The sequence below is a fragment of the Apodemus sylvaticus genome, chromosome 2, assembly GCF_947179515.1.
Source record: "Apodemus sylvaticus chromosome 2, mApoSyl1.1, whole genome shotgun sequence".
In the NCBI taxonomy this organism is placed as follows: domain Eukaryota; kingdom Metazoa; phylum Chordata; class Mammalia; order Rodentia; family Muridae; genus Apodemus; species Apodemus sylvaticus.
Window position 1 is genome coordinate 39,369,063 of NC_067473.1, and position 144,179 is coordinate 39,513,241.

The window sequence follows — 144,179 nt, forward strand, 5'->3', positions numbered from 1 at the left end:
TATTGTCAGCTTTATCTGTCTTACAACCTCTACTTCCTGTTAGTTTTACTTTATTGTTAAAATATTTAAGGCAGACTCATTTTCTTTGAAATTCTTTCTACTGCTTAGTTCATTTCCCAAATTATAGTATATATTTTCCTAGCTCTTTAATGAATCAAGTTAAATGAATTAATGCTGTGTATAAATACATTTTATATGAAATAATGGAACTATATATTATGAAAGTTAACTTGTTTTCTGACTTTTTAAATTATGTGTTATCTGAAACATTGGTTCAATACTAAAATAATTTTTAGAAATGACTGAAAGAAAGTTAAAAATCCTACTTACTCTTAAGAATTAACTTTCATGTCACATAATGTCAACCTGATCTCAATTCTCATTTGTCTGGTGGGTTTCAACTTTCAAAGAACATTTGTATCTCTGTAGTTTTTAGAATGTCATCATTCTTCATTGAGAGGGGAAACTTGACAATTTTTGTAGGAGTTGGGAGACATGCTTCTGTCTCTTTGTCATTTCTACTTTCTTCCTTCCCTTTGTCTTTCCATTTCTGTTGAAAGGAAGATGAAATTCAATAGTGTAATTAAATACTAAAATGACAAGAGATGATGAATTCAAAGGAAGCTATGTGACTGGAATGCTTGTTTGGTGGGTCCATTTGGTCAACATATATCAACACTGTGTTTAGTTCAGAACAAATAGTTTTGGTATGTGTTTTATCATCAACTAAGAAAGATTTTGTAACATTTAAGACTTAACTATTATTATAAGGACAGAGAAAAAAAGGAGGGAGGTGATTGGAGAAGGGATGGAGAGAAGAAGGTTTATGGGACATATGGGGAGGGGGAATTCGGGAAAGGGGAAATCATTTGGAATGTCAACAAAGAATATAGAAAATAAAAATATTAATTAAAAAAAAGACTTAACCATTATATGAATTTTATCATTAGAGAGAACTTTAGAGTTAAAGGATTTGGTATGGGGAGGTTTCAAGATTAGGCAATGCTGGCACAGAAGTGACAGCATTCAAAGGTAAGGAAAGGACATTGAATCTGTTCGAAATTTGTGACTTTGATCTAGATGGGAAACTTTGACTTGACACCATGTTTGGTGTTTGATACCATTTTTCTGGGAAAAATTTACTCCACAATTTTATTCTGTATGTGTACTTTTATTTTCATAGCTTTCCTAATATATGAAATTATCTACACAAAAAGCAGCATAATGAACCTTTAAGGACATTCACTTATTTTCCAATCAAAAATGTTTGGTGTTTCCATTACAAACCAGGTACCTTTCAAGGAATAGAAAGAACTCCAAGGTGTAGCATGTGCATGGCTCTCAAACCCTAAAGGCTGACTAACGTGTGCCTTGTATTTCAGCGTGCTTCTTTAAGCCGTCCATCTTCACAGATGGACGATGTAAAAAGCCGAAGAAGATTTCTGCAAATCAGTATGAAAAATCAAAAGAAGTAACTTTTTACTTATATTTTGTACCTGGTCTGGGAAAATATTATATTTAAAGAAAAAGGTCTAGAAATGATTTCATAAAATTGAGTAACATATAGAATCAGAACATTTGGAGTAAAGAAAGAATATGTCACCGACTGTTTGTAATTATGAATACTTTTCTTTAAAACGCAAATTGTATACAAAACACTTCTTATTCTTTGTCTAGTTTTTTTTCTCAACATTAATACCCATGGGCATTGCAAATCATTTTTCAAAGAGTCAGATAGCTTGTTAAAGAAAGAACTCCTTTCCTCAGATGTAAATACTTTTCACTTAACAGAATAAGGATTTTCTTTTAAAATAATGTCATAGGTTTATTTCACATTGGTACTGTTTTACATTTGCATGAGAATTAAATGTATACTATTTTTATAATTATTAATCACACGAATAGTGTAACTAGCAAGAGTGATGCAAGCTTGGTTGTGAAATGACTTTAGAATGTGGTGATAGAGCACATATATGATAAAATGTATGCCCTGGAATCAATCATCAGCTCAAGGAAAAAAGGAGAAGACTAAGAAAAAAAGGAAGAGGAAGAAGGAAGAGATTAAAAGGTAGGAACAGAAGAAGGAATACGAAGAGAACATGAGGACGATGAGGACTGTACACAGTAGAGTAGATGCTGTTGAGTGCCTGATCTTATTAACTGTAAGTCTTGGGTATAAAAGTCGGTGGCTTTTATGCCACTCTATTGTAAAATTTGATTCGATTGTGCCAATGAACCCTAAACACTCTCCTGTTCTCTCCTTTTAGAAATGTGACAAAACCACAAAAAATGAAAATCAAACAAATAGGCAAAAGACCAGTAAAGCAAAACAAACAGACGACAACAAACCCAAAGTCCAAACATAGAAAAAAATGAAAAAAAAAATTATGAAAAGAATCATTGGAGTCATTTTTACTGGCCAGCTCTTGCTAGGCATGGAGTTTGGACTAGAGTGTGGTTTATATACCCAGTGAACTCCATTAGTAAAAACGGATTCTTCTTTTCTCTCTGCCAGTGGATACCAATGGCAGATAGCTTCTTGATTAGGAGTTCAAGCCCTCTCTACACTTTCCCCTCTCAGTGCTAGGACCCTATCTGGTTTAAAACTGTGTAGGACTTATGCAAATTGCTGGAGTCAGAGACACTGCTGCTTATCGTAATATCATACACATTTTCTGGATAGCTCTATAATAATACCAAAACACATGAAATAGCACAAATAATTCTTCTGATTTTCTCAGTAAGAAACTGATCTGAGTTTTTGTTGTTGTTGTTGTTGTTGTTGTTGTTGTTGTTGTTTTGTATTTCTCAGAAAACTGTAGGGTATGTTGTGCTACCATTGTGAATTTAGATCATTTTGTATTCTCATAGTTGATGGAACTCTGATTGTATCTACTTGGTTAAATTTCTAAAACTTCATTTTATAGAACTTATAGAACTTAGGAACTTTGGGAAAGTTATCCCAGCTCTGACAACTGTTACAGGACTTAAAAGAATAAAAAAAAAAAAAAAAAAAAAAAAAAAACTTTAACTCATGCTGAGAAAGTGTTTATTTAAAATTTTATTGTAATTGTGCTTTTATTATGTGTGTGTATGCCAATATGCATGCAGGTACCCACGGAGGTTAGAAGGGTACCCACAGATCTCCTGAGCTGTGAGTACAGTTCAATTAAGAGTCGAAAGGTAAAGCTCCAAAAAAATTATGTGGTCTTTCTAATTTGGGAAGTCAGAACATAGAGCTCATGATGTAGTCTCTTATAGGCCACCTGCCTGTCCTTTCTACTTGGACTATAATGTGGCTTCTTATAGAATACAGAATTGATAGAATTATGAGAAGAAACAAATAACTTCATCACTATAGAAGAAAAATATAGTGTCTGTAATTTAACTTTTCCCCTTTGCAGAACATTAAATTAGCCAGATATTGTTTCCCAAACGTTAGTTGAAAATACAGGATTCCTGGATCAGATCAAAAGAACTTTATATTTCGTAGCAAAGCCCACAAGGCATTCCATTCTTAAATTATTTCACCTTGCCCCAAGTCTCATAGACAGACCTTAAGGCATGAGCAAAGATATCAGAATATTGACTTTGAAGAATCTTGTGTTTCTGTAACATGTAGCGAACATGGAAATGCTGACTTTCTGGAGTCTAGGAGCAGTAGTTCACCTCAAAAGGTTAACAGTGGAACTAACCATAAAAGAGATGAATAAGGTTTGTAAAAAGGATTTCAGAGTTATGCTGCATCCAGCTAAATATAGGAATACAGAAGAATTGCATTCACTAATGAGAATGTTAATGCTACAGAAAAACTAGGAACAATACAAATAAACACAAAGAATATTGGAAGAATAATGCAAATTTAGGCAACTGATAGCTTCAGAACATTATATTCATCAAAGAGTATATCTTTACCAATACAATGTACATGAAAAATTATTTTACAATATTCCATATTGTTTAAAAATGGAATAATGTATAATTATTATAAACTTTAAAATAGCATAGCTAGGAGACAGTAAACATTGGTATTCCAACACGTTACTTTAAAATCATTTACACAATATAGCAATTGAAAAAGAAAATAAATTAATTGAACAATATATCAACTACCATGATAGGAAACTAAAGCAGTGTTTCAAGAAAAGGAAATTACTTGGAGTCTTTATATGTATACGAGAACTTGAGAGCAGAGGAAGGAGCAGGATTTAAGGAAGGCTTTGTCTAGAGAGCAAGTTAGAGGAGATCATAAGAAGAGGAGAGGAGAGGAGAGGAGAGGAGAGGAGAGGAGAGGGGAGGGGAGGAGAGGGGAGGGGAGGGGAGGGGAGGGGAGGGGAGGGGAGGGGAGGGGAGGGCAGGAGAGAGGAGGGGGAGGGGAGGGGAGGGGGGAAGGGAAAGGAGAGGAGGGGAGGGGAGGGAAGGGGAGGGGGAGGGGAGGGGAGGGGAGGGGGAGGAGAGGGGATGGGGAGAAGGAGAGGGAGAGGGAGAAGGAGAGAGAGAGAGAGAGAGAGAGAGAGAGAGAGAGAGGAAGAATGAGTCTAAAATAATAAAAAGAAGAAAGTTCTGACTCAACGATGTAATTTAAAAACCTAGGAAAAGTAGAAAAAAGTAACTCCAATATTCATAGAAAAACAATACTAGAAATCACTTAATCAGACAAATAGTTAATATATTTTAATTAAATACTGTTTCCTTAAAAGTATAAAAATAACTGATATGATTTTAGCTATATGGATCATGACAAGCAAGACAGAAAATTAGTGATGGATTGTTAAAGAATATCTTCCAGATATTAAAAATATAACAAAATTAAAAATATTCATATGTGATAATGTTTAATTAATTAAAATACAATTTACTTAAAATTAACTGACAAAACAGAAAGTCTGTGATCTGGGTTGAGCAGAGATTTTATTTTTGTCAAAAGAATACACACAAAAATAACTCCATCACACTAAAGTTGTTAAGGTACAAATATGGGAAACATATTACTGTCATTTCCTAAAAACACAGCTGTAAAGTCCTGAAGCACCTGCCACTGGCAAATAGTGGATGTGAAGAGTACCACATCATCAATGTCACAACAGCCCGAATACACTGTCTGCTGGCTTCCAATGAGCCTCCCAGTGGATTCGAATGCTCCTCCCTGGGGAAGTTCACAGTCTCCAGTGAAGCGTTGACCCAGAAAAGTGACAATTCCACTAGAGTATAGCACTGTGACTGATGGTACTGTTGTAATTAGGTTCCAGAAGGCTATGCTGTCTTGAACTCTGTCCTCCTGGCAGTCTCTGTTGTCCTTTGCTGCCTGTTGGTTAGTTGTCATACTACGACACATCTTACACAGAGACCCGCAGCCCAAGCACACACCAGGTATGGAATTCGGTTATTAATACCACGGGTGAGTTAGGAACCGAGTTCTTTCCATTCATCTGAGTGATGGTTGCCTATTGTTATCTTTTGAGAAACCCAAAGCCAGAAGACACATGTGGGTCATGTTCTGTTTCTTAACCTCCAAACATGATCCTCATAAATGTTAATGTTTTTATACCATCAAAATTAGGATAACTTTATAAAACAATAGGGACCACACTTCAATCCATGTTAAAAAATGGGTAAATCGAGAAGCATGTAGACCCTGCTACAATAAGCAAGAAATGAATAACATCCATATGAAAATGAGTAAATGACCAATAAACAAACTAACACTTCAATTTTTAAGAAACATTGAGGAGGCTTGAGAAAAAAGAAGCGTATGAATTAAATTTGCGTAGACACTCAGGATCACTCGCATGAGTTGGTCCTGGTGAAGTAATAAGCAAGTAGTAGGCATGAAATAAAAAAGCTCAATAAATATTACTGGTCAAATTTATTTTAGAAATAGTGAGTGTGTAATTATTTAGTATTTATATATGGCTACATAGGTCTAGCATACCTCTTAGGTGTCAATACAATTGTAGTCGTTTTATGTTTCTTTTTCTCCCCTTCTCCAATATTCTTTCACTAAAGTGTTTTGTTACGTGTGTTTTTTGCTGCCCAGAGTAATCAGTGACAGTAACCTGGACTGCACATATCTTTGTCTTTCCATACAACCTGTTATAACTACGTTTATTTTTATCTTTGTGTATATTTGCATCTGCGTTTACACCCCAAAGCACACCTCATCCATGTTGCAAACAGCTGCACAGGTGTGTATCACTGGCATATTGTAACTGCTTCCCTTGGGCAACTAGAGGCCCTGAAGTTACATAATACACAAGCATGAGTATTTATTCACATCCGTACCTAATATTCTCTTGTTTGTTTTGGTCTGTGTTCTGTAAAATGCTATGCTAGATGCATGTCTTTGCATTTTGTTTTTGTAGCTTAACAACATCCATGGGAATTGTTTCAACTGAACTTTAATTCTTTTTCTTTAGTGACTGCATACTAATATGTAATGTGGACTGTGATATAATACATTTAATTGAATTATTAGCCACATTATTTCTATTTCTGTTCTCCAAGTACAATAGTGCCATAAACAACATGGTACACGTAACCTCATTTAGTCAGAAAAATTATATTTTGGTGGAAAGTTATAGTTGGCATAAAAACATTCTAGTTTTCTGACATAGTAAGAAGGCTTGTATTTATTTTTGTTATGCTTAAAGTTAGTAGACCATCTTATTTGGCAATCAAATGTTTAGTTTTACATTTATATTGCAGGTCATTACTGAACAAAGTCAGAGCAGAAACTCAAGGTGGGAACATGGAGGCAATAGCTGATGCAGAGGCCATGGGGGAATGTTGCTGACTAGATTGCTCCTGAAGATTTGCTTAGCCTGCTTTCTTATACCAACCAGGACCTCCAGCCCAGGGATAGTGCTGTCCAATAGGGTCTCCTCCTCCCACACCAGTCACTACCTAAGTAAATTCACTACAGGCTTGTCCACAAGCCAATCTTGGGGAACCATTTCTCAGTTGTAGTTCCACTTCCCAAATGACTCTAACTTGTGCCAAGTTGACATGAACTTTGTAAGAGATCTGTGTTTACAGTTTAAAGAATTATGTTTATCATTTTCCAAATAGCTTTTTGAAAAAGTCTTGGTTATTTTCTTATTGTTGTTATAAAATACTTTGAGCAAAGCAACGTCAGAGAGAAGAGCTTTATGTGGTATGATGGCTGAGTGGGTCGCAGTGAGCACTGAGGGTGAATAGTAGTGACAAGGACTAGAGGAGGCTGGTCTCAGCATGTCTGAGTCAGAAAGCAGGGAAGGGGGGTTGTTCACTCACAGCTTGCTTTCTCCTATCTATACAGTCCAGGACATGAGCTCAGGCCATGGTGCCACTCACTTTTAATAATCTTAATTTTTTAATTAAGATTTTAATTAATAATTTAACATTTTTGAAGATTTTAAACTATTGTATTGTATTGCATTCCATTCCATTCTAGACTCATTTCATCTTTTATAATTTATTTATTTTTCACTTTTTGAAATTATTTATTGCATAATTTCCCCCACTTGCAACCCCTTTTTGGAATCATCATTTCCCTCTCCTCCAATCCCTCTCATGTACTCTTACTTGTTCTTAAATTTATGACCTCTTTTTAAAAATTGCTGTTTAAAATATACACACACATTTATATTTATATTTGTATTTACATTCATATATAGAACCATAATAATTACATTTATATCACTTAAACTTTTATATTTATATTCCTAAACAAATTCTGCATTTCATATTGCATTTCTTTGTAGGATGGGGTCACACTTGACACAGCCTGTGTTTGGTTGCAGGACTAGTTTGGGGAGTCAGTTCTCTCTTTCTACCACATGGGTCCTGTGAGTTGGACTCAGGTTCCACTGCATGGGCTTGGTGGCAGGTGCTGTACTAACCAAGCCTTTTCACTTTCGATGGCTCACCACACACTGTTAATGCAGGTTCTTCCAGTTAAATTAATTAAACCAACACAATTCTTCATCAAACTCTTGTCTTTTAGTCACTTCCAAATCATATCAAGTTGACAGCTGAGGTTAATCATCACAATAGTTTACTACATCAGAATCATTTATTTAGTAAATAACTGTATTTTCAGATGGAATCATAGAGACAAAATACTTGAAATATGTATGCGCCTTACATACATATAATTTCTTAATCTTTTGGTTTATTTTCTTGGCAATAGTATGTTGGTTTTATTACCGTTGAGAAATAGTCTACTAACTAATAAGGCAAGCCAACTTCAGTCAAAACCAAAGTTCTTTTTATCTTATACTTTTTTGGTGAGGCAGGGAGTAGACAGGTACAGCTATTCTTAGAAAGCTTATCCTCAACATTAAATAAGAGATGATTTTTGCCCCCAAAATAAATAGAAAATTAAAAAAACTAAAACTGTAAGAGTTACATTTAATGTAGTAATCCTTTTTAATAGAAATGGTGTTATCATAGTGCAACTTGTCATTTAAGGTCATAAACACACTGCTAGACCACTTTATGACTTTTAAACAAAATTTCTTTCCAAGACAGGTATCTTGTTGAATTTATTTCTAGCAACTGAATAACACTGGCCACTATAGAGGAGGAGCAGTGGATCCTCTTTGTGGTAGCCTATCTTAAATTTCAACTTTCAGCTGGATTTAGAACACCTAGGAGACAGACCTCTGGATGTATCTCTGAGGATGTTTCCAGAGATGTTTAACTGAGAAGAGAAGACTCATTTGTATCCGTATATATTTATATATTCATATATATATATAATTATTCATATATTGTTGTTGTTATTATTATTATTACAAATGGTTGTGAGTCATCATGTGGCTATGGGGAATTGAACTCAGGACCTCTGGAGGAGCAGTCAATGCTCTTAACTGCTGTGCCATCTCTCCAGCCCCTCACCTTGGATTGTAAATGGAACAGTTCCATAGGCTGTAATCTCTGACTGAATAAAAAGAACAGGAAGACACCAGCAGACAGCAGCGTGAGTCTCTCTCTGATTCCTGACTCAGAATGAAATGTGAAGGAATGCCTCACACCTTCCCATTGTCATGGATCATATTCTTTTAAGCCGCAACACAAACCAACCAACCAACCAACCAACAAATCAATCAACCAATCAACCAACCAACCAACCAACCAACCAACCAACCAACCAATCAACCAACCAACCAATCTACCAACCAACCAGCTAACCAACCAACCAACCTACCAACCAACCAACCAACCAACCTACCAACCAACCAACCAACCAACCAACCAATTAAACAAACAACCCCTCTCTCCTCTAAAGTGCTGTGGTCAGAGGTTGGCACAAAAAGGAGAAAAGGGAATTGAGGAATTTATAAATTCTCATTTTCATTTCTAGTGTCTTATTGCCAATTTAGAAAAAAATTTCATATTAAAAATGATCTTCTCCTCAACATGAGCATGTGGTATGTTTCATAGCTCCTCATAAACCATCTAATTACAGCAAAAAAAAAAAAAAGGGTTTTTACTTGTCACCACAGACATGTCTGAAGTTATCCTTTAACTTCCATTTGTATTATATTTGTTAGACTTCATGGTCAATAATAAACAATTATTAATATATTGATTCAACTAGGTTTAGTGTTGGCTCCATTGAGTAACATTTGTTTTTGAATTTTTATTAAAAAGACTCGTGTATCTCAATTTACTTCTGTGAAATTTTAAAATGTAAGAATACCGCAGTACTTCGTTTGAACTGTTTTTCATAGAGTTTATCAAGTCAATACATCTTCCAGTATGGATTCTCCTTTGCTCTATTAGAGCGGGAGCTGAAGTGGGTTGCAGAGGCAGGACTCTAGGTCCCGAGGGCTCTGGTAGCTTCCTTAGGACCCTGCTGAGAATGGTTACTCTGGTGTCCTTGAGAAGAGAGCACATTTGGAGTCAGTAGGAAGTCACTAAGGAATAGAGATGGTGGCATTACTGCGTGAGAAGGGCTACAGGGGAATCATGGGTCTGCTCCATGAGTATGGATGTATAAGAATGGATATGTATATGTATAAGAATGCTTTAATCCCAGAGACTATGTCTATTAGGAAGGGTCCCTTGCTAGTTGCCCTCCTTGCAGTGGACCTCCTGGAGGGCCTTCAGACTGTGGTGTCTTCAGAGGAGCAGACAAGTTGGTGATCCCATATGGGAAGGAGAAGAAAGCAATCACTAGGGGACAGAGGGAGGGAGGGAGGGACCTGGTTGGTGAGGAAACTGGGAGGGAAAGGGGGAACATGATCAGATATTGGGGTGGGGGAACAGGACTGAAGCCCTGAGGGCCAGCAGAAAGCATGAAAAAAGGCAACCTCTGGAGGTAGAAGGTGGGGAACCCTCTAGAATGTACCAGAAACCTGGGAGGTGAGAGACTCTCAGGACTCAAAGTAAGGGACCCTGGATGAAATGCCCTACAGTGGGGAGGTGCAACTTGTAGAACTTTCCAGCTCCAGTAGAAAGACAGGGCATCAAGCCAAGGGATAGGGTTGCTATCCCACTGTCAAAAGCTCTGACTCAGAATTGTTCCTGTTTGAAGGAACCGAAGTGACAAAAATGGAGAAGAGCCTGAGGGAAAGGAGATACAAAGACAGACCCAAATTGGAATCCAGCTCCAGGAGAGGCCCTGGGGCCTGACACTGTTACTGATACTGTAGTATGCTTGCAGACATGGCTGCCCTCTAAAAGGCCCAACAAGGAGTTGAAAGAGTCAGATGCAGATACTTGCACCCAACTAATGGACAGAAGCTGGAGACACCTGTGCTTGAATTGGGGCAAACCTGAGGAGGAGGGCGACCCTATAGGAGTACCAACTATAGGTACAGTCTCAACTAACCTGAACCCCTGAGATCTCTCAGACACTGAACCACCAACTACGCAGCATACACCAGCTGGTAAGAGGCCCCTGACACATATACAGCAAAGGACTGCCTGGTCTGGCCTCAGTGAGAGAAGATACACTTAACCCTTAAGAAGCTTGAGGCCCCTATGGAGTGGGGGTGGGTAAGGATATTCTCTTGGAGATGGGAGTAGGAGGTATTGGATGGGGAACTGTCAAAGGGACGGCCAGGAAGGGGATAATGACTAATATCAAATGGCTACCAACCTTTTTAAGTACATTTCAAATGGGTGGTCTTGTTATAAATGATCTTATTGTTAGAATGAAGAAAGGTCAGTATAGAGAATGTACTAACGGAGTTCTGAGATAACCACAGGCTGTGGGATGCACAAGGGAAGCACACATGCTGCGAGACACGCCATGTGATGGGCCTGGAGTTTGGGGGCTCCTATGGGCTTCCTGCCACTTTCATCTGCAACTTGCACTAGCCGATCCTTCCGCCAACTTCCCCTCACCCAGGACATCACCTCAAAGTGGCTTCCAAGCTTCGTCATCTGTCTTGCCACATGTCTTCACTCATGTAGCCTCATACAAACCCTATTACATTTCAACCTTCTATTTACGGCCCCCTTGCCACACTTTGGAAGATCTTGGAGAGTAGTGTCTGTGTGTATAATTATATGCTCACACTTTACATTCTTATACCATTTGATGATTTTCATCATACATCACTGTTTATGCTTACATCTTGTTACCTGTGTTTGCTTTATTATTATATGCCCAAAGACTAAGCTTTACAAAACCAAATATTCATTTTCTTTATTTTCCATTATATTTTACATTCAGAAAATTATCTAACATCTTGTGCTTGAAACATACATTCTCTATTTCCAGGAACTAACCAGAGGTCTGATGTAGAATATACTCTCAATAGTATTTGATTACTAATTAGCTACTAAGTTCACATAAAATCCAAGCTTTTTTCAATGTATAGAATGTGGATAGAAATGCATTAATATCTGATAAAGAGTGATATATGGTGGTAAAATTGAAATGAGTAGAACAAAATATGTGTATTCTAATCCACCTAATACACATCATTCTAACTAATGTTAAGAAGTGCCAAGGTGTTAGGGAAGGCACACATCAGACTGAGAAAATGAGTTTTGTGGGAAGTTTGAGGTCCTTCACAAATTTAGTTCATAGTTTTCTATTTTAATGATAAGAGAAGGGTCAATTTTAAATAATTCAATTCAATTCAAATAATTCAAATGCACTTAACCCAAATGCTCTGAATTTAATATTTCTAAAAACACGTGTTTATTTCTTTCTTTATTTATCACTGTAACAAATTACCCTCACATCAGTAGACTAAAACATCAGTGTTTTACATCTCAATGTTTGAAGCCATAGTTTAAAAGGAACGTGATGACAGGGCCACACTGTATCCTGGGTCTCTAGGGACATGGGCCTCTGCCTTTTCTAGCTTCTGATGGTTGCCAGATTCCTTGGCTTGGGGCCATTTTGCTTCAGTCTCAATTTCCTTCGTCACAATAATTTCTCCACTATCACTGTCATCTCTGTGTGTCTATTACAAGGATACTTACCAATGAAATCCAGATCTGTGTGTCTTAGTTAGGGTTACTATTGCTGTGATGAAACATTATGACCAAAAGCAACTGTGGAGGAAACAGTGTATTTGGCTTATGTTTCCATATCACTATTCATCTCCAAAGAAAGTCAAAGGAAGAACTAGAACAGGGCAGGAACACAGAGGCACGAACTCATGCAAAGGGCATGGAGGGATGCTGCTTACAGGCTTGTTCTGTGTGACATGATTGGACTACCTTCTTATAGCATTCAGGACAAGCAAGGGATGCACTGCCCACAATGGGTTAGGTCCTCCTACATTCATCACTAATTAAGAATTTTTCCTTACAGGCCAGTCATATGAAGCTATTTTCTGAATTGAGGTCTCCTGCTCTTGTATGACTCTACCTTATATCAGATTAACATAAAGTTCTCCGGCATAACATGGATAATACTGGGTGTTCTCCACATCTCAACATATGCAACTTAGTTACACTTGCAAGGACTCTTACTAAATAAGGTGATATGCACAACTTCTAGCTACTAAGAGGCTGACTATCTTTTAAAGGGTTGCCATTCAGCTGGCTACAATGTTCTTCATAGCTTGGATAAGGGGAATTATGCCTTTTCACAGATTGTATAGTTCAATTATAATGGTATGATTTTGCTGATCTAAGAGAAACAAAAATGTTATGATGATCTCTCTGGTAATTGTTGGGATGTGTATAAGGTACCTTCTCCCATATACCTTTACAGTATCTTTTTTTTTCTCATAAGTATATCTCATTGTCTGAAACTGAAGAAATTTTCTTGTTGTGATTGTTACTACTAGTAGTGTTAATATTAACACTGAAGTAAATAGATTTACAGGTCCCATTGTGAACCCAAATCATTTTGGAGGGGCAGTGGGCACAGGGGTAGAATTGTGTCTCCTGGAGTAAAGATCATACCTGCAATGAATGTGAGCAGTCAAATTCATTCTATGTAAAGCTTGGCACAGATTTGCTCAGAGTTTAGAATGGAGAACATCGGGTAAGCCTCTGTGGCAATCAATTCTCTCCTGTTGTGATAAAATGCTGGAGCAAACAATGTTAAAAGGATTTGGCTCAGGGCTTCCCATTCTGAGGCTTCAAGCCAATATTGTCTGACTTCCTAAGCTTGAGCCGTGACGTAGTACCTCACGGGGGAGAAAGTATGGAAAAGCAACACTGTTCACCTCATTGTGGGCAGGCAGCAAGGAGAATGGGCTTTTTTATGTTACTTCTTTATTACTGAAATGAAACACCATGACCTGGGCAATATTTAACAGAAAGTATTTAATTTAGCTAAGGTTAGAGTCCATGATGGTAGAGGGAAGGTGTCAGAATATGATCCAAGAAGGAAGTCCTATGCGAAGAATTCTGAGTGCTTGTGACAGTAAGAAAACATTGAGAAAACAAACAGGTCTTGTGACTTCAGTTTCCCCAAAAACCATGGAATTGTTCTTGGATTATGCTTTTGGGCTCCTCAAAAAGTTGATAAGACTGAGTTTAGTTCAGATTATTCATGACACCTTGCTATTGTTATTTCTTTATATGTCTTTATAGAAAAACAGATTTTGTCATGTGTGGCTTGCCTGCCAAGTGTAGCTTGCTCTGGTGATTGTATACTTTACTTATGTGACTCTCCTAACCCTCTGAGTATAAATTGTCTGATACTCTGAATAAAGTTGGCTGTTGCACGTGACTTTAGTCCACCACATTTATGGGCTCCATTCTCCGAGGTCCCACTGCCTCTAGAGTGACAAACAGAAAGGAACAGTGGAGAGTTCACATCTTGATTCACAAGCATGAGTCAGAGAGAGAGAGAGAGAGAGAGAGAGAGAGAGAGAGAGAGAGAGAGAGAGAGAGAGAGAGAGAGAGAGAGAGAGGAGAGAGGGAGAGAGACAGAGAGACAGACAGAGAGAGAGAGAACACTGGAAATCACACAAATCTTTGGAAATCTTCAACCACTCCCCCAATGACATACCTCTTTCACATCTCCAAATCCTTTACAAATTGTCATGAATTGGGGACCAAGTATTCAAATACGTGAAAAAGTGGACTATTCTCATTCATATCATCATAGAGTCAAAGCTTAACGAATGTCTCTAAGGATCTTCTTCCTTCAACTATGCTTCCTTTTCTAGTTTCTACTTCATTCTAAGAGAGCCGCTGAATTGAACATCTATCAACTGAGTATCTCACTGATCACTTACCTCCCTTTTGATCCACTCTTTTTTTTCATAGTCCTACCTCTGAACATTGTACTTGAGTCCAAGCATTCAACCTATGAGTCCTGGGAGATTTCATGTTCTACACGTGTAGTCTTGAGCAACACCAGTGTCTGGAGGAGGTGAGCTATATAGTTTAGTTACACTCTTATACATTTTGTTTACTGTTTGTTTTTTTTAATTTAGAATTTTGGGAAAATTTACTAATTTAAATGTCAGATATAACATATGTTCTCTTTACTCTTAAGTTCCATCTCCTCTGTCATTTGCAATATGTGACCATGAATATCATGCTAAGGTTACCAGAGCAGCCTCAGAAGGCCAGCTGTCCAGCTGCCATTTTCCGGACTTCTCGGCCACACCAGTCTCCTTCCTGAAGCTCTGGCTCACTTTCTGTATATGAATCAAAGATCTGTTTACTCTTCATTGCATCCATTAATCCCATTTTCGTTTGATCTTCAGGCATGCTCTCCTTATGTGACAAGGGCCACCACATGCTTCCTATCTCTTTCTGTAGAACACAAGTAGGCAAGTAAAGCAAGAAGAGACTGTGAAAGCCTGTGTTCCAGTCCCGAAAAGGTAGTCAGCGGAAAGAGACTGTGTAGCTCCTTAGACAAGTCAGGCTCGCTAACTACAGAAGATTTTGTCTTCTGCAGTCTCTGCCCACCTATTCACAAAAACAACAACAAAGTCTTTGAAACTCCAAATTATAACATCAGGTGAGTGTTTGCTTCACTGTTGTGTGGAAATCATGGGTTCATTTATGCATGTTCTAGGAGAACTGGAGGGAGACTGTGTGGAGAGAAACGGGGCCTCTAGTACTAGTTCTGGTATCTAAACGCCTTTGCAAAGTCATTTAGCTTCTCTGGTGCTTTCTGCTGTCTGTGCTTTTGGGCAGTTTTCTCTTATAACTGGAATTCCCTGACCTCTTTGACAGTCATATTTTACTCATCAGAAGCGTTGGCTTGGCACCTTTTCCTCTAAGACAGAGCCTCCGAGACCCCCCACCCACGCCTGAGCATTTAGATGGCGCTTTCTGTGACTTTCTGTGTTACCTTAATGGCAAGTCTTTACTTTCCTACTCTGTTGTCTTCCCCTGCCTCTCCTTTGCCTAGAAGTTCCAGGAAATATAAAAAAGGATTTTCTGTACACATTTGCACTGCCATGGGGTTGCTAAATGAAGGAAGTATACATCTTCTATTTCTCTACCTGGGAAAAGAAAGAATGGTCAACATCTGTGATTTGGATCTTTTAAAATCTGGAAAAAACCATTTTTTTTTCTGCTTAAAAATGCCACTCTGTCTTAGTGTGTGTGTGTGTATGTGCGTCTGTGTGTGCATGTGTCATTGTGTGGAATTTACAACTGTCAGTAACAATACTTTAGTTTTTAATTTTAACTTTTGTTTTGTTCCAATGAATTTTTCCCCTCAGATATAAAAATAATGTCCTGTTTTCCTGAACAATGGAATAGAACACTCCATCAGCGACTCCTTCCTTAATGACTCTGGTCCCCATTAGGAACCCTGCCTCCACGATGCTGAATTCACTAAGGCATTGTTCTGACATGTCTATTTTCCTGTGTCTTCCCTGTCTGTCCAATGCCATTCCTCTGGCTGTCATTTCACTGACCTAATAACTCCCTTAGCTACTCCCTCCTTAAAGTCCCACATCCTAAATTTTCCTCTTCCAAAATATTGAGAGTGAAAACAATAGATAATAAAGTTTGTTTGGTTGGTCTGCCCTCAGAAAAGAAGAAGAACCAGAACTTGAATGTATGTGGCTAGTTGTGAAAAGGATTGTGGGTATTAATTTCTAGTTTCTACATCCTTAGGTTTGGAGATTTCTTAAGTCATGGATTTACATAAACCTGATACATACATTTTCTAGGAAAAAAAAAAACATATTTGTACCATCTGGTGATAACTCATTGAATGTTCCTGAAGGGACTTAAAACATTTAAGTCACTTATTCTGAAAACAAATATATAATAACAATAGTCATCATTATTATTTAAAAGAAAGGGGGACCACACACATGCCACACCATGCGTGCACACTAAAAGACGGCTTACAGCAGTCACTTCTCTTCTGGTTGTAGAGATTGAATTCAGGTCAATATGGCTGTGTGGCAACATTACTAAGTCATCTCAGCTGCTCAAAGTCACTTGGTTTTAAAAGCAACTAATGAAATATTGGAATATAAACCCTCATTGAGCCTTAATTCATAAATCATACACAAGTGATTATAGAAGTTTGCACATCTTGTGCTCTATAATACTCAATATATGATCATGTAAAAACAAGCGTACACACATATTTTAAGGTCATTCTGTTCATATTGCACTCCCCTGGAATGCATATGCAAGGAAAATACCCAAGCTACTGAACTCTGGTTTAGATATCTATGTGAGTTGCATAACTTTGATATGAGGTGGGCAGAGTACACTCTGTGGAAGAACTGATTTTTAAACATCAAACTTATTTCCAGAGTCTCACAAATAACCAAGGCGTAGAGAAATGCCTCGTACACATGTAATGAATAAATGGTGAGGATTAAGTAGCCCATAGGATGCTTTATAGTGCCATTGTCCTAACTCAAGAACACCTTTCCACATCTATCATTAGATGTTTGTATCACTCAGGAGGAATGGTTACAGAGAACACTGGGAAGTTTAGGGCAAAGGGCTTTGATCTAGGATTGAAGCATTCAATTCTACCAGAAGGCTGACCTCCACAGAATGCTTCTACCCATTCAAATTACTGTGAAGTACAAAATGAAAAACTCAGGCGTAGTATCAACCTGAGATATTTAGAACAGCAGGTGGTATAGTAATACCAGGGGTGCCTAGCTACTTGTGATTTTCTAAGCCTGCCAATAAGTGGTGGGCGTAGGGGTGGAGAAACAAACCAATAAACCAACAGGGACACGTTTGAATTGAAAGCACATCTACGTAGGCCCTCTGGTATGAGTCTGCAAACTAACCTCGGGCACCCTTGTAACTGCCCAGCTAGTAAAGCACCAACACCAGCAGTGTGCTGGCATTGCAGATGCATACCCAGCAGCCCCTGCATAGTTCCCACTCAGTGCTTTGTAGACCCCATGTTATTCGAGTCGCTAACTAAGTCTCTTGTCTGGATAAGGTTTCATCTCTCTAGATGGTGTGCTCCTCCCCCTTCTCTTAGACACAGAAACCTTTGAATTCTCTAGTCTTCACATCTTTACCTCTGATTCTTTGGCCCCATTCTTATCCCCTGCATCACTTCTGATCTCCTAATTGAGCATCCCAGTGCTTCCAAACTATTTTAGACAGCACACCAGGGTAGGTTTTCAAACACTCTAGGGCCGGGGAGAGGGCTCAGAAGCTAAAAGACCTTGCCACCAAGTTTTGACACCTGAATTTCCCTCCACAGCCCCACATGGTGGAACAGGTCCTCTGACCTCCACAATGCTCTTTGAACATGTGAATGCACACACTGCTAGACCCCCAAACACAGAAATGTCATAAGATCATAATTTACATAGTGCAAGCCCGTGCTCTCGTCTGAATGCGTGTGCTATTCCCAGTTTCTTTTACTGAATGCTAATCATCAAGGCATTGGATCATAGGGTGGAGGGTGGGGTGACTTGAGAAGGTGATTAGTTATTGTCTTGACAAAACAAGCTGCTATGTCTTTCTATAAGGGCACAAATGTCATGACCTAATTGCTTCTGATAATACTGTCACACTGGAAATTAGGATTTCAACATATGAATTGTAAGGGAAACATAAACACCCCATGACACAGAATGAAAGAATGAAATGTAGGTATGGGATGGCTCAGCAAGAGCCAAGCTCAGTAGTCAGAATAAGCAAATGCAGCAAGAAGAGGGAGATGGAATCCTAGGGACATCGTCCCAGGAATGCACATCTCACTCCAGTTCAGACACCAGGTTTCTATAGGCTTGGCCCAGGGAGTGGCATGATTAGAAGGTGTGGCCCTGTTGGAGTAGGTATGTCACTGTGGGCTTGGGCTTTAAGACCCTTATCCTAGCTGCCTGGATTCTACTAGATGTAGAACTGTCAGCTTCTCATGCACCATGGATGCTGCCACGTTTCTGCCTTCATGATAATGGACTGAACCTCTGAACCTGTAAGCCGGCTCCAATTACATCCTTTATAAGACTTGCCTTGGTCATGGTGTTTGTTCACAGTAGTAAAACCCTAAATAAGCCAAGGTTCTGAGGAGAGAAGATCCCAGTTTACAAAACTGAGCTTGAACCCCGGCTAGGCTAGTGTGAGTTTTTTTTTTTTTTTTTTTCTGTAATTTGCTGTAAAGTACATGACATCATTACTTAGAGTGTGTATGTATATGAAAAACAGAGACCAGAGGCTCCAACCCTCCCCCTCCTCCCACCCCAACACACACACACACACACACACACACACACACACACACACACACACACAGAGAGATTTTGAGATAGGGTTTTTTCATTGGTCAGGGTCTCCTGTAATTCAGCTGTGTTGTCTGTCTGTCCAGTACATAGCAAAAGCCTGCCTCCACAGCACTGGGATTACAAGAGCATGCCCCCATGCGTGTCCTTTGAACATGTGTTCTAGTGATCGAACTCACCAGCTGAGCCGTTACCCATTGTTTTGATGTGGACCTGACGGAGCTGTTTAGTTTGAGGCTCCTGGGCAAGGGGTGAGATGCATATTTTCTCTAGCAAAGCAGATCTGGACTAGAGGTTCTCCCAGCATCCCTCAGTCCCTACCTGGTGTACCCCGCCCCCGACCATGAACTTTCCAGCCTAGGAGTTGGGCTGCCCTTTCCCCAGAGGCTCTTTTCTATACAATCCACACATTTTGAGCTTGCCCCCTTCTTCTCATTCCGTTCTCTCTCTTTTGCTCTTTCTCTCTTTCTCTTCTCCCTTCCCTCTCTTTCCCTTCCCATGACAGCTCCCCTAGCCTCAGTCCTTGGGCCCAGTTAACTCGCCTGAAAACAGCTTCCCAATAAACCTGTGTTTAGTCTACTCTAATCTGCCTCGGATTGACTCATTTCACTGGTGGAAATATCTCCCGCTTGTTGTTATTTTTTTATTAGGGAAAAATGCTTCCACAGTGCCAGAGAGGTGCATTAATATTAAAAGTGTTAATTTTTATTTAATGCATAGTAGTTGTACATTTTCATCCCTTTACCTTGGGAGATCCTCTCTGTCTGCTCTTTCACATCTATAAGTAATTGTTGTCGACCTGATTTGATATAGTGTGATCTACAGCATTATAAAGTTACTCCTCCTATCTGGATGCCCCTCCCCCACTCCCTCCCTCACCTTTCTTTCTGCTACTCATGACTCTACTCTCTTAGGAGAGCAATAGTTAATAATGTGGAGAATTTCTCACACACCTGGCACTTTTCCAACTGCTATAGGGATATAACCTTATTGAGTCCTCATAGAGAAACTCATTATTCTCCCCATTATGAGGCAACCACTGCAGAGTGTTTGACTGACAGTCTCCAAGTCAGCAAGATGCAGCTTTTGACCAACTTGGTGACACGGTCTTCGGCTTGGTTCCTAATATTTTTTTTTATTTGAATTTTAGTTCTTCCCCCACCAGAGTAAGATGCTTATATTTAATTCAAGAAGTAGTGGAATATGGTGAAACCCTGCTGATTAAGGCCACAGTCTACTATGACCAGATAGCTTCTTTGAGCTCAGCACAAAATGGCGGACTCCCTTTACCAGCGCTTCCCCTTCTCTGACCTTGTCTGGGAAGCCTGAATCCCCTTGTGCTCTACCTGGTTCCAGTAGTCCTTGGCAGATCTACAAGTTCAATTTCCTGTTTTCCTTTTGCTCTTTTCCCAATAAGAACCCACCCAGCAAGTACCTGGGATTCCAGGAATGCCTCTCCATGCAAATGAGGTATTCACAGAACTTTAAAACTCTAGCCAATGATTTTTACTTACCAGAAAAGCTCCTTATCACTCTCCAAGGTCCATATATACCCTTGGTTCACCCCTGCCCAGAAGTATTCACCCAACCTAAAATCAGTCAAAGAGCTGTTTCATTGAAGATACTCATAGAAGGCATTTGCCCAAATGATCTGTAACACTAAGTAAGATCCTCAGAGGTCTCTCTCCTTTATCCTCAGGCCCCTCCCTGCCCTCACTCTCCACCCCTCACTCCTGCAGAACTCCACCCATTTTGGGAACCTTGGCTGGCTCTCCAGCACACTTACCATAGTGAAAGAAGATCAAGATTTCTTATGCTCATCTTATCAGAGAAGTTAGGTATTGTATGCCAGGTGTAAAAATGAAATATGGCGTGCAATCTGATGAACAAATATTTGGTGGGGGAGATGGCTCTGTGGGAGGATGGCTTGTGTGCAAGCCTGGGAAGCTGAGTTGGGAGAACTGGAAGTTGAGACTATAATTCTGGCGTTCCTACAGGAGGATGGGTGTTAGAGACTTGTAAATAGCTGGAAATTCAGGAGTTGGCTATCCTGGTGTGAGCAGCTAGGAATAATGTGGGGGTAGGGTGGTGGGTGGGGGGAGTTGGGGGGTGGGAGTGGGATGTCCTGTTCAAACAAGGTGAAAGGTAAGGACTGGCGGACAGAGGCCACCCCCGCACCTCAGCAAGGGCATCTTGGCACACAAACTTGCTCAACCAAAGAAGGAAAAAAAAATCACTACGACTTTTTAGAAGAAAGCTGTAATTCCTCCATATCCAGACTCTTCATATGCTTGTGACAGAATGAACAAACTGAACGAGGAGATAAACAGTAAGGGGATAAAGAAGAACTTTCCAGAACTTTCTCACTAACTCTTATAAGTAAAGGCTGTGTGTGCTTTGTAGAACCTGAGTTTCCCCGTGTGTGTTTTTTAATGCTTAGAAGCCTTTCCCACAATTGACCTGGTCCCAAGAAGCAGGTTCTGTACAGTCGAGACTCTTGACACATTCTTAAGAGAGTTAAGGCACCTTTTACAATGCAATCTGTGAATCTACAAATTTAATTTAAAAAGGGGGGGCTATCTATTAGCTATAGGTCATCGAGTAAAATGTCATTTTCCATGGAATCCAAATACCTTTCTTCAGAACCTTTGAAGGTTGATTTCTCAGAGCAGATGAAATCAAGTTTGAGCACACTGCTTCTTTGGAGGTAAGAAATAGAGTCGAAAAGACCTTGAATGCTCACTTTCCTGATGTATTATTAGTAATGACTAGTGAGAAGGCAAATCCACTCTTTCTTTAGTTTTGATAACGTGTCTGACTCCTCACATACTAGACAGTCCTTCCACAGATGGTGTGTGTACTTAACTGACTTCTGCATTTCACTCAAACAGGGAACAAACATCAGCCAGATATATAAAAGTACTTTACAACCAGGTACACTTGCTCTTGGCCCTTTAGAGTCGGCTAATCAGAACAATACATTTAGAAAGCCACAACTGATGAGCTTTTTACTTCTGACCACAGTATAACTTCTCCCAGATGTCACAGGGTCAGGGAAGCACTCAGCCCTGTAGTAGGACAGATGCTCTCCAGAATGCTAACCTTGCACACCTGGGCGGTTTCAGTGCTCAGCAACTGGTTTAACCAGATCAGGAATCCTGACAGAAGTTAAAAAAAAAAAAGGCAAAGATGAAGAGATTAAATGAGTACTTGGGACCCAGGAACAAGGTTTTAAATACATGTTTTCATGGTACCAGGAAGTCAGAGTGTGTGTGATCATATATACGTTATGTACACACACACACGCGCGTGCGCGCGCGCGCGCGCGCGCGCGCACACACACACACACACACACACACACACCCATCACTGTTTTCAAAAGTTTTCCCGGGGCATTCTTCAAGATTTAATAGTCCTTTGGAAGGCAGAATTGAAAGTGGTTTTTGGGGGGACTTTCCCAGAAAGGCTGGGCCTGGGCTGTGGAGCCTGCATCTGGCCTGTCCAGTTCTGGCCTCCTGACCCAGACAGCTCCCTCTGGAAGGGAGTGCAGGGCCAAACCTAGGTCGCGCCGCCCCCAGCCTCGGGGCTGCCTGCCAAGAGTTCAAGGCCACCCCAATCCGGATATGATGAAAGGGAGCCACAGAGAGAGAAGTGTTTGAAGAGTGTAGGAGTGGCAGCGCGAGGGTGAACGAGACACAAGTGGATCCTAAAGTCCTTCCCGGAGAGGGGCTGCCCGGAGGGACAGGACAGAGTGTGCAGAGTCAGCGCGGGCGGCTGCCACCATCGCCACCACTCCCGGGGGCGGCGGGACTTGGTCGGGCTGCCGGGACGTGATGGGGCCGCAGCCGGAGCCTCTCTGACGACCGGCGGCGGGAGGAAGGGACTTTGAACAGCTCGCGTTGGGTGGGGGGATGCCGAGGTAAGTGGAGGTCCCTTAGGTCTCTCTGCCGCCGGGGTTCCTGCGCGTCCCCTCCCAGCGCGCGCATCCCGCTCGCAGCGTCCCCCTAGGCTGCTTTCAAATCCTAACTTCCCCGGGGTGGAGTTGGAGGAGGGACGCGGAGGGGGAGGGAATGGCCCCGGCGCGGTGGCGTGCAGCGCTCTAAAAACAGTTGATCCCGCTGTCCTCTTTGCTTTTCCCGCCAGAGGCAGGCCGTTTCCTGCACCCAGCACCTAAGCCGCCGGGGTCGGTGCACCCCGCAGGGACGGCGCGGGCTCGGAGCGTGGCCCATGTCCGGCGCGGGTGAAGCCCTTGCTCTCGGGCCCGCGGGGCAGCTGTGCCCGGCCGAGGCGGGCGGAGGCCGGCTGAGCTCCCCGGCCCACGGTGAGTAACGAGTGCTAGCGAGTTGCGAGTTTCTGGGACGTGCTGGCACACTTATGGTTGGGGTTAAGGGGGTGGGGGACTGCGAAGACTGGGCTCCAACTTCATAGTTGTGAACTTTTGCACACTTGGTGTTACTTAAACAAGTCTGCTGGAGGATCCTTGCCCCAGATCAACAACCGGATAGGAGGGCGGGGTCCTTGGTCCCTCTACTGCCCCTTCCTTGCGAGAAACAGGATGACTAGATAGCTTTTACCTTCTGCCTAAACAGTTCTTGGCCTGAGGCTCAGGAGGGGTGTGAGGTCTCCAACCCTTGTCTGGTTCTCTTAAGTTCTTCCATTCTTTTCTCATGCAGGGCTGTCTCTGCTCTGAGCAAAGGTGGGTTCTCTTCATCTTTCTGGATCTTTGGGGATACTCTGACCCCCCAGGATGAGCATCCAGGTTTCTGAGACCAGTTTCTTTTGGAATGGCTCCTGCATATGTTTTCAATAACTTTTGTTTTGAAATAAACATGTTCCAAGAATGAATTAACTCTTTTGAGTTTTTCCAAAGGGAAAACAACATTTTTTGCTTCTGGGAAGCTTCCATAACCACATTTTAAAATTCTTTAAAGGTAATAGACTTCAGGTGCTCTTTGGTGACAGAACCAGACTGTTAACATTTCTCTGACCCCTTTTCAGTAAGGACAATTCAAATGAGGAGAGTTCTGGTTGGCAGACACCAGATAACTTTCCAGGTCTCCAAAATTTTAGATTTTAAGCATGTCTAAAATCTTGTCTCCCAGTACCCCAATATATATACTGCCTTAAGTTTTTCTCTTTTTTTTTTAATGCAGAAAAAAAAATGGAAAAGAAGTTGCTGTTCTAACCAGAGTAGATAAAAGCAGAAAACGTCCATGCTGAAATTGAAATGTTATGTTTATCATTTTGTTTTAGGAGAGTGACTCATTTCTTTTCCTAAACAGAAAGAATCCAAGTGATTAGCTGTAGAAAAGCACAGAACCAGACTGATAAACACACGTTTTCTCAGAAGCAGCCCGTCTTACACACACGGTATTGTCAACATTGTCATTTCCCTGTCCTTAGCCATGCCTGCCACAGTCATAGCCACCCGTGGATAGGCTCTTTATACTCCCCCTTTTAATCAATCAATCAATCAACCAATCAATCAATCACTGCTGCAAAACAACGCTTATGCCAAAAATCAGCAGAAAACACTCCCGTTAAGATGATTTGATTTGGAAATAGTCAATGTGCACAAAATTCAGTGTTAATGGCAGGAATGTTTAAAATCTCCTGGAAAAACTTGCCATGAAACCTAGTGTACCTGTGCAGTACAAAGCTGCTTGGTGTCAGGTGATCTGAGCACAGGAAGTAAGTCTTCTAATAGGGCCCCAGGTTAAATGCTGGCTGTATCCAACATGCATATCTCTCTGTAGAAAATCAATGTCCTCAAGTAACTGGACGCCACCTTCCTCAAATACCTTCTTACTCCATCACTGTGTTTTTGTTGTCCTCTCTAAGAAAACAAAACATAGTGTCTGAGTGGAGTAGGACATGGGTGTTCAGTTAATCAAAGTTTAGTTTTAAAACTCTGCATGCCAAATTTAGTGAGGAAAATATAACACTTTAGGGACATTTACGGAAGATATTTTGTAAAAGAATAAAAAAAGGAATGTGAGCCATATCTTCCGAAGAGTTAAACATACTTATTGTATGTGCACTTAATATTTGTAAAGACCACTCTTAGTATGTTGTGATGAACTATTCACTAGGTGAACCCAAGTTGTAATTCTTAAAAATTGGAAATAATTTTAGGGATTTTTAAAAATCTAGTTTGAACCTCCTAATCAAATTCTGGGATAGGTTTTATAACCTTTAAGGTGGTGTTGGGAAATGTAGCAGAATAGTCTACTGCTTTTTCAACATTGAGTTGGGAAGGTTTTCTTTACAGAGAGGACAGCCCAGAAAATTTACCTTTCTGTTGTGTTTCTGTGATCTATTCTATTGCTTTGGGAGCATTATAGATATTATAGTCCTAATATCTACAGTGGTGTTACAGAGTAAGGTGCTTGCATGCTACGAGCTGTAAATGGGGACCAGGAAAGTGGCAGGCAAGGTATCTGGGATTCAGAGTCCAGGAAAGGAAGTGGGCCAGGAGATAGCACGACTTAGTTCTATCATGTGGATTCATGTCTTCTGATGTCTTAAGGGCTACTGGAAATCTAGATGCATATGCATATTGTTTCATCATTTTATAGTAACTAATTGAGTGGGTTTTCCCCCCTCCCTGTGGCAAAGAACGAATCACACCTGGAGGTTGGATATGATCTCTGGGCTTCTGATTTGTTCTCTCTGCTTTTGCAAACAAAGTAACCGTGTTTTAAAATGATTTTCCTGTTTATAGCCAACTTCTGAAATATTGAGTTTGTTCTCGTGCAAAATTCCTGTAGAAATACCTTGAGAGGTGAAAGGCCATTTGGGCCACACTAGTTCTCAAAAGAAAATGGGCTTGTAGATATGATTCCTCTCCTTGCCATTTCCTTTTCTTTTGGATTAATCATCTGAATGCTCTTTCTGCTATCACGCAGTTCTGCAATTGAAAGAGCCTTTTCATTAAGTGCTACATTCACAAGTTTGTGATTTATACATAGCGGAATCTTTAGATTTATTCCAATTGGTTATGTTTTTAGATGAGGGAAAGGACTCCCAAAGAATGTCAGGGGCTTGCTCAATGCAGCGATTGCCCCACATAGAGCGACAAACAAGAAGTCAGGTGGAGCACACATTGTAAAATGTATGCCATGGGGATAAATGTGGTTACAGTAGTCAATCAATACCACCTTGTCACATGGGGAGATGCACTGACGTTAATAGGCTTTGGATAGTGTGAATCACTGGAGCCCGTTTCCATCCCAACCCCCACCCCAGTGCACTTGCCAAGACGTACACTGTTGGACTCAGCGCTGGTATATACTTTAATGTGATAATGTGTGATTTAATGTACTTGTCTCTAGGGAGAGTCCTCTGAGACTATTAGGCGGACTTTTCATAGCAGGATGCAAAATGCCAGTGAAGTTAATTAAAACTAATCTAAAATAGAAGCGAGGGAGAGGCTCTTCAAGTTGAAACTGCTTACTAGGAGCTCTGACTTAGAGGCTTAGCTGAGTTGTCAGGAGTTTATAGAGCTAATCAGATTTCCTTTTGGGGAAGCCTGTTTGTTTCAATTTATATAACGTAAGCCTTACAGATCTAAATTTCTTTACGTTTTTCATGCTGTTTTATCTCTTCTAACGATGGCATTTCTCAAAATTTATCATCTTTGGACAGCTTCTGTCATTGGTTCTAAACGGGAGATGATTTTGGCCCCAGGAAGATTTTTTGACTACATCTGGAGACATGTTAGGTGGTCCCAGCATGGCAGGGTATGTTACCAACATTTGGTGAGCAGAGGGGCAGGGATATTGCTCAGCATCCTCTAGGGCATAAGATAGCACAGTCCCAAACTAATAAAGAGCCTGGCCCAAAAAACTCAATACTGCTTAGACAGAAGAACCTCCTGTCCTTATTTCTTGCGCATCAACAGGAATTTATTCTTACTAAGATGCATAGTAAGATTCTCTAGGTAGAAAAATTAGAGAATCTGCATCTTCACAAGGTCCGGGTGGTACTTGATTCTGTCTAAGGTTTTTTAATTTAGAGCCTTTATCCACAAAAATACCCATTTTATTGACTTTTAAGTAGCAAATAGTCCTTTCTTTTTATGCTGGGAGGAGTAGAAGGGAGTCAAAGTGCAACAGAGACTCTTCAAAACGGTGTAAAAACAACTCTAACTTTAAGTTTTATTAGCCCATGAAAACTCTCTACTGATGTCCCTCCAATTTTTTTTTTATATTTCAATTCAATCTGAGCTTAGAAACCATATATTCTAAAATAAAGTATGTCTTAGACAAGTGTAAAAGAGATAAGAGGGGAAAATCGAAGGCATGCCACAGAGAATAGGATTCCGACATTCCCTTCGCCGCCTCAGTAGAGATTCTTGCCCTGCATCCTTTCATAGCTTCTTGGAGATGCTACTGTGCAGCAAGACCCAGGGATGCCGCTCATCTTTCACATGAGTCCTGTTCATTTATATGTTGGACTCTTGGTGCCTGGATTATATATTTTTGCCTAGAAACAGTAGTAAATTATATTTAGATCCTTAAAAAAATATACCAAGATTGTTGGAAGTAAATTTTATTGAAACTTTCTTCTTCTTTTTTTTTTTTTGATAAATCCCAGACAATATACTATTACAACTCTGGTAGCCACAGAAAAGTAAGAAATAATAAAAATAAACCCATTAGAAGTTGACTTAAAACACTTCTCTCATATCTATGCTTAAGGAAGGACAGAGATAATTAGGAGAATAGAGAGTTGTCAGGATTTAAAGGGGATGTGGGGACATTTTTAGGCACATTGAAAGCCAAAATCCTAACTCATTCATAAGTATGAAGGGAGTAATGTTCAGTTTATAAGATTAGCTCCATGAGGGCAAGGCTTGATAGCACTGTATTTTTCCTCCTTGGGCTAAGGATCAAATGAGTTGAAGAATGCAAACTGGAGAATTTTAATAACAAGGGTACAGAAGGAAAGGGAAGGAAGGAAGGAAAGCAGGAAGGAGAAAGAGTGAGTTAAAACTGATCAACCTATGCACTGATTTAAGTATTTGGAGCATTCGAGTTGCCTGGATTGAGCAGTAGGAAAAATCTGTTTAGTCCAGAAGAACTGGGCGGTCTACTAGCATGTTAAATATATTTACATACATGTATGTGTATACACATATAAACAACACACACACACACATACACACACAAACACACTTAAATACCAAAATAGAGGCATGAAGAAAGTTCAATGACAGAAATTGGAAGATACCAATCATCTCTAGTTTGGGCAAGTCTTTAGAAAGATTTAATATGGCACAGGCTAGGAAGCATGGTTATAGGACTCATTGCTGAGACGGTAGAAAGCATGACTCACTGGCGAGGGTAGATTACAGAAGGTTGGGTCCTCCAGACAGATAATTATCTGTGTGGGCTTCATGAAAGAGTACAAAATGACCATGGAAACAATCAAGTCATTTTGGCAATTATCTGGAGGGTCACTACAGTAGCCTGGAAAACAGTAGAAGATCAGGGACAGCGCCAGCGCAGGGGACACTGATGAAACATATTTAAGAACAGCAGGAAAAATAGGATGACCCTTGCCTATCTTTGAGGGCCCTTTGATACTTACTAATCTAATCGTTGATTCTTTTGAAGTCAAGTGTAGTTTTCATAGGATTTGGTGAATTAAATGGGCATTTTTATGTGAAATTTGTAATATGGAAGCTGTTGCAAAGGTAGGAATTTAAGGCCATCCATAGACTTGCTCTGTCACTAGCATGGTAACATGCTTTACATTGGTCATGGTCACCAATAAGTAGCTGAAAACTGGCTTTGTACCTATGTGGAGGTGAATGGTGGGCTCCAGAGTCAGGGAGGGGATGAAATCTTGAGGGAAGGGCTGTACCTGGGATTGACTTAAAAAAAAATACAGAAGAGGAGTATGTAATGGTAAAAGTGTTGAATATTTAGCGATATTTAGAAGTTACAAGCGGTAAGAATTGTCAATTGTAAAGGACAAAGGATGTGCATAGAAAGCTTCTCCCAGACCTGTTGGTTGAGAATTCTCACTTTCCTGCCAAGAAAGCTCAGGATTTGGGTGTCTGTGCTGTGTTGAGCACAATAGGTCAATTTCTAGAAAGGGTCTAGAGAGTTGGGATAGTTTCCCCCTGAAATGGTGTGGGAGAAAAAGATCAACTATAATCTGGAGAAAATTAGATAAAAAGAGAATATTAAAAGTGCAGCTCTTCTCACTAAAGTAGATGGCAACATTTGTAAAGAGCAAGGAAGCTAGGATGAGTCAAGACATTTGAGATTTGTGGGAAATGTTGAAAGAGGAACGAATTCAAGAGGGAATCAAACTGATGCAAACCCCGGGCTGCTCAGTGAGGCAGAGGGCTTAGCTAAGAATGAGTGGCATGAATTCTGCTGGACAGGGATCAGCATGGCTGACTGCCTTTCTCAGAAGGGATCCTGGGAGCTTGGGAACAGAAGCAGAGAGAATGGATTGTGGCATTGGCATAGGACTGGGGATTGGCAGGGTTTCAGAGAGCCATGGAAGAAAGAGGGACAGAGGACAAATATCCTGCAGATGTGGCTGGGGAGTGTCTTTGTACACACTAGTCATCATTTCAGGTTGGTAGAGGAGGAGGAGGAGGAGGAGGAGGAGGAGGAGGAGGAGGAGGAGGAAAGATAGGGAAGGAAAGCCTCCCAGCTAGCAAACATTGCCACAGGCAGGTGAAGACTCCAGCAGAGAGAGGGTTGCTTTGTTTGGTCAGTCTGGCTTCAAGGACTTGATATATATGATCCAGTGACCTTTACAGAGCTGCGAGGGAAGCTGTGGAATTTTGGGGCGTGTTAGGACTTTTCCTGTTTCTTTCAACCTTATTTCCTGGATCTGGTTGAGATGATTTCATGGAAAGAAAGCCAAATAACAGTAATATATTTTAGCAGTATTATATTTTCATAGTAATAAAAGGGTGGCGGAAAAGTGAGGAAACCTACTCTACAGTTAGGCCATTTGAAAATGGAAAATTGTTTAGAACAACAAACAACAGGGGAAAAAAATTCCATCTAACTGCATGAGATAACGTTGATAGTCTCTTGTGTGAAGGTAGAGGCTAAAGCGGGTGATTTCTGTTTCTGTCCCAAAGTGTTTGTGTTCTGCTTTTGTTGAAAGTCAACTGTGTGCACTGCCCGATTCTAGACTTTGAGATGATTTTAATGTTGGTGATTCCCTTGGGGCAGACTGAAGAAGGGGTTGTAGCTCTTCTATTTCAGAGAGAGGTTGTGTATATGAACCAGTATTTTAGATCTGTCTTCCTTCTTCTTTCTCCACCCTCTCTCTTTCTGCTCTGTCCCTCTTGCCAGCAAGAGTAGCTCTTCCCAAAAGGATTTAAAAGTCAGCACTCTTTCCCCCTTAGCATGCATACCCTGGAGGAGCAAAGCTCTTCAACCTTAAGCTTCTGAAGTAGGCGGTCCAGTTCATAATTCTAATTCCGATCACTCAAACGCCAGTAAGCAGGAACTTACCATTTTAACCCGAAAAATGTTAATTTTGCTTGTGGTTTCTACTTGCAGTCTACTTCTGTTTTCAGATTCACGCCCACATGATCTGAACAAAGATGATTCACATACATGTGCCTTTCTGCTCAGTCTTTTTGTAGTCTCAGGAATGGAGCTGGAAATGACTTTTATGCTAGCACATACGTTTTAGTATTGACATTTGAAAGGGAAGACCCTGTCCCCCCCCACCAAGTGTTCTGTGCACCTGCTATATGCATGGTCCCTTGAAGATTAAGAAAGCTTATGAGCATAGAACTGTACCTAAAAGGCATATAGCCATATGCAAATTGGTGAGGGAGGATGTGAAGTCTGCTAAAGGGAATTGCAATCCCTATTTATATACCACTGGAAGATTACAACAAGAATATGTGACAGATTAGTTGCTGCCAGTTGTCACTCAGGCGGTTGTGGACTAATTCTGGAGCTTCTCAGAACGTGTAGTGACTGGAAGAGACTCTAAAGGGTGATGAGAAGGGTTTGGTTTTGTTGGGCTTGTGTTGCAGGTGGCATCAGTTGAAGAATGCGTGACACAGATCTTAGGCTTTAGTTCTTTACACGTTTAGGTTGGTTTGAATTTGTGCAGAGCTGACACTCAAAATGAAGTAACTTGTGGTAGAGCAGGTGTCAGAAACACCCGAAGTCAGTTGGCGGAGTGGTCAGGAGCCAGCTCTGCCTTCTTGATAGCTTTCCTCAACTATTTCATGATGAAGCAGCTTCTGACCTGTAGAACATTTATGAATATAAACCTACTTTTTTATTTTACCCAAGTTATAAGCAGAATCCTTAGTAAGTTTTTTTTTCTGAAAGGTTTCATATCACTTTTAAGTAGGAAATAAGATAATTTATCAAGCACAAGAAAATAGCAAAGGAACTCTTGGCCAATGAGCCATGTGAACAGCAGTTCATTTTGTTTGTTTGCTTAGCACACAAGTGTTTAACATAATTCTCACATAAAATGTGTAAAACCAAATAGCATAATCTGAGAACGGAAAATACAGTTTCTGTGTAATTCTTGATCTAAGGAACACTGTGTTGAGTTTTTCTGAAAGGAAAGTACTCCTTGGGAAGGAAACAGATGGACGGCTGGGCAGTGAACGGAGATTTATAAGAAGGTGGGAACTCCTAACTAGCAGAAATGGCAACTGATTAATGTTTAAGACACAAGGAAAACTGGAAAATAAAAGTTGCCGATGGTTCTGTTCCTACCGTTGCCCAAGATTCGGACCTCGGTAGGGAAATAGGCAGAAAGCATTGAAGAGGAGGGATTGGGAAGTCACTGAGTTTCCTTTGTAAGAATGATAGGCCTATCCGATAGCTGAGATAATGGAGCTGTACAAAGTCCTCCTGTAGCTGCAGAAAGGGTGAAAGGTAAAGAGATGATAGAGATTATGGTGCTACATAAAAGTGGGTTGGTGGGCTTAAAGGAGAATTCAACAAATGTAGCATCCCAGAGTGGGGCTGAGAGCACCTCTGGGACTGAGAGTGTCCCAAAGGTGAGTTACAGGATTATTTGAGAGACTTCTGGTTTAGGTTTCTGAGAACTAGCAGAGGCTACCTCCTGACTTTACATTGAATCTCTATCAATCATTCGGCAGTGTAAGAAGTCAGAGTCAATATCGTTTTAATTCATACATCATTATTTTGTTTGTGTCCTTACCACAACTTGTGATGGCCTGCTCTGTCTTCTCTTTTTTTATTTACTTCAAAGTCAAAGTCTTGAGCTCTGAAATGCTGTTACAGATTAAACAACCCCTTTGGCTCATTGTTGAGTTCCAGTGCCCTTCATTCTTGTAAAAGTGCCAAATAAGGGTTCATTGCTTGGCCAGAGAACCAGAAAAGGAATTTGGTTCTGATAAATCACTTCAAACTAACAGAAAAGTGCTTAAAACTGAGACCACTGAAAGAAGGATTCTAAAGTACATTATGTGTATGAACAAAGATGTCACAACGGAAGCCCACGATGTAGGAGGAGCACTACACACTAATAATTTTAAAAAGAGGAATAAAGAAAAGAAAGGTGAGCTTGACATGGTTAAAGATGAGGGTACCACCGTGTTGACACAGGGGAAGATGGCAGAATTTTAGTTCGTTCTACATGGTGTTCATAGACAGCAGTGTAAGGAAGCTACTGTGGACACTGTGTCTGGATTTCAGCAGTCAGTGACACAGAATGTTTTCCCAACATTCAGTCTTCTAGGTAAGATTAAGTAAGACCGCTGTGTCCATAAAGACAGCTAGAATGCAAATCTAGAGAATGAATTGAGGTAGTTATCACTGGGGAGAGAGTACAGGAAACATTTTAAAAGATACAGCAGTCACATAAGATAAGGACAAACATTTATGTAGATTTGTTTGCTTGTCAACTTTGTAAACAACAAACTAAAATGAATCAATTTGTGATATGGGAGATGAAATTAGCTAGTCACGGTGGAGGTCTTTGGATAAAAGTGATTGGCAACTGTAGTTGCTTTAGCCGGTTCTTTTCTCCTGAACGATCAACATCTGTGTCTTTTGTCAATTCTTGGGGGCATGGTGAGTATTGGATGTTTTTGTCAGAGTTTGTGTCATGAGTAATTCTGGAGTAATGCTAAGACAAGAATGCTACATTCCACGAACCTTTGAATGTTTGGCTATAGCATGAGTGTTTCTGGTTGAGAAAACATTGCTAAGTTTGAGAATTCCATGCCTCGGGATCAGACGATGTAAGAGTACATTCACCAGATTCGGAGCATAAAGGTACTAGAGATTAAGATGTCAATAATACATTCTCTTTCTCTCACCAAGTTTCTCTTTCTAATCTTTCTAATCCCCTTTTGAAACATGGATAGTGTAGTATCCTCTCTCTATCTGTTTTACATCTTTTAAACCACCAAGGAATTTTATACCTTTGTTTATTGTTCATATTCAATCTATTTTGTAAATATTTCCATTTTGCTTATTCATATTTTCCTTTGGCCACCTCAATAGATAAGCTGGGTCATTTATAGTTGCTTTGTTTATTTTTTTTGTTTTGTTCCATTTTTTTTTTCCATTTTGAATCCAATAAGGCCTTAAACTTGTGAATTCCTTTCCAGGGAATGCATTTCAGACCTTGTTGAAAAGTCTCACCAAAATACAGGCAACAATAAATTAGCTGAATTGACTTAAGCACTCAATTCCACCAATAAACACATAATATATCTGTGATTACATGCTTTTTTCTGTTTATAAAGTCATGGGCTTTTATCTATATCCTGTTTACCCGCAAATGTGTGTTACAGTGGTTATTTATATGATCTCACGTGCTCTTTGGGGAAAAAAAAAGATTGTAATTCATTGGGAGGAATGGACAAAGTTGGATTTGTGTTGTTTGGAAAAGGTCTTTAGGCTTGAGGGTTGTTTTTTTGTTTTGTTTTCCTTTGGATCAGTGAAGAAGTGAAATTCCAGGCCCCGGGTCTTTTTGAGAGCTGGCTTAACTTTGTTTTTGGTTTTAAAGGTTATATTTGCAGAATTTCCACATTGTTCTGAGCTTCTGGGAAATGGTAGTCACAGATTTTTTTCACTTTTCTTAGGGATTTTTGCCTCAGACTTCTTAGGTTGTTGTCAACTAGATTACAATTGTTTGGGTTTTGAATGGATAATAAAATGACGTTGTAGGGGACATGTTTTACAGATAGAGGACATAGGGATGGAGAGAGGTGACAATACAGATATTTTGGAAACTGTATCTGTTATATATTATTTAGTACTTAATTGACATATACGAGGCCTAACTTGTGTACGTCCCTAAATGTAAGCTCAGAGATTTGTATTTTCTTTTCTGTAAAAATATAAGTGCATTGAACAGTCACTCAGGTTTTACTTTATCATTGTTTATATATCCACTAAGTAAACAAATACTACATAGACAACAGGAAAACATATTTGATGACTGCTTTGTGAGTTTACCCTGGCTTATTTCAGAACAATATTTGAGGGGACATGATAGTACGTTAAAAAATATATTTAAACAGAATACTAGAAAAGGCTGAGGAAAACCCAGACTCTCTGGCCAAAGACTTCTAAGTCAGATGCAGGCATCCAAATTTGTTCATAAATTTGACTCGAAAGTATTCTCCTCCTCTTGGAACTGTCCACAAAGGTAAACAAAAATAATAGCAAAAATGAAAGACAACAAGATAAAACTCCACACTTCCCATAGGACAATACTTTTTCTTAGTCAGCCCACAGACATGTAGCTTGTGTGGCATTTCAGAAAGTGATTACAAAGTAGTTATTGACCTCAACAGCTTCCCAATGATATTTTTAATAGCAGAGTATGAAAATGCTTATGTAAAAGAATAGTACTAGTTATTGTGTATGAGCTCTGACTGTGAACAAGACACTGCTTTCTAAATATGAGTTCATTTACTGTGATATAACCTATGTTCTAGGTATATTTTTGTTCTCATTTTAAAGATGGCACTCTAAAGATAAGAAGAATTTTAACAAAGAATAATTTTTTATAGGATTCACATTATTAGTAGTGGTCCCATTGATGTGGTAAACTGATTTCAAACCTGTGCTAAATATTTCTCTAGCACAGAGTATAAATTAGGGATATTATGTCTGTCCTAGATATCTTAAAGGTAATCCTTGTTTATTGACAGAGAAGGATGCACACATCTAGGATTTAAAATGGCAGCATTATCCTTACTTCTTGGAAGGCTGTGTATGTTCAGAACTTTATAGTGTCTCAAAGTTTAATCAAGCATCCTTGTCCAATAACTTTGCTAACCCTAGGTCACTGTGAAGCAACAGTGTGTATTGCTTTGTTACTATGGTTTGTTGGAAACATTCAGTTATTAGGGATGGAGAGATGGGTCAGTGGGTAAAGTGTTTGCTGTACAAGTGTGAGGGCTCGAATTCAGATGCTCAGAACTCACATGAAAGCTAGGCATGTGGACACATTTGTCCGAGTGCTGCCGGCGTGGACACAGGAGCATCCTGGGATCCACTGCAGCCAAAATAGTAAGCCTTAGGCTCAGCAAGAGAACTTGTCTCAAACACACACACACACAGACACACACACACACACACACACACACACACACACAAACAGTGGAGGAATCATATAGGAAAACTGTCAGCTTCCCATCTTCCCATCCACACACATAGGTGAGCACATACACACACACACACACAATTCAAGTACACACATACCTATAACACACACACACATACATCAGCTATTAGAATGATACATTTGTTTATGTATAAACTGGTGGGAATATTCCTGTTTGATAGTTTAAGTAATTTGTCTAATAGAAGGGATTGAGTTCACTGGTTTTGTCTACAAAAGAGAGAACTATATAGATTACCTTATGACACATTCACGTTCAAGAGTACCTAGCTGACATACCAGACCAAGAACAGGTCATGTTCCCGTGTCGTGTTGCGTCCTTCCAGAGAGTTTGAGAGAAGGGCTGAGTGAGTGGTGAGTTTTCTCTGCTGAAATCAGCTGGGCCACAAGATTCCTCCGTTCCCTTTCCCCGCCCGCTCTCCATTATCATCCTGTTTCCACTTGGATATCTGACTCTGAGACACGATGTGTCTCTCATGTAAAACTGAACTGTTTTCTTCCCAATTTTATCACTGATGGTTTTGAAGAGCAACTAAATATTATATATTAAAGTCTTTAGGAAATTTCCACAGTACTCTAATCGTGAAAATTCATTAACTTTTTCTTTCAACAAACAAAGCATTTTTATCTTTCTCTTAAAAAATAGTACTGAACAACTACATATCGAGTTAATGGCTATTATATGGCACATATAAATTTTATGTAAATTATCCAATTTATTTAATGTTCTTAGTTTTTTTTTTTTTTTTGCTTGTTATTAACTTTTCTTTCTTGTTATGAAACAATACTTGATTTCCCCAGGTGTCTGGGATAAGTAAGTAACATTATCAAAGTTTGAAATTTGGATAACACCTGCTAGGTAAAACAGAATTTTAACTGGAATAGAAATTCTATTTTCTTGAAATCTCCTATATGCCTTCAGCAGGAACAGTCAAGATTATTAGTGAGGATTGCCTCTCACTATTGATGCTGAATTGGATCATATTAGTCATTTTGGAGGAAGCAATAATGTACTCAAACTAATCACCTTTATTTTTTCACCCCTTTGAGTTTTCTTTGACATATTTCATGCTTGTCACTTTCTCTAAGAATAAACTCAAGTCCTATGCCTATGAAGTATTTTTATGATTTCTTCCACTCTGAACATCCTTTAGTGTGTATGGGAATTTGGGTTCTAGTGTTTACCCTTATGCAGCCCGTTCCACCGTCTGAGTGTGAGATGGCCTTGGCAGCCCAACATCTCTGTTTTCCTGTGTGGATCAGGAAGGAGACTAGGGCCTTGCTCTGCTCGCACAGCTGTCCGCCCTGGAGCCAGAAGACTGACCCTGGACAGGTTCCACCACCTTCTGTTTTGTTGGGGCTTGATTGTCTCATGTGAGTGTGGTTGGTCTTCCTGGCTGAGAGATTTGTTTGTAGGACATGGTCTCCTCGCTTATCTACAAATTGTTTTCCACTTTGCTGTGTAGAGGAGCTGCAACGGAGAGCTTGGCACACTTACAAGGACACCCTAATCCTTTGGCCCTGTGGTAATTTTAAAAGACTTTCAATTCTTGGTAGCCAAAATATATTTATCTTACCCCCTATATTGGGAGAACTGATTAGTATTATAAATCATTCAGATTTTGTACTTTCATAGTTGTCCTGACAAGAAAGTATAACTGAATATGTATGTGTTCATTAGATGATTAGGTAAACTTTCATTTTCTGATTTCTTGGACTCCTGTGTTGACGAGGTGAATACTAAGATATGGCTCTTACTACCTGTCCTGCTTGGTCACATTTTTTTTGACATCACTCTTCCATTCACCAAGGCCACATACACTAGACCCTCTAAGGTTAGGGTCTGTGCATCTGTATGAGGCAAGAGTTCTCGGCTTGGTTCTGCCTCATCAACAAATCCAAGAAGCTTGACTTAGCATAATCCACTCACTACACAGAGGAGAAGAACCCATTGGCTGCACGTGTAAACTTGTACAGTTGGGTCCATCGTCATGTCCCATGCTAGGGAAATCACTTGGTCTCCCACCCTAGGCCCTACACATGGTAACTGAATGGCAACCACCAATCTTCATCTATCCAGAATGCAATGAATTGAATCCTTGGCTTTCCAATGCACATATGATGCTGCAGGCCTATGTTGACCATCATCTGTTATTAAACATTGTACCATGCCTACATTGGTAATGGTCATCTGAGAAATATCTAATACCTAACTCCTCTGAAGAAGGACACAGCTGGTTGAAACCTGTTGCCAAAGTTGATTCTGTTTGGGCATTGTCTACAACTGTCTATCAGTGAAATCCCTCTTTCTCTCTTCCTTCCATTTCTTCAGGGATGTGTGTAAATATTCACTATTTATGAGGCTAATATCTGATATTACTTTAAGATGAGGAAATGCAAAATAAACAAATAAAATGTAAAAAAATACAAATAAATGGTCCATACATTGGCTTTTCTTATGCTGTTAAGTGACCACAGAAGCTTCGTTTATACAAGTAAAGAATTAGCCTAAGACAATTTAAGTTTTTAACTGGGAGCCTTTACTGAGCCTTGCCTTGGCCTGGGTGCAGTAGATCATTGCAGGACAAACTAGAGTCTAGCTTTCAAGCCAAGACATTTAGTTTTCAAAGGAGGCAAAAGTTGGACACCTGAGTGATTGTGTTGGAATCACACATGACTTATTTCCCTTTGAATTTAAAGAGCATGGAGTGGTTGGCTTTTTCTTTCCCCCTTTGACTTCAGGATACTAGGGATCATCTTATTCTACAGTTTGCAGATAAGTACACTCATTAAAAAAAAAGCATGATAAACTGTCTCTTAATACGAATTCGAGGTAGAAGGAACTCCATTTCCCCCAGGAGTTGGTTACATCATCATAAATCCATGTGTATATGGAGCACGTGTCATTGCCATTTATTCTGTGAGGAGTTGAGAGGGTCTGTGCTTAGCACTTGAATATTGGACATGATTCAAATATGCGTCAAGTGTGTCTAGAGGGTTTATTCATACCTATTTTCTTTTAGTCAGCAATGCCTCATAATGCCTCGGTTTCATGAATTAATTTTAATGGAATTAAACTTGAACAGCTCAAAATTATATAATTAATTTCATTCAGCTTCAATTAAAGTTACTAATTGAATCAAGCCTACTAGCATGACACCTGGCGGCAGTCAGCTTCGTAACAGTGGGAGCATGTAGGAGTGCTGATAAGCCAGTTTCTGTGAACTAGGGAGGTCGGAGAAAGTCTTTTCTTAGTGATAATCTCGGAAAGGCTGGTGTTGACTATAGCAGTAAAGAATTCTGAAATTGTTTAAGAAAGTTAAGATTTTAATTGAAGCTAACACATCTTTCGAAGATTACATTTTTCCCTCTGATAATGCTAAATAAATGTTACATAAATCTAGAACATATTGGTTTAGTATACTTTAATTTATATTACACTGATGCTTGAATATAGTTTTGCAGTCTAAAAATGTCTGAACCCCCCACCCCCACCCCCCATGCCCTGCTTTTTGTAGCACTCTTAGCCTCTGGGTTTCATCCTGAGTTTACACCCAACTATTTCTCATGTGTTGAAATGTGCTTTGTGACAGAATTGTTAATTTGTTGTGAAATCTCTTCGATACATGAAACTTTTTTGCATGTGCAGAAATTTCTTCTCCCTTCTACTGGAAATGTTAACAAGATTGACTAACAACTTCTGTCTGAGTGGAGTCTCCTTCATGTCTTTGCCTCCATAGCTTGATATTATGGAGTTTCTGTATTCCTTTCTAATGGTATAGACTTTTCTCTCTGCCGATGAGCTCAGTAATTGGAAATGCTTCAGCAGTGGAATTTGTGGACAATGACTGATGTGTGTCCAACACGGAGCCAGGGATGGGCCTGACTGAGGCAGCAAGGGAGGGAAGAGAAGACAAAACTCATGGACACACACGCACAGTAGGGATCAAGTGTACTGGGCTTCTAATGGGGAAGGCCCAGCATGCTGGAAGCTCGTGTTTATTTTACACAGTCATGAAGTCAGTGCTTACAGTGTACAGCTGAGTCATGGAGGGTTTACGGATACTGGTGAGTCAAAAAGGCAGGTTTAGCTATTATCAGCAGAAGCACTCTTGACAGGATAGCTCTTTTTCAGGTTGTAAGGGAGGAGGCATGGCGTATATTTTCTGCATATACCGTGAATATTCACTCTTAGACTAGAGGAAGGTTTTGCAATCTATCTGAGCTTCACATGCTGTGGAATGTGCCAGTTCTCCATGGGTCCAAAACTTTTCCCCCTTGACATGGCTGGCTCATGTCCAACAATTCACATTTACTCAAGACTACCCACTCCCTGAAGACTAGCTAGCTATATCTTTGTTTATACTCAGATACTCAGTTTTCAACTCATCTTCCAGACTATGAACTGTATGAAGGCTGGGTGAAAATGTGTTATATTTCAAGATATGGACATCACCTAGTAAAATGAATAAATGTTTGTATACACCATATATCTTTACATACATAATGTATAAATTATTCACCCATTCTTCAGACCTTTTACCATCAAATCTAGATGAAAAATTTGGTCATTTCCACCCCTGTCCACTTATCTGTGCAAACCTTACTTGGTTTCTCATTTCTGCCATGGTTTCTGATATGTTGTTCAGTTAAACTCTCCTCTGTGTCTGCTTGAACTTGGCTACTTCAGAGCCTCTATTAGCTTCTTTTCTGTTGCTGTGATAAAATATCCCGACAAAAACCATATTAAGGGAGACAAGGTTTACTGTAGAGAAATGTAGTTCCTCCTGGCATGGAAGACAAGGCGGCAGGAAGAGAAGGCACTGTGGCAGGAACAGGAAGTTGCCTGTTTACATTTCTTCTGCACTCAGGGAAGGTGGAACATGCTATGAGTCTTCAAGGCCTTCCCCAGTGACCCATTTCTTCCATTGAGGCTTGACCTTGTAACATTTCCACAACCTTTTCAAATAGTTCTATCAGCCTGGACCAGCTGTTCACATATGTGAGTTTATGTGGGCACTCTCAGGTTCTTTCTCTCCCTGAGTCTGTCTCTCCTCTCCTCTTCCTCTGTCTCTATCTCTTACTCTGTTTCTTTCCGACTTTCTCTGTTTCTCTCTGTCTCTCCCCCTCTCTCTGTCTCTCTCTGTCTCTCTGCCTCTCTGTCTCTCTCTGTCTCTCTCTATCTCTGTCATATCCAGTGAATATATAAAGGGTATAGGGAAAGTGGATCTTCTGAGGGTACCTCCTTGTCTGTTATATGAAACAGAATTATTGATCATGGCCCCCTAATCAATTAGGATTGAGATTGTTTATTACTCTCCTTAACACGTAGCCTCACTTAGTCATTTCACAAACCTTCCATACTTCTTTGATTTCTTCCCCTTGCTTTTGAATTAAGTCCAGATTTCCTCTGTTGACATTCAGATATCCACATTCTATCTTCATCAAAACTTCACAGCCTCACCTCCTGTCCCTCTGAAAGAGCTTCCTAGCCTGGAGCTGGGACCTTTGCCCAAGTGTCTGCTTTTGGAGTTTTCCCATGCTGTTCTTCCACCTTTCTCCCATGTGACTTTTTGAAGTTCTTCTCATCTTTCAGAAACCATCCAACACGCTCCCTTCCTCTATAGTGTCTTTCTTGATCTCTGCATCCTGATGAGATTTTTTCTTTCTGGTCTTTTGAACTCCTTTAGTGCTCTGGACCTTTCATAGCATGCATTTTTACCTTGTGTTATAGGTTGTGTGTTGTTTGACTTATGCTCCCGACAAGACATTTCATTTCCTCACATGTTGTCTTTCCACCGAGAACTCATAATCCTACATACCAACCTCTCATCCTAAACACTTGCCTCTCTGAGGAGGCATTGCACACTCTTTGACGTTTTCCTTCGGTTTCTACAGAGAGACCTCTGTACCCGTTTCCTATATCCTCACTGCCCAGTTACTTCTCATTCAGCTGTGCTCCGACTTTCATGTCCCTCGGTCATTTGTAGTCTCTTCTCCTTTGATGCTTTTCCTGTCTCACCTGCCTCCTACCTGTATGGAATCACTTGCTCTCATCCTTGATGTAACCTTTCTACATTCCTCTATGATGACAGATCACTTGCTGCGCTAAAACTTATTTACTGCCATCTTGATAGGTTTTATTTTCTCGGGAGCATGTATCCTTAACGATGAAAAGATAGTAAGTATCCAACAAATATTAATGGGCCAAGAATATATGCAATAGTCAATAATGGTATAATTATATTTCCTTAACCTATGGCAGACTTGGAAGCAGTAAGAAAAACTTAAGGCATGTGTGGAGCTGCACATGTACGATTCGACCACTTTGGAAATACTGGTAGGAAAATCATGAGTTCAAGGTCAGCATCAGCTATATAGAGATTTCCAGGCTTGTGTTCTAGGAGATACTGTTTCAGAAAATTCTTCAAACAAACAAACAAACAAACAAACAAACAAATCCTACCGGAAATACAGAAAGGCAGGTAGCATTCATCAGATGATAATACATGTTTAATCTTTTTCAGAAGCATGTAATGAGGACAATACTGAGAAAGATAAAAGGCAAACTACCAGTAGCCACACCAGGTGCGGGCTGATGCGGGACCAGTCCATTTGGCGAAATCCTTCCGATGGTGAACTCGTTAGAAGTAAGTATTTCTTAATAGAGAACTGCAGCGACTCTGAGATATGGCTATGATAGCATACCCTCAGTTACCTTCTCAAGTAATTTTGCTACAGGTCTCTGAATCTGACAGTGTTTCTATGGGTGCTATAACCATCAGAGCTAAAACTAGGATGTAAATCACTCTGAGCCTTCATATCTTCTTTAGATGGAATAACGGTCCTGTTTATGTTATACTTTACTGTTAGATTTAGTCATTTTCCTGAGTGAGGACCCCATGGAAGTCAGGTGGCCTCAAGTACCTGTTGTACACAGCATCAGCTCCAAAGCACAAAATGCTCTTGTGATTGTTCTTCTTTTGGCAATTGATACCTAGCTTGTATTTATGTTGCTATTTGTATCTTTTTGACACTTCTCTTGCCCCTTGAGGTGGCTTTATAGAGTATTTATAAGGAATGGTGTATTTATTTCATTCTGAGATTGTTAGGAAATGTGGTGTCTTTTGGGGGCTGCTCAAAGTGTGAATTCCATGTGGGGCCTTAGATGTGAAACTTATGTCTAGTCCCTGAGTCTTTCTAGGTTGCCCAAATCACATTTGCCACATTTTCTAAATTCTGAAAAGAATTTAGAAACGGGAAGAGTATAAATGGCCGTATTTGAAAAAGCATAGAAGGAAATATTTGAATTCTTGTTCATGGTTACTTTGTTTCTGTATTAGTATGCTAGAGCGCAGAGAGAATGCATTTCTCAGATTCAAGTGTCATGCTATCTAATTTTAACTCATCATTTCAGACAATTTATAATATAGATTCCCTCGTGTGTTATATTCTTTTTCTTCAAAAGTTTTGGCTTTACTTTTTTCCTAGGAATGCTCAGTTTCTGGCCCTTACTGAATCCTAAAAAAACATTGACTTGGCAGAAAATTAGCAGTAATAGTAAAAATATTGTTAAGAGACATTTATAGTTTTTGTTTCTAGAAAAGCTCACCAAACATGTTTTCTTTCTCTTAACTTTATGTTTGAGATGCTTTTGTCACAGAGAAAAGAATAGGAAAGAAGGAAATTAGCAAAAATTAGTGACCAACAGGGTTGATTTATATAGTCTTTTCCGAAGAATCACAGAAATAGCTTCTGAAGAAAACAATTATCCTTCAATATATATTGATCTTCTTTTATCGAAATATTAACTCTAAAATTGGGAAACATAAGGTTTGCTGGATTGCTGGCATACTTTGCATGTGATTTCCTAGACACTAGACTGGGATATAAGGAAAGAATTTAAACTCCACTTACTGGGGACACATGTGTAGCCCTCTTGGCCCCTCCCCCTGTCTCTCCTTCGGTCTCTCTGTCTCTATCTGTTTGTCTCTCTGTCTCTCTCTGTCTCTGCCTCTGTCTCTCTCTCACTCTCTGTAGAAGCAGAATTTTAAGAGTTTCATTTAATTGATTTATTTCTCCAGTCTTCTTTCCCAGGTCCACAGTAGGAAAACTGTAAATAAGATCACTTGAGGCAAAACTCCAAATATACTGTGGCATAAGGATTTGGGAATGTGGATTAATGTGTTAACGTTTTTTTTGTTACTTGGTAGGGCTCATCCTAGACACAGAATTCATCTTGTGAAAAGACAGGATTTAACATGAATTGTTCTTTCCATTGTCTTTACCGGTTAAGTGGACACGGATCAAAAATAATGTAGGAAATAGTTTCCTTACTGAGATAATGATGCAGTGTGTGCCCTGGGACACTGGAGCATTTGGGAAACAGTGTTTAGGTTGCTACTAATGTTCACAGAAAGAATATAGAGCTAGGGAGATCTATCACCTTCTATGAGAATGCTGCGGTGACCTTTGGCAGATAAATAGACTTGTGAAAATAATGTCCATAGCCTGTATGTAATACCATTGGAAACTCGAGCTGGCAAACATTTTCAAATACTTGTGGGTGAACATCTGACTCAGAATGAGGATTAAAAAGTCCAAGCCGTCTTGTTTCTGCTAGTTTCCCAGTTAGGCTTTTGTAGATGAAGGCTATCTTGTTGGATGTATAAGAAACATTGGCAGTGGAAGAACTTAGAGTATGCGAAATGTGACTTCATCCAGGGCAGCATCAAGAAGTCTCCTATTGTGATAGCAGCAGCTAGCCCTTCTCACTGATTTAGTACTCCATCTTCCTGATTTAGTACTCCATGAAGCTGTCTGTCTGCCTGCCTTCGCTTCTTGACCTTCTCCAACAGAGTCCTTTGCTATTTCTTTCTAAGTCAACATCTTGCTTCCCACATTAGGTGAGATGGGTGCTTTCTTCTTGCTTTACAGTTCAGAGCCTTGTGGCAGCTCTGCAGATCTTTTGTAATAACAATAGGCCTTGGAAAGGGAGCTGGTGGCTCAGAACTCCGCAGGGTTGGAAGTGAACTTCAGTGATGAGTCAGTGCTGGCTCACTCCCGCTCCTGTTCCAGAGTCCTGTGTGGCTCCCTGTGTGCCGTGGAAGAACAGGACAGCTGGCTTCCACAGAACTGATGTGAGCGTTCCCACTGAGGTGCTAGGTTGGCTGGACAGAGAGAGCATCAGAAAAAGAAAAGAAAAAGAAGACGGCTGGGGTGTGGGAACAGTTTCATGCACACAGTCCACTCTTTTTCCCACTCTTATGCAGCTAGCTCAGCTGCAAAAGTCAAAAGTGCGAAGAGCAACTGTTGAATCTGACTGAGTTTTCTTTATCTGCTCTTGAGAGTGGTTTCTGCAGGCTGGTGACTCACAGGCTGTCTCCACTGTCCAGGATGCCTGCTGCCTTCTCTGTTGGACATTTAGGGGGTACTTTATGAAGTACCAATAACTGGCAATGTGGAGAGGCTGTCTGCTCTTTTCTTCACTGAGAATAAAACAGCCCTGGAAAGTCAAGGGATTGGCTGCTTTGGAAATGGTGTATCCTCAGGCTTCCTAGATGAGACCCAAGCAGAGAACTATTTCTAATTCATTCCATGAGCCTTGATTGACCTTGACCTCTGTGGACCACCTGCTCATAGCTCACACCGAGATGGTTCCTGTGCTGGGAGGAAGCTTGAGCTCTTCTTTCTGTAATCCTTCTAGAAGAAAATGGCAGTGACCCTCCTGGGACTGTGATTTGAAGGCTTGTATTTCAAATCTGTTGCCCCCAAGTTGCTAACTTATTAGAGAAAAATCCTTTCTGGAAGTAATAGATAAAAGAAGAAACCCAGGTCTGGAGAGATGGCTCAGTGGTTAAGGGCACCGACTGCTCTTCCGAAGGTCCTGAGTTCAAATCCCAACAACCACATGGTGGCTCACAACCATCCATAAAGAGATCTGACACTCTCTTGTGGGCTGGCTGAAGACAGCTACAGTGTACTTAGATATAATAATTAAATAAATCTTAAAAAAAAAAGAAACCCATATTGGACGAAACACTTTGAATAAATAGGTCACACAGAGTCTAGTGCAGGAATGTGCCATGTGAACATCTTTTTTTTTTTTTTTACAAAATTTAAATGAAAAAAAGACAGTTCTAGCTACTTACATTTGTTTTTTCTTTTCATTTCTTTTTTAAAGTCTTAAATTAGCAAAGAATTAAAAGCACAATAGCAGTTTTCTGAGGAAATTTTAAAATCGGAAAGCTTTCTATTTTATAATTTTAAAGAGAGATTCTTAAAATGCGTAAGAAGCACTCATATCCTGAGAAATACTTTTGAGTATAATTTAATTTGGGGGGATTTATTTCAGATTTTAGAATTTATATAAATATTTTGTTTTGGTTTCCCTGAGAACATGGGTGGAGACCTCGGTTTTTCCCCCTTAGGAGGATATATGGTGTGCTGTAGAATTTGAACCTATACATTTTAAGAGTGCTTTGTTTTAGTAATCACCAGTTTTCTGACTTCATACAATAGACATTGCAATGAAGTGACACCCGAGTTAATATTCATTTTTCTATTTAATCTGTAATACACATGAATCTATGAGAAATATTTAGCATATTTTAATTATAATTAAAAAGAAATGATCTTGGGTGGTTTATAAGACAGGAGGGGATGTTTATATGTATATATGCAGATGTATTCATATGTGTTCACATGTATGTTTGTGCATATGCATTTACATGTGAATGCACATGTATGCACACATGTCCCTCTATCTACAGGCAGATAGCATGTGCCAACAATGGTTTGGTTTAATTTAGGTCACATTCTACTATCCTGGTTATTTCCTATGAAGAGCTTACATTTTCCTTTGTTCCTCTGCTTAAGTGCCTGAGGTCTCTATTGCAGATTTTCTAGGTCTTTCTGAACATTCCTGTTACTTAACTTTATCCATGGACGTTGCTTTGTACATAATGCTTCTAATTCTAAATGCCATTACTTAACTCCAGAATTTTTCCTCAGCTTGTCTTCTAAAATAAATTTTCCATTAAATTAAACTGTTTGGTTCAGCTAATTCTCTCCTTTGTGATTTTATAGAATTCCCATGATCTGAAGCAAAGTTAGAATGCTCTACTTAAATGGTAATCCCCATTCTGTTTAACCCATTTATTCATTTTGAAGAGTTTTTAGCTCTCATAATAGTAAGCACTTAATTGGCAGGAGAATGCAAGCCGCTCTCTAATTCACACTTGCCCGCCCTTACCAGTCACGGCTCCTTGCGATGCCACTCACCCCCCTACTTGAAGCCTTCCTCTTGGCATCCTCTGAATCTCCTCTCCATATCAACAGGCTCTGCTGTTAGGAACTCTATTATTTCTTTTCTGAGCCTCTGCCAGCTTAGAGCTGATCACCCTTAATGAACACCATTCCATCACTCCAGGGGATTCTGCCTGTGTGGAAAACACAGAAAGAAAGGCAGGTGCTCGGGCATACTGTCATATACTTAGAACATTTCTTATTTCGATGAGAGAGAGAGAGAGAGAGAGAGAGAGAGAGAGAGAGAGAATGAAGAGGTTTTGATTTAAGAGTTTTCCACAGCTCTCTTGTTTCAATGCACATTTCAACAACTAGCATTTGGCTTTCTTTAGGGTTTGGTGTATATGAAACTAAAAATTATGCCCCACTGATGTAGCACCTTGCAAGGACTGGTAGATGTAGCCTATTAAAAACCACGCATCGTATTAATTTCAGTTCCTGTCTGACACTTCATGCTCATTCATGTCTCTGAGAAGTACTAGGATCAAGTCCTTCTGACTTCTGAGCTGCTCGGTGTCCTCTCCTGCTCTAGGCAACTGTCAGATTCTTTGCTTTTCACTCTGCTGACCAAGTGTTTACACCCAGTAGCGCAGTTGCTTTCCTTGTTGTCCCAGAGCAGAACATTTAATCATCAGTTATTACGAAATGGAGCTGGCGGCTTGGTTTCCAGGTGGGGTGTGTGCAGCTGTGAGTCAGCTGTGGATGTTCCACTCTATTTACCTCCTCGGTTAATTGTAGCCACCTAGACCCCTATCCGAGAGCAGAGGTGAAGTTTCCTGACACAATTCGCTTTCAGGGTAGAATGTTCTAGGCTCACCCTGGGTTCTTTCCCTTAACTGGAGAGAAATATTGTTCATCTTTTGTGTCGAACATCTTAATATTAGGTGTGGGAAGGCCAGTGTTAATGAACTGCTAGGGAAAGGGTCCTGATGGCGTGATTACTGCTGGTGTTGAGTAAGGTATCTAACATCAGTCAACTCCTATTTTTTGTTCCCTAAATGGAACTGCTAATACCATGGTGTCGTTGTGAGGATTATACCAGTGACTTTGGGTTTTACTGCAGGAATGGATGGTGAGTTAGTTCATCAGTGTGTATTATTAGTATTATCCTTGAGCTAAGCTATGAATTTTAAGATACTTTTCTTTTCACTGTAGTTCCATTGAGCCAAATGCTAAGCACTAAGATATATAGACTAAGTTTTCTGAGACTCCCTGATATCATGGTCACAAGTTTGCTCCATTCAGTTGATTAAGAGCTTTAATGTGTCATAAAGTAGCAAGACGTTTAGAAACCATTATACAGAATGTAAAAAACATACTGCGTTGCACTTATGGAAATAGGTGTGTGTACGCATGCCTCTTTATCATTCCCCAAAACACATTTTATTTTTATTTTTCTAGATCAGAGGTTCTCAACCTCTGGGTCAAGACCTCTTTTGAGGTCAAATAACCCTTTCACAGGGGTCTCTTGACAGATATCCCGCATATCACACATTTGAATTATGATTCACAATAGTATCAAACTACAGTTCTGAAGTGGTAATGGAATAATTTTAAGGTTGGGGCTTGCTATAACATGAGGTTACAACGTACTAAAGGATGGAAGCATTAGAAAAGTTGAGAACAGCTGCTTTAGGTTAATACCAGGTTAAGAACTCACAGTTGTTTCTGTGAAGATTGTGTGGCTGTATGTTAAAGTTTCCCAAGTTATTCACAAGACAACACCTGTTGTGATTATTGTTCTTATGCTGCTGTTTTTGTTCTAATTTATTTGTATATGTTCGACATCATATGCTAGGGCGTTTGCCTTTTGTTTGTTTGTTTTCGAGACAGGGTTTCTCTGTGTAGCCCTGGCTGTCCTGGAACTCACTCTATAGACCAGGCTGGCCTCGAACTCAGAAATCCACCTGCCTCTGCCTCCCAAGTGCTGGGATTAAAGGCGTGTGCCACCACCGCCCTACTGGGCATTTGCCTTTTAATCTTCATCATATATTTGTCTGCCGCAGATTTTCAAGCGCTTCCCCATCATCCTAAAGTCTTCTGATCCTTCCTTGCCAGCTACATGGCTGGGCTGAAGTGAATTAGGGGGATAAGAGCTTACCACTGACCTGAGATGTAGCTTCTCATTTGTGAATTTTTCAAGCCTCTAAGAAGAACTGGGGCCTGGGAATTATCTTCAAGATCATCTAAAAAAATGTTAACCTCTGAAGAAATAAATAGCATTTAATTATCAAGACCACAAGTGCTGTGGTCTAGATAATTTCAGTTCTCCAACCTCAAACTTCCTGCATCTGAAAATTCTGAGAACTCGTACAAACATTCTTTATTCGTTTGTAGACTGTTTTTATGTGAAACTTTTGGGATTAGGACTTGAACTAAAACTTTGACAGAACGCTTTGTTTACTACTGAGTTACATTGAGGATTGAGTCATGATCCATGCAGGTGTAGCTTTTGCATGTGAAATTTATGATCTTGTGGGAGAGGCAGTTTCTCCTGAGATTGTTGCTTGTGTTAGCAATACCTCTGGGAAAACTGCAGGGCTACTGTGTGTATTCATGGGCGAAGTCCAAGTCCTGACATGGGAAGGATATTAGAGAGCGCATTGCAGAGGAAGGCCATGCCTTTGATTCTACCAAAATGGTTTAGATAACTGAAATTGTGTGTGTGTGTGTGTGTGTGTGTGTGTGTGTGTGTGTGTTACAAGTCTAAAGCACAGAACACTTTTGGATCTAGAAATAAAAGAGGGAATAGCTGAATGGAGTCGAAGTTTTGCATAAGCTGGGGTATGACGTGTGTGATTTAGGGGGAGAGAGGGAAAGACTTGCTTAGGTGAAGACTGATAGGGCTGGAGTTTTCACCTGATAAGGTGTATGCTGTTTCAATCCGGACTTATTTGGAAGATTGTTTTTGAAATACTTTGAGAAGTAAATGGAAATGAAAAGGACTGAAGTCTGTAACAAACTCTTGATAAGACTGTTGTGTTAATCAAGATAAGAAAGGAAGGTGTTTTGTCTAGATTATGTCCGAGGATTCCAGGTAGGAAGAAACAAGAAGTGGGTTTCTCTCAAGAGTCTCCCTTTCAGATCTTTCAATAGGGTCTCACTTTAGGCAAGACTGGCTTAGAACTCTCTATGTAGCCCATGCTGGCTTCAAACTCATGGTAACCCTCCTGCCTCAGCCTCCAGAGTTCAGATGTGAATCATTTGGTATTATCCACAAGGCTTATTATTTTGTGAGGTGAGGTCAGCCAGATGAAACCAGTGCTGGGAATGAGGCCAAGGATTTTAGTTCAAATAAATGTTAATTGCTATGCAAGGACAATGAGGAAAAGCACTTAAGGACCTATCATCAGAGGGTTTCAAGTGATGAGGTATGGGTATAGGGAAAAAAGACATCAAAAGTCTTACAACTAAAAGAACAAAAATTAATATTCCAGAAAGGATTCTATTGTTTCAGAATCAAGATAGGACTAGTTGTTGTAACTGGATAGGAAACATGGAAAGACAAGCTCAAATATAATAATGGAAACTATGGATTTAAGGCGTGTAGGGGGAACCATGTTAGCTGAGGTCAGGGTCTACGTGTGGTCATGGAGATGAGCCGCTGACATGGTGGTTCATCGAACTCAGAGGACTAACTACAACAAAAGCTTTGGAGACTTTTGAAAAAGTCCCATGCTGTCTAGCAGGGAAGCAGAGGTACAGGTGTTTCTTCCTGTTAACAGACCCAGTGTGGGCTAAAGCTAGGGCTTTAGCCATTTGTGTGCTGCACCTGGGTTCTGTGCTGAACTGTCCTGCAGTAGTGTCAATACTCAACAGATGATATTGCTGTTGCCTGCTGTGTGCTTGTATCTGCTTGTGTGTAGATAGGACAGTGGCTTGATATCCCCAAACTAATCCCCGGAAAAGGTGGGAAATGATGCAGATCATTTGAAGCTGATGGTCTTGATTATTATAGGACTCTAACCAGTTTTTTTCTTTTTCATGCAGTACAGTAAATATACAACATCGGAGTGAAAAAGTATATACATCATGATGAGTATCACCTTCATGATATAAACATTTATAGCTATCTGTATCCTGTATAGATAACATTGCATATATATTTTCTTACTACAAGGTATATGGCCACTGGAGAGTCTGGTGAAACTGACATATAGGGGGAAAGGGTATCCAGTTCATTTTGTGTGTACCTAGTCTGCATTTCTGCTCACATCCTTAAGTGAATTGTTTTATTCCATTAAATGTAATTCAATAATATTAAAACAAAACAAACAAACAAACGAAAAACCCCAAGTGCTCCTACATAGCCAAAATAAAAGGTTCGGGAGCTGCTTCCTGAGACAACAGAGTCTACCCAAGCTTCAGGTTGTAGGCAGGCTAGGAAATTTTATTTATTTACTTTTTTTCAGGTTTTGAAAACAGCAGAAACCACCACATAATTTGGGGGATGGGTGACAGTACAAATGGAGAGGGAGAGAGACAGAGAGAAGGGAGGGAGGGAGAGAGAGAGAGAGACAAAGACAGAGAGACATGAGAGACACAGAGAGAAAGACAGACCGAGACACATACAGAAAGAGGGACAGAGAATAACCCTTATTGCAAAACCACTGTGAATTTTAAGCAGAGACAGGGCATTGAACTCGATGCTGGGCCTTTTTAAGAACTGGGCTCTCTGTAGATATCCATAGAGGTTATATATGTCAGTAAAGTTGGGTGTGGATGGAGTGGTAGTCATGAAGGATCAGGGATCTAGTTTTGTTAAGCATAAAACAATACTACATCCTAATTTTGTAATTTACTTCCCTCTGATGTCTTGCAGTTCAAGGTGAGTGAGGTTTTCTGGGATTCGGCAAATCTGTTGATCTCTTAGTTACCAACACTGAGTAGCCGGTGTAGCTGAGGGAGAAGGAGCTATGAGACTCTCTCTATGAGACACAGTGTCTCATAGGCATGTGTGTCTATGAGACACAGTGAAGCTTCTCCATTTGCACCAGCTACAGCCTACAGGAGGGTGAGAACTGCTTTCAGCTCAGTCCATGACTCAGAACAGAGGGCGAGGGTGTGCACAATGAGAGAGGTTGTGGAAACTCCTTTTAACCCCTTTCAGAAGCTCTGTTCCCTTCTCCACACAGCAGAGGGAAGAATCAATGCTATAACTTGTCCTGTTTCTTTCAACTAGTCCTCTGGAGTCAGGAGCAAATCGCTGCTACACAGTTCTCCAGTAAAAGCGGAACTCTTCCCAAGTTTCTTGGGTTCAGCAGCAAGATACACAAAAATCAGGGGAAATCGCTCTAAAGCTCTCCACTGGTGCCATTAGAGGGCGAAAATTACATTAAGCGAAACAGAGACGGGAGCGGATACAGAATGTGTTCTGCCTTGGAACATTATTTAATTAAATACATTTGCTATGGCTCTTGAGAACTTGTGAGAACTTGGCCTGGAAAATTTAAGAAATAGAGATTCCCACCATCTCAAATTGTCATGAATAATTGATTCATGCCAGTGTAACCAGAAAATGGCCATTCTGCGCGTCTCTGGATGCTGCCTCCATTGCTTGCCCCCTTTCCCACTTTGCAGGCTGTCCTATCACTATTCCTTTGACATTACAAAGCTGCTGTCCTAGTCACAGAGAGTGACAGAGGCAGCCACGTGTCCCACTTCTTTAATGAAGTCAAACAACTCTGTCTACAATAATTTACTATTGGAAACAAAGTTGGACCCATTTTCCTCTAAATTCAAATTTTTAAGACTTGAGTTAAGGCAGCTGATGCTTGTGTTGACAATTTCTTTGTACGATCCATAATATATTAAAACTGTTGACATTCTAAATAACTTTAAGTAACATGGTTATTTTTTTTAAATGGCTTAATTTCTAAGCTAATGATCCAATGAAATAAAACATGTATAACTATTAAAATATGCCTTTAAATGATAACTTGAATAATACTGACTTTTCTCTAAGTTCCAAATTTGTTTGAAATTACTAAAGACTTGTTGACTAAAATCTTATTGTTTGAATGCCTTTAAATATTACATTGGTTGTGCATCTCAGTCCCGAATTCTTAACGTTAAAGATTTCTGGATGACAATGGAAAGGGGACAGCTGATGCTTAGTGAATCAAAGAGTGTGTTATATGACTGTGACCCTTTACCCAGCAGGCATACCTCTGGTTTAGCCCGAAGGTGACATCTGAACTCTGACTAGCATCTTGTCATCTGAGTCATGACTCTGTAGTATATGCTTGAGCCAGGGCTTCTTTTAACGTCATCAGTTGACATAGATCTTCCCTTTGAAGAGGTGACTTAGTTTCTGCTATTTTACAAATATGGAAAAACCTTCATCTTTGTTAGCACCAAAATCTGTTCCACCTAAGATTTTCAAATCCGCAATTCACTTTCTTCTTTTTCCACAACTTTGCTTTAGAAGTAAATATGGCTTCCAGGGCTATAGATGACAGAAGAAGAAAATCGTAGAGGTACCATTCAAGGTTCTTTTGTGCTTGGTAGATACACTCCAGTAGACTGATTTCCTTCTTTATCCTTTCTTTATCCTTTGATGGAACATGACTCCTGGTGGACATTTCCTCCCTCTATGCCTCCAGTTCTGCTGTCTGCCTCTCTAGTGAGCCTGGCTTTTCCTTCTTTGAGGAGCCTGTGAGTGTCTTACTGATGTGAGGCTTAACGTACCATTCCTTCTAAGCTTAGGTCAACCCTGATATCTTCCCAGATACCACATCCTTCTTCACTCAATGCTCTTTTCTGTTTTAGCCAGTGCCATGATTTGTGACTTTGGTCAAGTCTATGCCTACAGTCACCTGGCTCTAAGTCATGGAGATTAGCCCAATTCCAGAACCACAGGACACTCTCAGGAAATGATCCTGGGTGATTGAATCTGAGACTAACATCAGGCCTGCTTTTAATCTCACCACTCCTGTTTATGAATCCGTTCTAAGCTCTTCTTCCTTCATCTTTCAGAGTTGGTCTTCCTTTGTGCTTCTTCTGTCTTTTCAGCTAACGGCAAGGCCAGTGCCTTTGCTGTCAGCACTGGTTTTGAGGTTGCAGTCCACTTGCATGTGACCTGCTCATCCACTGCTGGGCTGAGGTCGCCTCAAGACAAAGTTGGCATCTCAGTGAATTTTGTGGCACCCTTCGTACACATGGGGTAGGACCACTCTCCGGTTGTTTCATCTCTTCTGTGTTCATTGTTGGATAAAGGAAAGTTTTTTTTTTCTTCTTATCAGAAGGGAGGGACTTTGTGATGTCTTAGGTCTTCCAGAGCTTTTTTATTTATTTATTTTTCTCTAACATGTATTTCAATACGAAATTCTAGACCACTACCTTAGGCAAAAGCTCCTATTGCTTTACCATCATTAACCATAAGGCTGTAGCCTGCCTTACTATTGAGCTGTGGGAAAAAGTTGGAATAATTGCAATATCCTATATGCCTTCCATATTTCATCTTTGTTGTAATAAATTCAAGACACTTTCTGGATTTAATATAAACTTGACATCTTAGAAAAGAAACTGCTTTGGTTTTCATGACTTCGAGCTTGGTCTCTCTCCAAGGGAGAGGTAAGAACCTTCGCATATGCCACTCTTTTTTAAAACACCATTTCTTTTTCAATAAGAAGAAATCTAAAAAGACTGAAGTTGAAGATGTGGGTGGGGCAGGGACAAGATGGTGTGGTCACATCCCTCTGTGGGGAGCAGTGGCTCCCAGTCTTCATGTTAGCTTAACAAACAGTTTTCCAGGTCCCGCCCAAACCAATTAACTTGGAATCTTGTGGGAGTGGAACTTACCCATCCTTGAGTTCCCTGGATAATTTCAGCCTGCAGAGAAACCAGTAAGGTCTGCACTTGAATGTACTGCCCCAGAACAGATGCGTTTGTAGAATAATCTGAGTGTTAGTTATCAGCTAAACATTTGCCTTCAAGGAACAAAAAATGAAAAGAAAGCAGTTTCTTATAATTAATAAAAGGACTAACACCCCGTCTGTGTGACTGGTAGAGTAGGTACCAGCTTTTTCTTCTTTTTAATCCCATAGTCCTTTGGGGAAATTGTTTTCTCAAACGTTGTTCAGACGTGTTTCTTACTTTTAGTTTCACTATGCATGGCTTGTCAGTCTCATTATATTAAAACAGAACTATTTAATTTGCACATGTAGCCGTGTTAAATGGCAGAATGAAAGGACTTCAGAGTCTTTTAGATGTAATCTTAAGGAATTATTTGATTGTCTTAGTATTCTTGATACCTTAAATAAAAATCAAAGTTTATCTTATATATGAGTGAAAGTCTAAAGATGAAGATCATTTTATCTTATTTTATGAAGAATTACACACACCTGCCTCTTTCATCTTCCTTTGATACTGTGTCTTGAATTGGAGTAAGCTTTCTCTTTCAGTTTAAAACCGCCTAGACTGAGCAGTCTCTAATCAAGTGTTTGTAGATAAATTGGAAAGAATATCTTAACTATTGCATCTAGAGTTTGTTCTTGGAGGAAAGCGAAGTCTTCTGTAATAGAGATAGGGTTTACCAAGGAGAAGCCATATTAATAAGAGGAAAAAAATCAGCTTTTTGAATAATATATGAATCCATATGGTATCAGTGGTATCAAGGCATTTGGGACAATACATAATTAGTTTCAATTCCCTTTGAGAAGGAGATGTGGATGTTAAAATAAATTGCTGATGAAGCACATACTTTGGAGAACAGTGTATTTCAAAACTTTGTGCAATATCAGCCATTTCTTTCAATGGTATGGAAATACCGAGGAAGTCTGAGAAGATTTATTAGGTGCGGATTTTAAACCTTTCTTATGATATAAAAGTTCATAGTTTGCTTATTTAAGATAGAAAGTAAAACAAGGATGATAGCCAGTGTTTAGAGCCTCTGGGAGAACACAGCTTCTCTATACTGTCTGGTGTCATTGTAGTCAGTGAACTAATAATGACCACGTGTTTGTATGTGAGCCATGGTATGACAATATTTATCAACTACATAGGGCTTGGCTATTTAAATTACCACGAGGTTTTCTTTGCTAATGAACAACATCGAAAAGTCGGCATTCATCGAATAAGAAGATGTGGAATCATGAAATAAACAGCGAGTAAGAGAGGAATAGAGGAATAGATAGGGTGTCTAAGGTGAAAGAGGAAGAAGGGCCTCTCTGCAAGGAGCTGATTGGTTGCACGGACTGCATATACTAAACTAGAATTTGCTTGTTCTGGTAGGATTTTTCCCATCATCCTCATGTGGAGGAAGGCTCTATGAACACTTCATTTTCATCATGGAAGCAACTGAGATCACAATATGCATAACACAGAGAACTATATGCATACACAGTTTTCCACTTGCTCCTCCTTTTAAAAGAGGCTCACAGACAAAATATCATACCTCCCTAAGTTGGTTGCAACTTTTATTATATGCATTCAAAGCAACATCCTTACTAACTGACAAAAACTTAAAATGACTCAAGAGGCCCCTTAGGGTAAAATAATTCATGGTATAAATATGGCGTAGTCATGGCATAGTCCTAATATATAATAAATACCACCTAGCCAAAAAAAAAAAGTAATATAGAGCACAGTGTCACAAATGCTCACATTTCTGCATTTTCCGTAGAAAGAGTAAAAATCCCCCCAAAATGAAATCTATACTCCTTTTGGTTCTTTTCATACAGGGTCTCAGTAGGTAGCTCTAGCTGCCCTGGAATTTCCTATTTTGATCAGGTTGATCGGGACCTCATAGAGTTCAGACTGTCTCTGCCTCCTAAGTGGTGGGATTAAAGGTCTGTGTAGCTTTAGTGCTTTGAGCTTTTGAAATGTATATCCTGAAGGTAGTGCGCATGATCATCATGATTTAAATAATGCAACCTTTCTTTTTGAACAATGGAGCTCATGACATTGCTCTACCCTTTACCCTTTGATTCTCATTTTTCTCAGGTTTGCTTGTCTTGATAAGCCTTGGTTCATTACACTTCGAGGAAAACAAGGGCTTAGTATAACACTGCTTGGGAAGAAGCCTTTAAATTAGTCTGTTTTCCTCATACTATCCACTGTGTTAGGGTGAAAACATTTGAAGGGTACAGTTCCCAGAGTAGATGTTTAATGTGCAAATCCCATGTGGGAGTGCTCATTTTCTGTAGTTATGTCTTTTTTTTTTTAAATTAAAAACAAAGGCTAACCACACCACATTTTGAGCCTAAACGCCCAGGCTCTCAAAGTCAGAATCTAGAGCTTTGGCAGGACTGAGAGGGAACAATTACAGCCTGGTCAGTAATAATGACAGATTTTTGTGTCCATTTTAGTGTGTGAAACACTAAATTACAGTGAATTGAAAAATGGGCAGTTTGTAGTTTTCGAATAGCACTTCTCAGAGTTGGAGACATCCTTTATGGATGGCCCTCTCTCCTCCTCCTCCTCGTCCTCCTCCTCCTCTTCCCCGTCCTCCTTCTCCTCCTCCTCCTCCCTCTTAACTGACACTGTCATGTCATTTTTGTGTCTTTGCATACAAGTAAGAAAAGTGACAATATGTGTGGGCAGTCCCTTCGGATGATCAGCTTATCACCATATGAATCCCTATTCTAAATGCACCTCTGTGATAGCCTTTCGGCCCACCACATTAAAACACAGGCCTCTGACTGTTACATGTTCCAATGATGGTTTCTTATGCACAGGCCTTACTTTTATAATTCCATCCATTGTCCACCTGATGGGTGTGCTGGAAGTGCCTATCATCTAAGGTTAACATATGAAGACTTTGAAAGAAGTGGAGACGCCACCATTGACCGATAAATGCAGCACAGTATTTATATAAAAAGAGAAAATACACATACCATTAGTCAATTAGCTTGAAAATGCAGTAATGGCCCGAATTTAATTTGCTAGTAGCAAGCACTATTTTTGACAAGAGTAGGATGAAAAGCAAGGGTGCAGGCAGCACACAACACTGAGATTCAGAGAAAGATTTTATGTTCATAGAAAACCTGAGGCCTAGGGAGGGCGAGGGTCCTGGGGTTTAGATTTTATTTCTAAACAAACCTTACTCATGATGGGACATTGGGCAAGTCATTCTGTCTTTAAACTGTAAGTTCAGCCAACTTTGATCTACGCTTAGAGATAATCCCTCTTCTCATTATTCATTTGGTGATTGGTCAAGCAAGAAAATCTAAATACACTCTTCACTGTCCAAGTCCTCAATAACAGGGCTAGAGGAAGAAGTGTGGGCACACTATATAGGCTATGCCGCTCTGGAAACACTGCCTTTTCAGGCCCAAGTAGAGACTCCACACCTCACTCATCACTCTGCATATCAGGAGAAGCAAGCAGAAGATCTAATGTGGCTTCTACTGTATGATCATAAAATAGTTATGAAAATGTATCTGACCAGATTGTGTGTAACGGGTGAGGCAGGAAGCCATTGCAGTAAGACGAGTCTAGTTGAGGTTAACTTTGAATTTCAATTCATGACACATCTTAATCGGATGAAAACGGGGACAGTGCAAGCACCAATGTATCGCCACTCATATGTAATGTGGGTTAACATTTTGTCATATTACATGAGATTAAAATATTTTCAAGAAGCTGGGTATGTATGGTGGCGGATGCCTTTGATTTCAGTACTTGGGAGATGAAGCCAAGCAGATCTCTGAGTTGCAAGGCCAGCTTGTTTGACTTATCTCTATCTGAGTAGCGAGGCCAGGCAGGGCCACACAGTGATGCGTACACACAGCGACTCATATACTGCTCTATCCCCCATCCCTCCTTAAGTTTTATTCACATGAACCAGATGCTATGAATCAGACATAGAAAATGGTTATTTTCATATTCCCTCTTGTTCAGTGCTTTTCCAGTTGGAAGAGCGATGACAAAGAGGCAGAGAGATAACCTTCCTGCCTGCTGATTGCTCTTGCCATTGTATCAGCCTGGGGAAGAAGGAACGTGGCGCTTGCTCTGTTGCTATTTGATGGTGCATGTAGAAAGTACTCGATTGTTTCTTTCACTCGTGCAGGCTGGTGTTGCTCCCCAAATCCATCCTAGGAAAAGATGTTAAAGTGTTCTTCTTTCTCTAGGAAAAGCTAAATAATGTCATTGACAAATAGCATTTATTTTTAGGTTTATGTATTTCATCATCTTATGTGTATGAGTGTCTTACTTGCATTTACGTGAGTGTGTACTGCGTCTGTGCCTGGTGTCCCAGGAGGTCAGAAGAGGGCATTAGATCCCCTCGGACTAGAGTTACAGAGATTGAGACTGTCGTCATCTGTGTGCTGGGAATCGAACCCTGGTCCTTGGCCAAAGCAACAACTGTTTTGACTGCTGAGTCAACTCTCCAACGAGGTAGATATTTGGATGACTTCGTTTTCAAAATTACACGTCCCTAGAGAAATGTGTCGTTGCACTGTTTATTCTATTCTACTAGATTTCTAGATGTCAAATATGTCAATATTATGTACCTACCTGTTGACAATGAACATCCAGCCTATGCCTTTTGAAAACTATGGGTCAATGAGATGCCATAGGAATTGGTGTGTGTAACCTGTGTTTCTCGTTTGACAGAGTGGGCTTAAATGAAATAGGCAAGGAACTGCTCAATGAGGATTGTATATAATTCTTGATAATGAGTTTTGTTTATAGACTAGAATATGTGCTAACCCCTTGCAATTTGTAATCCACAATTCAGGATACAAAAAGCTATAGTAACAGGAAACAACTAGTCAAGGCTAATAGGAATTTTTAAAAGCCCTGTGTAGGCAAATGTACTCAGTTCACTGTTACATTGTCTAGCTACTCTTTGGTAGTTGGTCATTCTGAGGAAGGACTGATGCTTAGCCGTCTATCTATGGTCCTGTGAGCACAGAACACGCTGGAAGAGATGATATACTTCCTGGAGCAGGAGTAACATGCAGTAAATATGTAGCTTAGCTCTCTGGAGCTGGGCAAAGTTTGAGAATTATTGCTTGAGGCTTGGGCACTTTAACTGATCAAGGAAACAGGGTTAGGAACAAATACTCTAAAAACAAACTGGAATAATAGTCTCTCTCCTAAGATCTGTTCAAAACAGCAGTGTGATTCTTTAAACCCTTTCACCATTGAAAGAGGCATCAAGCTCTTCCTCTTCTTGTATGGAACTCCAGATCAGTTTTCACCAAATCTCAGCATAAACTGGTGAGTCCATCTCCGAGGCAAGGATGTATATGCCTTTTGTTCTTGGAAGGTAATTAAAGTGTAAAAGTTCTGGAGCTGTTGCCTGATATTCTGAGTTGTGGTTTCACGTTACATTTGAAGAGAGTTGATGATTATTCTCAGTAACTTCCTAAGAGCCCTTTTGTTGGGAGTGTTGTGAATCACATCAGAGTATTTACACCAGCTTCTGGCCAATGGAAATTGTCTTGTAAATGAATAATTTATTGTAGTAATGGACTTATGGTAAAGAAGTACAAGATCCAGAAAAGTGTTTCCAGGAACAGTTATGGAAGCACATCCTGTCTTTTTTTTCCAGCATATTCATTATTGTTTATGGTTTTATTTAGGTGATAAATGGATCTTCCAATGGGCAGTGTATGAACTCCCTAGGGAAGCTGGCTTCTTAGGCCAGCTAAAGCCCTGAGGTCTATTTGGCTTCAAGGCTTTGCCAGGTTGTTAATCTGGCCCGATTCCTCTTCCTTCTCTTCACAGGCCCTTTTCCTTTCTGCTCTTTGTTGAGATGGCCTTTGTGGCTTTCCTAAATGGAAAAGTTTTTCTTGTTATTGGGAAAATACTGTTTTGAGTAGTGTATTTTTTTTGCCGTGTAATGTGTAATAGTTGACATATTCATCTGTGCACGATTTGTGCTCTTCACCATTGTTTCAAGAGCCTGTGCATCATGTCTGATACTCAAAATACACTCAGTAAGCCCTTGATAATAGGCAGCAGAGCATCCAAATGAAAGCAAGACAAAAATCAACCTCACCCCCAAACAAACCCTTCGCTGCACAACAGCTGCTCGCGTCAACGGTTCACCTCAAGTTCTAAAATATTTTGTTGCTTTCTTTAGCTTTTTATTATCTCTAATTATTTACAATTTCTTGTCCACCGTTGGAATATGTGGTAATATTATACTAATGTGAAATTAATATGAAGTTCATGATAATACATAAATTTGACATTTTTTCCCCTAATTCATTTGAATGAGAAATCATGATAGGCTTAATGAATTACAAGCTATGCTGGGTGGTTGGGGATTTAGAGGATTCAGATACTTGACACACGTTCCAAACATCACCAAGGGAAAGAAAGAAGGCAGATTCTATTAGGGAGTGTAGGGAAAGGCAATTCTGCTTAGATTTTCCATGAGAGCACAATAGAGTTATCAGGGCTTTATTTAAAAAATTGAAACTGGGAGCTGCAGAAGAGAGGCACTGCTTCTGTCTTTCTATTTCTGTCATTTTTGCAATGTTCATTGTTCTATGTGCTGGAGGAGATACCATGCAGAGCTTTGTAGGCATATGACACATGTGTGTCATAGTAAACAATTATTGTATCAGTGCACTACTGACAAGATGCTTGATGTGGAGGAATACACAGTTTGGTGGAGAGGGGGGGGCTTTCGACATGGTTCTTCTTCATTCCAAAAGGAAGGAGCCACAGACATCTTAGGGAGAAACATTTAACAAAGATGGAGAGCTGATGAAACGTGCTGTAGATCTGAAGTAGGAGGCAGTGGAGGGCATCCCAGTACCTGTGGATAGAAAAGAATCTCACAATGGCTGGAAAGACTGACGGATTTGAGAAATGGAACAAGTTCCGTATAGCTGGGGACCAGGAAAATGGTGGGGTGGGAGATGAAGGCATTGCCAGGAATGGTTTCATAAAGTACTGATTTTATCCTAGAGGTGGAAAAATGAGCATGGAATTTTTCATCAGGACACTGAGTCAAATAGAGTCTGGGTCGATTCTGATTGTGTTAGTTTGAAGCTCTGATTAGGTGGCCTTGATGACTGCGTTAAGAAGGAACAACGATATGAGCCACCCGGTACTCCCAGAGCTCCCAGGGACAAAAATATCAACCAGTTAGTGCACATGGTGTTACCCATGGCTCCAGACGCATAAGCAGCAGAGGATGGCCTTGTTGGATATCAAAGGGAGGAGAGGTCCTTGGTCCTGGAAAGGCTCATGCAGCAATGTAGGGGAATGCCAGGACAGGGAAGCAGGAGGGGGTTGATTGGGGAACAGGGGAAGGGGAGAGGGTTTATGGGAGTTTCAGGGGAGGGGAACCAGGAAAGGGGACAACATTTAAAATGTAAATAAAGAATATAACTAATAAGAAAGAAAGAAAGAAAGAAAGGAAGGAAGGAAGGAAGGAAGGAAGGAAGGAAGGAAGGAAGGAAGGAAGAAAGAAAGAAAGAAAGAAAGAAAGAAAGAAAGAAAGAAAGAAAGAAAGAAAGAAAGAAAGAAAGAAAGAAAGAAAGAAAGAAAGAAAGAAAGAAAGGAAGGAAGGACAGGGGCTGCTAAAGAAAGAAAGAAAGAAAGGACAGGGGCTGCTGGGGCCCAGGCAGGAGGAAGACTGCTAAGCACAGTTGGCATGTGACACAGGGTTGTATGCAAGACTCGGTGTAGCAGAGGAGCGATGAGGTCCTCAGGGAGCCCGCTCGTGGGATGGTGATGCTTTGGGTGTGCTTTTGCTCACCCCCCAACCCCGCCTTTATCGTCTCTTTTGTTCTCTTGCATCCTCTTTCATCTCCCGTTCTGCTGTATTTTTTCTTCATTGCTTTGTTTTACCCTTGCTTTCTGACATTGCGTCTTTGCTTTTCCTCTTTAAGAGAGATTTAAACCCATGTCATCTAAACAAAATAGCTTGTGTCTGCGCCCTGACCGTGCTTCTATGGTGTGTTATTTGCACACACCCTCTTGCAGAGGATGCTGCCACTCAGGACAAGCTGAGTAGTTGAAAGTGATTCTGTTGTTTGTTTTGTTTTTGTTTTTCCCTTCCTATAACAAAAGCAAACTCAACTTACTGTACAAGTGAAGCTAGTGTGTCCTTGAGCACAGGACAGCAGAAATGTAAAACAAGTAACCATTGAAGGGATTGCAGTTAGTGAGAGGATACCCGAATGTTGTTCAGTCTGGCACACGGGAAAACTGTGATGCCATTTTGATAGCTACCTTCCCTACTTTTGAATCCTTGCCTTTAATGACAATAATGTGAAATTAACACTCATAGGGATGTCCTCTGGATTTATTGTTACTTGAGATCATAAATATCCATAAACTCTGTGGAGGTGAATGACTTCTTGGTAAATTTGTTCCCTGTTAGATCCTTTGTCCCTAGAATAGTACATAACAAATATTTTATAATGACTTATTTCAGTCGTTTTGCAGGCAAAGTGACCTTGATAGATTTAGTGTATTTTAATGGAGAAATTAGGAGAGGAACCATTTATGTAAATGGTCTCAATCTGTGACTCTTCAAGTGTGGTTAATGGCTTTGTCCCTCTATATGTAGCCACTTGTTGATGCTTTTGTTTTAAGTAATATTTTATTCTGTCAAGTAATACTGCAATTTGATGACTCCAATAATCTAAATCAGGATCCGGAAAGTTAATGCAACCATATAAAAGGAGTTAAGATTTTAACCTTGGGGCTGTAAATGAGCAAACAATATTTTGTTTCCTTATTCACTTCCATATTTATTTTTCCTATTTTGTATCAGCTAGAATCTGCTATATATGTCTGCTATGTATGTACATATTTAAACGTGCATATGAGGATCTACATGTGTCATTTGGCAGTACTTTGCATTACTTCCTTATAGAGGACCGTTGCCAGTATCCTCTGTAGGAGTCAGATACGATTATTAGCGCCTGATTAGTGTGTTAGTCAATTCTTCCAACTTTACTTTCAGTCTTGAATTTTCACATTATTTCATCAGGAATGTCATTTATAACAAAGTGCATAGGTTCCTTAGTCTCAGGCCACATTTTAAGGGGACTTATTGAGGTTCCTCCTATCGCAGCCACTCTCCAGTGAACTTGGGGATCATTTGCTTGGTTAAAGCTGAGGGAGTTTCTTTTGGGAATTTGTTTTCCTCTCGGTTTATTTTATTTAGGCTATCGGAAATATCTTTTCCTTCTTATGTAGTAAATTGCTTGGTTAGCATTTTAGGCTAGCATTCTACCTGACTCAATCTCTTTTACCCAAGACGTCTTTTGTACATCCATTGCCCTTTGCTCAAGGACGCCCAAGTCTTTACTTGCACACTAAGTTGAGTTTGCTTTTATTAAGGGAAGAACCTCTTAGATATATAATTCGGCCATGACTTTTTGTATGCTACTTTCAGAAAGGTTCCTTGGTGAGCAGTTTTGATGCATTTCTCCACACATCCTTCGATATCTGCAGCTAAATCTTTAATTCTCTTGTTATAACAGACAGAGTTTCTTGAATCTTCACTGCAGTTCTTACTTCCTTATATTGTGCTTTTACAGCAATTCCTAGGCTCGGGAAGGTGAAAGATGAAGTTTATAATGGTACTGAATACCAAACTGTTGCTTGATTTATTCAGGAAGGTTATTATATTCTGGGATCAAGTGACAGCTTAAAAGCTAGTATAATTCATCATCATCAGCTAATTTTCACTGGGTGTCCACTGGGTGCTGAACATCGTACAAGGCTCTTTGTCAGCATGCATGTGCCTGATAAGGTTGATGGAATTCTAGGAATACGGGATCCTGTCCTCAAGGAACATTCCGCTGTCAGCGTGAGTCACTGAAGACTCAGGATTGTCAAGTTCTGTGTACAAAATGCATGTAACTAAAACACCTCATTGCTGCAGAAATTACTGTCAGCAAATCTAGGTCCTATTCTCATTAACATTTACACTGTTGCCAGGGGAATAGAGAGATGTTGAATAGACAAGCGTAGGTGTCTGCTCTAGTGACCTTAGCTCAGAAGCGTACATTATGCTTGGGTCTACGGCAGATCCTTTCTGTCCTGTACACATAATTTCACGCCGTTTTTGCTTAATGAAACCCAATTGGCCCTCTCCTACCAAATACCCATGCCCTTCATCTTTCCTCATGAGAACCTAGTCATGTAGGTTATACGTCTCGATCTAGTGCCTGTTCTCCTCTAAACTGCTGGGTGATAGATATGTATCCCTCCTCTGAAATTCTTTGGAAGACCAACCTAGATCAAATTTGCTTCAACTTGTCTTCATCCCATATGTAGATTAAGACGGTGAGGGTGGTGCAGTACAGCCCCTGGACAGATGGATAGAGAACAGGGTGTGTCTGTGGAATGCTTGGTGGTGAGGATGAGGGCGTGAGCAGAGCCTGTGCACAGCATTCCTGATGAGTTTCTTCCCGGCCTTAGATAGGCCTGTGTGCTGTATGCACTGAGTTTGGAGGGCTCTGCTAAGATTTCCTTGTTTGGTATCCATCACAGCCATTGCAGAGGGGATTCCCTTGGAGGAGACTTAGCAGTTCTTCTCCAGTTGATAACAAATATTTAGGTTCAGGGATTACCTCAGAGTGGAAATGCCTGAAGATATTTTTATGTAGCAGTCCAATTTCTCTCCCCTCCTCTCTTGCTCCCCTCCCCCCTTTTCCTTATGGAGAACCAACCCATCTTTGTGATACCTTGCCACTTTTACTTTTGAGATCTGGCCTTCTCTGTTTTCTTTTAGTTCTCACTTAACAGCTTCTTGTCACCAGCCTGTAGCAGTAGTGGGCCTTGCTCCTGGTAGTATGCGCTCCTGCAGTACGCCTGTGCAGGACACGGAGAGGAATTTGCCGTGGTGGTCTGACATTTCAGGCTTCTTCTGCTATTCTTCCCCCTCCTCAGTATCTCCTATTCCTTTTCATAGGGTCTTCAATTACAACACTAAATTGAGACAGTAACACATAATTCGCCTGCTGTAACTTAGCTACCTCACAGGCTTATCTGAACTTCAGTGCAGCTAGATCCAGGATCTCCCTTGCAATCCCATATCTTGGGATGATGGCTCAAAGGTAGCCTTTCCTCTGCTCCCCAAAGGTTACCTAACCTCTAGCTTAAGAGGCTTTTTGAAATTTGTCTCTATACAGGGGTACACTCCTCTTGATTTGTACAGCAGCCAATTTATTTGCATATTGCTAAAAATATGCAAATTTTGCTGGTTGCTTATAGGGGAATCAGCTCTTAATAAAGCTACCTGAGTTTTCTAGTGGGTGTTCACAGCCCAATATCATTTTGATATTTTAACTCTAGAGTGTCCAGAGACGAGGGTGTCGGTATCTGTTATGTTCCTTATACCTGCCTCCGTCCAGGAGAAGTCCCATACACAATGCCATAAGTCTACATCATTAATCAGCATAAGCTTTCTATCTCGAGAACTAATGGAAACTTTTGCAACTTACCTCTCATTAATATTTATTACTGACTGCTAAGTTTTGGCATGAGTGCGTGATGTCCTTTCTCCCAGTTTTACTTCCAGTTACTAGCTGTGTCTGTCAAAAAGTGACTCCTGATGCAGGTTTTGATTCTGGATCAGGATTCTTAGTTTAAAGCTTTTTGATTTGTGTTTTCACTCCTTACCTATGAGTCTATAAGTCATAAAGAAGGATAATTGACAATAAGGAAGAGCTTGGGTCTAGGCATTTTATAACCGATAGGTTCTACATTTGTTTAAATCTCTGGGTTTCTATTAGGATAAAGCTCAGGAGTGTTCTAGGCTTCCTGAAAGGAGATCTTGTACGCTTCCTGGTCATTGGATGTTTTAATTAGTGTGGACAGCCTCTAGGTGAAGTCTGAGGATTTAGTAGCTTGAAATTTTGGGCTTGTGCCTACGGTCATCCACTAATAATCATTATTATTCACCCTAAGTCCCTTGTAATATGCATTGCACGTTTGTGGATGTTCAATGTGGTTGAGTGATATGGCTCTAAAGCATTAATTTAAAAAAAGGTTATATGTAAGTATATCCTATTCTCTTATATAGACTACAGGGTGCCTTTACAATGATTATGGAAAAACAAACCCTTCAAAGAATAATTTAAGATACATATCTTTAAATCCTTTGTGGAGAAACTTCACCAAAAGTGGAAAATGTTTCACTTATCATCTGGCTGTTGAAGTATTAAGTAGTAACCTTTCTGGAGTCACTTCTTGGCTGTTGTCTGGTGATTTCTCAGCAAAGCTTCTGTTTGAAGAAGCAGAATATAGATAAGGTCTCACACTTCTAATTGCCCATCAGTTAATTCTTTTTAAAACATTCAAGTAATGTGTTGTATATCTTATGAAAATCACAGATATATTGATACTAAATGTGTCTATTAGCAAATTAGGAGTGATTCCTTGAAGAGATGAATTCCTTGCTCCTTGTAAAGCTCTCTGCCATCTTATACAAACTTCAGTATCTAAAAATAGCTTTTAGAAAGATCATACCTTTACAATAATTGTTTTGAGTTATTTTATAATATAAAGCATATTTTAGCAACTTCTTTTCTGTAAATTATGTATAAATGTATATGCATTAATTTTGTAGGTATATCTATAATATAATAAGTATTAATAATTATAGATGGCAGTCATTTTTATGAGTTGATTCAGTGATTGATAGTGATAGAAGTATCTCTTGAGTCAGTAAACAAAGATAAGATAGCAAATTATCCAGGAAGAATACTATTTTAATCACATACATAAAGCTTGTAGATGATACTTTATAAACAGACCTGGCAATATAAACTTTTTAAATTCATGAATAATGTCCTCTTTACCCAGATGAGTTAACTAGAGACTATGAAGCATGGTAAGATATAAGGCCTAACTTTTCATTCATTAGAATATAAAATCACGTACTAGATATGAATCTCCTATGTCTGGAGAGAAAGAGAAGTAGTGGGATTTTGTTTCTCACTGACTTATGGTTTAAGGACTTTTTAAAAATTATACATTTTAACTGAAAAAAATGTTCTATGTTCCTTAATTTTTTTCTGAACTTATTTATTTTTATTATATTTTTTCCTAGAAAGTGCAAGATTATGTTTGCATATTTATTTGACAGAAGGTTTTCAATAGTTGATAGAGAAACAAAAAATTAGTAGCAATACCACAGAATGTAAAGACAGAAGGCAAACAAGAAAAAATTAAAATGTGGGGGAAACTCAGCAAGGGAGGTTGAGGGAAGGACCTGATGTAGTGAGACTGGGAAGTCAGTCTTCCCACTGCTGCCAAGAAGATTCCTGGTATTTGAGTCTTTCAACATCCCTAAGTTATGCTCCTCAGCTATGGTTAAAGCTTGGTGGCTCCCAGTCACAGTAAGGGAGGTCACACCCAACGCCTCAGGGCCAGGCCTGGGAGGAGGGTGTAGTAACAAGTCTGTCTCTGAGAACACGGGTGAATGGCTGAATCTGGCTTTAAGGGAAGATTCTTCACAGGAGTAGATACCGGCCTTGCACAACACTGAAATGCATTTGCCAGAAGTTATCTGCCTCCAGGTGTTAAATATGCTTAATTATGTGATAAATGTTCTTTTTGAAATGCAGTAACCATTCTCTAAGCAATTTTGAACATGTGGTCTCTTTTATTTTGAATGGTACTACTTCCCACTGTCATCGGGTGATTTATTTCACAATTGATTTACTCTTTTAACATAAATTACAATGCACCAGACTCAAGAGTAGTCTCCATCTTGTGAACTCACATCCTGGGAGCCACAGCACCTGACTGGGATCAGAAATATATGAATGTTCCAAAACACATAAGATTTCCAAAATATAACTTTTTAATATATTAAAAGTATACATTAGATGCAGTGAAGATAGAAAATAGGATATGTGACCAAAAGAGTCTAGAAACTCTATAGGTAAATAAAAAGAGGAGGTAAAATAAAAGATTTCCAGAAGCCCTTGGAGGGTATTATAGAGTCTCTGGCCAGGCAGGGTTTAGGGGAAGTATGCACATATCCTCTGCACAGAAAGAAAGTCTTAACCCTGGCTGATCAAAAAGACAGGATTGTCACCTTTGGATTTTACCAAAATTCACATTATGTAGTAAAAAAAGCCAAACAAGCAAACAAACCGAAGACTAGTATAGATTTGTCACAAGTCATATTGAAAAACATTTCATCTCCCTCTTAAGGACACCAATGCATAGAAAGTGTTAGGACTAGCACTATCTCTTAATAACATATTTAATATGCTGTATTATACACATAGATCCATGTGTAGTATTGCATATAAAGCATCTCTATCATTACTGTGTGTGTTCCTGTGTTTGTATGTGTGTGTGTGTGTGTGGTGTGTGTGTGTGTCTGTCTGTCTGTCTGTCTGTTCTATATTTATCATGTGGTACTAGATATCCACTAAGAACCCTACAGCTTTCTTTAAGAAAGTAACTTGGAATTTAGTGTGATTTTTATGTGTACATCAACTGATTCAATTAACTAAGTACATGAGAACTCTTGTAATTTTATTAAATATAGCTTTGGTGGAGATCAGCAATAATGATTTGCTCGTGCTGATTGAGTGTATGGTGGACTAAAACATGGCTTTTTTTGCTACTCCAGCAGCTGCAGTTTCAAGTATAGCTAGCTACAATATCACTGAGGTTTTCTTTCTTTCTTTTTTTTAAAATTATCCAAAGAGGTTCATGCTATTGACTCCTTTACCCCCATGTTTATTATTCCCATTGAGACCTGCTAGACCTAATTCTAGCGGTTTCCTCTCTGATTGAAAACATTTGAACCTAGAAAGTACAGTATTTCTTAAGACATTTGTAACTATTCATCACAGATATTAAAATTACAATCATGCTGCATTGTATGAACCATGGTTAAAAAAAAAAATCCCTACACATATGGTGATCAGGTGACCGATGCTGTCCAGGTTTGAAGATGCTGAATGTTCTAATACCTGATATTTGAAATTTTGACATGTATTGCATTCGTTTCTGAATATGGAGAATACATTTTTTTTGCTCATGGAGAGTAAATTTAAAATGGGGTCTTTTGTAGCAGCACCCATCCTGTTTGGAGTGATATAGCAGATGCTGAATGTTCACATATCAAACAAAACGCCAGCTTTCTGTAGAAAAGAGGTGTCAAAAAGTTTCTTTGTACCTTTAACGCATGTGATTATGTAGTACAAAATGCAGAGTTTGTAAAAAAATTTCTTGAATATACAGGCAAAAAATATGAATAATTCAAAACAACCCCTAAGTTCTACATTCTATTGTCCCTTTATAACACAGGCAGAAGATAGCGGTGTACTCCCAATAGAGCTGAACTTGCACAAGTTACACCTCGGAAAATGCCAGATGGTCTATGGTCTACTTTTGAGAGCTGTCACATATGTAAAGATTTGAAAAAAGAGAGACAGCTGAATGAGAACAGTGCATCATTAAAGCTAGAGTGAGGGTCCCCAGGCGTCGCCTGTGTTTTAAGAAGCATTGTGTCATCTCCATATTAGCATGCGGTTTTTTTTTTTTTAGAGCTATACATGATTTGTACACAATAAGAAGAAATCTATTATAAACCAAATAGTTGTGATAAAAATCAGGCAGGCAGTTTCATTCTTCATTTGAAAATAAAATCGTGTTTCCTGTTTAGTTTTAATTGCACCTTGACCATACGATTGAAATCATAGCCGTGAAAAACAACAAGTGAAGTTACATTTCCTAATTATTGAGATCCGTAAGAGAAAGTGTATCCAGTTTTGATTTCGTGTATGGCACACATACGGCAAAAATCACTCAACTAAAAAAAAAAGTGTTTTAATGTCTAAAAAATATGGAAGTGAAGAGTTTAATATTTGGTTATTTAATTGTAATTCAGAAACCACAGAAAAAATAATTAGGTGACAGTGAAACAAAAAATAAAAGTACTATCATTTTACTGCCCTCTGAAATAGGTGCAGTTTGAAGATTGAAATGTAGATAAATTGTTAAAGATGCATTAAAGTATCACTTGAACAGTAACCCATAATTTTCAGAGTCGGTTCTGTTAGGCTGCAAAAAGGTCAAATCTCTCATTGTTTAGAATTTGGAGGCAGGACAGTCATCTTCTACCACTGTCTTTTTATTTAATGAGACAGCTAAACTGTTACATAGTAATTCTTAGGTTATCTTGGCCTAGAGTAAGAGAAGACATTTTTGACTGATTGATGAGGTGTTGCCCAGCCTTGGTCAGTGACATTTCAACTTAACTAAGCTCTCAGGTTGCTTGACTTGTTAGTTGTAAGAGAAGAAGTAGCTCAGACATTCCATTTATTTGGAGAGATTACTAGAAAGTGCTCTATAAAAGACACTGAAGCGGGTTTAGCTGTCTTTTTTGGCATCTTCTAAAATGTATCTGTGTCATTAACTGTGGGTCCAGTGGCTGCCATTAGGATGTCATTTCTGGTTGCTCCACGAAGCAGGAGCATACGAGTCTCTAAATCACATGACGGCGTGTTCCCAAGAAGGGACCTCCCGTTTAAGAGACTGATCCTGTGGGTTGCATGCAGCTGTTTAGAAATGCTGGTCAACAGAGATTATCACCCAGTGGTTCATGATGCATTATCAAAAGTATTAAATTCATTAGCTCCTCTCAGTGCAATTAACACATTCTACCTTTCCACTTTAAACTAAAAAGAGTTTCTTTCTTAACTTTTTTTATGCCCAGTATTTGGACTCTGTCATGCTTTTCAATAATATTTTGCCACGTTTTTGATGCCTATATGAATATCTGCCCGCTCTTCCCGCTTTAGCTCTGGACCTCTATTAGTGTTTTAAAGGGTGGTTTGGGACTTTGTTTTTTACCCTATGATGAAAAGCTAATTTTTCTTTATTCAGTTGTTAATTGGTTACCATTGGCATGCTGGAATTCTGTTTATTTTATACAGTTTATTCTAAATGCATTTCCTTAATTCTTAACCTTTAGCAACTTAGATTGTTCATTCATTTGTGTGTACAGCTCCACAAGTTTGTGTTCTCCTTTCTAGAACTCTGACAGTTTTCTTAATTTTTCACTTATTTCTTTTCTTGGAGCTTCGGATGTAGCATTGTCTGAGAGGGGGGAGTGAAGGTGAGCTCCTTTACTGGTCAGCCTCAAATGGGGGGTGTTCTGAAGCGTTCATATTCGCCTTTGACAGCTGCCCTAGATCAGATTGAAGTCATTTTTCCTTGAAATGAAACTGAAAGAATTAACACAGTAAAGATTTTCTCCCAGATTTAAAACTATTTTTTAAAAAACTTTGATTACTGTCCAGCTTTGAATGTCTGAATTCGTTAATCCTTTCATTACAAAATATAATTGGTGTGTTTAGTAATGAGATACTGGTATTTTATGTATAGCATTTAGGAGAGAAAAAAACAAAAACAAAATAAAAAAACGCAAAAGACAAACCAAGAACAGCTTTCCCTGAACCAGTGTTTAATTACCTTTTTTTTTTTTACATATTTTAAGTATTATTTTAAATTACCAAAAAGTTCAATTTATTTCGCTAGTTTAGTATTTCTGTATGAATTGCTTTTTCTTGAATTTATTTACATTTTAATCTTCTGAGCTATATTTACCTTTCTTCCTTCCTCCCTCCCTCCCTCCCTCCCTTCCTTCCTTCTTTCCCCCTTCCTTCTTTCCTCCCTTCCCCCTTCCTTCCTTCCTCCCTTCCCCGTTCCTTCCTTCCTTTTTCCTTCTTTCCTTCTGGAGCATTCCTCTTCTACCCTTTCTCGTTTGTCTTCTTCCTCTCCCTCCACCTTTTCCTTTAGTTTTCTCATCATGGGTTAGATCTCAAGTCTGTATTTTTGTATTTATATTTTCAAATCTACATTTTCATTATTGTAGAATAACTTCTCTGCTTAACCAGATGAACTGTTCTTGTTTGTTTGTTTTTGTTTTACCTCAGCCCAGCCTGAGCGTCTGCCTCAGCTGCAGACATCAGGACAGGAAGCCAGCGAGGAGGAAACAGGCAGGCTAAAGAAGGGCGGCCTCACAGTCACAGGCGTGAGCAGTGGGAATGGCATTCATCACGGAGCCAAGCCTGCATCCGTGGACAATCACAGAGCGTCAGCTCCAGTTGCTCAGAAGATGCACAGGAAAATTCAGTCCAGCCTGTCTGTAAACAATGATATCAGTAAGAAGAGTAAAGTAAATGCTGTCTTTTCCCAAAAATCAGCTTCCTCACCCGAAGGTAAGTGTGACGTAGATGTGCACCTTTGTTTGTTTGTTTGTTTGTTTAAAAAAATCCTTATGTAAAATTATCCAGTCATAGTAAATCGATCCAGAAAACACCAGGAACATTTTTGCCTTTCCATCAAACAAACAGACATTTTGGTAAAATCCACTTAAGTTTCTCCAACAAAAGTCCAGGATTAACAAGGGAGACCGGGCAGCCAGCACTCTGCTTTTAGATTGCCATCCTAGAGTGACTACTCATTACTTTAAATATAACAGGTGCCATTTTTTAAATGCCACAGTTAAAAATATAAATATTCCATTTGGGGGAGTATCGGAGTGCCTCTCTTCTTTCCCTCCTTGGTGTAACATGTCACTCTGTGCAGTAGAGATAAGATTACCTACTTGCATTGTTTTTTGTCTAGCAAATTCATTCGTAATATGCAAAGCTGAAATAGGGAAAAGATCATATAAATTCCCTGGTCTTGCCAGGTGATGGGTATCTACTTTGTGAGCCATCTTCCTGCTCCCTTGTTGCCAGCACATAGCACACACCGCCCACTCCAGCCCTGCCCAACCCTTTTGCTCTGCTCTCAGAGACTCTTTGCCAATGCTCTATGACCTCAAGAGAGCTAGTTATTATTTTTTCTTCAATGGTACCTTGTCTGCCCTTAACCAGCTTGAAATCAGGTTACTATGAGCCCAGGACAGCTTTTTTTTTTTTTTTTTTTTATAAAGCAAACCCAATATGATGAAACCTGTAGACTCTCTTTGTATGTTACGTTGTGTCATATTAAAGGAAAGAAAAAGCTCAATCTGTGTGATTAGGGTTGTAAATTACTCCCAGCCTGTGTATAGCCTTCTGTTCTTCCTCCTTTTCCTATTTGCAATTCCTTATCTAAAATACTGAATCTGCCATATATATTTGGTACTAGTAAAAATGTATTATGTATATATGAATATAGACACATATATTTCACTATCTGTGCATATTTCCTTTACCTTTCTATTTCAATTTCCCTGAAATCTTAAATAAAAGGCTCTGGAATGCCTCTGTAAAGTTAGCTATACCTACTCACAGTGATAAATTGAGCCGTAAATAGGGAATTTTGTTGAGAGTTCCCAGTAATGAGTAGGAGAAAGGATATTACATTTTGGCTACAGATGTCTTAAACTCAACTGAGGCAAAGTGTTAGGTTGATCAAATGATATGATAATAAATGGTCTGCATAGTTCCAGGTCAGTGACCCTACTTTCCAAACTAATTAGATTGAAAAGGACATGATTGACATTTGAAAATGAGTTTGACATGTAAGCTGCATGGTCATCTCTGAAGTATAGGTAGGCTGTTAACTAAACTGGCTCTCCAAGGAGTTGAGAAGGCAATGCAATTTTCTTTGGAGGATCTTTACTTCGAGGTGATTGGGTGAAATAATTGAATGCAATTGAAATCTACTTGTTTTATACTTGTGAATTTATTTATTATGTTCTTAAGCCTTTATTTTCCAGTTGGCACTTACTTGTTTTAATATTAAAAAGTGATAGCATGGGCATATCAGCCAAACTGGAAATAGCCTATGGAGCATGTTTGTAGTTTTTGCTTTTTAATTGTGTTTGAATTTATTTGAAATGCAAGAATGCAGCTTTGGAAGAAACACGGAGGAGAAAAGTCGATGTATACGAATGAAACTACAGCTCTCTCCCATGGTTTTCTCCTAATTTCTCTGTTTTGCAATTTACTTCTCTGCCCTCCAGTCTCTACTTAGAATTGAACACAAATATTTGGATGTGGGCAGTCTTTAAGCTAGAAAAACTACAGTTCTTACAAAATAGCATTTGAGACCAAGTTGGTAGCATGAGAAGAATGAAACAGCAAGGAAAGTATGAAATGTGTTGCAGAGACCCCTCCATGTCTTCTGTCTTAGCGTCTAGAATTTAGGTCATATTTTGTGATCTGTTTTTGAATCTTGATTAACATTTCATTATCCTAGTTCTTACGTTCTCATCGTTAGAGATCTTCATGAATTTAATTCTCATTTAAGATTGTACCCTTAAAATTTGCCTCACGATTACAGTCATGCAAATGACTCTTTTGACGTCAGAGAAGGTGAATAAGACAAATATCATATAGGTCAAGCTGTGGAAAGAGAGCGTCTAGTTTTGAAGCTCACTTTTGCCTTGAACCTGTTGACTTCGGTGTTTCCTCTAAACCCCTCTGTACCTGTTTCCTCATTTATAGTTTGATAATTCTATGCAAGTCACAGACCAATAGTGTGGCTGGCAAGCATAGGAGTCCCTATGCATGAGGCAGGTACACGGTTTCTGGTACGGAGGAAGTATGCTTTACCTAGATGAGACAACACAGATGGAAGAGGCTGATGGACTGCCTCCTGTGTGCAGTCAGCTCTGCCGCAGCACTCCACACACACAGCCATGCTGGCGTCCAGGCCTCACCTGGACAATGCCCTGCCCCTAAAAATGTCTCCCGTATTGAGTCAGTGGAAGCCCTTCATCTTTGTAATGAATCACTGCATATTGCCCATATATCAATTTTTTCATTTGAGCCAGAAAGACTGCACACCTGTAATATACAAAGTGCGTCACAGTTCTGATGTATCCACAAAGCTAGTTTTAGATAATCCAGGGCTACATCATAGAAAGGCCCTGTCTACCAAAATCAACAAAAGAAAATATCCCCCAAACAAAGAAACAGAGGGAGTTTTTTTAAGTCTATTGATTAAAAACTTCCATTGCAATTGCTTTAAAAAACAAATTCTCTGCATGTTTATTTACACAAGTAACCAAACCATTCAATATCCGCTATTGTATATACTACAGTTGCATGGGCTATAGGCCTTCTGCAGCCAGAGACAATTCCAGTAGAGCCAGTCCATTCCAGCTATGGCCCTGTCCTTTTGGGAATGCCTCACTTTTCTCCACATTCCACAAGAAGGACTGTCCTGCATCTGAAATAGCTTGGCTGTAAAAAGGCACTCAAAGACTTGAAGACAAATGTGCCTCTTAAAATGATGTAATCAAGACACTGGAGAGGTGGCCCAGCAGTTAAGAACATTGGCTGTTGTTCCATGTGACCTGGGTTCAGTTCACAACCCATAATTGAGTATGCTCACAATTGTCTGTAACCCAGTTCCTGAGAATCCTATGCCCAATTCTGGCCCCTGAGGATACCAGGCATAATTCAAGACGAATTTGCTTTGCATAATGAGATATGACCTCAAAGAATCGAGCTAACTGACCAACCAAATAGCTAAATAGTCTGAACTAAAGTCAGTTTATCCAGCATTCCAATATGACTTCAGTGTGAATGGCTGTCCATCTGAGGTGGAGTCATGGAGTGCCATTTCAGTGAGCATGTATCTCCTTAAATCCATTCCTTCTGAGATTTTAGGAGCAGCTATCACACCTGAGCTCTGTATTGGTTTTCCTCCACTAAGAGACTGAATTCTCAAGACCTGTGGGTGGTGCTGACTCTGTTAGGATTTCCCTGGTGCCTGCAGTCTTATGGTTTCCCAAGTATTCATGAGTAGTGTGTCAACTGATTTCAAACCATGGTCTCTCACTTTTCCTTGAAATTAACCTAGCTCATATATTTCTAAAATGTTCATTTTTTTTTGCAGCAGAGATGGAAAAAGTACTTATGTGGGAAGACAGAACATTTTACTTAAAGGTTATTAAATTAGTAGATTTCTTCCTGTTTTGTATAATTAAATATTTTCATACATTCTTAAATTTTCTGATTGCATCACCCAGGTGGAGAGTTTTAATACTAAATGTGTAAGATTCTTGACCTTTGAAATAATTATAGTGTAATTTAGTATCATCTAATATTCAAATTGCCAAGGGTTTTCATTAGTCTTGAAGACACTTTTTCTTTCATAGGGATGGTAAATGCTAACTAATATGTTTTAGGTATGCCAGTTATAGTTATATTTTTTGTAAAAATTAGGTTTCAACAAAAATATTGTTAAAGAACTTCTATTCTCTTTAGGGATGTTTGGCAATTTACTTGCACTCCACACTTGATACTCAAGAGTCAGTATTTGTAAGAGATACACATTGGATTTCAGCATCTCAGTGAACATCAGTGCTTGGAAAGACTGAAAAGCACTGGCTCTGTAGCAATAGCTGGAGGTAGCTCACATTTAATCACATGGAAGTGGTGTAGACTGATGTGTAGAACATACAGCATGGAACCTCTCTGCTTGGGTCTGCTTACCAGCTCTGCCCTTGACCATTATTCATCTGAGGGTGAATTAGCAGCCTGTTTGATTATCTGGAATTAGGGGATTTTATACGTACCTATGCCATAGGATTATTTTAAATACTCAGTGAGGTTGAGTAGCTTTGTGGTCATCATTACTGAGGTGGGTGGCAGGAAGGTATGCTTCCTGGAAAGGGGGTTAGGTGGGGACTTAAAAGGTAAGGTAGAACTGAGTTAGATGGTTAAAGGTAAGCTGTCCTAATTTTTTTTCTATTGCCGTGATCAAATACTCTGATAAGAGGAAAAAGGTTTATTTTAGCTCACAATTAAAAATTAGAGTCCACCATAGCCAGGAAGTCAAGGCAGCTGGAACTTTAAAAAGTCACGTCACATCAGTAGTTGAGGCCAAAGAGACATGAATGCATGCTGGCTTAATGCTCCGCCCACTTTCCCCACCACTATACTATTTAGAACGCAAACCCAGGGACTGGTTGTTGCCCACATGGACTCAGTTTTCCCACAGCTACTGATGCAATCAAGACAGTCCCCAGTCTACTGGCCCTTCTGAACTAAACAGTTCCTCATGAAGACTCTCTTGTCAGGTGGTTTTATACTGTGTCAAGCTAGCCGTTTAATTAGCCATCAAGTTGGAGGCATTACAAGGGTACAAGAAGCTTTATGAATTAGTATTGTGTTCAGATTACCTAAACAGTTTGATCTGTGGATAAGCTGGCACAGGAGACAAGATACTGAATGAATAGGGAGCGGACATTCCACCTGCATCCGGGATGTCTTTTCTGAAGATGGATCTGCATTCGCTGTGACGTGCTGAGGGACATCACTGTGTCAGCCACATTGATTCGTGTTGTATTTTCGTTCCGTTGTTCAGAACTCCCTTGGTTGTTCTTGTATGTGCTTGGGCACCTTCTTCCTTGGCGTCCGCACTGCAGTATGTGCAGTGTGTTTACGCCGACTCTCACACAGCCTTTCTGCTCTTTGGTGATGAACTGTTGCTGTAAGTCAGAGAGTAAGAGGGTTGAGACATGGTAGACTTAAGCAGCTAAGAGGCTCCAGTCGAGTCCTCTAGACCTGTGGATGGATTAAAGCCCAGTCTCTATGGTCCTTCCTTCTGTCACTCTTCTTTACACTGTTCTACGAGATTCTGACTCTGATCGTCTCTTTGTTCCTTTTTAGACTCTTCCTCCTTTTCTGTGTACTTTTCTGGGCATTCATACTGGTTTTTTGTTCATTTTGTTTTGTTCTGTTTTTTATTATATACTAGAGGGTTGAGCATCCATCCTCTTGCCAACAAGAAACAGGCTGCCAGTTGGCTCACAGAAACTGCTGCCAGCCTGACCAGTGTTTTATTATTGTTATTTTATTTTATTCTGTTTTTTATATTATTTATATCTTATTTATCTTATTTATATCTTACACATCTAAACTTTTAAAATCTGGTGTGAAGTATCAACATTTAGGTTAAGTTACTCATTCTAAATTTCATAACACTTTAAAAGATTGTTTTCCCCTATGAAAAGATTTTGCCTGTAATCGTAGAAGTAGCAGACCAGTATCTTGGTGTGGATGGATAATAATCAGGATATATAGTATCAGTACAGTGTTCCAGTTGGAGTTTCCAGAGACACATTTTCGATGACTTGGGGAAAATATGTCATGGCATTCCTCAAAGTACTTAATTTGCCTGAGTAACATTTGATTGCTTGTGTTCTATTTTATCAGGCACAGTGTTTTCCAGTGCATGGCAGAATAACACTCAGAGTGAATGGTTTAGAATTCTGCTTTCCAGTGCAATATTTGTCAGTACTCTGGAGAACAGGAGTTCACTGCACATTCAGAACACTAAATAGAACAGCAAGTACTGTGTGTGTGTGTGTGTGTGTGTGTGTGTGTGTGTATGTGTTTGTGTGTGTGTTGCAAAGTAAGTCATTACATTATATTTACTTGAAATAAATAAATGTTTAAAAATTATAGTAATTATTAGTAACTTTACAACAAATAAATAAATTTTATTTAGAATTTAGGGAAAATAGAAAAGATTTAACAACGTTTTGAAACATGAAAGCACACAGATAACAACATATTGAAAACATTCCTCAATTCTCAGAGTCCACCCATTGACCCTTTGTTAAAATAATCAATATCTTCATAGGTTATCTGGAATGATGTTAAAAGCTGTCAGCTATGCATGAACTTTCCCATTGGAATTTCTGGCTTTTGGTTTTGTAGTCAATTTGTATCAGGCAACTGATCTAACCATTGAAATTAGCTCAGCATCCACTCAGGAGATGGGTGGGGAGGAAATCAGACAATGGAGATACAGACAGATTGGCCAGGAAGCTTTAGGGTGTGGGGTACTTGGGAGAAGAGGTTATTCAGAGCTAACTGAAATAAAACGAACTGAGTAGACCCATGGCCCTGTTTGCACACATGCTTTTTAGCATATTTTTCTTTTAGTACAGTTGTTTAAAACTCTAGGGGTGTGTGTGTGTGTGTGTGTGTGTGTGTGTGTGTGTGTCTGTCTGTCTGTCTGTCTGTCTGGTGTCTCTTTACATTTTGCTTTCTTTTGTTATGAGACCAATTTGTACTCTATAGGGGAAGTGAGAAAGAATATTGGAAGTTCTGTTCTCAAATCCAAGTTTTGCCATCTGTGGACAGTAGAAGCCCTGAGGTTTTTCACATGGGTTCCAGATAGACAGACAGGTCTTGGTCTTGGTCTGAGGCTACATGACTAGAAATTAGAAAAATCAAGAGGAATAACTGAATGTAGTTGGCAGCTGGTTATGGCTGGTCTTATAGGGGATCAGTAGAAATAATTCAAGTGGGAATTTCCAAAACGCATCTGGAAACACATCCATGAGGCTTGAGAGAGAGTTTAGGACCAAGAATGCCCACTAATATTTATTCTTACTAGAAAATATGTGAAACTGTGAATGGTCTGTTCTTAAGTAGCGTTTTCCAAGTGAAGATCAGGTGGTTGGGATCAGATCCCTGGAGGCTGGCCAATTTAGTGCCATAGGTGTGTAAGTGCTGGAGTCTTAGGAGAGAAACAGAGCAATGTCAGACTTTTTCAAGATTCAAAATCAGATGGAAAGCAAGTGTGAGTAATGCCACACTCACAAGGTAGCCTGGAAGAAGTCAGAGTCAGAGAAAAGTGCAAGACCATTTCATTGGGAGGAAATAGGAGAGGTGAGAATACAAACTCAGTAGCCTATTGTCAAGAGTACAGAGAACAAAATCTCTAAGAACATGAAGGTGACCACATCTGGTTGTACCAAGTTTTGTTTGTTGGTTAAAATAAGATTAGCCCTCAAATAATAGATTTAGTAACTAGGAAAACACAAGGTAGAACTCTTGTAACACACACACACACACACACACACACAAAACAAAACAAGACAAAAACAAAAGAAAAAGAAAAAGAAAAAGAAAAAGAAAAAGAAAAATATCCAAATCAAAACAACAAACAAAAAGGCCAGGGCAGAAGTGATATGGAGAGAACTGATTTTAATGAGTTTATATTGTTTTTAGTTTTTGTCCGAGATGGGAAAGATTTGAGTATGTTTACATTTGGATGAAGAAGATCAGGGTTCTTTCTTAGAGTTGATTGAAGCTATCCAGTCTTGCTGGGGAGAAATAACCTTACAATTCTACGGCCCATGAGACCATTAAGTTCATGAATGTTTTGGCTTTCTGGAAGGAGGCATTGAGGCATTTAGAGCATCTTCCCCATGTCTGGTCTCTGATTTAAGTGCACTTTGTACAAGCAGAAAGCAGGTGTTTTCAGGGCACATTGCTAAGCTATTTTACTTCCAGAACCAGATGTGTCAAAAACAAAACAACAAATCACCTCCTTTCTATATCCACTAAAGCAACCTTTGCTTTCTGTTTCAACAGGTTTTTATTTTCTTTTCCACTGTCACACATTTATTTAAAAGCTATAGCCTATTTGGTAGTGATGGTCCAGGTCAGTTGGTATTTCAGATTGATGTTTGTGTGTGTCTAGGTATTCTTCTAGGACTCTCAGAGAACTCAAGGCAACTATAATGGCAGATTTGAAATATATTGTAAAATAATAAAAGATAAGAATGAAAATCAGAAAGAAAGAAAGAAAGAAAGAAAGAAAGAAAGAAAGAAAGAAAGAAAGAAAGAAAGAAAGAAGAAAGAAAGAAAAAAAAAGAAAGAGAGAAAGAAAGGAAGGAAGGAAGGAAGGAAGGAAGGAAGGAAGGAAGGAAGGAAGGAAGGAAGGAAGGAAGGAAGGAAGGAAGGATCCATTAGAGAGAAGGTAATTATCTTAGGATGACTTTTTCACAAACCAGCACATAGTTTCTTTAGAGTTTAGATCTTTAGTTCCATACACTAGGCTAAATGAATATACAAACCATATCAAAGCAACAGCATTGAGCAGACATATTATCATTTGGTGAGGTACTGACCTCAGGGGCTCTGCTCTGTATGTGATGTGTGCTTGGTTAATCCAAAGTCTTCTGAGTCATTTTTATGGAATGACATGATTTGAAGCGGAGCTGATTGAAAAGCTTCTCTTTTCAAGTCAACACTCCTGTTTTAAAATACCAATACCATTTGAACAGAAGGAATTAAAAGAGTCTTATGAGTTTCACACTCCTGACTTTTGTGTCTTGGTCCACAGATTCATGGTACTTGATAGTTTCTTGTAACTGACATTCACAGGGCCCTGAGTTCAATTTACTCACAGTTTTACAAAAGCAATAGCAATAAAGCAAGGCACTAAGTGGTGAACAAAGAGTTATGGCATTAGAATGTGTATAGGAGGGATGAGTCAGCAAACCACTGAAATTCAGACTAACTACTCAATATGATGATTTTAATATATGTTTAAAGATGTTGTCTGATACTTTTCCTGAGGAGGTATGAACAATTGTTACTCATCCCAGGGATTTATGGGATTTAGGGAATTAATGACAAACCAAAGCCCAACTTAGTGATCTAGTCAGTTTTATTAGAGTTACTTACAAGAATATGTGTGAAGGGTTACTTTTAGGAGTAGAAATATCTTAAAAGAAGCTGTACTTCAGAAGCCCATCCCAGCATGACAGGTGACAGATCACAGTAGAAGCCTTTTGCATACTCCACTACACACAAACAGCCGAAGAGTTTCTCTCAAGAGCATCCTATCCAGTCAGCTCAGTTTGGGTTCTACCTCCTCTACTTAGTTTAGATGCTCTCTGCTTCTTCTGGTAGCTCAGCTCTCCTGCTGAGCTTACATGCACTTGGGAAGGAGGGTCCTAGTGAATCTAGTCAGTTTTGAAGAAAACTTTCTGAATCTATTGAGTTGTTTATACTTTGAGTTTTAGGATCTTCCTTGAAGTGTGGGTATTTTAATCTTGAAGAAAAGGGTCACACAGGAAAGCAAAGGTGTCATTTAATTTTGTCTACTCTTCATAAATTAACATCATAGCATAGATTTGAAAAGGTTGAGATTTAAATTGTAATTGTGAGCTGTAATTAATTGTGATTGTGTCTTATGCAGTTACTGGTCATGTTTGGTTTAATGGATTAATTTGAAAATTTGATTAAAGTCATTTCTTTTTTACTAAGATTTAAGGAAGGGTAAAAAAATCTTGCTAGTTCTTGTGGCATTCTTGAGGTAACTGAAGATGTTAGATATATGTAGATATCTTATTTAAAAATCAAGTGTTTCTAAGAACTGAAATGATGGTAGGATTTAATCAACCACTGTGGCCGGTTTTAATTTTAAGACAGGAAGTCTGGAGCAGGTATTTAGCAAACTGTGCTGACATGATCTAGATTCACTGCTTTTTAACATCACCTTGTCTTATCTGATGAGTATAGGTTACTAGTACAAAAAAGCCAGAGAAAGGCTTTGTATAAGAGCTCTTGCCATGATTCAGAGGGTAAGTCATGAGTTAGCATCTGAGTGGTATTTCTGGAGCCCATGAGATGTAGTTGCATGTGGATATTCACTGACTGTAGAATACACTTTGGTGAAGAGTATGATTTCAATAGGAGAGATGAAAGGGTTAAAGGATGACTCCCATTGTTTAGGCCAGAGGAAGAATGACGTCATCACTAACTAAATGAGATACTAGAGATAGAAAACAGTTTGGTTTTTGGTGTTGTTGGATTTGAGTTCCCATAATTTATATGACTAGTGGTTTGCAATGTGTAGTAATTCAGGAAGGTGGAGTTCAGAAGAAAGGCCTGCAGTTTGAAATATATTCTATGGGACATGAGGGTGTAGTGTATATAATGCCGGAGTCATCATAATCTAAGATGATGGGAACATGGAACAGACTATAAGTGTGGGGTTTGTTGTGATTCATTTTGTCCAAGGAGCCAGCATCCTTTGGAAACTTTCCATTTAAGTCTAATATGAATTCTGCCAAGGAGGAAAAGTACAGAAATATCTCAAGAACACAGCCTTGAGCAGCTGCTTCATTATGTAGAAGACAGCAAATGAAAAAGAACTGGGGAAAAAAGTACAATTGAGTAGACATTTATCAAAAAACAATAGCCAGTTTGGCTGAAGAAAGTGTTTTAAAATGGAATAAGTATTTACATGATACATGCACATGGAAGTCCAGTAGGATGAATGAGACTTATTCGTGGAGGGCATCAGTGGTACCTGTATCAGTTGCTCTTCTTGTTGCTATGACAACATACCTGACAAAATCAATTTCGCACTGATTTATCTTGGCTCACTGTTCAAGGTTACATTCTGTGATGGTGCGTGATGATGAAGCTGAGTGAGTCTGGAGTGGATTCATAACGTAGCACTGTGCTGTAAGTGTGTGTATGTGTGCGTGTGTGAGACTTTAGATCATTAAAAAAAGGATGGTCATGTTTTGAGAACAGAGAAGTTATGGTGTGACAGAAATGTGTACTAGGTGGGCACACTGCATCTTCAGTCAGCAGTATAAAAGATTAATGCTGGCGTTCAGCTAATTTTCCTCTTTATTCAGCTCAGGATTCTACTCCATTAGTGGACTGTCCACATTGACTGTGAGTCTTCTCTGCTCGTATAAACCTTTCTAGAAACATCCTCATAAGCACAATCCGAAGTGTGTGTTTTCTTTTTTTCCTTCCTTCCTTCCTTCCTTCCTTCCTTCCTTCCTTCCTTCCTTCCTTCCTTCCTTCCTTCCTTCCTTTCTTTTTTTTTTCTTTTTTGCTTTTTTTTTCAAGACAGGGTTTCTCTGTGTAGCCCTGGCTGTCCTGGAACTCACTTTGTAGACCACGCTGGTCTCAAACTCAGAAATTTGCTTGCTTCTGCCTCCAAAGTGCTGGGATTAAAGGCGTGCGCCACCACCGCCCGGCAGAAGTGTGTTTTTTCAATCATTCTAAATCTACACAAACTGACAGTGAAGATTAACCACAGTCACAGTGATAGTCATAGTTTTTGGTCTTTTTAGGGGGCAGTGTGCATGTTTTGTGGAATTTAGACAGAAAAATAAAAGATTGAAAATTAGTTAATTCCTCCCAAGGTGATTTTTTAAAGAAACATCGTAAAAGACCTGGAGGCCAGAGATGAACATTTTAGGAATAGAATGTATTGATTGGCAAAGTCATTTAATAAAGGGAAGCATTGATGGTGCATAATGTCAAGATGGGGAGAGCCGAAGGGCAAGTGGTTCATGGCTTCATGACATACTGGGTTGCTGCTCTCTCTCTCTCTCTCTCTCTCTCTCTCTCTCTCTCTCTCAATCTCTCTCTCTCTCTCTCTCTCTCTCTCTCTCTCTCTCGCTCTCTCTCTGTGTGTGTGTGTTAATATTAAACCTATCAGATTTTAGATCATTACAAAAGTTGTCCTGTTTTGAGAACATTATTATAGCACTTACATTATGTCAAGGCTTAAACATATAAGACATTTTCTCTTAACTGGAAATCTTTGAAACAGCCTATAGATTATTCCATACTGAACATGTAATTTGGAGACCATCTACTGAAGAAAATATATTATGATTTGGTGCTAAGTCAAATGTGCTAAATGATTCTGATTCTGAACATTGTAGAACCGAGTTCTGAAAGTTGTTTCATAGTGGTATCAGTGGCACTGGATTTAGGGAGGATGGCTTTGAGAGGAGATCTAGAATGTGCAAGATGCATTGAATCTTCTGACAAAAACTGGTTGGTGGCTCACGAGTGTTCTACTGTTTGTAAAACATATTCAGTGAGAAAAAGAGTATCACAGTATTGTTCATGGTGTATTGGTGTGTGTGTGTGGGGGGGTGGTACTAAGATGAATATGCTAGAATGTTATTTGGAAGCATCATCCATGTACCTTTGGTGAAGGGATCTTAATCCTTGTTGATTGTGGTGATAATGCTGGTGAGAAGGTCATTACATAGATGGGGGGGGGGGAGCAAGAGTTTCTTCAACCTCTAAAATTTGTATTGAATTGAATATTTTCCTCAGTTATAAATTCTTTAATAAATATCTGTAGCGTTTGTAGCACCTGTGAACTTATCGCTAGAATTTTCATTTTGTATAACAGTTGTATAAATCATGAATGTTGCTTACCTTAATTATTCTGAAATTACAGTAGCTATTTGATTGCTACTAGATCTTCCTTGTATTTACAAGATTCCACGTATTTGGTCTACCTTTCCTTTTAATAGTATAAGTAATTTACCATCATTCATTATCTCTAAAATTCTGTGTATTTTCATTCACAGATTTAAAAATGTTTTCCCATGACACATCAAAAACAAAGAGCGAACAGGAAACAATATGGACACACATGCTTTTACCTCCTTACTGTCCTAAATATCTTTTGTAATCAAAATTATTTGTTTTTGTACATCTGTGTATTGTAAATTTATATTAACTGTGTTTGGGCAGGGGACAAAAAGACTTCAAATAGCTTTTGTAGAAATTCCAAGTAAACTGAAGAGATACTAAAGGACACACGCAGATGGTCTCCTTAAAAACACTACAGTAAATAGAAAATTTCTAAGTGTTACCATTATGCTTATATTTTCAAGTCATATTTTTATTAACACATACTTAGCAATGCCAGGTCGTAGCAGAAAGGAGACATTGAGTATTTTGTGTTTGTATGATTTGTTTTGAGCTATCATTATTTAACTCTTTATAGATAAGTACAAGAGAAAATAGGGGAAACTTCATGTCCATAGACTGGCAATATATTCATTTCTGAGCTGTTAGTCAAATCTTCACACTTGATCTCAACTGGTGTGTAGTGTGTGTGGCCTTAGGTCCTTCCAGAGCATGGGGGAATTGGTATTGGCATTCCTTGCGCTGACATCACTGGAGGGAAATTGAGAATGTGGTCAGAAGAGGAGTGGGAGGCAATTGGAGAAGCAGCGTAGGGTCATTAGAAAATAATATGCTAGTTTCGAAGGGAAATGAAAGAACACAAGCAAATATTATTGTTGCTTAGAAGACTGAAAAATCAAGAGTTTGGGGAAATGTGAAGATAATTGAAAGAAAAGAATAAAATAAATTAATACACAGTTTTCCAGAGACATATTAAGCCTGCCTAAGTTTCTTCCTTGACTTCTCTGGGGAAATCAGTCTGAAGGATGCGGACCTCTTGGGGAAATAATATCCCAATAGCATAACATCATTTAAACTTGACACAAGAAGTTGAAGTTTATTTCTTTTCCTAATAATTATGCTCAGTGAGTGAGGCAGAAATTGCATTTTGGAATGACAATAGAGAGGTGATTTTAAAAAGAGTGTTTCCATACCTGTGGTAGATAACTGCTGAGACCAGCTGTTTGTGGACTCTTGGGAGAGTTTCCAGTGAAACTGTAAGCCAATGTTAGGGCACGCCACTCACATGGCTGCCTCTGAGTAAATGGGTATTAACCATAGGTCAGCCTGTGTGCTAGACTCATAAGGGGGAGTGTCAACTTTTCTTTTAATCAAGTGATTCTCCTTTTATGTTGCTTATAAAAGGAAATAAAACACTTTTAGAAGTCTGTCTGAGGACAGAAGAAAAAAAAGTAACCCAGTGATTAATACCATTCCGTGTTCTTGTAGAGGACAGGGTTCAAATCCCAAAACCCATGTTAGGGAGCAGTCAGCTATCAGCAACTCCAGCTGACACCTTCTGCTTTCCAGGGGTATTCTCACACACGCACACAGATACTAGTACAAATACACACAGAACCACATGAATAAAAATAAAAACCACACCCTAAAATGATAAATCTGGAACTCTTGGCTCTTGAACCCAATTATCTATAAAGCTGAAAATCTATCAGCTATTGGCCTAGCATCCATTTTCATAATCATCTATATATCTAATATCATTCATCATCCATCCATATGTTTTTCACCTGTCTGTCTGCCATCATCACTTTGTCATCTATCATCTGCCTATGTATCTACCTACCAAAGATTGTTCTCTGTGCTTCTCTATGCGTTGATTCCTTGTTCACAGTGGCCACCTCATTGTCTGGTGTCCCTGCTTTCTAAATCATAGATCCATATTGTACTTTCAACTTCTGTCTATTCCAGGAGTTGACACTACTAAAGAAACCTTGATGGACTTAAAATTGTTCTCATTACACACATGAGGTCTTGGGTCTACATGGAATCCTTAGAGTCTGAGCAGAGCATCTGCGCCCCACACTCCTCTGACACATTTTTTGAGTTCTGTGGAATTCAGTCTTCCTAACATAACAACGAGTTAGGAAGACAAGCAGACCTGTCTGCTCCCGTTTTACACAGTAGCTCCTCTCTCATTCTGTCATTCTACAAAGACAGAAAAGGCCACCAGCTTTTCCTCAAGGTCTTTCTACCCTTTACTCACTACAGGCTCACCTGAACCTCAGACTCAGCAGGTTCCCTCTACTTCAAAGCAGGAGATGCCTGTCTTCCTGTGGTAGCCCACTTCTTGTCAGTGAATGCTTTCCATGCACTCCAGAAGAAGTCACTCCGATTCTATCTGAACTCTTCCAGAGTATAGTGACCAGAGATGAGTTCCTACTTAGAAATATGTGTATGTGCGCACGTGGGAGTGTGTGTTCTATGCGCATGCATGTGAACATCTGTGTGCATGTGATAGTGTGTGTTGTGTGTTACATGTGAATTCATTGGATACGAATTATGTGTGTATACATGTGAGCATGTGTGTTTTGTGTACATGCATATGAACATGTATGTTGTGTTTATGCTTGCGAACGTGTGTGTGCATGCATGTATGTATGCATGCATGTGAGTGTGTGTTTAAGATCTTTTGTCAGTTGCTTATTCTTTTACATTTCTCATTCTTCTTCCATAGGCAGATAGATGGCCTCTGTTTTGTCTGTTTTCAGTCATTCCCTGTCTCGGCTATTCACCTAGAATTTCCATCACATCCCTGGAATTTCTCTGGCCAGAGTACCTGGCATACATCTTCAAACATTTTTTCTTCTTTCTTTTCCTTTCATTGTACCTCTCTTTCCTCATTTTTTTTTTGTTCTTATTAACTGCTCTAGTGTGAATTTTCCTGGGGAGACTTACACAAATTTCTGCTCATTCCAGATAGAGCACCATGACAGATCAAATAACTAATTGCATTCAAGTTACCTTCGTGAACAGTAAGTTTCACTGGGGTTGCTTGCAGGACCCCCACTGAGGATTATGGGCAATTTATAGGTGGTGACATGTAGGAGGAACCCCCCCCTTACCAAATATTAACTGTTTATGGCCCCACTAGAGCCGGCTTCATACACCTCCTCTCCACAGGGGAATGTTAGTGGGCCCTCTCTTGTGAGGGTTTTATGTGATAATTGCAGCTATTCTGATTTCAAGACATGAGTAGCCATTCCAGACTTAAAGGACCGTGTCCCCCAACAACTCTCCAACCCCGCTAGCTCTGCTCTTCCTCTGCTCCTCCCTGTCACCCGGTGTATTTTCCCTGCACAGTGTCATTCACTATGAAATCTGCAGTACCCTCCACTCCCTGCAGATCTGTCTGCTCCCTAGGATTCAGGCCAGCATCTGCTCCTTTTGAATATCCCACATTTGAGTATCTTCAGGATTAACATGTCTCATGTCGATGACATGTCACACTGAAAATCAATTTTATAGCAAATCTAGATTTCTTCATTGGTAAATGGCTCCAGAGGCCAGAAAGTGGCACACAACACTTCGCTTTTCATTTCTTCCTCAACCAGTGTCATGTCAACTTATATCACTCTAATGCCTCATATCTCTTTAAAGTCACCTGTTGACCCCACTGATCCTGTGATTGTGACTCCGTGTCCTCTGTGACTCCTTGCTTCTGACAAGGAAAAATTGAAGGATTTCTTCTTGATTAATCCAGCTCCAACAAAATTGAGTCATCATATTATTTAAAGAAAAAAAAGAAACTACCCCACATCCTTGCTCTATTCCTCTGCTGGGTGGAACATTTTCCTCCTTTAGTCTCAATTTGCATGTCCTTCTTTAAGGCATGGTTGATGTATCCGTCTGACTTTCCCCATCAACCCTGTTCTCCTTCACAGCTCCTTCTGGTCCTTCACAGATTCATCGTGCAAATCTGAATCGACAGGCACTCTTCTCTTCATTTCACTTTTAAGGATCACCACCACACCTATCTTATGCAAGTCTGTGTTTTATGAGGATGTATTTGTAAACTCTCCCTGGCAGTGCCTGGGAAATGGAGGCAGGGTGGTGCATAGGCGTGGCAGGCTGCTTTGCCAGCACCGCCTAGCACTCTGGCTCTAGCTGAACCATGACAGTTGTCATGTGATGTTGACACTCTGCTTTTCTTACCATCATGTTCTTGGGATTTGTCTGTGTACTTAGAGCAGTGTCTGTCTCTTAAGCCAATGCTCAGTATGATTTGTTGAATTTAACCCTCAAGGCCTTGTCCCTGGGTTCCTCCAATGAGAAAAAAAAAGGTGAGAGTATTTTGTTACTTGAGTTAACTTTTCATATTTCCTACTGTCTTCTTCTCTGTCTAATACTACCTGTCTTGTATGTTTTGTGGTCAAAGAATGTAGTGTTTATGTTGAGGACTGCCCAACATTTTTATGAAGCTTGCATCCTCTGCCTGAAGACTCTGGTACTTTATGGCTCAGGCGTATTATGGCTACCCAATCCTCAGGCTTATCCAAAGTCTGGTCTGCTTTTATTCATCAGTAGTTAGTTTTCCATTGTACTTTATTTCAGTAAGGATCAGGACAGAGATTAGTGGGAAAGAGTCTAGGGACATTGATCTGTGCTTGCTGAACAAAATATGCAACTTGAATTTGGTCCACTAGAACCCATGTAAAAGCTGAGTCTGGTGATGTAACAGAGGCACATTAGGGCTGAAGACAAGAGGTTCACCAGTGCTGCCAGTCAGACCAGCCAGACCAGCTCTAGTACTGAGGTCAAAGTTTAGCAAGAGATTCTGTATTGAGGGGCTGAAAGGGAGAGTGATAGAACAAGACACTTGATTTCCCCTTCTGGCTTCAGTATGTATTCATGGGTACTCACAGCCACTCATTTGTGTACATGTGTACGCACGCATGCGTGTGTGTGCACACACACACACACACAGATATACATACACATAGACACACACAGGCACACACACTAGCACACGCACACACTGACACATATACTCACTGACCCTCTCCACCCCCCAAAAAATACACACAATACACACCCACACCCAAACACGTCCCCCTCACACACACACAGAGGTACGCACGCACATAAGTGAACATGTGTATTGAGAACTTGATATGAGAAACAGCACAAGGTTTAGAACACTTACTGTTCTTCCAGAGTACCTGCATTTAGTTCTCAGCACCCACACCTGGAGACACTCCTCCATCTGTAAATCTAGCTCTGGGAGACCTGACACTATGGACTTTTGGAGTATCCACACACTGTGGCATAGTCTCTCAGTCTCTGTCTCTGTTTCTCTGCCCCCCCCCGCCCCCTGTGTCTTTCTCATAAATAAAAAATAATTCCTTTTTTAAAAGAGAAATGAATATTGCAATAAATATAAAAATGGCTCTATAAGGTCAAGAGAAGACTCCAGCTAGATTTAGAAATCTATTCTTCTGGGTATCATGTTCCACGGAGATGGAGTCTTAGTGCTTAAAAAGAGCTCTGCACTTATTACCCCTGTGCTGTGTGCCTACCAACACAGAGACAAACGACTTGCTTAAGATTTCTTAATCTATTAGTGAGCAAGCCATCCTGGAAAGCCTGTCTCAGCTTCCTAGCATTGCAGTCCTCCTGAATAACATGACATTTCCCAACTGTGACACTTGGGGAGGACAGAAGGAGGGTTCCTCTCTGCAGTCCTTTTGTCTGTCTGCCCCCAAGTATGTTTTACCCTGTTGTGCTTGTTCAAACAAACACAAACAGCCTTCACCACCTGGAAACCTACAGCCTTGCCTTTTGTAGTGTGAATGGTGGCAGTGAGTAATGAGCTGTGACTGAGAGAAGGCTCAGCTGGGGGGTGGCAGGGATGCAGTGCGGAGGGGACTGTGAAGCAGTTCACGGAGAGGGTTTTTATTTTTATCTCCTCTTCCACAATTTAAAGTAGTCGACACGCCTACAAAACGTCTTGTTTAGCAGGCCAGAAACCACGGCTGTCACATTTAGGCCACTCGCCAACACGTCCTTAGGTTGTTTTGGCCTCAAAATTGTTGGGGAGACTAAATTCAAGTGGCGATATGTAGACCTTATAATTTCAGTGTCATGCTGTCCTGCTCATCTGAGTCTGCGCCGGCGCCTTTGAAGAACATCACGTTACATGAATAGATGAGACAGGCTGAGAAAGGGTGATGTGGGAAGACTAACAACCAGCCTTGATTCACAAATTAATTCCATAAATAATAGGATTTACCTCCTGTGCACAGCTTTGAATTGTGCTTTGGTGTCTTGTCCCGGAGTAGCTGCTCACTCTGTCTGTCTCTTCATCTTGCCTGGTGTGTGTGTTAGACTGCTGTGACTCTTTGCTTGGGGCCTGTCCCTTCTGTCAAGGCCAGGGAACACATCCTGGGCCTTCCCTAGACCAGACATCTCCTGCCTGTAGGACGTAGTGCCTCCTGCTGGACAAGCTGTCCTGCCTCTGCAGGAGAGGACCCTGCTGCAGAGACAGCTTTGTTTGGGACTTTTATGTAATTTGGATGGCTGAGGTACTCTTTGTATTCCTGCTAAGCCCTGGCAAGTCAAGTGTCCAGAGAACTGTGCATGATCCCTGTCCTGTGAAATTCTTAGCCTAAGTGACTCAAGCCTTCTCTGGCCGTGACTGTGTATTTCACTCTGCCATGGGGATTTTGGATATAGGCATCCTGGCCAACACCCTGGGTGTCTGTAAGAGGTTACTTTCACTGACTGGCCAGTTATTAATTTACTTACTATCACGATCATCACTTCATAGAGTGTAGTGGGCACATCATGGTGAGCCTTTTGCTTTTAAAAAACTGAGTTCTTTTGAAATATGCCTTGCACAACTCTTAAACCAAAGACATAAGTATCAAGAGGCGAGCCAAAATTTTAGCTGTGAAATAAATGCAGTTTGGAAAATAAAATTGAGGAAAATGTTAAATTAAGCATCTGGAAAGAAGTTTTCCATCATTTTTATTCAAATACTTATTTTCATTAAAACTAGAGGACTTATTCACATTTGTTTTGTCCTGACCATAAAAGGCATTATTACCAACTTAATGCAGACTGCTGGCTATTGCTCTTTCAAGCAAAACAATGGTTTCTTAATAAATGGTATATTTATTTACTTATTGTGGTGTGTGTGGGGTGGGGTGGGTGTGAGTGTGTTCACGTGTGCACTTGTGAAGTGCAAAACTTATGAGAGTCAGATTTCTCTTACCACATGGGTCCTGGGAATCAAACTTAGGTCAACTACCTTGTTGGCAAGTAAATACCTTTACATTCTGAGCTTTATAGAAAGTCTTCAAAATGCTTTTTGTGACTAAATAAAGTGTTATAGATTTTATTATTCAAAACTATACCCAACCTTACGTTACATATATCACCAATGGTAAACTTAAAAATAGCACTGAATACATTCAAGAAAAATATATAATATTATCATTTTTTCTCCCAGCTTTCTTGCTTCTGAAGAAAACAGATTATCATTGCAATATGGAAAACTAGACTATTATTTTTAAAGCTTCTGCTATAGCCAGACACAGATTACTTTTTTTTTTTTTTTTTTTTTTTTTGGCTGGGTTTCTGTTTCACTCTTCTGCAGTGTCTGTCTCTTAGAATTACTTCCTTTTGGTGCTTTCTCCTCTTTTGTGTCTGAGCAGTTTTTCCCCAAGCCTTCCTGGATTTGAGGAGAATATCCCCTACCACTATACTACAGAGTCTGGCTGGACATAGGAGGAGAGTTATAGTCCTCCTGGAATTTTGACCCCATCACCACCACCACCATAACCACCACTACTACCACAACTCCCACCACAACCACCACACAACTATCATCACCGCCAGCACAACCACCACCACCACCACAACCATAACACTGTTAATACTTAGAAAGTTCCACCTGTTAATTCCATATTTGTTCATCATTCATCATGTCCCTAAGGACAGTGACATTCTATCAAATTTGCCATCTTAAATATGAACAGTTCAGTAAACACTTGCAATAATTGACATCACTGATATTTTAGCTACTCTCAACTCAGATCTCAAGACCTAAAGGTGGGTTGCCTCCGAGCCTGGTGACCTGAGTTTAGCCCCCAGAACCCACACACTGAAAGGAGAGAACTAACCCAGGTGGATTCCAGACTCGGATATTAGGCAGGGAAGCCACTGAGGACTCCCTTGGTCCGTGCAGGAGGACAAGGTGTTTTTTTTTTTTAATTCTTTTGAATTTGTTGAGGAGAACGATGATAATGAAAACGATTGTTCATTTCCCCAAAGTCAGCTCTGCATGGAAAAATTGCCCTCTGACCTCCTTGTACACTGTGCCAAAATGAGAGAGAGAGAGAGAGAGAAAGAGAGAGAGAGAGAGAGAGAGAGAGAGAGAGAGAGAGAGAGAGAGACTTTACTCAAATACACATCATATATTATACTCAATAAATTAAAATGTATTGATTAATAGACGCATATCTAACACCTGAAGTGCCCTTGCCTCTTCAGATTTCCATGTTAAACTTCTATGAAACAATAATTCCTCTGATATAAATGTTGTCTTTCTAGACTGTAAAATGACCCTTCAGACAGACTGCTTGGACTAGAGCTGTAGTTGAGACCAAATTCTGGATCAAATCTGGCAAAGTTTGGAATACTCAATGCATTAGCTGTGTACAATGCTAGCAACAGAATCAATAATGGGGCAGGGCCGGGCGGGGTGTGTGTGGGGTAGAAACGCAAGGCCAGGCTATCTGCCTGTGACCTACAGTAACCTCTCCATTGGACCAGATGGATTCCAGGACTCGGATATTGGGTAGGGAAGCCACGGAGGACTCCTTTGGTGGGTGCAGGAGGACAGGGTGGTTTTTTTTTCCTAAAATTTCTCTGAATTTGTTGAGAACAATGATAATGAAGACGATTGTTCATTTCCCTCAAAGTCAACTCTGCATGGAAAATCTAACTCTTCTCTAACTTTCTTTTTAAAAAAAACCTCCTGACATAGCTCACTTTCCTCTCCATTAGGAAAATGTTGCCTCTCTTGGCTAGCCATTGCCCAGAGCCCTAGCGACTGCCATGTGCCAGAGGCTCTGTGGAGGTGGTGACCTCCAGGCCTGTTTCTTAGGCAGGTGGTCGGTCAAGGGCTGCAGGCCAGGAGTGCTGCACTGCCCCAGTCCTGAGACTGGCATTTGCCTGCAGCTGAACTACTGTGCAGAATTCCTAACTATGCCTTATCCACCCACACTACATACATTTGGAAAGCAGAACTCCCTGGGAGATGCTTGTGTCAGGCCCTACCAGCTGGAGTTTCGCAAAGGGTAGGCATTCAGCCATTGTAGCTGTGACTTGGGGTAAGTCAAATGTACTTCTGGCCTGCTTTGCCATTCTCTATTAAGAAACATCAAATGCAGGGATGCAATTTCTGGGGTCAGTGATGTAATATCTGACCTCAGGAATGCACTCCCCTGTCAGGCCCCGCCCCTGTGGAGTGTGCATCAGCCCTCAGCAGATAGATAGGTGGGCGAGTAACTCTGGGTACTCTTTACCCTGATGGTAAAACTGATCTCAAAGCAGTCTTCTCGAATACTGATGGTGTATCCCTCTGCAAGTCCAGCATTGCTTCCCTTGGCTTTGTACCTTTTTGCTTCTCAGCATCTCATTTACATGCTAGTTACCCAGAAAGGAAAGTATGTTCGTGCACTTTAAGTCATAGGAAACTTTATTACAGATTAGTCAAGATAAGCGACATACACATCTTTCTTCACTCAAAAATGGGTTGTGGGCGATTCTGAGAAGTCTCTGCTTTCTGCCAGTTCCTGCATTCCACTTCCTGTGTCATGTCTCTTCCTTCCAAGAAACTAAGAGTACCTGTTGTACCACATCTTTATGAGGAAGAAGTGAAAGAAAGAAAAGACTTGTCTATCGTAGACCTGAGTGTATCATTCAAATTGCCTCTTGATGCCACTTGATCGACTCTTTCCCCTAGCAGACTGCCTCCCTAATGTCAATATTTCCTAGTGCATTTGGCAATGTACTGATCAGATAAATCAGTCTGGGATACGTTCATTATAAACTGGCTGTTCCCCTGAACAGAACCTTCAGTTTCTTTGTCAACAAAACTAGAGCTCCCGAGCTCAGGCACAGACAATTTCCCCTAGTGCCTAAGGGGCTATTTATGGTTTAGGATGTTACCTTAGGCATGGGGTGGGGCTGCAAGGCCCTCAGATGGACTGCAACACAGGCTGACCAGTGGTGACCTTGGCTTGGGATGGTGACAGCAATAATTCATAAGAGTATGTTTTTCTTTTCTTGGCTGATGCTTTTAAAGTTGAAAGTCCTGCTAATGATCTCTTTTGATGTGTTCTTCTCAGCTCTTTGCTGCTGCCTTCTGTGTTCCTTTGTTTTTTCTAAAGTTACAGTAGCTGTCAGTCTTGTGCTGAGGAGGCTCACAGTACACTGAATTGCACAATTCTTGCCTGGCCCAGTTTAGGCTAGGCATCCTTCCCAGAACCCAGTTGGCTTCCTAAAGGTTAAGCAGTTTTGGTAAAAACTGCAAATCATGACTAAATAAAACCCATAAAAACTGAAAACCTCAAGAACCCAGGGAAAAAAGGAATTTTTTTTTGACAGTGAACCACATACAGGCAGAGAACTCATCTTTTTTTAACTTGGTTTCTCTACTCTTCTTCCCAAATATGGTTTATTTTGGATTTTTTGTTTAGTTTTGTTTTTTCTTTTCTTTTTTTTCCTTCTTTCTTTTCTTTCATCCTTCCTTTTTCTTTCATTCTTTTCTTTTCTTTCTTTCTTCTTTCCTTCCTTCCTTTTCCTTTTTCCTTCCTTCCTTCCTTCCTTCCTTTCATTCTTTTTCTTTTCTTTCTTTCTTTCTTTTTTTTTTAAGAAAGAGCCTCTCTGTAGAGCCCAGCCTGGCCTCATCCTGATGCTCCTTCCTTGGCTTTATAATGTGTGCTCCCTCACTTGACATTCTCTTCCTCTTTTGCTATTGGTTTTGTTTGTTGGTTTGAGGCATTGTTCTCCTAAAGCCAAGGCTGCTCTGGAAGTCCTGCCTCTAGCTCCCTGGTGTGGTACTTGCTATCATGTTCTACCACACCGACATGACAATCCTTACCATCCATTTTTGTTTCACACATCTCCACCACCTTGAAGTCATTCATGGTCTCTGACTCCCCTAGACAGCAGTAAGCACAAAATCTGTAACAAATCTTCGGGTTCAACCAATCTTTGCCTGTAACCTTCTCATTGTGCTGAGTCAGAATTCTGAAAACAAAACAAAAAAAGCAAAAGAGAATTTTTTTGACAAGTAATAAATATGATGGTATAATTGTGATAGAATGTAGGGGTCTATTCTTCTGTTTCTCTATGGAGAGTAAGTAGAGATTGAATGCACGTGTGCAGATGTTTTATCTGATGTCATTGTAATCATTACAATATTGGTTTGTGGCTTCTTTAGGTACTTGTTAATAGATTGGCTTTCTTCTTTTGTAGTTTAGAGGAATCCAAAGGCTTGGGGGTATTTTGGTATAGGGTTTTTTATTCTCTAGTTCTGATGGCTCTCTAGTAAACCCTATAGAACCATGTCTTTCAGGTGATGATGAGTTTTTGTGAATTTTAATTTTCCTGTAAAGAGCTTCATCTTCTGAGGAGTCTGTCTTCATCAGGACTTCCCCCTGGAATTCTTTCACGACATCTTTCCTCTTGGGTGGATACATGGACACAGATGTCTAGGTTTTACATTTGCAGATTCATATCTTTAAGCAAGGTGTCAACTCTAGGTTGTCCACTCTTTTACATCTGTTTCAGCATTGGGGCTGGCTGTTGATCAGTTCTCCAACTCTAGTGAAGCACCTCAAATGCTTGAAGTCTAAAGATTAGCCCAGCTCTCCACTCTGTGGCTCTCTTTAGCTAACACGTGTTATACACAGAGTGGTGCATCTCATTTCACGGTGGGCTTGTAGTCTGAGTTTATAAAACATGTATACTAACCAGTGAGGAAAACGTGCAAACACGGGGTCAATATAAACCCAGCAAAAACACATTCCAATGAAGAGAAAACTTGAATAGTCATCAGAAATGAATTCAAGTCTGTATTAGCAAACAAAAATACACCTGGCGGGGGGTGGGGGAGGTGGACTATGTCAAATTCAATGACCTGTGATGTGGTAAAATGAGACAGTTTCAATGACTGATAAAGATGTGGACTATCTCTTGCGTTGTTAAAATAAGCAACGAAGCAGTTGCTTTGGGGAAAAATTTTCAATTCCATGTCCCAATAATATTAAATATATGCAATACCCTAACCCCAATATCTCACAGCTTCTAATTTAGCATGTGTGTTCTCGGGAACTTGTATGCCCTTTTCTCTAAAAGCAATGTATAGTCAAGCAGAATGCCAGGAGCATCCAGGATATTTAAAGATGAGGGGGTAAATCAGATCTGGTGTGTTCATCAACTAAGACGCTGCAGAGTGTGAAAACAAACCTTAGGCGTCAAAGTGGATGAACCAAACACCCTCTAAGAAAGATGTGCTACTCAGTGTTCTTCAGGAAGGATGATTCCATTCCAATGGAATCAGTGTCCACAAGTAGATATTAAAATCCACTGTTTTCCCCTCGGTCAATGAATTTCTTTTGTTTTAATTTGCCTTCTATTTGAGAATGGGCCTCACCATGTAGCCATGCTGGCCTGGCACTCATCGCCACCCACCTACCTCAGCTACTAAATACTAAGATTACAGGCAAGGACCCTGCCATGTTTGCCCTAACTTTCTTTTTATAATATTCAGTGGGACAAACATTCTTTCCCCCATTTATGTTTCATAGATTTATCACACAGAAATAGTTCTTCCTGTGGCATATTTTATGACTCATATGTAAGGAATCTCTATGCCTAAGCAGTGTTCTAGTGTTTAGGGATACTCAGTGGAATAAATACTGTTTAGAAATTTTCTTTCTCATTCTTAAATTTTAAACATTCTACCTAGCATTAGAAATTAGAAATTAATTTCTCAGTAGAATGTTCTTGAAATTAGTCAGCATGGTTAATTGTTTGAAGATTAATTAAATATGGCTGAAATACTGCCAATTAACTAGTATGTTAGTTTTGAAACAGTTTCTCACTCTGTAGCGTGGAATAGCTTTTCACTCACGATCCTCCCTCTGGTAAGTGGGAGATTCTAGGAATTCAGCGTGACATGGAATCTTCACACTATTTTCTTAATGATAAAGTAGTTCTCTATAACTTTTCACGTGTTTTACAAATCACGATAATAATATCATTCTCAAACATCTCAAATGAAGAAAGAACTATCAAATGGAAACTGGGTGAAGATGGACAAGAAGAATAATCAGAGGAGTAAGCCTCATGATGCTCTATAAATGAGGGACATTGTAGGCCATGGGCTTCGCAGTCTTCCGACTTGTAAAGTCTTCAGATTCAGTCTTCAGACTCGCACAGTCAAACCACTTACATTGGCTTGCCATTTCTCTTTAGATGTTTTTGTAAGCAAAAACAGAGAAGCTGTTCGAAATGTTTGGATACCCCCAAAAGTCAACACGATAGGGGAAGATGGAGAGATCTAAGCTCCTCACAATCCCCATCTCTTTTTAGTTTCCGCATGAGCACTGTGTGTGGGAGTGGGTGTTGCTAGCATCACAAAGAGCTCTGTAGTTTATCTGCTGGGTGTTCTGCTGCCTTCACCTTCATAATGTTCAGTGTGTGGAGAAGGCCTTTGTGCTTCGACCTTAGTTTCAGCCACCCTCCAAGTTCTCCACTGCAGGCAAACTGACTTGTTCATCCCAGGACAGGAGCTGGGTGACTGATGGGATGCCTAATGGTAGGTTTGTGGAAGTGAAAGGTTACTGCTTGCTTTTCCTCACCAGAAGCACTTGGTGTGATGGTGATGGAATAGTTCTATCAGGTCACAGCTGCTTGTAGAATAACTGCATGGCAGAGCGAGGGATGCTTTTCTCTGTTATAACCAGGGCAAACATGGTTTCTGTTGAGAGTGTCCAGAGACTCTCTTTATCCTTCAGTTTTCAGATAATTTGCTGAAACTCTATTGAAGGTTGGTGGTGTAGCTCAGGGATAAAGCACTTGCCCAGCATCCATGAAGTTGTGGGTTTGATCCTCAGGACAGTACAACTTACATTGTACAATGTGTAACCAGATTGATAACCAACAATATATATATATATATATATATATATATATATATATATATATATATATATATATATAATAACCAAAATGTATACTGTAAAAAGTATAAATATCCTTGGCACATGTCTTAAGCATTAGTCACATGGTTCTGTGGCATGTGTTAAGGAACCGAGAAATAAGTATTTCCACCAGTTAGTCCTTTTGTTTGTCACAACTTTTTAAAAAAGAATTTTGCCGCATGTGTAATAAATACACTACAAAAAATGGTTTGACATTTTTTCTTTCCATCAGTTTGTGAAATATGGTGAGTGCTATTTAGGAAAACATGAAGAGATGGTAGAGATTGAATGACTTTGCCACCATCAAGAAGTGGCAAAGTCACTCTTAGTGTTTCCTATCCCTTTTGTTAGAAGTAAGTAAAGCTAGTAATTATAATTGTACCCAACTAGACAGTTTCACTTTTGGTCTATAAATGGTTTTATGACAGAGAGAGAGGAGGAGGGGGAGAGAGAGGGGGGGGGGGGAGAGGGAGAAGGAGAAGGAGAGGGAGAGAGAGATTGGAAAAAGACAACATGTAGATCATGGTTTAATGAACTCCAGTTGAAGTTCTCAATTAATGATTAATATGTCTAATATCTGTTTGCTCTTTCCAGTTCTGAAGCCTGTGTGTGGAACAAATGAACAAACTTTCTATTTAGTAAATTTATTTTAGCACACTGTTCCAGAAAGCAGCAGGTTGAAGGAACAATCAGTAAGATACACAGAAAAGGGATGCTTGGGATCCAGAGCTGTGTACAGTGAGTCAGAGTGGTAATCTACCAACCATGCTCAAGCATACACAGGATCACAGCTCTGTTTGCTAGTCCAGTTTCCCCATCACGATGACTCATCTAGAATTGAACTTGACTTACTTGTTGTACATCTGGCTGTGACTCATCTAGAATTAAACTTGAGCTCCTTGTTGTACATCTGGGGATGACTCTTCTAGAATTGTACTAGAACTCCTTGTTGTATGTCTAGAGGCGACTCGTCTAGAATTGAACTAGAGCTCCTTGTACATCTAGAGATGACTCATCTCGAATTGAACTAGAGCTCCTTGTTGTACATACATCTGGCTCACAATCAACAGCAGAAGTGTAGGGCTGAGTATCATTTGAGTTGTAACTTGGACCAGCTTTTACCTAGTCTCTGGATAACATGTGTCTTTTGTGTTTCTTCTGTCTCTCACTATGTGGTCCCGTCTGGCCTGCTATTGAAGATTGTTGTGTCCACTGTATCCTGGCATGCTTGTTCTGTGAATTCCTGACCCTCTGCAACATTGTGCTGGGACAAGCTTCTTGTGGCATCTGCACCTCGGAAGCCTGCTGCTGTTGCTGTGGCGACGAGATGGGCGATGACTGTAGCTGCCCCTGTGACATGGACTGCGGCATCATGGATGCCTGTTGTGAATCCTCAGACTGTTTAGAGATCTGCATGGAATGCTGTGGCATCTGTTTTCCTTCATAAAGATTTATCTCTTGTTTGTACTAAAACTGGAGACAACTTTACAATATTTCTTGTAGGGGAAAGAAAAGCACATGGTAAGATTCCCATGAAGCAACTCAGTATTTGCACTGTTTAACTCATTTAAGTAATCTCTGAAATTCTTCCTCTTTTACCAGATGCATGTGGTTTTAATATGTGAAGTTTTAACTGACTAACTGGTTTTTGAAGCGTCTTCATAGATGAAAATAATTTGAAGACATTTTGGCACACACAGCCTAAAATGGTTAAATGTCTTCTTTCTCTAGACATGTCCCTACCCATTCTGAGCAGTTCTTTGCTCTAAATACAACATTGCTCAGAATGTATTTAAACTAGATCACTTTGATGTTTATCTATTAGACGTTAAAAGCAAACATTTTTTTTTTCATTGTAAGTAAGCAGATTTTGGGTAGAGCCGTAAACAGATGTGGGACCCCACTTGTTGGTCTCCTCTGGGCTTTCCACCTCTCTTGTTCGCCAGAGCGCACCTGAGGAAGATCCTGTTGCTCTCATCCAGAGCAGCAGGAAGCATGATGGAGGAGAACCAGAGGGGAGCTGTAAAGAATGAACCAAGTTGTAAGACATGTCTGCTGCAGGACTCTAATGGCAAGAGGCCATAGGAACAACCAGATGCGACAGTTATTGCGGACGTCCTGAAGGAGGATGTGACATTGTGGATGCCCTAGGATTAGCTACTTAAATTTAGGAAAAAGTTGAAGGTGGATGACCTGAACTGTCTGTGCTCTGAGCAAGTGAAAAGGCTTGCCTTCATTGTATATTACAGCAACACAGCTCTCTTAGAACTGTATAATCTGAACTAATGCAAATATGCACTTTCCTACACATAATTTAAGTGTTATAAATTTTAATGAAAACATAATACCTTGTTAACATAATTATATTTTACCAAAAAAAAATGTAGAACACTTTTTAACAACGCTCATTTAAATGATTTTTTTTCTTTTCTTTTCTTTTCTTTTTTTTTCAAGATTAAAATAATCCCAGTATTCATTGGGGTTTTTCCAAAGCTGGCTTATATTTGGAAAGATTCAGTTCTTTATCATGCAGGGGTGGTGTGGGGGTCTATTTATTTTCATTGGCTTGTAGTCCTAGCCTTGTTGTATTTCTTAAGTATGTAAGCTTTGGATCCACTACAGGAGGACCTCAGATGTCCACCACCATCACCAGATATCAGGATTCCAGCTATGTGTGAAATTATGCCAAGTGTCAGATTATGTAAAGATACTAAAGTATGAGGAAGTAAGTCTGTGATGAGACTAATTTTATAGTGATGGAGTCAGCACATGTAGAAGGGAGAGTTCAGTTTCACACACATCCTCCCATGTTCTTTTTTTTTCTTCTCTCCAGATTTAAAATTTAGTTACATTGGCTAATTACTTGTAGGCTCCTCGGAGTATGTTGTTGTTAGTGGTTCTTTCTAGTTCCAGATGAATTTAGATTGTTATAAATAGTGCGTTTTTTGGAAACCTTTAGCCAGCCTAGACCTTCAGGAGACCTAAACTTTTTTTTTTCTGTGAAGACTGACAACATCACCAGTGTCTTTCCTTTGAATGTTAGCCTAGTTCATAATTAAATTATTATTTTAAATATTTTTTGAAAAAGAAAAGTGTGTCTCCTCTCTAGTGCAATTTACATGTGCATATACTTTAAATACCATGCTAATGTACAGCTGCCTTCTTCTTCATCCTTGAAGCAGAAGCTTTGATTTGCTACATCAAATATAATGGCGACCTTAGTGTTTCCATATTCAAATGTTAGCTTGTGCTTATATCACACGATGTTGAAGAGCCATCTGTTTATGGATAAGCCTCCTAATGATTGTTACAATATTTGCCTCGTTATCCTGTAAAACTGTTTAACCAAGAGGCTTGTCTGATGCTTGAATATATCTTGCTATGATTTGCAATGAAAATGTTAGTGCATTAGAAATGTCTTTCTGTAATAGAGAACATTAGTGAATACCAGAATTTAATTTCCATACTTGTACATGTTGGACTTTTCTTCAGCTCTGTAAGCCAGGCAAGCTATTCCTTAAGGCATTTTGTATAATTCAAAAGAAAAATAGGCAAATGTGAAAACAGTTTTAGCATATTTTAAAATTTTGGTATGTAACGTGTTTTGTTGAATCTTATGGCCGTCAAGATTAATTGCTATAGTTTACACCTAGACATTCAGTCTCTTTTTTAAATGTGGCATATTTTCAAACTGGATCCTGGCTATTTTAAAATTAAAATATATATATATGAATACTTATTGTGCTTTAAAATTCTTTTTATCTAATTAATTTATTATTGCCTTATATTTAAAGAATCTCAATGATAATTTAAAACCTGAAGATTTTCATTACCCTTTTATGTCTTCCTGAAAAATTTCCTAGTCTCCCTTTCTGAGTTTCTGTCTAGAGCACAAGACTCATGCCTGCTAATGAACTGAGAGAAATATATGGAATTCATTTGCCTGCAAGTCAGTGCTGCCCTACGATACCAAAATGCAGTGCTCTTTTAAATATTCACAGCATGTAAAAATACAAGCCTTTCCATCACTTTCTTCCTTCATTCCCTCCTCCCTCCCTCTCTGTTCCTTGTCTTCTCCCTTCTTTCTTTCTTTCTTTCTTTCCACCCACCCCTTCTTTCCTTCCTTCTTCACATACTTCACTCCTTAACAATATTCACAGATGGTTTGCCCCTCACTATATAATTGCAGGGTAACATCAAAATCACATCAGTTGCCCTCCCTGCTCAGCCATCCAAGAGCAGGAATTAGTCAGGAGCAATCCACTAGTTTTCACCTTTTTAAGTATAGATTCATTTCATTTATTTACTTAAGGAATTAGTTTCAGTTAGTGAAACTAAAAAACAAAACAATAAAACCAAACAAGAACCAAAACAAAAAACAAAAAAGAAAGCAACAACAACAATAAAACGGTATTGCATATACTGACATTTAGTGACAAACACAAGTATTCCCAGATGTAAAATTGGGTGTTACATTTAATGACTTTTGCATACAACTCCGTTGTCAAAAACTCTTTCTAGGGCATAAATGGCGAATATTCAGAGATGCTTTGGAGTTTGAGGGTTTACAAAAACAATGGCATAAGTGTTCATGAGAAGTTTGTTGGTTTTCATTTTTGTGTTTATTTTTCTGGATTTTTTTTTAAGAAAAATAACTTTATTCTGTGTCTTCCCAGTGGGATGCTGTAACTATTTTCTTCACCTAAAATGGAGGTGTTGTCTGAAGAGATCAAAGAGTAGCCAAGGCAGTCTTGTATAATAACTTGCCATAATGTATCCATACAACCTCCATCCTCTAGATTCTGAAGTTCGGTCTGTCACATACGCATCACTACCTAACAAAGACAAGGCTCCATCTAAGGAACTGTATGGCATGCCTTCTACAATGTCACTCAGTGCTTATGTTTCTCCATATTCAATAATCAATCATTACTAATAATGTTATTTAATGTATTAATAACAGTACTACTAAGATTATTTTTAGTTTAACACTACTCAAAATTTTCCTCCTTTCAATTACTTGTGATTTGTAGGTCCAAAGGACTAAAGTATTATCAAATGTTATTTTCCCCTCCTCTTAGGCTAATGCAGTAGCATACAAATTTCTTTTTGAAACATTGGATAATATATTGTTAGGATTTCCTCCACGTCTCCTTACTTTTTAACCATGTATTTGAATTCCTTGGCAGTCCTTTCAGTGCTCCTCTCTGTGAGTGTTTTTTATGTGCTTGACTTGATACTAGGTATCCCAAGGAAATGGCATCTACTTCCGCAGGATGCTCCGGAAGTTTCAACCCCAGGAGGAAGATTGACGTCTCCAGAGAGAAACTGATAACTACCACTGAGGCTTCCATTTGTTGCTTACATCTTTAAGATTATTATTAGAGGTTTGGTTTAAGATAGAACCAAAGGTATGGAAACAGAATGGCATTGTGGTACAGCCCTAAAAAGGTTGGTTTAGTAGAAATGGTCACTGGTTGCTAAATTGACCCTGTATCGTCCCATTGCAAAATTTCCAGTCAACAATGGCAGTACTTTTTACTTTAAAAATCTGGGACTCCGGCTGGAGGAGCACCTCCTGCCCTTGCAGAGGATCCATGTTCAAAAGGATCTGAGTTTGGTTACCAGCACCCACATCAGGGGACATACAACCACCTTTAACTCCAGTTCTGAGGGTTCTGACACGCTCATCTGGCCTCCTGGGATACCTATATGCATATGGTGCATGGAAATTTATGGCTCCTCCTCTGGTACACACAGATAGAAAAATAGATGATAGACAGACAGACAGATAGATAGATAGATAGATAGATAGATAGATAGATAAACAGATCTTTTTAAAAATAAAAGACTATACCTCCAAATGTTACCCAGAAGATCAAATTTTAATATCAGTAGCTAACCTGGAAGTGGAAGTCCAAGCCATGGCCAGACCCTAACAACAGACCAGAATCCTTCACCAAACTGAGACAGAATGTGTTTTCTACGAAGGCCATAACCAAAGTTCAGAAGCAAGAATTCCCAAATAAGCAGTTACCTGTCTCCCAATTGGACAGTCACTCACGTTCCTAGTGCCCTTGCTTGTTTGTGCATTATTTATATCTGTTTATGTCTCTCTTAAATAGCATACTCTTAGCCTAGAATTATTTACCTGGTTGGGAGGTGGTTGTGAAGAAATTACTGTAGGAAACCTTTCCTTTAATACATTAGCCACCTGGAGCTAAAGATACATCTGTTAAAGACAAATCAGAGCCCTACAGTTTGGTATTTATCTCTAAACAGCCCCCCTTTTGTGAAATTTTATTGCGGAAGTAATTATTCTTTTCTTTTTCTTTTTAATAGCAAAAAGCAAATTCAAACACAGAAATTCTAAGTTTAACTTGAAAAAAAGCTGAAACGGTTCTTAAGTTCTGTCTGATGCATAAAGGGGTAGAAGCAAAGGAATCCCATTCCAAAGCCAAGAAAGAGGGGTGGACAAAAGCTTCCGAGCCACTTGACATAGTTCATAGCCTTTTCCAAAGGAATAAAAGTCTGTGGAGCAGGGAACCAAAAGATCTCATTATAGGATGAAGCCAAGCCATACTAAAGCTTGTGCACTAGTAACTATGTCTAAAAACAGCCTGCTGTTTTATATTGAACCAATCCATTTCTTAACTTGGTAGGTTGCAGTGTAAAGATGTACAGAGCCTGTCTGCTGGATGCTATGCCAATTACAGATGTGGCTGAGTTGTGTCGAACACCTACAAACAGGACTGAAAGCAGTCTTGGAGTGAAACAAAAGAGGTTTTGAAATGTCACCTCCAAAACCTGGAAAGCACAGTTCATCATGTGTCTGACTGTTAAGAGTTTTTAAATCTCCTTTATTATATAATTTAATGTGGCCGTCATATGATCCCTCAATCAGAGAGCACAGTTCTTTTAAGAGCATGAATAGTGCCCGAGAGATACAGAGAATGTCTTAGAAGTAGCACTTTCAGGTGACAAGTCATCTCTGATCAGCTCTGCGGAAAGTATGTTTTATTGGCATCAGGGTAAGGGACAAGTGAAATACCCCGGAATACTCATTACCTTAGATTTTGTTATCTCATCAGAAAGAATAATTGGACATATTGACACAATTACATTTTAGTAAACTGTTATGCTAGTTTAACTATATAATACACATTCTGGTAAAAAGTACATTAACTTGCACTCCAAAAGCAATTTAGCTGCTGGGGACATTATTTCTTTTTTTTTTTTATCTAATTATTCACAAATTAATGAATAAAATTAAATTCCAATCACTGAAGAAAAGGGAGCGATGGGTAGAAAGACACACAAAATGACTTAAAGCGAAGATACGCCATGCATTTCTTTTTATTCAGACTTGGTGCTTAAAAAAGAACAAATCCATCATCTTGGAATTTGACTTGTAGCTTGACATTCAAAATAATCTGAGTAGAATTTCAGTGAGGTAAGCACAAAACTAGTTCAAGTTGTGTCACTCCCAATTACTGTACTCAGGTGGTGTACCCATTAAAATTCCCACTTGTGGGTTCCGCTCACTATGCAAATGGGGTCATTACCTGGAGAATTTAATTGGTTATGACACTCGGAGTAGGATGTTTCCTTTCAAAATAAACCCACTTACACATATTTTCACTAAAAATTTGATTGCTATATAGACTTCAGATTATCTTGCTTTATAAATATTTACTAAAGCTAGACTCTCCTCATTCATTACAAATAATTCAAGCTGGGCCTAAATTACTTTGATGTAGCTTTATTTATTGGTCTGCAAGGTGAATTGGAAAGAATCATTATATGTAAATATCTTTCAGTACAGATAAACTCACCATGTGAATATATCATTCTCTCATAGTAATTCAATCTGTTTAATTTGAAAGGCTCATTACTTTTCTCCATGTGACACTTGAAAAGATTGTACAGTTGAATATTAACTTGTCCTCTTCAGTGAATTTGTAAACACACAAACACATACCCACAATATTGCTGAAGCCAGATGTCTGTTGTACTTATATTTACTGATTGAACAGAACGAGGACATTAAGTTGTTTGCCACAGTCAGCCTCAGAGACACATCCATTCATTATTAAGTTATAACACTCCTGAATACAGAATAGGTAAACAACGAGTTGCTGTAAAAGGCCCAGGGCTCTGTATACATCAAGGGGCTTTCATTGATTCAATAGATTCTTACCAGAGAAACCTCACTATTTAACAAGAATAGTGATAATGCTTGAATTTACATTGAGCCCTGGAATCACACTGTAGTTTAGTGAGTGGAATATTGAACTGAGCATCCTGGAATTTAGATCCTGGACTGTGACTCGATAGCATTTCCCGGAGTGAAATGGAAGTTGGAACAGAATTTCTGTGCTTATGAGATAATCATAGGAAAGCACTAACAATTTCTCTATGCGGTCTGAACTTGTATTATTAGACCAAGTTGTGTATCTGCCAAAGACTATCAACAGTTTATATAGATATAAAGAAAATAAGTTTATTTTATGGGGAGCAGAGGATTCTAAAAACCATAGGGGGCAGAAAAACAACTGCAAGGCTATAAAAGGGTGAATACCTCAAATTCAGAACTGGACTGTTGGGCAGGATTTTTAACATCTGTAACGATGGGAAATTTCCCATAGAATATCAAATATGAATCCAAGTCTCTAACACTCATTTTCTATGATATTTCTAATTGTGCCCGGAGGATAAGAAGGAGTTGGCGCATCCAATAAATATAATCATTTACATGCACGGAGCTCCCTTTGAAGTTAATAGAACCTATGGAAAGAGGAGTTATGCACGGGAGAAATGAAGTTCAACGGGAATCTTGTTCTTTCTTTTTAACATGCAGTGGTATTGCCAACACATTTGGATTTCCTCACCGCTTATCTTCCCTTTGTGTGTGATGTTTCAGTTGGAGTTGAGTGAAGTACTCCATGTGTTAAGGGAAGATAGTCCAAAAGACAGGATATGATGATTGGCAAGCATATACCCAGGGACCAGCTTTGGGAGATAGCATCCAGAAGTGATAGGGCCTGACATTTGTAGAGCTTGTTAAGCTTCTCAAAAGCAAACCGGATCCATTTCCTTATTTGATCTTCTCAACGCTACAGTTCTCCTTAGATATACTTTTTTTTTCACCTCCATTTTGCAGATGAAAAAACTGGGACATATTACTAGATTTTGTTTCCCACAGTGATGCTTACTTCACTGATTAAACAAGGAAAGCTAATTTGTACTCTCGGATCATTTCTTTACATCAGCCCATGTCTCATGAAATCCCACACACTGTTTAGTGGAAGAAAAAAAAAACCCAGATTTGATCGCCACTGTTCTGCTTCGAGGTGGAATGAAGACATGAGGTTTACAGGTCATGGTTCTTGTTTCCCATCTTTCCTACCTTGAATGACTAAACTGCCTTAGATTCTCAACAAGATATAAGATCATTGTTGCTTATTCTACGTAACTGCCATCTTCTGCAGTAACTCTAAACCGAGGCATCCTGCGTAGATTACTGAGTTGTGCTTATCAGTTCTTTCTATCCCAGTCAATTGTCTCATGTCTTTATGATAATGTCGTTCATCCTTTGTTTTACCCTTCTATATCTATTCTAACACCTCTGCTTTTTTATGTGTTTGCTTTCTGGTGGGCATCTGTTGATGGTTGACACTGGTAGAAACCAAAACAGAAAGAAAGGGATTGTTATTAACTCCCATGCTGGATGTGAGCTCCTTTCTGATAGGCTGTGGCTTGAACTCCAAATACAAGATTTCTGGCCAGAGATTCTTTTCCTTGGACTCCTAGTACTTCATTCTTCATCTCTAGGCTTTGGAAGTAACTATTTCTGACTGGTCGCTTTCTAACACCTCAATCTCTTTGTTGATGTTCCTACAACTGATTGTTCTTCGTCAAACAGCCTCATAAAATTCCTTTCTCTTACACCCTCTAAGTGAGCCATCTATTTCCTGCCAGTGTCATGACTACTGAGGTTATCTGTGTGTGTGTGTGCAAAAGCACATGTCTGAATCCAGTCATGTTCTTGTGTATTTCTAAATTTCTTTCCAAACATCCACACTCAGAATCCCTTGGATGTTTGTGTATTTTTATTATGGACAGCTAGTGAAATATCATAGAGTAAGTGCAAAGTGCAACACTGGACAGTCCAGATGGTGCCTCAAGAATCTTCTTTTAATGATCACCCACTGGCATTTGATACTATTACAACTTGGTTAGAGGACATCATTACTCGAAATGATCCAGCTTACATCTGGGTTTACAAAGAATGTTGTAGGACCCGTAAGTGTAATGGAATTTTACTTTCCCCCACAAATTGAAATAATTCTACACTGGTACACATAAACAGATGTATAGCAGAAATCCTAGTCTGGAAATTAATCTTTCAAAAGTGGCCTCAATTGGGGTTATTTAAATAGCCTTACCAATGGCAATAAAATAATCTAATATGTATTTGCCTTCAGTGATTATATCCCTCATGAACTAAAATATGTCTAGTACCAGTTCACTCCTAGGCAAGAAAATTGCATCAGTTCTATTGTCATCTCAGTTATTCACAAACTTTCCTAAGGAACATCTATCGATCATCTTTGTAAGACACTGGGAAGCAAAAAGTAACACGATAGCACCAAGGGACAAGTGACTATCTGAGTCATTGGATACCAAGCTTAGACTACTTGGTATGTTTTATGTCAGTAAGAGACTCCATTTCAGAAACACCTGGAATCATGCCCGGAAAACAATGCCAGAGGTTATCGTCTGGCCTGCACACACAGATGGGCACACATGACCCTGCAATGTGATTCGTCAAGCTCTAGGTTGAGAGAGAGAAGAAAAGCATTAATATAGAGATGGGAAGAATGTCTACAGAGTAGAGGGATGAAGGGATAGGCTCCCTCTGGTTCCCAAGATGTTTTGCTAAGGAGAAATATCTCATTTTGGCTCTGAAGAAAGTTCCCAATCATCAGTGTATTCAGAGACCATGATAGTGGTCAGGATAGAGAATGAATAGCAGTGAGAAGCAGAACTGAGCCACACTGGGCGATCCTGTGAATGCTTGTTGGGAATGTTTGGATTCCTTCCTGCATGGCATATGCATGAAGGTTATGAGAATTCTAAATAAGGACAAAGGAGAACAAATTCTAATGTTCCTGCATTTTATCAAGGAAGCAATATGGATGGAACCTTGGTGACAGCGATGGAGCAGAACTTAGACAAACTGTGCATTGATTTTCTTATCCAAATGACGGTAAAAATGGGGATCAAGATTTTGCAGAGACACATGCAGGATAGCTTCAATCAAACCCCTTTGAAAAGTGTGACCATTGAAAGCATGTCCTAGGTGAATGGATTCGTTAAGTATTTTTAAGTCTGGTATTCTTGAATGAACTCTATGAATGGGAAATAAAATCAAGTTCATAAAAGTTTGAAAGAACATTATTTTCTTGAAGACGTGCATGCTATCCTTCCCTCAACATGTTAGATTTGAAGACGCTTAAAGCAGCCTTACCATTGGTAGAAACTTTTGCCAAAATTCCTGACTTTGGATGGTAACGATGGCTGCACATGCCGTAGCCTGGGGTTGATCTTAGGAAACCAATTGGAATAAAGTGTTCCAATTCTCTAGTTGGAAAAGCTCAGGGATGGGGTGAGTTTAGGGATGGGGTGACTGTTGACTGAGATGCCGAGAGATGAGGTGAATGCGAGACATGTAAAAGGATGAAAAGGAACAGGGTGAAGTGGTCAGAGATATCCAGAGGAGCTGGCAGAGAAGAGACGCTCAACTGTTTGCTGTTGGTGTGCATAGTGAGAAACTTAAGAAAGGTACGAAATCAGACAGACTTAGCATCTTACCAGGAAAGGTCACTACTGGATTATTCACACCCCTCTAGATTAACCTTTTAAAACTAAGTCAGCAAATCACCAACTATTCATTTACTGGAAATTAATCAATTAACTAAGTAAATAATTCTGTAACCCAATGAGTTTCCCAGCATCAGCCTTAGGTGTACATTGATTGGCTTCCTGCAACAATAAAATTAGTGCATAAAGTTTCCAATGTTACGTTCTTGCCAATCTTTTTCTTTCTACAGTACCTGACTCAAGTTGAATTGAAGATGTTTCAATTTCGTGTTGGTCGGAGAGTGTGGTTGGAGAGGGTATTTGCTACCCGGGAGAAGTTACCTAACTTGCCTCAAGTTCTAGGCCTCGTACATTATTTTTTTCCTGAGTATTAATAAAGCGCCCCAAACCTGTTTTAACTATTTAACTTTCAAACTAAATTATAAAACAGACATTGAATGAACTACTGTGGGATTTTTTAAATAATTAAGTTTAAATGTAAATATTTAAATATTATTAAATAATTAACTTCAGATGTAAATCTTTAAATTTGAGTTGCAAATATCTATGGAATTTCAAGAAGTCCTGGAGAACACAAATAATAAGGGCAAAAAAGAAGGGAGTTGCCAGGGCAAGAGACAGCCAATGGGTGTGTGTGTGTGTGTGTGTGTGTGTGTGTGTGTGTGGTTTGGTTTTGGTTTGGGTTTTTTGTTTTTTTCTTCCTCTTTTTGGACAAGGAGTGGAGTCAGAGTCATTTCTACTGAGAGAGATAGAGATTAGAAAGGATTCAGAATGCAGACTCCCTGGCAGAAACTCAATTTATCTCTGGAAAGTGGGTCATCAAATAGGAACTGACAGGTTATTTGTTCATGCAAATACATATTTTGAAATAATTATTGAAAGCATCAGAAAAAAGGCAGCAAGAATTGTTGCTGTCTGAAGACTGTAACAGGGATAACTAAATGTGGTGGACACTTGAAAGGTTTTGTGTTTTGATCCCGTGAGTCCTTTTGTTTTGAATGAACATGTCGTAAGACTTGAAGTCATATGCTGAGCCTTTCAATTTATTAGGAAATCAAAAGAGTGCCTTTTCTTTGGATGACATAAGCAAAATATGTTTTAGGAGCTTGGAGGCAAAATAAGACAAATTGGGTTGAAGTATATAAATGGTGTCCATATTTGGATTATCGCAAAACCTATTCACTTTTAAGAGTTCAGTGCTTACTGTTGGCATTTTAATAATTTCTTCTCTAAAGAAGAGCATTCATCTGGGACAAATGACTTTTTCCATGGAGAGCAAGGTTAATATTTAATAAGAGAAAACATTTCACTTTTATGCTTTCTTAAATTTCAGCAGGCATATGAATTTGAAAAGTATCAAAATGCCTGAATATCTTTGAAATGTAAAGGTTATGGTTTCTTTGTCTCCCTTTATTCACTAGAAAAAAAAATCCATTGTTTGTAAGTTCGCAAGCTATCTGCAAAACTTTTTCTAAATGAAAAACCATGGTGGGATAATGTATTATGTAATTGCATTCCAGGTTTGCATTAATAAAGTATTAATACTTATAAGTTTTACAACTAGAGGTAGCACCGTGGCTGTCATATATTACAGTACATACAATTTGATTGTTACAGAGTAGACATCTGCCAGAAACATTTCAGTTTAGCATGATGAATTTACCTTACCCTGTCAAGAATCACATTACAATGCCAAAGTGTTGCTTTGAATATATGTTGAAAAACAGAAATAAATTTGTTGAGGTAGGGTTTCAAATCCCCTCAGGATCTTGTCATTACTGGTATTTTGGCGAGGCACATGTGAGCTCAAGTTACTCTGTGGGGGATTTACCAACAGTGAATGTCACTCACTGAATCAGGACAGCTAAAGAAAAGATACTGTGGACTGGGGGGTAATAAACAAGGAGTTTATCAGCACTGCAGCAAGGATTCTAGCCCACTCAGCTGACATAAATTCATGAAATTCTTAGGCAAATGGATGGAGCTAGAGAATATCATACTAAGTGAGGTAACCCAGACTCAAAAGGTGAATCATGGTATGCACTCACTAATAAGTGGATATTAACCTAGAAAACTGGAATACCCAAAACATAATCCACACATCAAATGAGGTACAAGAAGAAAGGAGGAGTGGCCCCTGGTTCTGGAAAGACTCAGTGAAACAGTATTCAGCAAAACCAGAACGGGGAAGTGGGAAGGGGTGGGTGGGAGGACAGGGGAAGAGAAGGGGGCTTGCGGGACTTTCGGGGAGTGGGGGGGGCTAGAAAAGGGGAAATCATTTGAAATGTAAATAAATTATATCGAATAATAATAAAAAAAAAAAGGACAAGGATATTTGAGAGTAATCTCTTTCCAGCCATTCATGCATTCACAAGGGAAGGTGGTGTATCAGCACGTCCTTTGTGTTGCTAGCAGTAACTTTGTATGAAAGATTTAGCATTGCCATCTTTACCTCAAGATCTGAATGAAAGTCTTTACTCACCACCAGAAGGAAAATTTACACATGGTTTATAACACAGGATGCAGACAAGCAACAGGTAGAGTGTGGCAAACTCACTGTAGCATCCCTTGGAAATGCCAGGAAATTGTCCTGCAATCTCTTGAAAGGCCTGTGAATTCTATTAAGAATTTGCTGCACACATTTTCCGGTGGAGACATGGCCACATGATAGGCTTCTTATATCCATAGCAACTTTGAAAGTCTAAGATGAAGAATAAAGACTACTGCTTAATAATACCATAGGGCACAGCCACAGAGGCGAGATTGTGAGCCAGGTTCACAGTTTAACTACCATAAAAATTAGCTGCCGCTTTCATTTGAGAAACATGGCAGATAAAAGCAGTTTCAATATCCCACCATTACATTAATGTAGATATCATACAGATATATTAAATTTTTCCCTCTCAACACCAGGCACTAAGAAAGTAGTAAAAGTATTATGTTTGCGTGCAATGATTTGACGTGTAGTCTGGGAAATATATGAAATGCTATATTTTTAAAGGAGTTGCCTTATGAAAAAGTCATATTTGAAGGAGTGTGGAATCAATTCTCAGGAATAGCTTATGGTCCAGGAATTCCTATAAAGTAACGGGAGGGACTAGTATGTGTGTGATCACACATATTTTTATATTTATTTATATATAAATAAGAAATTAGTATCTTACACTAAATTTCATCGAGTGAAGAATGAAAAGCATACTCTCCAAGCTTATATTTGTAATGTGTCACTATTATTCACTTACTTCAAAAGTTACTCTTATAACATTTTCTAACGTGCACTTTGAATGTTCTTTCCTCGTCACTAAACAAAAAGTCCGTCCCTCTTGATTGAGCTGTGTGAGTGTGTGCACACATCCCTTGTTTCATTGTTACCACCTACATCATCCCAGGACCCGCCTTGCATGATGGGCATGAAGAAAGTTTGCCTGCATTTCTGTAGACATATGTGAGTGTAATATTGCTGTGAGAAATCTCATTCTTTCTTCCCAAGAGATGAAATCTGTTTTAAAACAGCTCAGTTATCCAGAGAACATGGGCAGATAGAGAACAGATTAAAAGTGATCATACTGTGCTCAGCAAATACTGTCAAAGGCCATTGATAGTATATTGGGGAAGAAAGAAATCCACAGAAGCTCAAATTGTAGCACAATAGACTAGCAAGTATTGTGCGGCTGCAGCGAGGGTGCACTGTGCTCAGCAGGAAAAATAGGCTTTTATTAGAGTCAAGACATATCCCTTTCCTTAAGAATTCAGAAATTTGGGACAGCAAAACAGTCTGTTATCTCTCCAACATATCCACTTTATTAAAACGAGAAAGGATTCCAAATTGTCTCCATTTGATTACATTGCCAGGCAAAAGCAATTAGCAGAATAAATCAGAACTGGTCCCTCTAAAGGGGCTTGAGTGATGAAGCACTTGATTTTCTTATTTGTGAGAGGTTCTGAGTCTTTTTGGCAGCTTAATACTACTACACGTGGAGTTCTGGCTTTCCCATCAGGTAAAATATGAGAAACTCAAAATCCTGACGCTCAACACCTTTCTTGTGTAACAAACCTAGAGCACCAAGGTTCTTCAAGGGGAATGACAGCTCATAAAACATTCCTGAGAGAGAGTGACATGTAAATCAACTGAAATTCATGGCTACTTATTAGCTTTATCTGTTCAGTAATTCTGAGGGAACAGTTTGAAATGGTGAGCTAAACCAACTTTGAAAATGCAACAGGCTAACCACAATAATCCTTTGGAAAATGCAAGCATGGTAGTCCCTTGGAAATGTATCACTAGTCACTCATGGGCTATTTTCATTTTCTAATCTAGGGATATGTCTGAACTTGGCCTCTTGTGTCTTATTGGTTTACTCTTGCTTTGCATTATGTCTACAGTTTTCTCTCTATGACTGCTGGGTTTTCATAAAACTCCATTTTCACATATGTCTTTTCTTTTATCCCAAATTACCTAATTATGATCTCAGTTCACCACAGTCTTCTCTACACTTTAGTCTAACATCTGCTCCGTGGATATCCTCAGGACACCTCAGTTCAGTTTGATATACATCCTTTGAGAGGTTGTTTCCTTCAAGGCATTGGAAGACGAGAAAAAGAAAACCCAGTTGGCTTAGGATAATGTAGACTGAAGGAAGTAAATGATAGAAATCTTTATTTTTTTATTACATTTATTCATAAAGTGAATAAATATTTGCTTGCATATGTATTTATTTATACACACACATACATGTTTGTGTGTGAATGTTTCTGTATGTGTGTGTGTGTGTGTGTGTGTGTGTGTGTGTGTGTGTGTACATCATATGTGTGGTTGGTGCCCACAAAAGTCCGAAGAGGACATCACATCCTCTAGCTAGAGCTGTGGATGATTGTGAACTACCATGTGGGCTCTGGAAATTCATTGGATCCTCTGCAGGAGCAACAAGTATGTTTTAACCTCTGAGCCATCTCTCCAGCACACATGAAGAAATCTTTAAAAGATTCAGTGAGATTAGTTGGAGGAATGTGAAAACTGTTTAGAATTGCAAGAAGCTGAGGGTTGGTTAAAACAAGAAGCAGTATGGAAATATCACCTGAGTTAGTCTTCACATGATGATTGGTGTGGAAACAAGAGAGACGAGGATGTAATTCAGACAGAAGTAATGGCATTTATAAATCCATGATGTGGCAGACCAGAGCTAAGACCAGAGAATGCTGACCAAGCTCTGGCTGAGAAGCAGCTGTACAAGAAGGCAGGAGGGAAGGAGAGATAGAAATCACAAGCTGGGTCGAAATAATCCAGGGTTTGTTTTGTTTTGAATTTTGTTGTTGTTTTGTTTTATTGTACTTAATGCCACATAATTCAGATTTTATTCTTAGTATGATAATTTGGAGCAATAAGTGAGGGTAGTTGGGTCATTTATGTAAATAGGGTAGAAGACACGAGGAAGGAAGAAAAAATTAAGGAGAAAATTTGGGCTGTAGCTATAGCAAGGGAAGGGAGTGTCTAGCACCAGAAGCTAATGATGCTATGACAATAGGTTAGGAAGAAGTGGATGTGGGAAAGAGGGGACAGTCTCTAAATAAGCTGAAGCCAAAGGGAAGGGACTTAGAGAGAAAGAAACAGAGTCAAAAGTGTACCCAAGTTGATTATTGATATTTTTACCTTGATGATCTTCCTTATGATAATGGTATCAGACAAGATAAGAAACAACAGTAGAATAAAGTGTCCAGTGGATAATGTGCATGTTCACAAGAAAGAGGCCCTATATTGAAATTCCTAGCACCCATGAAAGAAAAAGCTAGATGCAGTGGTATACTTTTATATCCCAGCATGTGGATCTCAGAGCTCAGTGGAAAGCCAGCCTAGGCAACCAGTCAAACCCTTCATCCAATGAGGGATCCTGTCTGGAAAGAATGATAGAAGAAGGCATTCAGAGTTGACCTCTGACTAGCACAGACACAAGCCATCTGAAACATAAGCACAAAGCACCAGCTTACTGCCACTTGGCTATGCAGCATGGACTTGGGATGGGGTGTGAAATAAGAGAAACGCCAGCAGTAGAAATTCAAATTTGAAAGACTTGAGGATTATTTTAGCATTGAATCATGCTGCGATCAAAGAAGAGCATAAACCAAGAACATTTAGTTTACGTGAAGAAGGTACTGAGAGATGAATTGAGAAAGCAGGTGTGAGACTTACAGTTATGCCTTAAGTTTTAATTACTGTGCCTAAGAAAACCATAAAACAAAAGTGACTCTAATAAGTCCCTTTCCCAAGGATAGATACTTCCTGAAATGCCAGAGGCTATTGTTTATGGAAGATAACAAACCACATGTTGTCACTCCCCTAAACAAGTTTGATTGGTCCAACTATACTGAATATGATTGATGTGATCACATATCATATCATATAGGTGGGAGGTACATAGGTAGGAAACCAGTCAGGATGTATGCTGGCTCCCTGATTGGATGTAGGTGGGAGATATTCAAGCAAGTACATAAGGATATATGCTTTCCTTTGAATGGACCTGGTGGAAAATATGTACCATTATGAATTTGTCTTTATAAGCCTCTACAAAATGTACCTTGTCACTATTTTCTGGGAATGATAGAAAGGTCCTGGCCAGAGTCCTTCATCCTGGCCAGCATTTAATTATAGCTTGCTTCAAATCTTACTCGAAATTGTGGTAGTGGGCTCATTCTTTTTTTTTTTTTTTTTTTTTTTTTTTTTTTTTTTATTTTTTATTTTTTTTTTGTTTTTTTTGCATTTTTTTTTATTATTCGATATAATTTATTTACATTTCAAATGATTTCCCCTTTTCAAGCCCCCCCACTCCCCGAAAGTCCCGCAAGCCCCCTTCTCTTCCCCTGTCCTCCCACCCACCCCTTCCCACTTCCCCGTTCTGGTTTTGCTGAATACTGTTTCACTGAGTCTTTCCAGAACCAGGGGCCACTCCTCCTTTCTTCTTGTACCTCATTTGATGTGTGGATTATGTTTTGGGTATTCCAGTTTTCTAGGTTAATATCCACTTATTAGTGAGTGCATACCATGATTCACCTTTTGAGTCTGGGTTACCTCACTTAGTATGATATTCTCTAGCTCCATCCATTTGCCTAAGAATTTCATGAATTCATTGTTTCTAATGGCTGAATAGTACTCCATTGTGTAGATATACCACATTTTTTGCATCCACTCTTCTGTTGAGGGATACCTGGGTTCTTTCCAGCATCTGGCAATTACAAATAGGGCTGCTATGAACATAGTAGAACATGTATCCTTATTACATGGTGGGGAGTCTTCTGGGTATATGCCCAGGAGTGGTATAGCAGGATCTTCTGGAAGTAAGGTGCCCAGTTTTCGGAGGAACCGCCAGACTGATTTCCAGAGTGGTTGTACCAATTTGCAACCCCACCAGCAGTGGAGGAGTGTTCCTCTTTCTCCACACCCTCTCCAACACCTGCTGTCTCCTGAATTTTTAATCTTAGCCATTCTGACTGGTGTAAGATGAAATCTTAGGGTTGTTTTGATTTGCATTTCCCTAATGACTAATGAAGTTGAGCATTTTTTAAGATGCTTCTCCGCCATCCGAAGTTCTTCAGGTGAGAATTCTTTGTTTAACTCTGTACCCCATTTTTTAATAGGGTTGTTTGGTTTTCTGGAGTCTAACTTCTTGAGTTCTTTATATATATTGGATATTAGCCCTCTATCTGATGTAGGATTGGTGAAGATCTTTTCCCAATTTGTTGGTTGCCGATTTGTCCTCTTGATGGTGTCCTTTGCCTTACAGAAACTTTGTAATTTTATGAGGTCCCATTTGTCAATTCTTGCTCTTAGAGCATACGCTATTGGTGTTCTGTTCAGAAACTTTCTCCCTGTACCGATGTCCTCAAGGGTCTTCCCCAGTTTTTTTTCTATTAGCTTCAGAGTGTCTGGCTTTATGTGGAGGTCCTTGATCCATTTGGATTTGAGCTTAGTACAAGGAGACAAGGATGGATCAATTCGCATTCTTCTGCATGCTGACCTCCAGTTGAACCAGCACCATTTGTTGAAAAGGCTATCTTTTTTCCATTGGATGTTTTCAGCCTCTTTGTCGAGGATCAAGTGGCCATAGGTGTGTGGGTTCATTTCTGGATCTTCAATCCTGTTCCATTGATCCTCCTGTCTGTCACTGTACCAATACCATGCAGTTTTTAACACTATTGCTCTGTAGTATTGCTTGAGGTCAGGGATACTGATTCCCCCAGATTTCCTTTTGTTGCTGAGAATAGTTTTAGCTATCCTGGGTTTTTTGTTGTTCCAGATGAATTTGATAATTGCTCTTTCTAGCTCTGTGAAGAATTGAGTTGGGATTTTGATGGGTATTGCATTGAATCTGTATAGTGCTTTAGGCAAAATGGCCATTTTAACTATATTGATTCTGCCGATCCATGAGCATGGGAGGTTTTCCCATTTTTTGAGGTCTTCTTCCATTTCCTTCTTCAGAGTCTTGAAGTTCTTGTCATACAGATCTTTCACATGTTTGGTAAGAGTCACCCCAAGATACTTTATACTGTTTGTGGCTATTGTGAAGGGGGTCATTTCCCTAATTTCTTTCTCAGCCTGCTTATCTTTTGAGTATAGGAAGGCCACTGATTTGCTTGAGTTGACTTTATAACCTGCCACTTTGCTGAAGTTGTTTATCAGCTGTAGGAGCTCTCTAGTGGAGTTCTTTGGGTCACTTAGGTAGACGATCATGTCGTCTGCAAATAATGATAGTTTGACTTCTTCCTTTCCAATTTGTATCCCTTTGACCTCCTTATGTTGTCGAATTGCCCGAGCTAGTACCTCAAGTACAATATTGAAAAGATAAGGAGAAAGGGGGCAGCCTTGTCTGGTCCCTGATTTCAGTGGGATTGCTTCAAGTTTCTCTCCATTTAGTTTGATGCTGGCTACCGGTTTGCTGTATATTGCTTTTACTATGTTTAGGTATGGGCCTTGAATTCCTGTTCTCTCCAAGACTTTAAGCATGAAGGGATGCTGAATTTTGTCAAATGCTTTTTCAGCATCCAATGAAATGACCATGTGGTTTTGTTCTTTGAGTTTGTTTATGTAGTGGATTGTATTGATGGATTTCCGTATATTGAACCAACCCTGCATTCCTGGGATAAAGCCTACTTGATCATGGTGGATGATCGTTTTGATGTGTTCTTGGATTCGGTTGGCAAGAATTTTATTGAGTATTTTTGCATCGATGTTCATAAGGGAAATTGGTCTGAAGTTCTCTTTCTTTGTTGGATCTTTGTGTGGCTTTGGTATCAGCGTAATTGTGGCTTCGTAGAAGGAATTGGGTAGTGTTCCTTCTGTTTCTATTTTGTGGAATAGTTTGAAGAGTATTGGTGTTAACTCTTCTTTGAAGGTCTGGTAGAATTCTGCACTGAAGCCATCTGGTCCTGTGCTTTTTTTGGTTGGAAGACTTTCTATGACTCCTTCTATTTCTTTAGGCATTATGGGACTGTTTAGATGGTCTAGTTGGTCCTGATTTAATTTTGGTATTTGGTATCTGTCAAGGAAATTGTCCATTTCCTCCAGATTCTCCAGTTGTGTTGAGTATAGGCTCTTGTAGTAGGATCTGATGATTTTTTGGATTTCCTCAGTTTCCGTTGTTATATCTCCCTTTTCATTTCTAAGTTTGTTAATTTGGATACTTTCTCTGTGTCCTTTGGTCATTCTGGCTAAGGGTTTATCTATCTTGTTGATTTTCTCAAAGAACCAGCTCCTGGTATTGTTGATTTTTTGTATGGTTCTCTTTGTTTCTACTTGATTGATTTCGGCCCTGAGTTTGATGATTTCCTGCCTTCTACTCCTCCTGGGCGAAATAGCTTCTTTTTGTTCCAGGGCTTTCAGGTGTGTCATTAAGCTGGTAATGTATGCTCTCTCCATTTTCTTTTTGGAGGCACTCAGGGCTATGAGTTTTCCTCTTAGCACTGCTTTCATTGTGTCCCATAGATTTGGGTATGTTGTGTTTTCATTTTCATTGTGTTCTAAAAAGTCTTTAATTTCTTTCTTTATTTCTTCCTTGACCAAGGTATCATTGAGTAGAGTATTGTTCAGTTTCCACGTGTATGTGGGCTTTCTGTTGTTTCTGTTGCTATTGAAGACCACTTTTACTCCATAATGATCAGATAGGAGGCATGGGATTAGTTCGATCTTCTTATATTTGTTGAGGTCTGTCTTGTGACCAATTATATGGTCGATTTTGGAGAAGGTACCATGAGGTGCTGAGAAAAAGGTATATTCTTTTGTTTTAGGATAGAATGTTCTATATATATCTGTTAAATCTAATTGGTCCAAAGCTTCAATTAGTTTCATTGTGTCCCTGTTTAGTTTCTGTTTTCCTGATCGGTCCATTGAGGAAAGTGCAGTGTTGAAGTCACCCACAATTATTGTGTTAGGTGCAATGTGTGCTTTTAGTTTTAATAAAGTTTCTTTTACAAAAGAGGGTGCCCTTACATTTGGGGCATAGATGTTCAGGATTGTCAGTTCTTCTTTTTGTATTTTTCCTTTGACCAGCAAGAAGTGTCCCTCAGGGTCTCTTTTGATGACTTTGGGTTGAAAGTCAATTTTATCTGATATTAAAATGGCTACTCCAGCTTGTTTCCTGAGACCATTTGCTTGTAAAATTGTCTTCCAGCCTTTTACTCTAAGGTAGTGTTTGTCTTTGACCCTGAGGTGTGTTTCCTGTAAGCAGCAAAATGTAGGGTCCTGTTTACGTATCCATTCAGTTAGTCTGTGTCTTTTTATTGGGGCATTAAGTCCATTGATGTTAAGAGATATTAAGGAATAGTGATTGTTACTTCCTATCATTTTTGACGTTATTTTTTAAATTTGAATGCTTAACTTCTTTTGGGTTTGATGAAAGGTTACTATCTTGCTTTTTCCAGGGTGAAGTTTCCCTCCTTGTATTGGTGTTGTCCTCCTATTATCCTTTTTAGGGCCGGGTTTGTGGATAGATATTGGGTAAACTTGGTTTTGTCATGAAATATCTTAGTTTCTCCATCTATGGTGATTGAGAGTTTTGCTGGATATAGTAGTTTTGGTTGGCATTTGTGTTCTCTTAGAGTCTGCATGAGATCTGCCCAGGACCTTCTAGCCTTCATAGTCTCAGGTGAAAAGTCTGCTGTGATTCTGATAGGTCTTCCTTTATATGTTACTTGGCCTTTTTCTCTTACTGCCTTTAGTATTCTTTCTTTGTTTAGAACATTTGGTGTTTTGATTATTATGTGACGGGAAGTATTTCTGTTCTGGTCCAGTCTGTTTGGAGTTCTGTAGGCTTCTTGTATATTCATGGGCATCTCTCTCTTTAGGTTAGGGAAGTTTTCTTCCATAATTTTATTGAAGATATTTGCTGGCCCTTTAAGTTGTAAATCTTCACTCTCCTCTATGCCTATAATCCTTAGGTTTGGTCTTCTCATTGTGTCCTGGATTTCCTGGATATTTTGGGCTACAAGCTTTTTGCATTTTGCATTTTCTTTAGCTGTTGAGTCCATGGTTTCTATGGAATCTTCAGCATCTGAGATTCTTTCTTCTATCTCTTGTATTCTGTTGTTGATATTTGTATCTCTGTCCCCTGATTTCTTCCCAAGGCTTTCTATCTCCAAAGTTGTCTCCCTTTGAGTTTTCTTAGTTGTTTCTACTTCTGATTTTAGATCCTGGATGGTTTTGCTTAGCTCCTTCACTTGCATGTTTGTGTTTTCCTGTAATTCTTTAAGAGATTTTTGTGTTTTCTCATTCATGAGCTCAGCCTGTTGACCAAAGTTCTCCTGTATTTCTTTAAGAGATTTTTGTGTTTCGTCTTTCATGACCTCAGCCTGTTGAGCAAAGTTCTCCTGTATTTCTTTAAGTGTTTTTTGCATTTCCTCCTTGTTGGCTTTTGTATTCTCCTGGATTTCTTTCAATGATTTTTGTGTTTCCCTTGCAAGGGCTTCTACCTTTTGATCCATTGTCTCCTGAATTTCTTTACGTATGACCTTCATGTGTTCCTGTACCAGCATCATGACCAGTGATTTTAAATCCAAATCTTGTTTTACTGGTGTGATGGGGTATCCAGGACATGTTGGTAGAGGAGAATTGGGTTCAGATGTTGCCATATTGCCTTGATTTCTGTTAGTGACGTTCCTGCGTTTGCCTTTTGCCATCTAGATCTCACTGGTGTTAGTTTATCTTGTCAGTGCTGGACTCACCAGTGCAAGCTGCCCCTTCCCAGTTGGCCTCTGGTGCACAGCTTACCTCCTGCACTGCTTGTAGACAGTGTGCTGCTGCCCAGGCTGTTCAGATCCCAAAGCAGGCACCCGAAGGCTCCCGCTGGGGCCCGCTGGATTCACTGGAGCACACTGACTTCTCCCAGCTGGCCGCCCGGAAGCCCAGCTAGCCACTTGCAGGACTTGGAGATGCAATGCTGCCGCCCAGACTGATCTGGATCCGGAAGCGGAGAGAGTAGAGCTAAGGCCTTCTGCCTGAGGCCTTGCCCCAGATTGTGTCTGTGGAGCAGATGGAGCCCGTGTGCACTCCCAGGGAGTGCCGACGGTGTATGCTACTGTGACCTCCCCCGAGTTCCGCTCACTCCGCTGGGCAGCCGATCTGCCAACCGGGCTATCACACACAAGGTTAGCCTGGCCGCCCAGTCCCTGAGTCCAGGCAAAAGCCTGGGAGGCCAAGGTCCGAGCAAAGTTCCCCTACGGCTTTGACTGTTAATTGGGTTTGCCAGGTGACTAGGATGGCGGGCGTGTGCGCCCGCGCTCCCTGAAAGCGCCAGGAGAGTCTGCTTTGCTAACAATCACCTGGGCGGGTTGACTCACAGATGGCCCACCAAGCCGCCCAGTTCTTGGGGTCAGTCCTGTGCCTTTTGGGGCCTGGACCCCCGCTTTGTTAGCCTTAGGCTATGCCTGTTACAGGTCTGCCCGCCTGAGCTCTCTGTCGTCCTGCAGGCAAAATGGCGGCGGCGCGCTCGCAGGCCTGGGCAAAAAACCTCCTGGTTGGGTTGGCACCCCGATGGCCCCCCGACCCGCCCAGGGCCTGGGTGCAGGCCAACGCCCGTCGGGCTCAGACCACCGCAGTGTTGGCCTCGGATTATGTTTGTGTACCTCAGTCTGTCCGATTCCTGGAGTACGGAACCAAGATGGATCCTCCTCTCCTGACTGGTGGGAGGCCGAGTTCTGAAGTGGCCTCCGTGCAGGAAAGGCGCCGCACAACTGCAGCTGCTTGCTGTCCGGCTGGTCAGCGAAGGTCAGTGGTCGTGGGCGCAGGGCCTAACTGGTCCCTGTGACGCCTTGGTTCCACTGCTGATGGCCCTTCAGCTGGAGCAGCCACTGCTGCCGCTGCTGCCGCCGCCGCCGCCGCCGCCCCTTCTCCCCGTGGGCTCGTTCTTGTCTGATGGGATTAACCCAAGGAACAGGAATTAGCATTAGTATAAAATAGGAAGTTTGTAAATTAGCCAGTAATTGCCCAGTAGATGGAGATTTGTTAGAGAAGTTGGATGTACCCAAGAAGCAGCAGTGATATAGACCCTAGGATAAAAGAGTCACAGACAGAAACAAAGACAGTTCTAATTAACAAATACTCAGGGAGCTGGAGAGATGGCTCAGTGATTAAGAACATTGACTGCTCTTCTGAAGGTCCAGAGTTCAAATCCCAGCAACCACATGATGGCTCACAACCATCCATAACAAGATCTGATGCCCTCTTTTGGAGTGTCTGAAGACATCTACAGTGTACTTACATAAAATAAATAAATCTTTAAAAACAAACAAACAAAATAAATACTCAGGATTTACTGAAGAATTTTACTAAAACTGCATAACTTTTAAGAAAAATTAGAATGCAGTGTTCCCAAATATGGACTTCCAAAGCAACTTCACAAAAGAAACACTTAGTCTGTAAGACTTCTCCATTTATACTAAGGAATGTTTGATGTCCTATACTGTATTCCCAGATACTCATAAATCTCAGATCTACTTAGAGTGATGAATCCTTTCACAAGGGAATCTTCCTGCCAAATGGAATTCTGTGGCTAAGTTTCCTTCCTCCCAGAAAATACTATTAGTCTACTTATGTCAAAACCCATTCAGCAAAGAAATTAGACCAACTAACTTGTATTTAGTTTATTTGTATCAGTTTGGTAGGCTGTTCACTCAGACGCTGAATGGACCTTAAGTCAGCTGCAGGAATTTTATTCCTGTCCCTATTCATTGCTTCCCCAACCTCTACCCTAACTATCTGATCACATTTCTTTTCCAATAGATAGGCAATTTTGCACATTTGTTGAGTGAATGATCTTCCAGAACTTTCTTTCAACCTATATATACATGGTTATTTATATATGTTGGCTTCAAATTGGGTTTAGATGTATACATTCATATATATATGAATGTATATATACATATATATAGAGAGAGACATATATATGTATTATTCATTTATACAAATGTAGCTTGGAGGCTTTCTTTTCATAACAGTATGTATGAGAGGTTTGTTCATATAATTCTTACAAATTCACCTCTGTTTTTACAGTGTTAACAATGAAGGATGTAAAAGTGATTTTCAAGTTAAATGCTTGTCTGTTACAAGATCATAAATACTACAGAAGACAGAAGCTTCTGGGTCAGAGACAGAAAGAGTTACTGCTCACAACAGCAGGAATGTCTAGAGTATGAGATTTTGTACCAGTTCTCTTACCTCAGATCCTATGAAGACAGACAAGCACTTCCTGTACATGCTAACTGTCGAGTTTCCTACAGTTCCAGCAATCCTTTGTGTCTTACTTCTGTGCTGACAGGAGATAACTGATTTATTGATGAATACATAAGAATGGTGTGTACTCCAGAAGGAGATGCCATCTCTGTCCAGTGGTGCTAATTATGCAAACATTCTTATATACCATGAAGTGTTAGAAGGTCAATGACTAAATAGGATTTGCTCTTGACTTCCTTCTGTGTCTCAAAGTATGTGACTTTGAGCAAATCATGGTTCCAAGTGATGCACCACAGTAATTTTCAATGCATAATAGAAACAGAGAATATAAAACAATCCTGAAATTTGTGTTAGGCGCCATGGATGTCCTGGTAAGTTTTCTACATTGGATGGAATCTTTTTCTAAAATAAATTAAGATTCTGCCATCCTTGCTTGCATCTGAAGAATGAAGAAGGACTGCCTCTCATTCTACAAGCCAAGCTGGCCTCAGTCTCACAGTGTCTTCCTTCTTCAGCTTTATAAACAACTTTTCTCATTTTCTCTTCTTTTTATCCCCTTGCACCAACATTTTCTTTCTATATATGGTTTTCCACATTGCTATGTGTTCAAGAATAGAATAATTAGCTTAAAACAATATGCTGGCAATATGCAAGGGTATCATAATAAAATCACAGTTAAGGAAACCATGGAAATACAAAGGGAAAGGCTCAGCCTTGGGGCTTCTCAAGATAGCTTCATTTTAGAATTCATTCTGAGATCTTCATTTCTATTTAGAGAGTAGATTTATCGATTTTATGACACTATTGGTTACATATCCAACCTCAGAACCTACTTTCATGCCCCAATAATTCAGTGAATTTAAAGCACATATTTTTGCCATTTATCAAATATTATTGTCTGATATCTAGGCCATAATTACACAGATTCCAAATTTCTCTAGACCAGGGGACAAGAGAGGTTGCAGGGAAGGGGGGATGGACATGTTAGAGGTAGGAGGGATGGACAGTCAGTAAGATTAGTTTAAAGTACACCAGCTCTTTCAAAGTAAAATGCTATTTTTATTTGAGATAATCATAGCCACCTCAGGATCTAGTATTTTTTTTAAAAATAAGAAATAAAATACAGCTAGAATGAAATAAATAGTTTAATCATTAACTACATTATAAGCCTCTAAGAAAAATTTTTGTAGTTTTAAAATTACTGTGACTCAAAACTATGACATAGAGACTTTAATTTTCTATTATTTATAAATCATGTAAAGCATTATTTTTAAAAACTGTTTCAAAATATGAATGGATTGTTAAGCACAATTAGTGAAGGACAATGTAATCAGACCTTGAAGGACTTTCTTTTGTAATCCTACGTGCTTTTCTCTCAGATTGTCACTTATTTGTAATTTGTAATATATATACACATATATATTACCAACACACCAAGTTAGAACTAAATCAGAAAAATAGCAAAGATACACTCTTCTTACACAGGGAAAAAAAAAAAAAAAGCAAGCATCTTTCCCAGACCCTTTTGGAGGTATATGTACAGTGTGAACATAACAACAGTCCCCTTTGGGAGGCTGAGATCAGTAGACAGGTTTCACTCAACCTGAGATTATTTTTTTTTCATTTTAATATTTTTATTTTCTATATCATTTGTTTACATTCCAAATGATTTCCCCTTTCCCAGATCCCCCCTCGCCATATGCCCCATAAACCTTCTTCTCTCCACCCATTCTCCAATCACCTTCCTCCTTTTTCTCTGTCCTAATATTCCCCTCCAACGCTAGATCAATCCTTTCCAGGATCAGGACCCTCTCCATACTTCTTCATGGGAGTCATTTGTTATGCAATTTGTGCCTTTGGTATTCAGAGCTTCTGGGCTAATTAATACCCACTTATCAGAGATTGCATTCCATGTGTATTCTTTTGTGATTGGGTTACCTCACTTAGGATGATATTTTCCAGATAAAACCATTTGCCTAAAAATTTTGTGAATGGAATACTACTCAGCAATCAACCTGAGATTCTTGACAAAAGTTAACAGAGATATGAGATTTAATAAGATCTACCAATCACACTGCTTTTTAAATAAAACTCACACTAGTGGTTGTAATCATTGAGATGCAATTCTGTTCTAATAAATTACCCATTTTTCTAGAATATTATTTGTTTATGATTCCACTTTGGATTTCTCAAAGCAGAAGCCCTAGAAACATTTTTCAAAATTTGTTTGCTTTTAAATTATCCAGGTTTTGTTGGTGCATATCAGTTGGATCTCATGTAAAAAGACCACTTTCAACAAATATATTGGATACTTTTTTTTACCCTCCTCCTCAAAATAGTTTTGAGAATGGACATTTTTAACTATGTCTTATAAACTATATTAGCAAAAATCTTGCAAGTAAAATAAACATTGCACAGAAATAACTGGGCCTACAGTTTATGTATTTCAATGAACTTCTGTGCAGTTAGAATAGAGTTCTGAGGCAGGGGAGCGTCACGCTGGTTGCTTTACTATATACTGTCAAATATTTCTGTATACACTTGCCCATCACCAAAAACAACAACCCTGTAACAGTTACAAGCAGAAGAAAGGTTTATGTCCTTTTTCACAACTTAAGTCCATTACCTACATCTCATCTTTACACATCCCCTAATATTTAATCATTCTGTTATATTTTCTATATGTGTTATATTGTACCCAGTGTGGCTTTGTTCACATATACTCATATATTATTTATCAGATTATGTATATAAGAGAGAATGTGGAGTATTTCTTTTCTGAAATTGTGTGATGTCAATATTACATATTCTACGTCTGCCTTTTTCCTTGAAAAATCCTGATACTTTTTAACAATATCCAAACGATATTGTTTGAAGTATTGTTCATAACCTTTATGTCTCAGTGCCCTGGAGCTGGAATGATAGGAATACTTCATTGTTTTTCAGCCATCTTGTCTGCTAAACCTAGGATCCGAGGACCTGAAAAATGGGTGGGCTAGAGTCTGATGCTATAGATGATCTTATCAGTACTTCAGTACTGAAATATATGTATCTAAATATGTACTGAAATATGTTATAAAATACATGAATATAACAAAAAAGTAATGATCTAAGGAAGGTTGTTTGAGTTCAGAAAAACATGTAAATACATTCCAATAAACACATGCTAGATATTAACAGATTTGCCCTTTCTATGAACATTTTCTTTTTTACATTTCTTTCTTTCTTTCTTTCTTTCTTTCTTTCTTTCTTTCTTTCTTTCTTTCTTTCTTTCTTTCCTTTTTTTTTTTTTTTTTTTTTGGTTTTTCAAGACAGGGTTTCTCTGTATATCCCTGGCCGTGCTGGAACTCACTCTGTAGGCCAGGTTGCCTCTGCCTCCCAAGTGCTGGATTAAAGGCATACACCACCCCACCGCTGCTGCTGCTGCTGCTGCTGCTGCTGCTGCTGCTGCCTGGCTTTATTTACATTTCAAATGTTATCCCTTTCCTCATTTCCCAAAACTCTCCTATCCTATCACCACTCCTCCTGCTCATTAGCCTACCCTTTTCTGCTTCCCTGTCCTGGCATTCCACTATACTGGGGCATCAAGTCCTCACAGGATCAAGGGCCTCTCCTCTCACTGATGTCTGAAAAGGCCATCCTCTGCTACATATGCATCTGGAGCCATGGGTCCCTCCATGTGTACTCTTTGGTTGGTGATTTAGTCCCTGGGAGCTCTGAGGTTACTGGTTGTTTCATATTGTTGTTCCTCCTATGGGGCTTTGAACCCCTTCAGTTCCTTGGGTCCTTTCTCTAGCTCCTCCATTGGGGGCCCTTTACTCAGTCCATTGGTTGGCTGTGAGCATCCACCTCTGTATTTGTCAGGCATGACAGAGCCTCTCAGGAGACAGCTATATCAGGCTTCTGTCACTAAGCACTGGTTGGCATCCACAGTAGTGTCAGGGTTTGGTGACCGTGCACAGAATGGATCCCTGGGGGGGCAGTCACTAAATGGCCTTTCCTTCAGTCTTTGCTCCACACTTTGTATCTCCTCCCATAGGTATTTTGTTCCCCTCTTCTAAGAAGGAGCCAAGTATCTACACTTTGGTCTTCCTTCTTCTTGAGCTTCATTTGGTCTGTGTATTGTGTCTTGGGTATTCCAGGCTTCTGGGCTAATATCACTTAACAGTGTGTGCATACCATGTGTGTTCTTTTGTGATTGGGTCGCCTCACTCAGGATGACATTTTTCAGGACAGACCATTTAAACACAATTGTCAAGTGCAAGCTGTAGATTATATCTAGGAAAGCAAGGCTGAAGACCTACCTGTCTAGATTCAGGGTACACTGACCAGCCAGAGTCTGATCTGATATCCACCAGGAATAAATGTCTTATAAATGGAAGGTGAATGTTTGTCATAGGAGACATAAAATTGCATTCAAAAACAATTCGCGGAACAAATGCACCTGAGGCAAAGGGTTCCCTTTTTTGTCTCTGGAGCCTCTTTCACAGTTCCCCCAAGGCATTGTTTATCATGGGTCAGTCTTTTGACCGTGTTCTGAGGCTCCACCACAACTAATGTCATCAATAGAATCTTTAAATAGAAGATTAATTAAAGATACAATGTTAAGGTAAAAGATTTTCACATAAAGGTTTGTGTTAGAGTGTTATATTCTAGGAGAAAGAGACAGTACATGTGCTGCCATATTGGCTTGTGATGGTAAATATGAGAAAAAATCCACAGAAGTCAAACTACCAACAAAAACAAAAGTGGCATCATCAAAAAAATGAGGGCTTTTTCAACAAATGGTGCTGGTTCAACTGGAGGTCAGCATGCAGAAGAATGCGAATTGATTCATCCTTGTCTCCTTGTACTAAACTCAAATCCAAATGGATCAAGGACCTCCACATAAAGCCAGACACTCTGAAGCTAATAGAAAAGAAACTGGGGAAGACCCTTGAGGACATCGGTACAGGGAGAAAGTTTCTGAACAGAACACCAATAGCGTATGCTCTAAGAGCAAGAATTGACAAATGGGACCTCATAAGGTTACAGAGTTTCTATAAGGCAAAGGACACCATCAAGAGGACAGATCGGCAACCAACAAATTGGGAAAAGATCTTCACCAATCCTACATCAGATAGAGGGCTAATATCCAATATATATAAAGAACTCAAGAAGTTAGACTCCAGAAAACTGAACAACCCTATTAAAAAATGGGGTACAGAGTTAAACAAAGAATTCTCACCTGAAGAACTTTGGATGGCGGAGAAGCATCTTAAAAAATGCTCAACTTCATTAGTCATTAGGGAAATGCAAATCAAAACAACCCTAAGATTTCATCTTACACCAGTCAGAATGGCTAAGATTAAAAATTCAGGAGACAGCAGGTGTTGGAGAGGGTGTGGAGAAAGAGGAACACTCCTCCACTGCTGGTGGGCTTGCAAATTGGTACAACCACTCTGGAAATCAGTCTGGCGGTTCCTCAGAAAACTGGGCACCTCACTTCCAGAAGATCCTGCTATACCACTCCTGGGCATATACCCAGAGGATTCCCCACCATGTAATAAGGATACATGCTCTACTATGTTCATAGCAGCCCTATTTATAATTGCCAGATGCTGGAAAGAACCCAGGTATCCCTCAACAGAAGAGTGGATGCAAAAAATGTGGTATATCTACACAATGGAGTACTATTCAGCCATTAGAAACAATGAATTCATGAAATTCTTAGGCAAATGGATGGAGCTAGAGAACATCATACTAAGTGAGGTAACCCAGACTCAAAAGGTGAATCATGGTATGCACTCACTAATAAGTGGTTATTAACCTAGAAAACTGGAATACCCAAAACATAATCCACACATCAAATGAGGTACAAGAAGAAAGCAGGAGTGGTCCCTGGTTCTGGAAAGACTCAATGAAACAGTATTCGGCAAAACCAGAACGGGGAAGTGGGAAGGGGTGGGAGGGAGGACAGGGGAAGAGAAGGGGGCTTACGGGACTTTCGGGGAGTGGGGGGGGGCTAGAAAAGGGGAAATCATTTGAAATGTAAATAAATTATATCGAATAAAAAAAATGGAAAAAAAATGAGGGCTGAGGTTGAAGCATGACTCAGCACTCAAAAGCACATACTGTTCTTGTATAGAACTGGGGTTCAGTTGTCAGCATCCAAGACAGAGAGCCCATACCCATCTATACCTTCAGATGCACATAACTTCCAACCACATGCACACATGCACACACACACACACACACACACAAACACACAAACACACACACAAGCCTCTAAACAGGTAAAATTGATATTTTAATTAAGCAGAATGGATGGAGTAAGGACTACTTTAGTGAAATAGATTGTGATTATTATTTTATGCAATGGACAAGAAAGGCATTTCTGGTGAGGTGAACCTGAACGAGCTGAGGGAAAGATGCAGTCTACTAACTAGGAGGAGAACGTTCCTCCCAGAAGGGAAGGCAAGAGCTAAGACCTTGAAAGAGACAAATGCCTAAGATGGTTGTTAAACAAAACAAAACAAAACAAAACAAAACAATTCAAATCCCTAAATGGCTTCAGCCAAGTAAACTACAACAAAAATCTTTCATGTTGGTTAAAACTTTCCATAGTTTCCCTATTAGAAATTTAAAACAGATTTTGGTAAGGCCAGTTAATTGGCTCATGTTTTGATCATAAACAACATATCCCAAACAAGGCCCTTCAAGAAAGATCACACTGCTTTATACTGTCACAAAACTGTCTAGTTCAATACAGGGGTGAGCTTCATAGCTGCTTATGTTCTGAATCTGTTGTAAAACAGAATTGCAGTTGGAATGTAGAAGAAAATACAGATTCCAATGTTTATTTATGGAAAACAAATAGCCTTTGGAGATGAGGAGGAGTGAGTGTAGACAGCTCAGAGGTTAAGAGGTCCTCCACCTAGGACTCAAGTTTAGTTGGCAGCAGTCCCATCATGAACTCAAACTTGAGTGGAATAAGTTTTTAGTTGAGAAGCTTGCAAAACCCAGAGACTCGATCGTAGTGAACAACTATGTATCAATGTCGGTCATTTGGTTTTGGCAAATATGTCATATAAGAAGTTAACTATGAGGACGTCTACATAAGAAGCACACAGAAACTATTGGCATTATGTTTCAGTTCATGCAAAAACTATGGTCTGTGAAAACTCCAAAGATCATATCTACACAGAACTATGTTTTCTATAATAAATCGTTACTGATATTTTAGGCCTAAATACAATGGAAAAATTGTATAAAAATAGATTTATATTCCCAAAAAATTGTAATGGCTGGATGCAAAACATATAAAAACCCTCTAGATTATGGAGAAAATGGCTAACTGGAAAAATGTTACAACGAATTTGAGGAGCCAAAATTGCTTCTTTATATATGAAGTATTTGCTTTTTATTTAAAAGCATTGCTAATATCTATTTTTGTTCTTTATATCTATCTATCTATCTATCTATCTATCTATCTATCTATCTATCTATCTACCTACCTATCTATCTATCTATCTATCTATCTATCTATCTATCTATCTATCTACTGATCTATCTATCTCTGTCTCCACCTCTCCCTTTCCTTACCCCTACCCTGTGAGTCTCTCAAATGCTCTCAGTCTTTGTCCCTTTCTCTCAAAAGCATATTAATGCTCAAGTGTATTTTTACCTAACTGGTGAGTGCTTTGCTCAGTTTCCCTTGTTTCTATATTTTGTGACAGGAAAAGCTTGAAAACATGTTTACAGAACAAATATTTGTATTTTTAAATTGATATGTTTGAAGTAATGATAAATGGTTTTTTTTGGGGGGGTCCTCCAAGCATTTTCTGCTTTTTCACACTTGAAGTACATTTTATATAACATTTAGAAACACACAGTAATAGTTGTTAGTATATTTACAAGTGTCTATAGCTATTAACACTTTCGATTTTTTAAAATAAGAATTATTTGATAAATGAAAAATGAGAGGCATTGATTTAAATAGATTTGTGTAGTTCATATTAATTTAAGTTATTCTTACCACCCTAGTCCTCTATTATTAAGACAAATCAGGAATTATTAATTTCTGAATGCACACAATTTGAAGGATTGGCCTGATAATTAGAATCGCAGAATAATTTGGGTTCAATTTTGTAATTATGTTCATTTTTATTTCAGTGCAAGATACTAAATGAGAAGGTAATAATCAATCTTAAAATTCTATCTAAGGACAGAATTTACACCCTGGCATTTAAACATACCTGTAATTTCTGATGTTTAAAATTTTAATATCTGAGTTTTCAAGGAAAAATAAGGCGTTGTGTGAAAACTTTTATTGCAGAGAACGCTGGAGCAACCTTTTTGTTCTACAAATCATCCTTCTCACCTGCAAAACAAAGTGGCAGTTTGAAAATGCTGTTCATTCGTGGTTTACATTAATTTTTATCAGTTTTTCTTAATATATAATAATGAATCACCCTCACCCAAATTTCAGCGAATGCATGCTCCCTCTCCCTTGTAACCTTTTAAGAAGTTGTGCTTCAGGAGACCTAGAGTGAGTGTTTTGTTTGGGCACTGTTCTCTGTCTTCTTGAAATACTCTGCCATACTGAGAAAATAAATGACAGGTTTACCTACAACCTCAGTTTGGCATGTCTCTTACCAGAAGAGCAAGAGCAAGAGTGAGAGAGAGAGAGCGAGAGCGAGAGCGAGAGAGAGAGAGAGAGAGAGAGAGAGAGAGAGAGAGAGAGAGAGAGAGACAGAGAGAGACAGAGAAACAGAGAGACAGAGAGACAGAGAGAGACAGAGAAACAGAGAGACAGAGAGAGACAGAGAGACAGAGACAGAGAGAGACAGAGAGAGACAGAGAGACAGAGAGACAGAGAGACAGAGAGACAGAGAGACAGAGAGACAGCTGTCCTGTTCATCATTGCGCCTGCCTCCACTTGTTCTGGGACTTGTTTTTCACAGGACAGCAGAAGTGGAAGAGCATCACATTTCCAACCCTTACCCTCGCTTTGTTTAAATACCAGGCAAAAACTAGTGTCTCCTCCATATTTCCATTCATACTGGACAGCGGGCAGCCCTGTTTTTATTGGAATTGTCTGTAGGTATGTGTGAGAAGAAATTCAGTCCTTCCCATCAGAATGTCTCTTCGTGCTGAAATCTGGCCCCAATTTCTTGACTTCTCTTCCCATTGTTCTTCCGCCTCTAGCCTGCTCTTTGACTGTTCTCTGCTTTCCCCAGCATTCATCGAGAAGGCCGCCTCAAAATAGATTGCATGTAGGTCAGGAGTCACAAACTTCCCTTAACTCAAGTTAGCATTTCAGCTTTCTTACTAAGCCCATTGAGCAGAGGCTATGTGTAGCTGAGGAAGAGTGAGAACACTGCAGACCAGAATTATTCAGTGGCTCGTCAACCCTTGATGACTCTTCTCTGAAAACTGAAAAACACTGAGAGCTAAAGGGAAGTTATTTCCTTTTTACTTTCTGACTGGTTTGATCAATCTGCCTACTTGTGTGGAGATGGTAAAGAGGTCTCATTTTTGTGTTTATGTCTTCCAAATAAAATAAAACTTTGCATGTGACTTCCTTCGACTCTATTCCTACCTACGTTTTTATTTTAATCAAAAGCTTTCTTGGAGTGAGTGAAGGCCACCTACGGAGCTAGTTTGTGTCTTTAAACAGCTTTGTTTATCACCTAGAGAGATAGTCTATCACAGAAGAGTCATTTGGGTTCAAGGACATATTATTGTCTTGATGGGGCTTGTACTTCAAAGGAAAGAATTAAAGCGATCTGATGAATCCCGCGCCCCCACCCCAGACACACTGGTGGCTGAACGTCTGTCCGATCCTTTCTTGGGTCCCTTTGTCGCTTTTCTTAGCTTTCTTGTTTTGAAACATGATAATAGTAGTATTTGAGTTTTCTGGGGATTTTTGTTCTATATTGCATGCTGTGAAAGGATTTTTCTAGGTTCTGCTTCTAGGCTCCCTCTGATCTTGTGATGTTAACCACGCGGCTGTCTTCCCTCGGCATCACTCTCATCATTTTCTTCTCCACTTGTTCGGCTTCTGTCCTGTGTATGTGGGAGGGGGTGGATAGAAGATGTGAGGGGGAATTTAGTAGAATGGCAGAGTGGGGGGATGTCAGGGAATCACACCGCTGAAAAAAAAGGCCTCTAAACTTCTAAAGAAAAAAGGACAGCCTGCCCGGGTCTTTGCATTTTTTTTTCAACATAACTACAAAAGTTAACTTTTTCCAATGAAGCCTTTAAAAAGAGAAATATTGCCCCTTATGTTTGAATTTCGAGACCCTCTATTCCCTAGAATTGTGCCCTAAATTTGAGAAAAATTCATGGTTTGTTTTCTAAACAGTGAAAAATGACTGATGTAACTTAAATCCCACATTTTCAAGTAAGACTAGTGCCATTTTGACCTTGACGAATCATGTGAATTGTAATGAAAATAAATATTGCAATAAAGCATGACATCATATCTTGATTCATTTTACGTTGTGTGTATATAAGGAAATACTAGAACTTCTTTCTGATGGCTTTAAAACCTTGGGAAACACACTGACATTTGCTTTCTGCCTTGCTCCAAGGTCATATTTGGGAATTTCTCTTAATATTAGAACCAGATTTTGTCAACAACAATAAAGAAAAAGAATGTTGAATTTTTTTTGCACTTGATATCACTTTTGTCCTTCTGCCAGTTATTTTGGTGAGAAATAGAAATTTCTGCTGAACATCAGGAAAAGTAAAATATTAATAATGTATTGAAAAATAACGTAATATAGATCAAATATCTTGTGAAGAGCATCACTCTTTTTTTTTCTTTCTGACTTCCAGAACTAGAGATTAAACTTTCTTGGTTGAACATGCACAATTGAAATTATTTATGTGTACTAACATATAATTGATTGTTCTGGACGTCAGAACCAAATTCAACAGTCCCCATGAAAAGCTTTGATCTAGATGTTTAGAAGGTCATATATTCCATACCTCATAATCATAGGAAAGAGTTATCTTTATTAAAGAACTCAACACAATTTCTGGTACACATATCTAAAAGACAAATATACAGCTATAATTTTGTCACCTGAATAAATTAAGGCATATACAAAGAAAACTAAGAAATTGTTCTCTTTCTTTCTTTTCTTTTTTAATACAGAATTTTGTTTTATGAGAAACTGGGTTTAAAAACAAACAGAATAAACAGATGGGTGCAAACACTAGGCAAAGCACAGCTTGCAAAAGTCCCCACCGCAAGCACAGCTCCAACCTTCCCCCCCTGTTCTCCACTGAAGCCACACCAAGGATGCTGCAGAAAGACCATGTTGGCAACTAGTGTTTCTGCTGAGGAACTTGCTTCATAGAAACCCTTAGCATTGTATTTAAAACAATATGGAGAGAAATGAGTCACAATTGCTCATATAAACATAGTCTTCTGCTAGTGGGATTCTTTCTGTGTCTCCCTCTCTCAATTTCTCTGTTTCTTTCCACCACTAGGCTCTTCCATAGTATAATTGTCTTAAGTTTTATTGGTCCATTTGTTTATTCACAGACTCCACTCTCCTTCCCCGCCCCTTCAGTCACCTTCACATATATTTTTACTAAAGGAATCCTAGCGAAGTTTTGTATATATAGAATTACATGCTATATTACCTATATATTTTCTAATCTGATCAAGTTTAGAGAATCTTTTATGTTGCACTTCAATAATTATGATTTCTGAAGGAAATAGTAAATATTGGTGAAACAAAAATAAAGAAATGTTTTATACTAAGGCTCAGATTCTTTTATAAGTAGAAAGTGAGTAATATTCTCACTGTATACAATTATAGAAAAATGAAGAGAACAGATACATGACAGGTATTTGGCACATAAATTATTAATGAATAGGATTTCCTATATACAAGAAGCATATTATGACTTCTCAAATAGGATAAAATATAGCGAAAAAGTAGAGTCATAGAATCTAAGATAAAAATCAGAGAATTGGAAGGACCAGGGCATGAAAAGCCTTTTAGAACATGATCAAGTAATTTCTACTTTAAATTTTATGTGCAGATACCATGGGAATCACCTGTAATTCAAAATTTAGTCATGGTCATGCCCCCAAGAATTTGACCTACCCATGTGGCTTAAGTATATTATTTAAAACAGTAGAGTTAATTATTTGTTTCTATTATGTTATGTTGCGTTATATTCTTAAAATCAATATTCAGAAAGTTTTCACTCTTTTATCTGAATTTTAACATCTTAAACCCTAACATCTTTAACATCTCAAAGTCAATAAACTCCTAGGTGGTAGAAGTTAGATATGTCAAGTATTGAACAGTACTCCCACCGTACTTCAAGACTCCTGGTGCCCTCTTTTTTAGTCAATATCTCTAGATGAATAAGAAAGAAACATGATCACTTCTTCAAATCCCCTCAATGCTGAGAGAAACCTCATCAACTCAGTAATTTCTTCAATTTATAAATGAACAACAAAATAAAACTGTTGAGTGATAATTTTAACTATCAGATGCTCTTTGAATTTTGAATAAGGTCTTGCCAATAGAGACTCCAGCATTTCAGAACCATGATAGTCAACACTGAGCTAGTTCGCATATAACAATTTGAGTTGAAGTTAGTTAAAAACTAAGTAAAATCAATACTTTAATTTCTACACTACAATAGAGACAGATACAGTATATGTTCCTAAACATTATAAGTATTTAGTTGCCAGAATAGGAAACTTTCACATCATTGAAAAGAGTTACATTGATAATGAGTTTTTTTTTTAAATATCATTCAAATATCAAGAATGAGAGATGCATCCAATAACCACTTAGGAACAAGACCAGAATCCATTTAGAAAATTTTAGAAGTCAAGGAAGAGTGTCAAGAGAGAGATACAATGATAAGCAGTGTTGAGTTCAGTTAAGCGACTGAGTTTAAACTAAACTAGTCTAAAACTAGTTCCCAGGGATTGACAGTTTGCTAAAGTAGTTAACAGCATTTGTCACTGTGGCAAAGATCCTGGTTCAGTTCTCAACACCTACAAGGTATCTCAAAATTATTTGTAAATTCAGTCTCGAGTGATCTTTTGAATTTCAGGAACATGAGGCACACAGACAGTGTATAGAAATACATGCACCCACAACACCCATGAACATAATTAAATAAATAAATGCAAATTTTTTTCTATTAAAAACTTTAATAAACAAAACTAGCTAACTTGCGAGATCTGATTTCACACATCTTTAACTCCAGCTCTTAAGAGAATGAGGCAGAAAGGTTGTAGGTTGAACGTTGGGCTACATAGAAAGTTCCACTCAAGCTTGGGCTATGAGACCCTGTAAAAACTAAACTAACAGTGCTATAAACAACAAAAACAAAGCAAAGGGCAAAGAAACAGTTCAGTTGTTTGGTCACCAAGAGTCATTGGCCACCTCTGAGGAAAGTGTCATTGATAGAAACCCAAAGAAAAATTGATAGAAAACTTTGGGAACTAAAATAGAGAACATAGGTTTTAAAGGACTTGACTGCTAATGGATCAAGATAAATAAGTAAATATAAAGCTGCAGAACATTCTGTTTCATTATGGGTGACAATCACATTTATAGACAAGGAAATGGGATCAGGAAATAGGAAAGAGATGTGAAGGGTAGACAATGTGATGACTTTCAGAATCCAGTGGCAGGGAAATAAAGACAATGAAGTTTCTGTGTACAAAATGCCAGTTATTAAGAAAATAAAAGTAAAACTAAAGAAGAGTCAAAATTACTTCAATCAAAAAAATTTTAAAAATCTCAGAAGCATATTTAACAAATGTTTTTAAGTGTGTCAGCAGGTCTCAAATTTTGTCACTAATTTCTGAACATCTGCATTTCCCATTTCATTGCAAGAAACAGATACTAAATTCCAAACCTAAATGGTTAGCACTTGGTTGACTTTCAAGCTATAAACTGTGTTACAGAACTTCAGATAGGGGATGCTGTGATGATCTAAGGGGGTTTTGAAGTTAAAACTCTTCATTTTGAAGGATGTCTGGCATCTGTGAAAGGAAAGCCATGTAAAAGAAAAAACAGAAAAAGAAGACCAGAAGTAAAAACACACAAGTGAAAATCTGATTTGTCAATCTGGAACTAATTGACAGCAAAAATCATAGATAAATGGCCATATATATATAATAGCAAAATTAGTATCATTAAAATAACTATGCTTCTTCCCCTGATTTTTATGGCTATTTCTTGGATTCAGGAATGATAAAATATTGTATGAAAAAGTATGCTTTATTCAGCCTATGGATTAGACATTGATATTTATCTATTCTTTGAATCATCTTTTATATGTGTATATTTAAACAGTTTGAAATACATTATGGTGAATAACATTACAGACCCCTAAATATGTCCATAGCTTACTATATAAAATCTATGAATATGTTGTGAAATACACCTCTAAATTATACATTCATGTTAAGAGAAAATATGATATAGCCATTATTAATATTTAGCTGATCTGGAGTTAAATTTCTTGTTCTGGAAGCCTGGAATACCTTTGAATTCTGAGTGTAATCAAAAGGCCAATTAAATGTGGAAGAAAGGTCCAAAGATGAATATAAAATGTGAAAAGACTAGCCAGGCTGTTTTGTCTTTGGAGATGGAGGGAATACATGAGCTAATGTGTATGGGTGTCCCACGAAGATGAAAAGAACCAAATGCTTCCTTCAGCAGGTCTAGAGGAGGATATGGTGTTATCACCATCTCAATTTTAGCCCAATGAAAATTACTTCAAGTTTTTGAACCATTAAACAAATTGGCTTCTCTTCATTCTTGTTTTGTCAATATTTTTGTCTATCTATAACTTTTAACAACATAATTTCAATTTTCATCAAATCAAAGTATTGATACTGTTTTTGGACCTTTAAAGTAATATTTCTGTTTTTTATTTCTTCTCTTTGAAGGAAAGCTTATACTATGTACCTTTAAAGATTCTATATGTTAATGTGAATGTTGTTTATTTATTAGCTTTAGGTAGGATGGAGCAGCCCTAGTGAGACAGAACCTCAGCATCACCAGAGAGAGATCTGCTCTGTTTTAGGGCATGGATAAAGAAAACAGAAGATATAGTGCATACAAGAGATGTTGTGGGGGATTCATTGAAACCTTTCAAAGATTGCCAAGGCAGATGAGAGAAAAAGCTGTGGACCAGAGAGGCTTCTGATTTCAGGCCAGAGTAGCTGACTGACTTGTGAACTCTTGACTGAGACAATTAAATTGGGTGTTGACAGGCTAAATATAGGGAGTACTGATTTGAGAATGAGGCAGAAAGGTTGCAGGTTGAGCCATGGGCTACACAGAAAGTTCCACACATGGCCAAGTGGAAACTGGCATATATTTTGAGGCAAGGAATTACAGCCCAGGGTACCCTAAGGTAATGATGATATGGCTTTAAATTCCAAGGGGAAAATAAAAGTCCGAATTTAAATGAAAATACTATGATTCTTAGGAGGGGAAACTTCAAGATAATAGAACAGAATCTCTGAGTTTGGATAACATTTTCTCCCTTTCAAAAGAGGTGCCTTATTTAATGTGTGCTTGGATACAAGACAAGCTGGGAAAACAGGTTTAAGAAACATACCACAGAAGACATTCCAAGACAGTTCTGCTGCTTTCTTTCTCTGAGGCATACTTAGCTTCCTACCAGGTTAGCTTTTTAAATTGTATGCTTATTTTATTTTTTTATTCAATGTATGTATATATGTGGGAAGGGTAAAGGCGGGTATGAGTTCAGGTACCTGAGGAGCCCAGAAAAGTACATCAGATTTTTGGAACAACACTAAGTAGGCAACACTCAGCTGCCTGGACCCCAACTCCTTTCCTATGCAAGAGCAACATGAGCTCTTAACCTCTGAGCATCTCTCCAGCCCCTCTACATGACTTTTAACACAGAATTCTTGCCTGCTTTCTGACAGTTATGTCATTTCTTCACCACAAAAGGTGAAGCTGAAGTGTTTAACACAGCCTCTAATCCCGATTTGATCATGTGATCCCTTTATGCCACATTCTGATCTTCATGGATGACTTACCTTCTTCTCAGTGCTTCGCGCACTCCCTTGTCTAGACACATGCCTTGCTGCTCCCAGGGAACTCACTCTGCCTTCACAGAAACCTTGGCTCTTTCATGCTCTCTGCTGAAGTGGAAATTTCTGATTTCTTTGGAAACTCAGTTGTGTCATGTGATGTTTTCTGGAAGCTGACCCCTAGTCGGTGGGTTAGAAGGGAGGGTGAAGCCCTTAAGAGCTGTAATTAAAGTAGGTTTTGAAAAATCTAAGCCTATATTCTACCTTCCCATTACACATGGACTGATGCTCTCAGTTTTCCCCAGTTCACATATCACTTTATAGATGAGGTTTATCCCAACTACATTACTTTCTCCTCCCAATAAAAGCAAAACCTTAGATGCCTGCTCTAGTCCTCCCTTTTCAATCACAAATTTCCTTTCCACATACTAATCCACCACTATGTTGCATTATGCTTTTTTTATTCTTTAGGATGCAAGTCCTATCAAGACATATTGGGGCTCAAGTAGTTTTGTTTCTGCAAATCACATGACTAGTTAGTTATTCTTACTATTTCTGACGAATAACTTTGCCATTTTTTAAACCAGACCTCAATACCATACCTTTAAGAATCTAAGATTTAGGGGCTTCCGGGTGGCCAGCGGGGAGAAGTCAGTGTGCTCCGATGAATCCAGCAGGAGCCTTCAGGTGCCTGCTTTGGGATCTGAACAGCCTGGGTCACTGCACTAGTCTCCAGGAAGTGCGGGAGACTTGGTGTGCACCCAGAGGCAGTCTGGGAGCTCACAGCACAGCTTGCTCTGAGCTTAGGTTCCAGTCCTGAGGCCTCTGGTGGGAGCCCTGAGATATCTCCGCTTCCAGATCCAGATCAGCCTGGGCCGCAACACCACATCTCCAGATCCTGCAAGAGGCAAGAGGGGATTCCGGGCAGCCAGCAGGGAGAAGTCTGTGTGCTCCAGTGAATCCAGCAGGCCCCAGGGGGAGCCTTCAGGTGTCTGCTTTGGGATCTGAACAGCCTGGGCAACAGCACCCTGTCTCCAGGCAGTAGAAAAGGTAAGCTGTGCACCAGAGGCCACCTGGGAAGGGGCAGCTTGCACTGGTGAGTCCAGCATTGACAAGACCAACTAACACCAGTGAGAACTAGATGGCAAAAGGCAAACGCAGGAACGTCACTAACAGAAATCAAGGCAATATGGCAACATCTGAACCCAATTCTCCTTTACCAGCATGTCCTGGATAGCCCATCACACCAGTAAAACAAGATTTGGATTTAAAATCACTGGTCATGATGCTGGTACAGGAACACATGAAGGACATGCTTAAAGAAATTCAGGAGAAAATGGATCAAAAGTT

The 144,179-nt window shown here is 39.4% G+C and overlaps 1 protein-coding gene across 1 annotated transcript; it reads left to right on the top strand.

Annotated features, from left to right (window-relative positions):
• Positions 1-22,618: 22,618 nt before the first annotated feature.
• Mdfic (MyoD family inhibitor domain containing) lies at positions 22,619-103,917 on the top strand. Its single transcript, XM_052173257.1, has 5 exons — positions 22,619-23,016; positions 23,241-23,418; positions 42,254-42,376; positions 72,875-73,159; positions 101,382-103,917. The coding sequence occupies exons 2-5, from the start codon at positions 23,325-23,327 to the stop codon at positions 101,627-101,629; spliced, it is 750 nt and encodes a 249-aa protein (XP_052029217.1). The 5' UTR covers positions 22,619-23,016; positions 23,241-23,324; the 3' UTR covers positions 101,630-103,917.
• Positions 103,918-144,179: the final 40,262 nt, after the last annotated feature.

Excerpts from the sequence above, each read along its gene's own strand:
- Mdfic (XM_052173257.1), top strand. The coding sequence starts at position 23,325 with ATGTCCGGCGCGGGTGAAGCCCTTGCTCTCGGGCCCGCGGGGCAGCTG. Across the intron at positions 23,419-42,253 it reads GCTGAGCTCCCCGGCCCACG|AAGCATGTAATGAGGACAAT; the intron begins GTGAGTAACGAG and ends AATCTTTTTCAG. Across the intron at positions 73,160-101,381 it reads ATCAGCTTCCTCACCCGAAG|ATTGTTGTGTCCACTGTATC; the intron begins GTAAGTGTGACG and ends CTGCTATTGAAG.